This window comes from Microtus oregoni, unplaced genomic scaffold (genome assembly GCF_018167655.1).
Source record: "Microtus oregoni isolate MIOR12 unplaced genomic scaffold, Mior012 000027F_ref0000203, whole genome shotgun sequence".
In the NCBI taxonomy this organism is placed as follows: domain Eukaryota; kingdom Metazoa; phylum Chordata; class Mammalia; order Rodentia; family Cricetidae; genus Microtus; species Microtus oregoni.
In genome coordinates, this window is record NW_024543086.1 from 2,523,343 (window position 1) to 2,667,521 (window position 144,179).

Consider the following 144,179-nt stretch of genomic DNA (forward strand, 5'->3'; position numbering starts at 1 on the left):
ATTTATGATCAATACTCAGAAAACTTTCGCAGAGAACAACAGCACCACACAGAGCCCCCGTATAAAGTCAGGGAAAGGATCGTTCAATAAACATCAAACAAGCCAAGAACTATTTATAAAAACATCAGCTCATATTGGCATCCTTCACACAAGTGGGAGATCTAAAAAGACAGATATTGAGCGCCATGATTAGTTATCTAATCAGGATATACACATGGGATCTGGGCTAGGAACTGGATGACAAGTGTATTTACAGTTTTGCACGGTGACCCTTTAGAAAGTGTTAGGAGTGGCAGGTGACCTGAATTAGATCCCTAGATCCTTTGTAAAGGTAGACGGGAAGAACTAGCTTCACAAAGTTATCCTCTGTCCTCCATAGATGCCACGGCACTTCATGACACACACACACATCATACCCACAATAATACAAATTTTCTTTATCAAAAAAGAATTTTGAAATCTGCATAGTATCTAATCCTCTAACAATAAGCATAGAGTAGAAAAACATTTAAACTACAAAGAGGTGTCTTTGCACTGTAGCCACTGGTCTGTGGCACAATCTCAAAGACTACTGTATGACACACATTCATAGTCACTGCATGCACACCAACATCACACACTGGACTGAAAGGGATTTGGGGAGAGCATTGCGGGTGTTTGCGGCTGGCCCATTCCATCAGCTGTAGGAGGGGCTTCTCTGGAGAGCTCATTCTGTGTCCATGTTCATCAAGGTGGGCACAGTGGACTGATGTTAGAGGGGCAAATCAGAGACGAAAACAGACTAACTCCCATGAGGTTATGTCATTTGAATACAGTGCCATTTCTAGTACTAAAAGAGAACCAAAATAAACGTCTCCAGTCAGCCACATGAAGACACGCCTGCCCTGAGAATCACAAAGCAGATTGGGAAAAGCTTCTTAAAGCCTGGAAACGTCACACGTGCATAGGTACGAAAACAGTGTGGGGTCAGGAAGCTGTGATCAGTCAGTGTGATATAAGGGACAGAAAAAGTCATGAGGAAATGCCCGGAGTATAGTAATCAGTGAATTGGATGTGTTTGCTTGTTTTGTTGTTTTGGTTGTGTGTGTGTGTGTGTGTGTGTGTGTGTGTGTGTGTAGAGAGAGACACACACAAAGAGAAAGAGACAGAGAGAGAGAGGAAAATCACTAAGGCTCACTGATTGCCAGCCTATTGAGTCAAAATTAAAAAAAAATTAAAAATAAACCTTTAGGAAAAAAGAACTTTATCACTATGATAAATCAAGGGGCTAAATGGGGTGGTGGGGTTTTCCTATAAGGAGTATCTCCCATCCAGTCTAATAAGCAGTTAGTGAAAGAAATTCTGGGCATGAATTCCTCAGACTGAGGCCATTAAGTGTGACCTGGGGCACCCTTTCACCTTTCTGAACCTCTTTTCCAATCTGTAGGATGCGTAGAATAATAGTGCATGGTCTGTAACATAGTCATTACTGGGAAGAATGTGATCAAAGCAATAACAGGCAAGTGTACTGGGCACTTGTGATGTGCCAGAAAGCACTGAAAACACATCAGCTCACATGATTAACTCGGACACACAAAGGAGAAGTAGGTGTAGCAGACAGTAGCCAGAGGGGTGAGGGGTTTGATATAAAAATGGCCCTGCATAGAGCAAATTGAACCAAATAAAGCAGATTAAATGGCTTTATATCAACACAGATAACTACATGTCATAAGGAAGGTACAGGGCATTTTCAGAGGAGAGACTGAAAGAGCTACAGAAATACAATCAATTAAAGAACCTACAAGGCAGATAACTACGATAACTGAGCGACAAGAACTTGGTATGAGCAGTAGAGGCCCTAGCTTGCCAGCGTTCCTTTGCACCCTCTGCTTCGACAGGAATTATCAAGCTCCAAATCCCTCAAACAGCCAGTACTTACCTGAAAACATCTAAAAGGACCTGGCTATTAACTCCCGTGATTTTTTTATTTTATTCATTAATTTTTAATACCTTTACATTTATTTTATGTATATCAGAGTTCTTTCTGAATGTGTGTATATGTATACCACATGTATGCCCTTTAGTTATTTTTTTAAATATCTTTTATTTTTAATTATGCACATATGGGTATGTATATGTATGGTCTGTAGATGCTGGTGTATCCCTGTCCATATGGAATGGAATTTCAGGCAGTTGTGGGTGCTGGAAACTGAGCTTGGGTCTGTGCAAAGGCATTACCACAGGGTGTCTCTAGCTGTTTCATCATCTTTAATACAACAGGTACCCAATGAGAGACATATCAGCTAAAATCAAAGCAATACTTTCAATACCAGCTCCAGAAAGCAAAATCTACCATTCAGCGCTTGCTACAAGTTGTCAGAGCCAAGGCGCTCCTTCCGTAATAGTTCAGATGCAACAGTTGGGAAATCAGAATGCTGATACATCCCTGGAAGACATGGTAACAAGAGAGGGGCTCCGGAAAATAATTTACAATCCAAGATGAACAGTGGGAGCCAAGCAAGGTGTTCCTGCCTGGGAGAAGAAAAGAGGGAAGAAAAAGGGGGAGGAAAAGGAGGAAGAGGAGGAAGAGGGGGAGGAGGAGGAGGAGGAGGAGGAGCAGGAGGAGGAGGAGGAGGAGGAAGAGAAACAAGAAATCTACAAGACTGTAAGCAGAAAAGGAACTGACGCGAGTTTGACTCAGTGATCCTGGCTTCTTTTTCAGATGTGAGTACTCTAAATTAGGGCAAGGCAATACAAGAGAGATTAAAAGGGAAATTGAACACATCATCAGAAACCATTGTGATGCTCTTTTCTAATCAAGGGTATCATGTTTATCTTTAGTTGAACCCTCCCCTGGTAACTTTGGGAGCTTTGTTTCTGTAGCCCGTAGGAAGGGTCTTCTCTATATTCATGGCTTGGTGCACTCACCCACGTAGCATCCCTAATGTGCTAGAATGACATTGGCAAACTGTCATTCACTGAAGGAAATGAAGATGTCTAGGTTTGTAAACTAGCTGCTGGAGAATAAGCTGAGCCTGGACTCTCGAGGCAGCTGGAGACACAAGTCCTGCCAATGTTCTCTGCCCTCAAGCCATGTGGGATCACAGTAGGTACTAATGCATATTATATGTAACCACATAATAATGGACCATATTTCCAGAGACAGGAGAAAACACACATACCTCTAATGGTGACTTTAGACTCAACTACCATCTAATTAAGTTGTAAGGGTTATTTAATAAGATGATACAGTTAATAGACCAAACGGTGTTGTAATTAATATAGTTTCTGTATGATTATTTGGGTCTGGGCAGCCGGGAAACTAAGTGCAGTCTCCGTTCACAAAGGGTGTTGTAAATGCACTACACTCTGGAGAAATGCCTTCTCTGCTCGCAGAGAAAAGAGACTATATCACAATTATGAAAGGGTGGAAGGCTTTGGCGTTATGGGAACATTTGAATCTTTAGTGTGACAATGGCCTCCAAGTACACTAACCAAACTGAAAAAACTTTTTACAGCTGAGACAGGGTCTCCTATAGCCCACCTTGGCCTGGAACTCAGTGTGTAGCTGATGATGGTCTTGTACTTCTGATCCTCCTACTACTACCTCCAGGAAATTCTGTGATTACAGAACTTGAAAGACCCCCCGTCCAGCTTGCTAAGCAGCTTAGCACCAGATGAAAGACCCCCTGCCCAGCTTGTTAAACAACTTAGCACTGGTAACACCATTTTACAAGGCTTGTACTGAATATTCAGGGTTTGAACAAAGGGCAGTTTAGAAGCTGCCAAAATTAGATAGAGACACCTATGGCTGGGCCAGGGGAGGAACGAGGAATACCGAGAATGTGGCTGGGTGTCATCTGCCCCAGGTGGGGAGAAAACACTCTGTCTGCCCTAGATAAGAGCCAAGGCAGCCCATATCTGAATTCTTGGGGACTAGGAACCTTGTCCCGACCTGAACTCGGCCACACTCAAACTAACCAATAAAAACCCTGTAACTATGCTTCTCGCTTCTGTACCACGCTTTTTGCTCCCCAAAACATATATAAACCCATTACCCCGACCTGGAGGCGCACAAGTCCTCCCAGAGACTTTGTCGCCCCAGGTACCTGTGTATCTGAATAAACCTCTTGCTGTTTGCATCCGTACAAGTGGTCTCGCTGTTCCTTGGGAAGGGTCTCCCCCAGAGGAAAGACACTCTTGGAGGGTCTTTCAAACTCACAGTACACCCCCATACCTTCTTTTATGGAGTTCTTGTATTTCCTGCATGTTACAAAAATACTTTAACAACTACACTACATGCCCAGATGCCGAGCCATCTATTTAAATAAAGACAAATAGTTGTGTGTGCTGAGCACTGTGAGGAGACACCCCAGTCTGGAAGCCCAGGCATGGTTCAGTGTTAAAGAGAGGCACCTGAGAAAGCAACATAGAAACCCACACAGAGAGAGGTTTATTGTTGGGCTTCCTAATAAGCATGGGTATATTTATATTTTAAATAAAGTAGCTCTTTCAGTGAGTTAGAGAGAGACAGAGAGAAGAGAGGACCAGGGGTTGGGATGAAAGAGATGAGACAAAGGGAGGGGAGGAGAAAGAAGGAGAGGGAAGAGGGAAAAGAAGGAGAGGTACCCAAATGCTTCAACTCACAAAAGACCAGAGGACAGTCTGAGGGAAAAAAATCATTATCTTCTTCTACCACGTGGCTCTCTCAGATCAAACTTAGAGCATCAGGCTTGTGACAGGCACCTTAACCCACTAAGCTGTCACATCAACCACAAGATTAGCTTGTGTATCTAAAGATAGCCATTCTGGTTGTCTGCTGCACTTGAAGGTCTAGACTTGGACCTTGCTCACAGTGAAACTTGGAGAACTCAGCTGCTCTCAGCAAGCTGTACTTCCCTCTGCCCTAGACTGGGAAGGAATAGTACAGCCTAGTTTATAACTGTTGATGACTAAGATGTCTGTAAAACATTTAGCACAGTGTCTACCTGCCACATAGGTATAAGTCTGAGAGATCGCTAGTTATCAGTTATGTTATGGGCAATGTCTGGAAGGACAAGTGAGTGTCCTTCAGGTTTGCTTAAAAAAGTGTATTTCTATCTAGATTTGCACTGCTCCTATGGTAACCATTCTCTATCAGAAAGTAAAAGAAGCAGCATCCAGCAACTTACATTTAAGGAATAAAACACCAAAGATGAGTGTCAGGGCCAGCCCAGCAAAGACTCTTACTCCGATATAGACAGCCATTCTGATAGTTTTTCCAGAGTCCTTCACTTCATCTGTCCATGTGGAAATTTGCTGGGGGACAGAGAACAGGAGTCAAGTTTGAGAAGCCCAGAAACTAATCATATGCTCAGCAAGTCTCGCGATTCAAGAGGACCACTCTTCTTCATAGTCTCTCAGGATTGCAGGAATGATGAAGCCTCCCTTGATCTGTCCTTTTCTAGACTAGACCCAGTTAGCAGAGGAATGAAATGGGCTAGCTCAGTGTTTGCAGTTAACAAGGAGATAAAGCACCCTGCTTCCTGTGCAGGGAGTATAGAAGTCACTCTATAGCCCACCTGCCTACATCCCTACAGAGGCTGGATAATGGATCCTACTGCCTCAAAATTGTGTGTTCAAAGGGAGGGAGTTCTGGAAGTATTTCAGGGAACCAACCTCACACAGAAAAGCAAGTTTACAAGAGCCAGGACTTTGCAACCACACAGTCTTCCCTCAGCTCAAATCCCACATCCCCAAGAGCTCAGTGACACTGTGGAGTAATTGAGACAATTATCATGGAGCCTGTTTCTTTAGGAGCACTTGGTCAGTGGTAAACACTACTGTTATTTCTCTCATTTCTGATACCAAGGAGTCGCAGAGAACATCCTTCTATTTCTAAACTGTTAGTCCACATCCCACCTTCAAAGGCAATAATAGTAAAGACACTGTAAAGGAAAATAAGACACCCAGCCATAAGCGGTGAACATTCATAATCCCAGAACTCAGGAGGCTATGGCTGGAAAGTAGCAAATTGAGGCCAGCCTGGGCTACAGATTGAGACTACATTAAAAAAGACCCAAAGCTCTCGTGTATATTTGGGAACTAATTAGACTCAGTGGGTTATGAACAAGAAGAAGACAAGAACGTGGGAGGAGACATGAGAGGGATCTAGGAGGAGTTGGAGGGGGAATGAAGTGAATCTTATTGAAATACACTTTATTCATGTACAAAATAATCTAAGACTAAATAAAAACTACATTTAAAAACAATAAAATAATAAACAATGAAAGCAGTAAATCTCAAAGGTTAAATCCTCCATTTAATCACTACATGTGACTTCTGCAAAAGCAAGAGGCCTATGTACAAGTACTATGTGTTAAGCACTTGGGACAACAGAAGTTCTTAAAGGTGCTCTCTATCTCAAAGAGGGGAGAGAGAGACAAGCACACAAGATGCCAGGCACTGACTGTGAGCACACAAATAAGGGACTGAATTAGATGAATGCAGGCCTCTAGACATGGCTTAAAGAACTGATTTTATTATTCTTACCTATTTATTATGGTGTGCACACGCATACATGTGCATCCATGCCGTGGTACATGGTGATTAGAGGACCACTCTCAGGGTTCTCCTTCCACCATGAGTTCTCAGAATCACACTCGCGTAGTCAGGCTGTGGGGCAAGTGCCTTTACCCACTGAGAAACTCAACGTCCACTCATTGAAGTTGCTACTGCTAGCTGGCTTTTTAGTGTTTTTTTTTTCCTGTCTAGTTCAGGACATAATAGTTCAGGACATAAATTCTTGCCCCTTGGTGTTCCTGAGTTGTGTCTTGTTACATAAAAATGAATTTTAAAAAAATGAAAAATACAAGCAGGGCACCCCAACCCTATGGAGGAGGAGGTAGGAAGACGGGGAGTTCGTTATCGTTCTTAGCTACATAATAAGTTTAGGACCAGCCTGGGCTACTTGACACCTTGTCTCAATGCCACAACAAGCTCGAAGTGAAAAACCTGAAAAGAAAGGCAAAGGACTTTTCACAGTGTAGCAGTGGCATTTGCAAAGACAGATGAAACGCTTCTTTCTTCTTGGGGGTTTTTCACACTTAGTACATGCCAGAAATCTCACACTCACACCCAACTTCTGTCAATAACAGGCCTATATGGTCAGACCTGTCAACACATGAAAGCCACAGAGTGTGAAGACAAGAAAGGTACAAGCTTTCCCACACAAGGGGTGCCCTGGAGGAAGTCTATGCTCATCATAATGTGAGCACACACACCAAAGTTACTTACTGTTTGGCTTTTATCCTGGAGTGTCCCCAGAGTCTGAGTCTCTGTCACACACATATACAAAGGGGAGGAAGTAGACAATAGTTAAGAATGGTTTTTAAACTCCAGATCAAAGAAAAAAATAAACAAGAGACTTGGTTTTAGAGGGGTTGCCAGGTGTTCAAGGAGATGTCCCCAGCTAGGTCCTTGGGCAGCTGAGGAGAGGGTGCCTGAACTGGCCTTAACCCATAGCCACGCTGATGAATATCTTGCATATCACCATAGAACCTTCATCTGGTGATGGATGGAGATAGAGACAGAGACCCTCACTGGAGCACTGGACTGAGCTCCCAAGGTCCAGATGAAGAGCAGAAGGAGGGAGAACATGAGCAAGGAAGTCAGGACCACGAGGGGTGCACCCACCCACAGAGATGGTGTGACTGATCTAATGAGAGCAAACTAAGGCCAGCTGGTCTAGGACTGAACTAGCATGTGATCAGACCGGACTCTCTGAATGTGGCTGACAATGATGGCTGACTGAGAAGATAATGAAAATGGCACTGGGTTTTGATTCTACTGCGTGTACTGGCTTTTTGGGAGCCTAGTCTGTTTGGATGCTCACCTTCTTCCTAGACCTGAATGGAGTGGGGAGGGCCTTCGGGGTTCCAAAGCCTTCCTCAGGGATTCAAGTATGATTGTTGATAGCATGTTCAGAAAATGTTCACTGTCTCTTTCTCCTGGCCTGATGCTACCCTCCAGAGTTTACTTACCAAGCTAAACCTGCCTCCTTATTCAGCCATATGTAATAGCCCCACCTCCCTGTTCAACTCTATATAAGAAACATGCTGAGTTTCCCAGGTGCTGAGGCTTCACCATCCAAAAACCCAGCTTTTGTGCATGTCTTTGTGTTTGTGATTGTTTCATTTCTCTCCACTTCAGTAAGCGGTCAAGTCCCTGGAGCTGAGCAAAGACGTGGCAGTACATAAAGAGATTCAAGGACAAAAAAAATCAGATGATAGTAGACCAAGGAAGGGCCTGTGACCAAGTTTAACATGACTTTGTGCTAAAGGAAGCTGAGAAGAAACTAGGACTAGCAAATCTGAGCCTAACTAACTGACTGTGTTTTAAAAATTACAAAGACGGTCTCAGCCTAACATCATTTAGCGGGGAAAGCGCTCCAGGTTTGTTTTCATTACCTGAAAGCAACTTAAAGCAGAAAAACCACAGGGTGGAACCTCAGAGTAAACAGGAATCTTCACCACAGGCAATATTTGAAATGGAAATGTCACTTCTGCTTCCCCATCAGGGCGATCCTTGGTCTAAGTGGCAAGACTGACTTGTTCTCTCTCACTCTCTTTCTCTCCCCCTTGTGTATGTGTCTGTCTTTCTCTGTGTATATGTCTCTATCTCTGTCTCTCTCTCTCTCTCCCTCTCTCTCTGTCTCTTTCTCTGTCTCTCTCTTCCTTTTTGAGACTGTGTCTCAAGTAGTCCAGGTTGCCTTCAAAAGCCAGGTGACCTTGAACTCCTAACCCTCCTACCTTCCCCTCCTGAGGGAGGGATAGCAGTCCTGTGCTATCATACTTGATTTCTGTCCCACTGGGGATAAAACTCAGGGCTTCCATGGCTAGACAAAGACTCTGCCAATTCAGCAATACCTCCAGCTCTGACCTCTTTACTTTTCTCCTCCATTTTGTTTTGCTATAAAGAAGAACAAGAGATGTCTGTAATATTGTTTTCTGTTTTACTTGGAGAACTGAAGACTGCACTAGAAACAGGCATCAGGGAGGAGGAATAAAGTGGTCATGAACGTATAATGTATATAGATGCCACGGTTACTGTCTACTCGGCACTGAGGAGCCAGCCATGGTTCTTAGCGCTGTTAATATTTTTTTATAGTTATTCGGTTGGATTTCTTCCTTTCTTTTTCTTTTTCTTTTCTTTTCTTTTTTTTTTTTGAGACAGAGTCTCTCTCTATGTAACCCTCGCTGTACTGCAATTTGCTACATAGACCAAGTTGGCATGGGAATTTGCAAAGATCCTTTTACCTCTTCCTCCCAAATGTTAAAATTAAAGGCATGTGCCATCGTGCCTGACCTAATCTTAATTATATATATAAATATGTTATAAGAAAAATACATAAATATAAATAAAATAATTCTATATAAATATATGTGTCTGATGTATGTAAGTATGTACCACAATTTTGCCATTTTTAAATAAAGAACAGGAGTTTTCTTGACGGGCAGTAGTGGCACACGCCATTAATCCCAGCACTCGGGAGGCAGAGGCAGGCAGATCTCTGTGAGTTCGAGGCCAGCCTGGTCTACAAGAGCTAGTTCCAGGACAGGAACCAAAAAGCTACGGAGAAACCCTGTCTCGAAAATTAAATAAATAAATAAATAAATAAATAAGAAAAGAAGTTTTCTTTATCTTACTGTTCATGTATGCATGTGTGCATACAAGTAAGTGTGTGTGTGCTCATGGGACATGCTATGGTGTATATTTGGAGCTCAGTGAAAGATCTTTGGGAGATCCTTCTCCACCATTTGGAGACCTAGGATCTAACCCAGGTTGACAGCCTTGGTGGCAAGGGGCTTTACCTGCTGCACTAACACACCAACCCAGAAACAGGATGTTAGAGAACTCTGCTCATGACACACAAAACCTAAACTTCAGAAAATTGTTGCAGCACTAACTACTGAGATCAGAACTGGCCAGGGGAACTGAATTTAGAACCCAGCTTACTCTCACTACAGTACGGGAACCATTTTCTCATTCCGCCTTCTGGCCCTACTAACAGCATTGGTGATAGGCGCTAATGTACCCTGAGAACACACTGTGACCAGACACTGGACTAACCATTATGGTCTCATTTTCTTATTGAAATCTTACAAGTCATAGCTTGTGAATTATATTACATGATGAGAGGGGTCTTAATCTATTTTCCTCTCCCATTTCAGAAAAACAAAAAGAGCTTAAGAGCAGAACTCTACCCAGAAATAAGATGAGATTAACCTTCCTGATCGATGTGCCCTGGGATCAGCTTCTTCTGTCTCCTTTGTCTTCTGTGACAGCTTCCAACCTTGGCCCTAGAAAGAACTGAGCTCCTCCTTATGTGGCTGACATCTGAGGAAGCTGATGGTCCGTGTTCAACTAGAAAGGACCCTGATTTCTCCTAATCAATCCCTTATCCGCGATATAAGCAACAGTGCCAGCCCAGAGTAAATCAGAAAATAACAAAGACAACAATCCTTTACACTAAGTTTACTTAATATCTAACCAAAATAGAATCATTCCTTATTAAAAGTTTTTTAAATTAAATTTTAAATAAATGCCTGCAAAATGACCCCACATATAATGGCACTTCCCTGAGACCTGAGTCCAGTCCCCTCATCTCATTCAGGGCAAGGAGAGAGCAGGTGCCTCTAAGTTTCTCTCTTATCTCCACATGCCATTCATGGCATATGAGCACAGAGACAGACAGAGAGAGAAAGAGAGAGAGAGAGACAGAGACAGAGAGACACACAGAGAGAGATTAATTTATTAAAATGAAATAAAATTAAAACTTTAAGTAAGAGGGGGCCCTTGTTGGCAGTGAACCTTACCCTCTAATAATTGAGCCATCTCTACAGCCCCAAATGACTCTCTTTTTAAATGACATGATGGCAATGGTAGATGGTTCTCCTTTTTTGTGTAGCAAAACCAGTGGACATCCAAATTAAGTTCTCCATGGGGGAAATGTTATTTTTCCTGAGTCAGGAAAACCAGAGGTCTCTGAACAACAAGAGGAACCAGAGCCCCAGGGAACTGAAAGTCCTTGACCCAGGTCACTTGGCTAGTTTGTCATAGCATGAGGACCTTCTTGTTGGGGTTTCTGTCTCACCCGGTCCCCACCATTTAGTCCCAAAGAAAATCACAGAGTCTACATTAGACATAAACTGATTGGCCCATTAGCTCAGGCTTCCTCTTAGCTCTTGTAGCTTATATTAACCCATTGTTTTTATCTATTTAGCCTCATGGCTCAGTACCTTTTGTAGCAGAGCAGATCACATCCTGCTTCTTTGGGGGTCTGGGCAGGACTCGTGGAAGAGCTTCCTTTTTCTCAGAATACTCCTGTTTTTCTCGCCCCGCCTCTACTTTTTGTCTGATTGACCTGCCTATACTTCCTGCATTTATTTAAAACATGATTGACAAAATATACACAATTCTCCCGCACCAGTTTGTGACTTCTACAGAATCCTAACCCAGGGACCAACATGTATGGCTACCACCTCACTCACCTCAAACAATATCTCAAGTGCGAAGAGTGATTTTCTTAGCTATTTGTCACATTCCAAACTCTGTGAACTGAGATCTGAGCTAAACACATTCACCTGTGCTCATGCCTCACCTGAGCCGTCTCCCTTGGTAGTCAGGGTTCTTGGAGAAGTTGGAGTAGGGTATCCACGAGCAGGGACAGCAGGGGCGAACTTGGCTTGAGTCAGAGAAAAAAATTAAGGATCAGGATTTTCAGTTACTTCTCTCCTTTCAGCGTGTGGGTTACAAAGACAAAACTCAGGGGATCAGGCTTGGCAGTAAGTGAGCTTACCCACCGAGCCCTCTCGCCTGCCCAGGAGTTAGGATTTACGTCAGGGAATCCACAGGGCAGCAGAGAATACGTGAAAGACGAGAAACGAAAGACGCATGTCCTCACCTTCAAACTGGCATGGTCACATTCAGAGAGAGATAGCACCTACTTCAGACACATAACCGCAGCAGGACGTGGTTGCCATCGCCACTGTCTAGTCAGTGATGGAACTACCAGTGTGAAAGTCACACGAAAGCTCATAAACATCACCTTGTAGAATCCTTTCAGGAATAGTTGACTACATTGTACAGCTGAAGAGGTCACACATGAAGTAATGCTCCAATGTTACACAATTAGTAAGGACAGTTGATTTGAACTCTACTCCAGATGACCACAAAGGGTTTTTTGCTGAGCTGTATACCTAACCCTATCTATTATAAACATTAAAACATAAGCATTTGCACATATACACCTCCTTAAGATGCACATACAACCCAAGGCCTCTATTCCTGACTTACCCGAAGAACATATTTGCAAAAGAAAGAAAGAAAGAAAAAGAAAATTCAGAATTCATCCCAGATACAGCCATGTCTGCTCTGCAGGTGGGGCCCAGGCACCGGAAGAAGGTGGAAAGATTGTAAGACTCAGAGGTAGGAGATGGACCCAAGGAAACAATCTTCCAGACAACACAGGACCGCTGTACATATGAACTCACAGAGACAACAACAGCCAGCGCTCACAGACATGCAAAGACTCAAGCCACACAAATCCCAGCACTGAGATGTGATGGAGGAAGGTCATTGGCTAATAAAGAAACTGCCTTGACCCATCTGATAGGGCAGAATTTAGATAGGCGGAGTAAACAGAATAGAATGCTGGGAGGAAGAGGAAGTGAGCTCAGAAATCATGCAGCTCCTCTCAGAGCCAGACGTGATACAGCCAGCTGCCAGGTCAGACATGTTGAATCTTTCCCGGTAAGCGCATCTAGTGGTGCTACGCAGATTATTAGAAATGGGCTAAATTGATACATGAGAATTAGCCTAGAAGAGGCTCGATATAATGGGCCAGGCAGTGTTTAAAAGAATACAGTTTGTGTGTTGTTATTTCGGGGCATAAGGTAGCCAGACGGCCAGGAGCCGGGCGGCAGGAACACAGCCTGCAGCTCCTACTACAGAGATGGGGAAGTGGACATTTATCCCCACTCCTAAGAAGTTATTCGCATTGACAAAAGCTGGGACAAGGCAAGTCCAGCGTCCTCCAAGGGAGTGTCACTGGGGATACCAGCCACACCCAAGAGCAGGCCCCCTGGCAACGCAGACTCCATTTGACTTTGGGCACTTTTTTGGTTTGATATTTTTCATGTTTTGGTTTTACTCATCTGTTTGACTTTTGGCCGGGTGTTTGGTTTTGCATTGTTGGGGGGGGGGGGGTGTCTAAGAGAAAGAACGAAAATGAAGTTGTGTGGGTAGGAAGGTGGGGATAATCTGGTGAGAGTTGGAGGAGGGGAAAGAGTATGATCAAGAGTATAGTACGAAAAAATTAAAGCAAAAATTGATTTAAAGAAAAGAAGTTTCCAGTTACCTAATGATCACGCAGGGTCTTGAACCTCTCTCTGGTCTAAGTCTTTTGTCCCCTTCTCTAGGCTGCATCCTTGAGTATGAAAACACATGGTAGGTACATCATTGGCCTTCACAGTGAGGCCTCTTCATCCTGGGAATTCCCATCCCACCCCCAGGACTGTAACTAGAGGTGATAATAATCCATATGTGTATTATGATATCATTACCCAAGGGTGATTCTTATAGACAAAGAGGACATGGGAAGGGTCTACTCACCTGGTCTGATGTCTAATTCCAGGTTTACTTTTTTATCATTCCCTGGACCAGTGAATTCTACCCGGCAGCAGTAGGTCCCACGGTCAGCTAGAGTCACATTCTCTATGGTCAGGGACACATCTCCTTTGAGGAAATTCCCCTTTAGCTGGTATCTTCTGGATTTCTGATATGTCACATTTCTTTCATCAGTGCTGAGCACTTTATTGGCACCACAATGTGACCAAGAACAGGGTCCCTTGCCCCAGCACACAGGCACAGGCGTCCCATAGGCAGCTAGACTGTAGTCGCAGGGCAGATACGCATTCTTACCGACCTCGACTATAACTGCATTTTCCAAAGACCCTACACAGAGAGGAGAGGAGGGCGAGACAGTGAGGGAGTGGGTCCATTTCTGTTGGTAATGCATCATAGAATTAAAGAGGGAACTCTGGCTTTCCTGTTGGGAGGAGGATTGACGGTGCCAATGATTCTCTGTCACCAGAGGAAGCAGCGAGTCCTGTTCAGACACTTACTATGATTGCCCATGCCTCTAAACCTGGAGCTTGGCAGGTGGAAACAGGAAGATCCCAAACTAGCCTGCATAATGAAATCATCTTTCAAAAAATAAATTAACAGTCCAGAAAGTGATGACTGCCTTAATCCCTGTACTGAGGATTCTGTGGCAGAACTGCAGTGAGTTTGAGGCCAGCATGGGCAACCTCTGCTCATTCCCTAAAATGACTGCCTCCACTGGCCTGAGAAGGAACATGAGAATCTGCATGTCTCTCAGTTCCCATGTGTTGGGGGCCCTTGATCCCCACCCCCACCCTGTCACAAACGCATACTTTTCAGTCCTCAAAGAGATCTGTGAACAGTTTCTTAAAGATTAAAAAACCTGGGTTAATGAAAAACAAAAATTGTTGGCCAGGAAAGTGGCCCACCTGTCTGGGCTGGCTGTGTGTTCATTAGCAAAGGAAAGGTAACCTAATAATTCTCAATATCTCTCTCTCTCTGTCTCTCTCTCTGAGATAAAAGTTCTGACAAAACAAAACTAGTAGCTTGCATATTTGAAACTCTTCAAATGTTGTACTGAAGTTTAAATTCCTTTATAACAACACACATATATACACACACACCTATATAATAAAGTATTCAAACCACAGAAAAGATACTTGAAAGCAGGACCACCTCTCCCAACTCTTCCCATCCCCCTGGAGCTCAACCATTAAAAAGCATCCACACATTGCTGCCTCCTGGCAATGCTTACACACATAACTGGGCACCTTGGTTCTCTCTGTAGCATTGTGATTCCCAGCATCTGTATCAGGTTGTTGATTTAGGCTCCTTGCTTCTATCATGGATAGACCTAATTTATTTGCCAGGTCTCCACTGTTGACATTTAGGTTACTTCCCAACATATACTATTAGAAATAGCTTCACTACACCCATCCTCTATCTCTGTCTTGCCCTCTATGTGATAATCTTTCTCCATCTGAAAAGTACCGGCCCAGACTTACTTGCAAGTAGCAATAGCAACAGCAGCAGGACACCGTTGAAAATAAGATGTGAAAACATTAGTACTTGGCAGGGAAAAGCAAAGGCCAGCTTAGTGTAGGCACAGCTTTAGGTCTCCAGTTAAAATGGTGCTTCCTCTAACTTCTGTCCACCCCAGAATTATGAGGGCTGACCACACCCACTGAGGGTCAACCTACTTCCCAGGGTGACCACACCCACTGAGGGTCAACCTACTTCCCAGGGTGTCTGACCACGTGAAGTTCTCGTGTTAGTACAGCTAGTCACATCTGAGAACGTTCCTGTTCTGCGTCATGTCACAGTAGACAGAGCCTGCTGGCACTCTGACGTTTATCACATGAAATCAACAAAAACAAAAGAGTATTTCAGGGAAAGAAAAGTATTGGTCATGGCAAGAGTCTTCTAATATCTCAGGAAATAGCCTGAGACGGTCCATGTATAAACCCAGCTGGTTACTAAGGAACAAAAAATATAAACATGTCACTCATGTATTCATGCTGTCAGGTCCCTCTCCATCAATCAAGCCTGTGACTGCTGTCCTTGATGCACCTGGAGTGGGAGCTGAAGCAATGAAGCCGGACATGTGGTGCACACCTTTAATCCCAGCTGCTGGGAGGCAGAGAGAGGCAGGCCGATCTCAGAGTTTAAGGCCAGCCTGGTCTACAGAGCTGGAGTTCCAGGAGTGCCTACACAGAGACAACCTGTCTGGCTAAATAAATAAATAAATAAATAAGCAAGCAGTGAATGTCATATTTCTTATCTTTACATGTATAAATTACTTCCATGCCAATCGAGAGCCCAGTTCTAATCCTCGGTCTAATACACTTTAGAATGTAATCTATAAGCTTATTGTATCTGACTTTCCATGTGTATAATGGTATTGAGACAAGGAAATGATCAAGACACGATTAGAAGGGCTACATGCTTTTATAATTCCAGTCTCAGGAGGCTGAGTTAGAAGGATCACCAAGTAGGAGGCCAGCCTGGGCTACACAGAATGGCCTCTGTTAACAATGCTGAATAAGTTGTGGCAGCAATGTATACAAAGCCCCCAAATCATTCCGATTTTGACTTGTCTGTAACAACTACTTTCCGTCCCTCTAAGTATGGTGTCCTCCCTGAGACCCATTCAATCTCCCCTTGGCTTCATCTCTTGAAGTCCTCATCATTTTTCAAATATGTGAACAACTGAAGGACAAAGAACATCCAGGCCAGCTACATGTTCAAATGGGTAAAAAGTTACACGAATATGAAAAACTTACATTAGGAACCTTGTTCCCACCCCATTTCCCATGTATTGCAACCCTTTAGACCCCTACTTTCCTCAAGTCTCCGGAAACATCAAAAAAAAGCGAACTATAATCTTACCCCTTCTTATTAAGTGTGTGTGTGTGTGTGTGTGTGTTTGAGAGAGAGAGAGAGAGAGAGAGAGAGAGAGAGAGAGAGAGAGCAGAGCCGAAAGAGAGAGATTCAGGGGAACAGAAACAGAAGAGAAGGGGAGGGAGTGTCAGACAGAGATGGAGGAGCAGGCCTAAGGAGCTCTGTGTGCAGAGGTCAGAGGACACTTCCAGGAGTTGGTTCTCTCCTCCACTGTAGGCTCCAGGGATTCCACTTGGATTGTCAGGGTCACACAGAAGTCACTGTGAACCACTGAGCTGACTTTCCTTGTTTTGACAAAATGGAGTATCAAAACACTTTTTATTCCTTGTATCTTTTGTCTTTTATTTGCTAAAGTAATTTTTAAATAATCATAAATGTGTTTCACCACCATCTCAGACTGCAATGTAGATCTACTTCCAAAAAGAGGAAATCCTTCTGTGTAGCCATGGTTACCACTGCCACTCAAAACAAAGAAAATTGTCGATGATTTTCTATTCCTCATGTTAGACCGTAACCAAATTCTCTATCTCCAAAATATTATTTAATTGATTTGCTTCGATCCAGGCTCAGACAAGGAGTCCACATGCAGCTGGGTGCTGAAGCGACCTCTCTCTTCATTGATGACAATCTGTCCTGCATTTCCCTGTCCCTCCCTGATTCTAGGAGCAGCTTCTTGTGAATGGTTTATACAGATGTAGATCTTGCCTGGAATGGGGCCCATAGTTTTAAAGCCAGCCCCCCACGCTTCCAGGAGGGTAGACATGTGAATCCCACTCTTCACGCAGGGGAGGGATGTGTTTACAGTGTGGTTATCCTAAGGGTGGTCTGTGGATGTCCCAATGCTGATCCAATCTGCTCAATTAAAAAGGAAAATTAATGATATTTACAAAAGTGTTAGATTTTTTCCCCTGCTGACACTAAAAATATTGACACTGCCTTCTGTGATGGCTTGAAAGTTAAATAACTTAATCTAATACTACAGGCACTCGGTCATCACTCTAACTACGTAGCATTTAATAAGTTTCCTTAGAGTTGTGCATCTTAATCCTTCTGTTTTTACCTCATGGAAAATAGACTCCTTTTTTCTATCTATACGGGCAAAGTATGCATGTATATGCCCAAGTTTATCTATAAACTTAGGGAAAATAAAGAAGTGTGGAAGAATTGAAGAACCCAGCTAATCTATACTTCCAGATCATCTGAGGATGGTAAGGGCACAAAGGACACATGAACTTCCAAAGAGCCACTCACTCTACTCGGTATGACCAGAGCAATAATGACAAACAAAACAGCTGCTGTGTGTTCTCACCTAATATATCAGGGTGAATTGATCTGGATCGGAATCTCATTAGAAATCACCCACAAGCCAATGTGTCCTATGTGATGTGATTTCAGGTGTTAAGGGAGTCACAGAATTGCGTTCGGTCACAAGGATCCCAAAGATACAGCTGTAGCAGTGGAGCAGCTCCCTGGAGAAGCACATACTTGTACCCCAGTGTCTAATTCTTTTCCTGTGCACCTCTATTTTTAGTGACCCCATGCTTAAGATCTATGGTAAGACATCTACCGGAAAACTAGGTAGCATGCCCACAGACCTTCTATCTCTATGTTCTCCAAGACCCAATCCCTTGGTCTCATCCCTGGTGCTGCAACAAATTACCAGCTGTAGATTCCCTTTCCCTCTGCCCACATCTCCTGTGGTCCACACAGATCATCCCTTCTTAACATCCTTCCTCCCACTCATCCCAGGCTCTAATACCAGCAGGCATTCCCTGTGAATACGCCAGTTGAGCAGGTGAGTAAAACAGGCAATCACAGCCACCACACATCCTGAAAATCCATAGAGGACACAGAAATCAAGGAACAAAACACTGACCCAAAAGACAAATCCAGAAATCAGAAACTAGACCTTTAATCACCCCAAACCTAGATGCTGCAGTAAGAACATAATCAATAACAGCCAGAGTAATATATCTCCACTAGAGCCCAGTTATCCACCACAGTAGGCCCTGAATATTCTAACATAGCTGAAGCACAAGAAAAAGACCTTAAAACCAAATATGTGAAGAAGATAGAAGTCCTTAAAGAGAAAATGATTAAATAACTTAAAGAAATCCAGAAAAACACAAAAGATTGGAGGAAATGAATAAAACCCTTAAGGAAAGCCAAGAAAACATAAACAAAAAGTTGGAGAAAACAAATAAAAAAGTTCAAGACATGAAAATAGAAATAATAAAGAAAGCACAACCCAGGCTGTGGTGGCACACGCCTTTAATCTCAGCACTTGGGAGGTAGAGACAGGTGGATCTCTGTGAGTTGGAGGCCAGCCTGGTCTACAGAGAGAGTTCCAGGACAGGCCCCAAAGCTCTATACAGAGAACCCTATCTGAAAAAGAAAAGAAAAAGGAAACACAAACTGAGGGAATTCTGGTAATGAAAAATTAGAAATTAGAATAGGAACTAGAGAGAGAACCAAGAGAATACAAAAAAATGTAAGACTGAATCTCAGGTATTAGTGATACTCTAGAAGAAATAAATACATTGGTCAAACGAAAATCTTAAAACTAAAAAATTCCTAACACAAAACATCAGGAATCTGGGACCCTGTGAAAAGACCAAACCTAAGAGTAACAGGAATAGAGGAGAGAAAAATCCCCAGATCAAAGGCCCAGAAAATATTTTTCAACAAAATCCTAGAAGACAATGTTCCTAACCTAAAGAATGATACACCTATTATAGTGCAAGAAGCATATAGAACACCAAATAAATTGAACCAGAGAAGAAAGTCTCCTCAATGCACAATAATCAAAACACTAATTGTATAAAACAAATAACTATGTTAGAAGTTACAAGTGGAAAAGACAAGTAACATATGAGGGAAAAGCTATTAGAATCACTGAACCTAACTTCTCAGTGGAGACTCTAAACATCAGAAGGGCCCGAACAGATGTGCTGCAAATGCTAAGAGACTACAAATGCCAGCCCAGACTTCTATACCCAGCAAAACTTTCAATCACCATGGGTAGAGAAACAAGATATTCCATGATAACGCCAGATTTAAACAGTATCTATCTGCAAATACAGCCCTAAAGATGGTTGTAGAAGGAAAATTTTAAGGCCATTAATTACAACCACGAAAACACAGGGACCAAATACTCTTAAGGCCAGCAAAATCAAAATAAGGGAAACACACACACACCACCACCACCACAATCAACAACAACAATAAAATAACAGGAATCAACAATCATTGGTCATTGATATTTGTCTATATCAACAATCTCATTTAATAATAATACACAAACTAACAAAATGGATGTAAAAACAGGATCCATTCCTCTGTTGTATCCAAGAAACACACCTCACCATCAAAGACAGACTTTACCTCAGATTAAAGAGTTGGAAAAAGATATATCAAACAAATGGTCCTAACTAACAATCTGGGTAACCATTTTAATATCCAACAAAATAGATTTCAAACTAAAACTAATCAAAAGAGACATGGAAGGACACTACATACTTATCAAAGGAAAAGTCCGCCAATATGACATTTCAGTTCTTAACAACCGTGCCCCAAACACAAGAGGACTCAAGTTTGTAAAAGAAATGTTATTACATCTTTAATCACATATTGACAATGATAGTGGGGGACTTCAATACCCTACTCTCCCCAAGGGACATGTCAGTCATGCAGACAAAAACTAAATATAGAAATACCTGACCTAACTGATGCTATAAATAAAATGAACATTTCACCAAACACAAAAGAATATGCCTTCTTCTCAGCACCTCATGAAACTTTCTCCAAAACTGATTACATAATCAGACACAAAACTAGTCTCCACAAATAGAAGAAAATTGAAATAACTCCCTGCACCCTATCAGACCATCACAGAATAAAAGTAAATTTCAACAACAACAGAAACAACAGAAAGCCTACCAACTCATGGAAACTGAATGACTCTCTGCTGAATGAAAAATGGGGCAAAATAGAAAGAAAGAAATTAAAGAATTTCTAGAGGCTTTGTTTGCAAGCTGCCCCATCAGCACAGAGGCCTGATCTCACAGCGCCAGGACAGCCAGCGTTGGGGTGAGTTTCTGGCCCCGCAGCGCCAGCCTGTGACAGGGAGCTTAGAGGTTCCTTGGCCCCCTATCCTTCCTGGGCTCTCTGCAGGGCCTCTCCTCCCTGCATACCGCCTCTTTCTTCCTAGCCCACCCAGCTTCCATCCAGAACCCTCCCCACTTCGGCCCCACTGCCCTCTTTCGGCACATAACATCACCCAGCCCAGCCTGTCTGGGCACTGGGTCCGAATCCTCGGGGCACCCAAGCGGGTGGGAGTTCCTTTGCTTCTATGGCCTGCCTGCACCAAGCAGGGTAGGCGCTTTGTATGAGAGCTGCCCCATCAGCACGGAGGCCTGATCTCTCGGCGCCAAGACAGCCAGTGTTGGGGAGAGCCAGCATTGGGGAGAGCCAACATTGGGGAGAGCCAGCGTTGGGTAGGCAAGGAGACCTGATCCAGTAAAAGAAGATCCATAAGGGAGCATTTGTAAGAAGAGATGGGCAGACGCCAAGGCAAGAATTCACCCAACAAGCTGAAAAGCAACATGAAGCCACCAGAAACCAGTGACTTCACAACGGGAGGACATGATCACCTTAATCAAGAAGAAGTAGAAAAGATTGACTTCATGAAAGTGATTGACACCCTTAAACAGCATGTAAAAAACGCCCTTATAGAAATGGATGAGAAATATAACAGAAAGTTTGAAGAATTGAATAAATCAGTGAATGATACCCTAGAAAACCAAGGAAAAACAATCAAACAGATAATGGAAACAGTTCAAGACTTGAAAACTGAAATGGAGGCAAAGAAGAAAACACAAACAGAGGGCCGGCTGGACATGGAAAATTTAAGTAAACAAACAGAGTCTACAGAAATAAGCATAACCAACAGAATACAAGAGTTAGAAGAAAGAATCTCAGATTCTGAAGATACCATAGAGAAAATAAACACACTGATCAAAGAAAACAGCAAGTCCAACAAACTCTCATCACAAAACATTCAGGAAATATGGGACACAATCAAAAGACCAAACCTAAGAATAATAGGAGTAGAAGAAGGAGAAGAAGTGCAGCTCAATGGTCCAGAAAATATATTTAATAAAATTATAGAAGAAAACTTTCCCAACCTAAAGAAAGATATACCTATGAAGGTTCAAGAAGCATACAGAACACCAAATAGGCTGGATCAAAAAAAAAATCCCCTCGCCATATAATTATCAAAACACAAAGCATACAGAATAAGGAAAGAATATTAAGAGCTGCAAAGGAAAAAGGCCAAATTACTTATAAAGGTAAACCTATCAGACTTACACCTGACTTCTCCATGGAAACCATGAAAGCTAGAAGGTCCTGGATAGATGTACTGCAGAAACTGAGAGACCATGGATGCAAGCCCAGATTACTATACCCAGCCAAGCTTTCCTTCACTATAAATGGAGAAAATAAAATTTTCCAGGATAAAAACAAATTTAAACAATACACAGCCACAAATCCAGCGTTACAGAAAGTAATAGAAGGAAAATCACTAACCAAGGAGTCCAACAATGACCACAATAACTCAGACATCTAGAGACCCTTCACCAACACAAATCAAAGAAGGGAAACACACAAACTCTACGACTAAAAAAGTGACCGGAGTTAACAACCACTGGTCATTAATATCACTTAATGTCAATGGACTCAACTCACCTATAAAAAGGCACAGGTTAAGAGACTGGATAAAAAAAAAAACAGGATCCAACATTCTGCTGTTTACAAGAAACACACCTCAAACACAAAGACAGGCACCTACTCAGAGTAAAGGGCTGGGAAAAGGCTTATCAAGCAAATGGACCTAAGAAACAAGCAGGTGTGGCCATACTAATCTCTAACAAAGTTGACTTCAAACTTAAATCAATCAGAAGAGATGGAGAGGGGCATTTTATACTCATAACAGGAACAGTTCATCAGGATGAAGTCTCAATCCTGAATATCTATGCCCCTAATATAAAAGCACCCACGTACATAAAAGAAACATTGCTAAAACTCAAGGCAGCCATCAAACGGCACACACTAATAGTAAGAGACTTCAACACTCCTCTCTCACCAATGGACAGGTCAATCAGACAGAAACCTAACAGAGAAATAAGAGAATTAATGGAGGTAATGAAGCAAATGGACTTAACAGACATCTATAGAAAATTCCACCCAAATAGAAAAGAATATGCCTTCTTCTCTGCAGCTCATGGAACTTTCTCAAAAATCGACCACATAGTCGGTAACAAAGCAAACATCCACAGTTACAAAAAAATATTAGTAACCACCTGTGTCTTATCAGATCACCATGGATTAAAGTTAGAATTCAACAACAATGCTACCCCCAGAAAGCCTACAAATTCATGGAAACTGAGCAGTCAACTACTGAACCATACCTGGATTAAGGAAGAAATAAAGAAAGAAATTAAAGTCTTCCTGGAATTCAATGAAAATAAAGAAACAACATACTCAAACTTATGGGACACTATGAAAGCAGTCCTAAGAGGAAAGTTCATAGCACTAAGTGCCCACTTAAAGAAAACAGAGAAAGCTCACATTGGAGACTTAACAGCCCACCTGAAAGCTCTAGGAAAAAAAGAAGCAGACTCACCTAGGAGGAGTAGAAGACTGGAAATAATCAAACTGAGGGCGGAAATCAACAAAATAGAAACACAGAAAACAATACAAAAGATCAATGAAACAAAAACCTGGTTCCTGGAGAAAATCAACAAGATTGACAAACCCCGATCCAAACTAATCAAACGGCAGAGAGCGAATTTGCAAATTAATAAGTTCAGAAATGAAAAGGGGGACATAACCACAGACACAGGAGAAATTCAGAGAATCATTAGATCTTACTACAAAAGCCTATATGCCACAAAACTGGAAAATGTAAAGGAAATGGACACTTTTTTAGATAAATACCATATACCAAAGTTAAATCAGTACCAGGTGAACAATCTAAATAGACCTGTTAGTCGCGAAGAATTAGAAGAGGTTATCAAAAACCTCCCTACCAAAAAAAGCCCAGGACCAGATGGTTTCAATGCGGAATTCTACCAGAACTTCCAAGAAGAGCTAATACCTATACTCCTTAATGTATTTCACAATATAGAAACAGAAGAGGCATTGCCAAATTCCTTTTATGAAGCTACAGTTACTCTGATACCAAAACCGCACAAAGACTCAACCAAGAAAGAGAATTATAGACCAATCTCACTCATGAACATCGACGCAAAAATCCTCAACAAAATACTGGGAAACCGAATCCAAGAACACATCAGAAAAATTACCCATTATGATCAAGTAGGCTTCATCCCAGGGATGCAGGGCTGGTTCAACATACGAAAATCTATCAATGTAATCCATCATATAAATAACTGAAAGAAAAAAATCATATGATCATTTCATTAGATGCTGAAAAAGCATTTGACAAAATTCAACATCCCTTTATGATAAAAGTATTGGAGAGATTTGGAATACAAGGGTCATACCTAAATATAATAAAAGCTATATACAGCAAACCGACAGCTAACATCAATAAATGGAGAGAAACTCAAAGCCATCCCACTAAACTCAGGAACACGACAAGGCTGTCCACTCTCGCCATACCTCTTCAATATAGTGCTTGAAGTTCTAGCAATAGCAATAAGACAACATAAGGGGATCAAGGGGATTCGAATTGGAAAGGAAGAAGTGAAACTTTCGTTATTTGCAGATGATATGATAGTGTACATAAGCGACCCCCAAAACTCCACCAAAGAACTTTTACAGCTGATAAACACCTTTAGTAATGTGGCAGGATACAAGATCAACTCCAAAAAATCAGTTGCCCTCTTATACACAAAGGATATGGAAGCAGAGAGGGAAATCAGAGAAGCTTCACTTTTCACGATACCCACAAACAGCATAAAATATCTTGGGGTAACTCTGACCAAGGAAGTGAAAGATCTATTTGACAAAAACTTTAAGGCATTGAAGAAAGAAATTGAGGAGTATACCAAAAAATGGAAGGACCTCCCTTGCTCTTGGATTGGGAGGATCAACATAGTAAAAATGGCAATTCTACCAAAGGCAATTTATAGATTCAATGCAATCCCCATCAAGGTCTCATCAAAATTCTTCACAGATCTTGAGAGGACAATAATCAACTTTATATGGAAAAACAAAAAACCCAGGATAGCCAAAGCAATCCTATACAATAAAGGATTGTCTGGAGGCATTACCATCCCTGACTTCAAACTCTATTACAGAGCTACAGTGATGAAAACAGTGTGGTACTGGCATAAAAACAGAGCAGTCGACCAATGGAATCGTATAGAAGACGCGGATTTTAACCCACAAACCTATGAACACCTCATTTTTGATAAAGGAGCCAAAAGTATACAAGGGAAGAAAGAAATCATCTTCAACAAATGGTGCTGGCATAACTGGATGTCAACCTGTAGAAGAATGAAAATAGACCCATATCTATCACCATGCACAAAACTCAAGTCCAAATGGATCAAACACCTCAATATCAGTCCGAACACACTGAACCTGATAGAAGAGAAATTGGGAGGTACCCTACAACAGATGGGCACAGGCGATCGCTTCCTAGGTATAACCCCAGCAGCGCAGACATTAAGGGCAACATTGAATAAATGGGACCTACTGAAACTGAGAAGCTTCTGTAAAGCAAAGGACACTGTCACCAAGACAAAAAGGCAACCTACTGACTGGGAGAAGATCTTCACCAACACCGCAACAGACAAAGGTATGATCTTCAAAATATATAGAGAACTCAGGAAACTAGACTTTAAAATGCTAATTAACCTGATTAAAAATGGGGCACTGAACTGAACAGAGAATTCTCAGCAGAGGAAGTTCAAATGGCCAAAAGACACTTAAGGTCATGCTCAACCTCCTTAGCGATCAGGGAAATACGAATCAAAACAACTTTGAGATATCATCTTACACCTGTCAGAATGGCTAAAATAAAAAACTCCAATGATAGCCTTTGCTGGAGAGGCTGTGGAGGAAGGGGTACACTCATCCATTGCTGGTGGGAATGCAATCTTGTGCAACCACTTTGGAAATCTGTGTTTCGGTTTCTCAGGAAATTCGGGATCAACCTACCCCTGGACCCAGCAATACCACTCCTGGGAATATACTCAAGAGATGCCCTATCATATGACAAGAGCATTTGTTCAACCATGTTCATAGCAGTATTATTTGTAATAGCCAGAACCTGGAAACAACCTAGATGCCCCTCAATGGAAGAATGGATGAAGAAAGTGTGGAATATCTACACATTAGAGTACTATGCTGCGGTAAAAAACAATGACTTCTCGAATTTTGCATGCAAATGGATGGAAATAGAAAACACTATCCTGAGTGAGGTAACCCAGAACCAAAAAGATGAATATGGGATGTACTCACTCATAATTGGTTTCTAGCCATAAATAAGGGTCACGGAGTCTACAATTGGTGATCCTAAAGAAGCTAAGTAAGAAGTTGAACCAAAGGAAAAACATATAGTTATCCTCTTGGCTATGGGAAGTAGACAAAATTGCCGGGGAGAAAATTGGGATCTTGGGGGTGGGGTGGGATGGGGGAAAGGGGAGATGGGGAGAGAAAAGGGAGAAGGGGAGGATGGGGGGAACTTGGGGAAAAAGGAAGATTGGGATAAAGGAAGGTAGGATAGGGGAGCACGGAAGCACAATTCTTAGTTAAGGGAGCCACCTTAGGGTTGGCAAGAGACTTGAACCTAGAGTGGCTCCCAGGAGCCCAAGCCGAGGTCCCCAGTTAGTTCCTTGGGCAGCTAAGGATAGGGAACCGGAAATGACCCTAGCCTATAGCAATACTGACGAATATCTTGCATATCATCATAGAACCTTCATCTGGTGATGGAATGAGATAGAGACAGAGACCCAACTGGAGCACTGGACTGAGCTCCCAAGGTCCCAATGAGGAGCAGAAGGAGGGAGAACATGAGCAAAGAAGTCGGGACCACGAGGGGTGCACCCACCCATTGAGACAGTGGAGCTGATCTACTGGGAGCTCACCAAGGCCAGCTGGACTGTGACTGAAAAAGCATGGGATAAAACTGGACTCTCTGAACATGGTGAACAATGAGGGCTGATGGCAAGGACAATGGCACGGGGTTTTGATCCTACTTCATGTTCTGGCTTTGTGGGAGCCTAGCCAGTTTGGATGTTCACCTTCCTAGATATGGACAGAGGGGGGAGGACCTAGGACTTACCACAGGGCAGGGAACCCTGAGTGCTCTTTGGACTGGAGAGGGAGGGGGAGAGGAGTGGGAGGAGGGGGAGAAGGATGGGAGGAGGGGGAGAAGGGTGGGAGGAGGGGGAGGGAAATGGGAGGCTGGGAGGAGGTAGAAACTTGTTTTTTTTTTCTTCCTTTTCTCAATAAAAAAAAGAATTTCTAGAATTCAGTGGAAATGCATGCACAGGATACATCAAACTTATGGGACACGATGAAAGCAGTGCTAAGAGAAAAGTCCATAGCAATAAGTGCCTACATTAAAAATTTGGAGAGATCTCATACTAGAAACTTAACAGCACACCTGAAAGCTCTAGAACAAGAGGAAGTAACCACACCCGAGAAAAGTATATGGCAAGAAATAATCAAACTGTAATCAATAAAAAGAAACGAAGAGAACAATACAAAGAATCAATGAGGCAAAGAGTTGGTGCATTGAGAACATTAACAAGATAAGCAAACCCTTATCCATACTAACTAGAAGATGAGAGAATATTCAATTTAACAAAACCCAAAATAAAGAAAGGTGATATAACAACAGACACTAAAGATATCCAGATAATCATAAGGACATACATTAAAAACCTGTACTCCACCAAGTTGGAAACTCTAAAAGAAATGGATAATTTTCTTAACAGGTATCACATAACAAAGTTATCTAACACCCTGCATAGAACTCAAATCCAAGTGGATCAAAGACCTCAACATAAATCCAGATACACTGAGCCTGAAAGAAGAGGAAGTGGGGAATAGCTTTGCATGCCTTGGCACAGGAGATGACTTTCTGAACAGAACACCAATAACACAGGCACTAAGATCAGTGATAAATGAATAGCACCTTCATGAAACTAAAAAACTTTTGCAAGGCAAAGGGTATCATCAATTGGACAAAGCAACAGCCTACAGAATGGGAAAAGATTCTTAACAATTGTTGCGGGATATGTGATAACACTGTGAACCCTGAGTTTGCGTTGGTGTTAATTAAGTAAAATTAATGTTGGGTCAGGAGGCAAAGTCAGCAACTAGTTGACAGAAAGTAATCATAGACAGTCAGAGAGAGTCCAGAAAATGGATAGAGAAACACACAGGAAGTAGGAGGGAGGGATTTTGGGTGTGGTGGTCCTTTTTGGTTTTGGAGGGACAAAAGAGAAGTTCTCTGAGATGCCAGAGAAGGTGGAAGATCAAATAGTCACTCCTCGGCCTCTCTGAACTAGCAGGTTTTCACCCCAGCCTCTAACTCCTGAGACTTTACTGGGAAACAGAGTGGCAGCACTACATTTGGTGGCAGCAGTAGGCGGCAGATCATCCCACTAGACTGCTGTCTGAGAAGCGGGCCAGTAACTGAGGTTCTGCAGTTACTGACTGAAATCACAGTAGATTCAGGTGAAGCTGCTGGGCTGGGGGTGGGGTGGAAGGACAATTCCACATTCAATAGAGAACTAATATCCAAAATATATAAAGAATTCAAGTAATTATACATCATAGAGCCAATTAATTTAATTTTAAAGTGAGGTACAGATCTAAACAGTGAATTCTCAATACAGGAATCACAAATGGCTGAAAAACACATAAAAGAAATGTTCAATATTCTTAATCATCAAGGAAATGTGAATCAAAATTACTTTGAATTCCATCTTATACCTGTCAGAATGTTCCTCATGATATTCTGCTATACTATATAGCAGAATACTATACTATAGAAGACTATACTATTCAGAGATCATTGCCTTATCCAGTCATCATCAGAGAGGCTTCCTCCAGCAGCAGATGGGAACAGAAACGGAGACCCACAGTCAGACATTATATGGAGAGAGAATCTTTATTGGAGGTCTCCATCCAATCTTTCCCATAAGAATTCAGAGAATAATGCAGAAAGATTGTAAGAGTCAGAAGGGATGGAGGATGCAAGGAGAACATGGCCCTCTGGATGAACAAAGCGAGGAGCATGTGAGCTCATAGGGACTGAAGCAGCAAGGACAGGCTCTCCATGGGTCTGCACCAGGTCATCATCTATATAGTATAGCTATTAGCTTAGGATATTTATGGGACTCCTGACTGTGAGAACGAGTGGGTTTCTGACTCTTGTGGCCTGCTCCTGACACTGTTTTCCTCCTGTTGGGCTGCTGTGCCCAACTTCCATATGAAACGTTTTGCTTCCTCTTACTCCATTTTGTTATGTTTTTTTTTTAAGAACTATATTAAAATGTCTCTTAGCGAATCACCAACTTTCCATTATATTGACGCTCCCTGAAATACTTTTTTTTCCAATGAAGCCACATAGCACAGTTCGACCAGAATGGAGAACTTTGGGGGAAGAGAGACCTCTTCAGGCCGCTGTGGGGGATGCAATGAAATTCTCTCTGTGCCTACCACCTGAAAATAATATCAGATCTGTCTTGTTGCTCTCAATCAACACCAGTGTCACCAAGATCTGTATCTTTTGGGAGTCCAGGGGGAGTGAGTGCAGTTGCCTGTAGAGGTATAGGATGGCAAGGCCACCGTCCAAACCTGTAGAAGAATGAAAATAGACCCATATCTATCACCATGCACAAAACTCAAGTCCAAATGGATCAAAGATCTCAATATCAATCTGAACAAACTGAACCTGATAGAAGAGAAAGTGGGAAGTACCCTACAACATATGGGCACAGGCAATCGCTTCCTAGGTATAACCCCAGCAGCACAGACATTAAGGGCAACAATGAATAAATGGGACCTACTGAAACTGAGAAGCTTCTGTAAAGCAAAGGACACTATCACTAAGACAAAAAAGCAACCTACTGACTGGGAGAAGATCTTCACCAACCCCGCAACAGACAAAGGTCTGATCTCCAAAATATATAAAGAACTCAAGAAACTAGACTTTAAAATGCTAATTAACCCAATTAAAAAATGGGGCACTGATCTGAACAGAGAATTCTCAAAAGAAGAAGTTCAAATGGCCAAAAGACACTTAAGGTCATGCTCAACCTCCTTAGCGATCAGGGAAATGCGAATCAAAACAACTTTGAGATATCATCTTACACCTGTCAGAATGGCTAAAATAAAAAACACCAATGATAGCCTTTGCTGGAGAGGTTGTGGAGGAAGGGGTACACTCATCCATTGCTGGTGGGAATGCAAACTTGTGCAACCACTTTGGAAATCAGTGTTTCGGTTTCTCAGGAAATTCGGGATCAACCTACCCCAGGACATAGCAATACCACTCTTGGGAATATACCCAAGAGATGCCCGATCATATGACAAGGGCATTTGTTCAACTATGTTCATAGCAGCATTATTTGTAATAGCCAGAACCTGGAAACAACCTAGATGTCCTTCAATGGAAGAATGGATGAAGAAAGTGTGGAATATATACACATTAGAGTACTACTCAGCGGTAAAAAACAATGACTTCTCAAATTTTGCATGCAAATGGATGGAAATAGAAAACACTATCCTGAGTGAGGTTACCCAGACCCAAAAAGATGAACATGGGATGCACTCACTCATAATTGGTTTCTAGCCATAAATAAAGGTCATTGAGTCTATAATTTGATATCCTAAAGAAGCTAAATAAGAAGATGAACCCAAAGAAAAACATATAGCTATCCTCCTGGTTATGGGAAGTAGACAAGATTGCCAGGCAAAAAATTGGGATCTTGGGGGTGGGATGGGAGGGGGGTAAGGGGAGATGGGGAGAGAAAAGTGAGAAGGGGAGGATGGGGGGAATTTGGGGAAATGGGAAGATTGGGATAAAGGAAGGTTGGCTAGGGGAGCAGGGAAGCCCATATCTTAGTTAAGGGGGCCATCTTAGGGTTGGCAAGAGACTTGGACCTAGAGGGGCTCCCAGGTGCCCAGGGCAATGTCCCCAGTTAGTTCCTGGGGCAGCTGAGGATAGGGAACCTGAAATGACCCTATCCTATAGCCATACTGATGAATATCTTGCATATCACCATAGAACCTTCATCTGGCAATGGATGGAGATAGAGACAGAGACCCACACTGGAGCACTGGACTGAGCTCCCAAGGTCCCAATGAGGAGCAGAAGGAGGGAGAACATGAGCAAAGAAGTCAGGATCACAAGGGGTGCACTCACCCACGGAGACAGTGGGGCTGATCTCATGGGAGCTCACCAAGGCCAGCTGGACTGTGACTGAAAAAGCATGGGATAAAACCGGACTCTCTGAATATGGCGAACAATGAGGGCTGCTGAGAAGCCAAGGACAATGGCACGGGGTTTTGATCCTACTTCATGTTCTGGCTTTGTGGGAGCCTAGCCAGTTTGGATGTTCACCTTCCTAGACCAGGATGGAGGGGGGGAGGACTTTGGAATTTCCACAGGGCAGGGATCCCTGACTGCTCTTCAGACTGGAGAGGGAGGGGGAGGGGAGAGGGGGAAAGGAGTGGGAGGAGGGGGAGGGAAATGGGAGGCTGGGAAAGGCAGAAATATTTTTTTTCAATAAAAAAAATAATTAAAAAAAGAATTAACAGTTTTGAGAGCTTTGAGAATCTTTCTGCCAGTTACCGTTTCACTCTTGGGATATAGAAGATTTGTCTAAATTTGTCTTTTGGATGACAAGCTTTCCCTTCATAATAATAAATGAATTATTTATTATTATTAAATCTAAACTCTCATCCATTGAAGGCATAAGTCACAAACAATGCCACACCAGTTTGGAATTATGATTAATAGGGTGGTATTTATTTAAAGGGGAAAAAACTTACAGATCGCCGTCCCAGACAACAGCCCTCTATGCAACCAGGAAGGGAGTCTTGTCGCCAGAGGAGTAGGAAGTGAAGAGAGAGAGGAGAGGGAAGTGGCTGCTTTTTTAAAGGGAGAGAGACCACGCCCCAATGGGCTGGTATCTCAGCGGCTATAGGCTGGAGGAGTGGGAGGACCTCCCGCAACACCTACCCCTTTTGTTTAAATAAGAGAGTTATTAACCTACTATGAAATTATATACAATAAGTACAAATATCCTATTCTAACTAGCTTGGTCTTGTATAATAAATAACTTGGCCAAGTCATGAGAGAAAGTAACTACATTTATATAGTCTTCAACCCCATCGAAGATCTGAGAAGGGAAATAATGTTACCTGGGTAATTAGAAAGTTCAGTAAAACAACTTCCAAAACATGCAACAAATCACAGAGACAACTAGCTACCTGGGCAATCACCCAAAGTCACATTAGCAGTGTTGAAGCAACCAACATTGGCTAAGGCCTAACATAACTGACATACCATTTTCTAAGGCAAGCAAGTTTTCAAAACTATCTTACCCTGTCTTGGCAGGATATGACAGTCCTGTTTTATCCATTGATGCACGCTCTGTATCTTTGTCAGTCGTTGAGGTATGGGCATTTCTTTGCCCAAAGGCCAGTTCTGCCAAATAGAAAGGCTCCAGGTGGAGTGTCTTTGGTGCTCAACATTCTCTCGGGAATAGAATGGTGTTGCCAGGAGCAATTGTGTCTCACTACCACAAAACTCTGAGTTAGATTAAAGGCCATTTTCTACAGCTCTTTGAAGAAGTTGAAGATTATCTATCTATACTGAGTATAATCTCTATATATCTAAAGAACCTGATTAGTCTAATTATAAATGACAAACTTAGATGACTATTAATCTATATAATTCTCAATATCTATCTAACTTAAAGACTAAGACAATAAACGACTGTGAAACAAATGAGGACAATGACCTCCAAATATAAACAATGTACAAATATACATTGCAGTAGGTAAATATATATCAATACACAAACATTATATAAGTATCTTAATCAGAGGTAGAAATGTACACTGCAATATGGAAATATATACTATATATATATATATCAATACAATATATGTCAATACATAAAAAATGTTTTAAACAGAGGTAGAAACATGCATGCATACAATAGTCAATATAATTTAACTTTGTATCAATACACAAGAATCTATACCAATATATTTGTCTAAAAACAGTAACTCACAATTATAAATCTATTATCCCATCATCCCTCTTTTTTTTTCAAAATGATCCCTGAGCGTATAAAATTCCTCCCCCAACCCTCAATAGTATACTAATTATAATCAACCCCTAAATGATGTCCCTAAACCCAAGGGCAAACTTCACTGGGAGAGGGGACGTCGTCCTCTAGAATTACTTCCAGCTGTCATGGGGGCGACGTTCTTTCTGGGGGATCCTGTGAAAGTAAAATGATGGTTAAATTTCAAGATCAATGTCTTTTAAAATTGCCAATAGTCTCTGAGTATTTTGTGCAGGTCTGGCCAAAATGTTGTATAAGATGTGCACCATTTCAGCTAACCAAGTTGGAACTGTCTTGTGCAGCTGGTACCCAAAGCAGGTCTTGTAGTAGTGCTATCAGTATCATGACGTCATATCAACCAGGTAGAGTTGTTGTTATGGGGCCCCATCTTCTTCCTGGAAACTTCAAATGTCACTTCAGGAAAAACTCATTGGTCATTGTGAAAAACTTAAACATTAATCATATAGACATATATATATATATATATATATATATATATATATATATTCACTGAAAGGCATGATAGATATATTCAATGAAAAGTATGATAGATATGAAGAAAAGCAAAGATGTTTTCTAAACTCCTATTTCTTTCTGTCCCATATCATAGCTCTTTTTTTATTTATTATATATACAATATTCTGTCTGTGTGTATGCCTGTAGGCCAAATGGTTATGAGCCACCATGTGGTTGCTGGAAATTGAACTCAGGACCTTTGGAAGAGCATGCAATGCTCTTAACCTCTGAGCCATCTCTCCAACCCCCCCCCCCCATATCATGGCTCTTGACATGAGACAGAAACTCCAGAAACTCTGGGTTTTTCTCTTACTAACAGGCTTGGAATTGGAGAGGGACTGAGCCAGAGTCCAACTTCAAAACCAGCTTTATAAATTTAGAAATATGGTTTAATATATTTTACTTACACAACTCATCAGTTTTCATGATATTTCCTATTGGGCAGGTATTTTTCCATCTGTCAGCATCCAAACATCCAGGGTCCCTTGAATTTTTCAAAGATGAGTGTTTTCCTGTGGAGATAAGAACAGAACCCTGCCCCCATTCTATATGTTTTTCTTAGCACCTGTATGAATATCATCATTGTGGATGAGTTGTCATTTCTCCTTTCCAAGAGGTTTCTCCTCTTCAAATCGAAACTTTATTAATTTTGATGGTATCCACAATTTTTCTTCTCCTGTGGAAACAAGAGCAAAACCCCTTCCCCAACGTAGCACATCTCCTGGCTTCCATTGAGAGGTCAGCACATCTTTGAAATAAATCGGTTGATTTAGTTCAGCAGACTTTTCCATTATCCAATGTCTTTCTGCTGCTGTCATTCCTTTCTCATTAGCGTTAAGAAAATTCAAGGTTAATAAAGCATTATGTAATCTATTTCTGGGGTTATTTTCGGTCCCTTTCTGTTTGTTCAGCATATCCTTTATAGTACAATTTGATCTTTCTATAACTGCCTGACCTATAGGATTATTTGGTATACCTGTAATGTGTTTTATATTATAATAATCAAAAAAGCATTTCATTTTCTTAGATACATATGCTGGACCATTATCTGTCTTTATTTGTGCAGGTATACCCATGATGGCCATAACTTCTAATAAATGTGTGATTACTGAATCAGCCTTTTCTGAGCTCAGGGCAGTAGCCTATTGAAAACCTGAATACGTGTCTATGATGTGGTGTACATATTTTAATTTACCAAATTCCATAAAGTGGAACACATCCATCTGCCAGATTTCATTTCTCTTAGTACCCTTTGGGTTACTCCCTACAGGCAACGGTGTTTGATTATAGAAAGAACAAGTAGGACATCTCTTTATAATGTCCATAGCTTGTTGCCAAGTAATGGAAAATTCTTTCTTTAGGCCTTTACTATTGACATGATGCTTCTTATGAAATTCTGAGGCCTGCAACACACTTCCAATCAATAATTGATCAATCTCAGCGTTGCCTTGGGCTAGAGGACCAGGCAGACCTGTATGAGACCAGATGTGTGTTATGTACATCGGACAAAGCCTGTTCCTGATTATGTCTTGTACCTGGATAAACAATGAAGTCAACTCTGTGTCATCTGGTTTAAATTCAGCAGTTTCAATATGCAAGATAACTCTTTCTGCATATTGTGAATCTGTAACTATATTAAGAGGTTCTTTAAAATCTCTTAGCACCATAAGAATGGCATATAATTCTGCCTTCTGGACAGAATTATAAGGGCTTTGTTCCACCTTACTCAATTCATCTGACTTGTAACCTGATTTCCCTGATTTATTTGCATCAGTATAGAATGTACGGGCTCCAGTTTTTGGAGCATCATGTACAATTCTAGGAAGAATCCTAGAAGTTCTTTTTATGAGGTTAAGTCTACCACTTTTGGGATAGTTGCTATTAATTTCTCCCAAAAAATTAGCACAAGCACTTTGCCACGGTTCATTGTCTTCCCATACCTTTTTTATTTCTTCAGTAGTAAAAGGCACTATAATTTCTGCTGGGTCTATACCTGCTAGTTGACGAAGTCTCAACTTACCTTTTATAATTAATTCAGAGACTTTTTCCACATAAGTTTTTAATTTTTTACTTGGTTTATTAGGTGTAAATATCCACTCTAAAATAATATCTTCCCTCTGCATTAGAATCCCTGTAGGAGAAATGCTGGAAGGCAATATGACTAGGATACAGCTAAGATTTGGGTTCACCCTATCCACATGTGCCTCCTGTAATTTTTCCTCAATCATTGTCAGTTCCTTTTCTGCTTCAGCTGTCAGTTTTCTTGGACTATTCAAACCTTTATCACCATCTAAGGTTTTGTTTAAATGAACTATTAGATCAGGTGTTATCCCAACAGCTGGTCGTAGACTGGAAATGTCTCCTAACAATCTTTGGAAGTCATTAAGAGTCTTTAACCGGTCTCTCCTAATTTGTGCCTTTTGCGTTTTAATTTTCTCTAATTCTATTCTGTAACCTAGATAATTAATAGAATTTCCTCTTTGAATCTTTTCAGGGGCAATTTGTAATCCCCACCTAGGCAAGACTTTCTTTACTTCTTCAAACATCCTTTCTAAAGTATCTTTATTTGAATCAGATAACAAGATGTCATCCATGTAATGATAAATTATGGACTTGGGGAATTGTTTACGAATTATTTCCAATGGCTTACTTACAAAATATTGGCACAATGTAGGACTATTGAGCATACCCTGTGGGAGGATAGTCCATTGATATCTCCTATTAGGCTGAGAATTATTATAAGTAGGCACTGTGAAGGCAAATTTTTCTCTATCCGTTTCTTGTAACGGTATAGTGAAAAAACAATCTTTCAAATCAATAACTATAAGAGGCCATCCTTTTGGTAACAGAGAAGGCAAAGGAATTCCAGATTGTAGTGGGCCCATAGGTTGAATTACTTTGTTGACAGCTCTTAGATCTGTCACCATTCTCCATTTACCAGATTTCTTTTTTACAACAAACACAGGAGAATTCCAAGGGCTGGTTGATTCTTCAATATGGTGAGCATCTAGTTGCTCTTGCACCAGCTGTTCCAATGCCTGTAGTTTATTTTCAGCTAGAAGCCACTATTTGATCCATATTGGCTTTTCAGTTAGCCATTTTAAAGGTAGGGCTGTTGGTACCTCTAAAGGTTTGGTATTTGCTGTATGTTCTTGTACAGCCTGAATGGCTGGTGACCTTTTTCCATAATACCTCATCATATCCTTCCCAGAATTATGAGTTCCTGGAACTACAGGAATGTTAATCTGGGTATTCCATTGCTGTAGCAGGTCACGGCCCCATAAATTTATGGAAATATTGGCTATATATGGCCTTAGTCTTCCTATTTGCCCTTCGGGCCCTATGCATTCAACCCATTTTGTGCTTTGTTTTACACCAGATAGGGTTCCAATTCCCAGGAACAGAATATCTACCTCTTGAAGAGGCCAATTTGGATGCCAAGATTCTGGGGTAATGATACTTACATCTGCACCTGTGTCTAATAAGCCTTCCATAAAAGTGCCATTTATACAGACTCTTAGCTTTGGTCTTTGATCATTAATAGAAGTCTGCCAAAATATACGTTTACTCTGTCCTACTGGGTTTTTTGACTCATCCTCCACATGTAATTCATCATTTAGACCAGTATTACTTTTTACAGCAGAAATTGGAGCTTTTAATTTTCTTGGTGAGGCACGTTCTCCACTGTGACTGGGAATGACTGGGCCACTATTGGCTTGGGGGCCTGCGAGAGGCCCCCCAAGGAGTTTCCTGATGATATCGGATTGCCCCGTCTGTCTGTTGTTGACCTACATTTGTTGGACCAATGCCGGCCTTTACCACATCTCCTACATATACCTGAAGGCCGAGGTCTCCTATTTTTGTCATTCCCAGAAGAGATATTATTCCTAGAAATTCTTTGCCTGCAATCCATTTGCAAATGTCCTAATTTACCACAATTAAAACACCTGGCAGTTTGATGTCTCCTCATTGCTTTGGAACTTGCTTCTCCTACCCAAGATTCATCATTATAGCTAAACGTCTCAACATTCATCGTATGCTGAATCCATTCATCCATAGGTGCTGATCTAGACTTTAAAGGCCCAATTATCTTTTTGCATTCTATGTTTGCATTCTCAAAAGCTAGAGATTCAAGAAGTATTCATCTAGCTTCTGGGTCTGTTACCCCTATGTCCAGAGCCTTAATTAATCTTTGCAAAAAGTCAATAAAGGGTTCTCTCTGTCCCTGCCTAATTCTGGTATATGATTCAACCCTTTTAGCTGGATCTTCTATCCTATTCCAAGCATTTAAAGCTGCTTGGTGACATAGACACAGTACTTCATCGTCATAAAGAGCTTGGACCTGTGGATCAGCATATTCTCCTGCACCAAGAATTTGATCTTGGGAAACCTCAACACCCTTTGCTCTTCCTTGCTATTCAATATGTTTGGATTCTTCTCTGAAATAAATTACAAACATCAAGAAAGGTCCATTATCTAAAACTGCAGATACTAACTGATGGAAATCATGGGGGGTAGCTCTAGCATTAGAAGCCCAAGTCCTTATCATTTCCTTTACAAATGCATTGTGCAAGCCAAAATTAACAACAGCTTGCTTAATTTCTTTCAGATCATTCATTGCTATTGGCGTCCATCTAGCTTCTCTGACTCCCTTTGAGCCTTTAGAAGTTGACGCTTTGTCAGAATTAAGTATAGGGTATGTTGCTAGAACCCTGGGTAAGCCAGTTCTAATAGCTGGTGGAGGCATTGTATCCTGTCCTTGTGCCTCCTTACTCTGTTCACCAACTGCAATAATTTCCCCAATCTTTTCAAATCTTTTTATCATTGTCTCTCTTAAATCCTGAATCTCCTGACCTGTATATATTTCCAGTGATTTCACTGAGGTATCAATTTTTTGGTCCCCATTCTGCACCTGTGATTCCAAAGCTTTAATTTTTTTCCTTCAAAGATAACATGTCCTCCTTAAACTTTTCTTGTATATCATGTAGATTCCCATCTTGGAGGTACATTCTGTCTGTTACCTTATTAAAACTTTGTGATAAAGTCTGAAGGTCAAATTCAACAGCCTGAACCCTTTCAGGTAACTTTCTAATACCCTTGGATATGGAGTCAATTTTGTTTGTCATAGTATCCACTTGTTCAGATAACCTCTGATTTTCAATAATTTTAATTCTGTCAATTAGTTGTTCATTATTAGTTCGTAAAGATTCTATCGTTCTTAGGAGTGCCATATTCTTCTGTTCATTATTAATTTGTAAAGATTCTATCGTTCTTAGGAGTGCCATATTCTTCTGTTCATTATTAGTACGTAAAGATTCAATCATTCTTAGGAGTGCCATATTCTTCCTTAATGATAGAATATGGAAAAGAAAACTGAAACCTAGTAACAAGCAAATTAAGGTATCCCCATAATCATATAAACCTTGTATGATGTAATCCATTGTATTAGTAAATATAAATTTACTAATAATCTATTTTATTAGTGAAAACAAAGCAGTAAAATTTGCGTTAGAAACAAAAACTGCCATATTTCCTATTATCCAGCAGGTGGTGCTGTTGCCAAGTCGCGATGAAAACGGGGTCATGTTTCAGTGCCTTAGTAGATGTTAAAAACTGGAAAATGCAAGTTTCTCAACAAAGTAAAAGTAATTAAATCAATTCCAGAGACGGAACCAGAAACCCAGAATGCAGGGGTAGAGAAGAGCAGCCTGGAAGCCGCTTATGCCTCCACGTGACAGAGTCACCCTGAGGGGTTGCAGCTTTCAGCAACCATGTGCTCTGGTTTGTGCCACTTAAGAGCTGTGCTTGCAAGGGAGATTTAAAAATGACTCAGAAAAGAGCAAACCACGCGGGCAGAGACTACGCAGGCCTGTGGAGTTTAAATCCACGTGGGGAGGCAGACGATAGGGTGCATGGGGACTGGAAGTATTAAGCTGCTGGCTCCACGCACAAGACACAGGCCACAAGGCCGCCGCCAACAAGGCCGCGGCTGAGGAAAGGAGGCTCGCGCCAAGCCAAACTCGCGGCAAGCGGGGGAAGGAGAGGTCCTAATACCAAACGTTGGGTGCCAACTGAAGGCGTAAGTCACAAACAATGCCACACCAGTTTGGAATTATGATTAATAGGGTGGTATTTATTTAAAGGGGAAAAAACTTACAGATCGCCGTCCCAGACAACAGCCCTCTACACAACCAGGAAGGGAATCTAGTCGCCAGCGGAGCAGGAAGTGAAGAGAGAGAGGAGAGGGAAGTGGCCGCTTTTTTAAAGGGAGAGAGACCACACCCCAATGGGCCTGCTATCTCAGCAGCTATAGGCGGGAGGAGTGGGAGGACCTCCCGCAACAATCCGTGCTCAATTTGAAGTGTGCACTTTGTGGCATCAGCCAAAGCATAGCATTCTAAACTTATTTTTATTTTAAATTACGTGTGTGTTTTTTGTGGTTTTCTGCACTTGAGTGCATATGTTCATGGAGACTGGAAGTATCAGATCTCCTGAAACAGGAGTTATGGTAGTGATAATCACAATGTGGGTTCTTGGATCTGACTCAGGTTCCATGTGGGAAAAGTACTTGCTTTTAACCACTGATCTGTATCTCCAGCACAAGCACCGTAGATCCCTAAAGACTACAGGTTTGATGTGTATTTTTATCGCTATAAAGAAAATTGTCTTACAGTTTCTATGCCACATGAATAAATTGAAAGATTCTTGAAGCAAGGCATTAGAAAGCATCAACTCCTCATAAAACAAGAGACTTGGAAAGTCTGCTTCAGTGAGGATTTGAACACAGGACAAACCTTCCAAACATAAATCTGTGCTAGCGGCAGAAGGCCTGGCCCTGAAGTTTTTATTGAAAGAACCAGCTTCTAATTCAAGTGAATATAGATGGACTCTGAGCCACTTTAGTCTTCATAACTGTCACCATGAACTTTCGTGACAGTTTCTGTCACCATAAAATAGGCATGAATCATGGCTGTGTCAGACATAGTTGTCCTAAGAATTAAGTTTTGTATTGTAAAGCGTTTAGCATATGGCCTGGCGCTTAGGAAACACTGAAGGTTAGCTGCAGTGACTATGGCCTCTGCTGCATGGCACAGTTTCAGGATGGAAGTAATGAATCCAGAGTCTCCCTACCCCGACCCTAGCTTTCAATCATTCCCTGTTTCCTCATCAGAAAGCGATGCTGAGCTGATCCAGATTCCCACCACCCTCATCAGCTCTCTTAGATAAATGATCCACCTAAGTCTGGCTAGAGTGAATCCCCTGGGAATCTGATAGAGAGAGATGGGTTCCCTCCATCTCCAAGTTCTTACACAGCAGAGGGCACACATAAAAAGGCTGGAGAGTCACAGACACTGAGACTTATTGTTCAGAATCCAGCTAGGGAGCCTTCACCTAGATTGTACTTAGGACTGCCTTGCTGTTCTCTGTGTCCTACAGCATCCGATGAGAAGGTCGCTGATTGTTGAAATGCGTGGGGTCTTTACCTGGTTTGGGAGCCTGTGTGTCTGTTGGTAGTCGAGGAATAGAAGTAGAGATTCTGGCTAATTTTGGAGCATCTGTGGGTCTTGCTGAAGTATTTGTGGGTTTTTTTTAAGTTGTGGGTTTTGTAGTAGCTGTGGGTCTTGTTGGAGAGTTTGTGGATCTTGTGATCATTGTGAGTCTCCTTGGAGGACTTGTTGGAATTCCTGGATTTAGAAATCAAGAAGAAAAAAATATCAGTCAAGCAAGAAGAGACAAGAGCTTCCGATGTAGCACCACTGAAAGGCTGCCCCCAAGCAGAGGTTCCTCTCCTGGACTTTTGTTCTTTGTCGTTGATCAATTAGGATGTGGCAGGGCGGGGCTGTGGAGACAGCTCACCAATCAGAGGCAGCAGCACATGGAGATGAGAACAGAGTCCACGTTCCTAATGACATGCTATAAATGACAGATGTTGGATCCCCAGATGTCTCTCAGCATCTCTGTGAGACTCGGAGGGTATGGTGGCCTAGGACTGCTCTCAGTGATTGCTGACTTCATCCACAGTTTCCAGACCCAGCATGCTTATTTTAGTTAGTCTTGAGAGGGCACACCATACAGCCCTGAGTCTTAGCTGAGGTATAACTAGACCCACTGTCTATGAGAGATCCCATGCAAGATCCAACAAAAAGATTTGCACTTTTGGGAAGAGAGCAGACATAGTCACGCATGGCTTCTTCCAATCCAAGAGATACAGGCCAAAAATGCTTGGTATCAGGAGTTTCAGGATTTGGTTCTTTCTGAAATTTTCTGCATACTTGCAAGTACCTAATATCATATGCATGATGATCAAGTCTAAATATGAATTGATATAGCATTCATATGCATACACTTTACATATATCACCTAAAGGGAAGGTTATAAACTCTTGATATTCTGTACATGAAAATTTCATGCTAATGAATTCTCCATGTGAATTATCAAGTCTGCTCTTGGAGCTCTGGAGATCTTAGACTGGACTAGGCAGAGTCAACCTGTAGCCCACAAATCCACAACCTCAGAAGTGCTGTTCGTCCCAACATTACTCATGGTTTCTATGTGCACAGAGACCCAAGACTGGAAGTGAGAGGAAGCAGTGAGTGGAAAGAAACTTCGAGGACTCCCGCAGGAGCGCTCAGAGCTCTGTCAGCTGGCACACTTTCCCGTGAGCATCGCCCTTCAGTCCTAACTCTACTCATAGAACTAGGGCTGATCCCTTTGAAAACTTCTCTCTCAGGTAGGGATGCAGGGAATTTAAAATCTAGCTTGGTCTTTTTTTCCTTGAAAGAAGGAAAGAGATGTATGTGCCTGTTGTTTACAGGAAACTAGTAAAAGTATAAGCCAACACCACTTTAAATTTTTGAATTCCATTTATTCCATGTGTGTCTGTGTGTGTCTGTCTGTGTGTGTATGTGTGTGTCTGTGTATATGTGTCTGTGTGTCTGTGTGTGTGTGTGTGTGTGTGTGTGTGTATGGCACACACACCATGGCCCATGTGTAAAGGGGATAGGATAGCTTGAGAGAGTTGGATCTCTTCTCCTACCATGTAGACTCCTGGGATGAAACTAGGCTTGGCACCTAGTGCTCCTATGAGCTAAGCCATATCGCTGACCACCTGGCCCCCTTTTTTGTAAAGGGCCATATAGTGAATATTGTCAACTCAGGAGCCCAACAACACACGTCCAGTAATAGCAAGTACCTCGGCCAGGTTGAAACTCCCTGCCTACAACACGGTAATGAGTGGGTGTGGCTGTGCTGCAACAAAACTTCACGCCAGTGAGTGGGTCTGTCTCATCACCAGATCTCACCCTGGCTATGGGCTAACCCAATTAATGCTTATCCAGGGGCTTGAGCACAATCTAAAACCTTCCCATGACAGAACAAATCTCTCACACAGGGAAAGAAGCATTCAAGGTAACAATCCAAGAAGACCACTAGGAGAGCAACCAGGAAAGAAGCCACCAGCTGGGGAACTTTGCTTTTCTTGCTCTGGGACGTTTTTCTCCCAGGTAGTTGGGAAAGTCCAAAGGAGCTGATGAGGGTCCTAGGACAGCTGAAGAGGATAATCCTGTTTTAAAAACACAAGAAATTATCTTTAAAAATGGTGGTGAAAGGATAGGGTAGAGTCATTGGCTCACTTGTGGAACTACTGGCCCAACAGACACTTTGAACAATGACATATGTAGGAATTCTTAAGCTTGGCAAAAGCCTACTATTAATAGTTTCAAACAGCTTGTCGTGTTGGCATGTGTGTTGATGGGTACTTGCAAACCCAGAATTTGGGCGATATAGGCAGGAAAACCAGGAGTTCAAGACCAGCCTATGTCACTTAAGACCTAATCTCAAACCACCCATTCCTCTCCCTCTCCAAACTATTGACAATAAAACAATTAACTCTTTACCCACCTCTTCTATACAAAGAGTAGGGCCAAAATTTCATTTACAACATTATTGGGTTAAAGACAAAACTTTACTAACTTCAATATCAATTTGTTAAAAGGATTTAGAGCATCATTAGGAGGGGCTGAAGCTCTAGGATCGGTCTGTTAAAAAGAAATCTAAGCAGGGACCTCTTCTTGTATGTCAGTAAGATTCTAGAAATGGAACAACACTCATATAAAGTGAGACCACAAAATCAGAATAGTAAATTAAGAACTAAATCATGTGACTTTTAAAACTAAAGTAATAATTTTAATATGTATCTGATGAACTGGGAGAATAAAGTCTTAATACCAATTGCTTCTAACTTTGCCTTTAAAAAAACTTTGTGGGTCGAGAATTTACACAAATGATACAGTACTTACCCTGTGTCAACCCCTGGGTTAGATCCTCAGCACGGGACAAACACACAAAGAACACAAAACAATGAACTCCGATTCACTAACCTATATGCAAGTCTAGGTTACAAGTTTGGGATGTGGTGGATAAAAACTCGTTCCTTGTTGCATAAAATGAGTGCTTTCTCCTGGGATGCACTTTACTTGATTTTGCCTAATACCTTTTCAGCATCACAAATGAAACACATGCTATTACAGTAAATTAGAGCAGCATTTGATAAGAATGAGCTTCCTTCCACAATCCCGCATCCCAGAAATTAGATTTTAGCATGTGTGCCATTTGTGGATGCTCAGCTTTTGGGAGGCAGAGGCAGGAACAGCAGATATGAGAGATCATCCTCCACTATATAGGGAGTCTAGAGTCAATCCAAACTACCTTGGACCTTGTCTCAAAAAAAATGTAATTTACTATCATCACCTGTATCTTAAAATGTTATTAATTAAATAATTAAAACCATTTTTAAAGACACAAAGGTGTCAAATGAAGTCTAAAGTGTCCGTTTGACATCTTGTCCTTACTCCTCAAATAGAAAACACTACTACTATTTCCTATGAATTTTCGAGTATAGCATACATGTACATGTATACCGCTCTTACTTGTCCATCACATGCATATTGCCCCTTATCTGACATACTTTTATGGATCATGCTTATTTAGCCATCATTTTCGAAATCCATAGAGGTTCAGCAAGTTCTTTGTAACTACAGCATCATCCTGGTTCTCTGATCACTGTAGCAATATTCCATTGACTGTAGTTATGTTGATTATAACCCATAATAATCAACACCATAGGATACCTTTTCCCTCCTACAGCTCTAGCCTCTGAAGCACTCCCAGCTCACCTACTCGCTTACCTGTGAGAAGCAGAGTGACACCTGAAATGATGGCTTGAAGACGCACCATGGTGTTGACCAAAGGAAAACGTGAAGCCACGCTGGTTGGATGCGACACTTGGCACATTGATGGAGGAAGGTCATTGGCCAATAAAGAAACTGCTTGGCCCTGTGGGTGGAGTAAACAGAGCAAAATGCCGGGAGGAAGAGGAAGTGAGCTCAGATGCCACAGCTCTTCTCTCTGGAGCAGACGCCTGAGAGAGATGCCATGCCCCGCTCCCGGGATGAAGCTCCGACCCAGGATGGACATAGGCTAGAATCTTCCTGGTAAGCGCACCTTGGGGTGCCATACACAAATGATTAGAAATGGGCTAAATTAATATGTGAGAATTAGCCTAGAAGAGAATGGGCCAAGCGGTGTTTAAAAGAATACGCCTTTAATCCCAGCACTCGGGAGGCAGAGGCAGGCGGATCTCTGTGAGTTCGAGACCAGCCTGGTCTACAAGAGCTAGTTCCAGGACAGGCTCCAAAACCACAGAGAAACCCTGTCTCGAAAAACCAAAAAAAAAAAAAAAAAAAAAGAATACAGTGTCCGTGTAATTATTTCGGGGCATAAGCTAGCCGGGCAGGCGGCTGGGGTGTTGGGGACGCAGCCCCGCTGCCGCCCTTATTACTACATATGGCGCCCCACGTGATGGACTAAACCCACTTAAAAAACCTGAGAAGACTTAAAAATAAGGGAGCGAGAGTTTAACACAGATTTTTGCTGTTTGTTGGTGGCGTGCTGTAGAGAGATTTCCTGATTCGGCAACAGTAGCAGAAAAAACGCTGTGTCATTTTAAAGCGCGACTTCCTGGGGCTGTGCCGCCATTGCTCTGTCTGGCTCCTGCAGGAGACAGAGCTTTTGAATAGAGCATTTGGAGTAAAGTGCTACGATTTGTTTGATGGCAACTAGACTCGCTGTGTTCTCGCGTCTGCTCTGCTTGTTAGAGGCAAGCAAGCGCCTCATCTAAGAGAGGCTTCCTGACTCAGCTTTAGCTGCAAAGCCTGCAGCTCATTAAGAGGTCCTGCCACGAAACACTTAAATGGTGTTGACTAAAAGCTGAACGCATGCTTTTCGGTTTTCAGCCGTAGCAGGAAAAAAGCTGTGCGGTTTAAAAATGCTGGCTTTCTGGGCTGTCCTGCCAGGGCAAACTCTGTCTCTTTTACACAGGCAGTTCGTGCGGTTTGCAAGTACAGGCTGCTTAAGCTCGCCTGCTGACAGGGACATTGAAACACTGTAGGCTTGTGGCACTGAATGCGGCTCTGGCCGGTACCTCAGCCATGAGGCTGGAAAGCTAAGGAATGGACTGGATCTAGCTGGCAAAGCCACGCCTTTAGTCCTACTGAGATTGCTTGGTAAATTAAAGATTCGTGTGGTCAGAAAAAGAGAGATATACAGTAAAGAGAGATTCAAAGACAGAAAAAATTTCTGAATGGTTTAAAGTGTGTTAAAAATATATGCAGACTAAAAGTTGAAATTCTTAAAGTAAACAACAAAAAAAGGAAGAGAGTTGTTGTGTGTGGTAGCACACGCCTTTAATCCCAGTGCCTAGAAGGCAGAGACAAACAGATCTCTGTGAGTTCAAGGTGTAGTAGTGTACACCTTTAATCCCGAATGCCTGAGAGGCAGAGACAGGCGGATCTCTGAGAGTTCAAAGACAGCCTGGTCTACAGAGTTACTTCAGGTCAAAGATACAGAGAACTTGTCTCAAAAAGCAAAGAGTTAAAAGTAAAAATAAACAAAATAGAGGTTAAAACAAAGCTGCACAAAGATGGAAAATACACAGAGAATTTTGATACTGTATGCTATTATGCTCTCTTTGAATTGTTTGAATGCTGAGGAAAGAGCAAAAGCTACTAAAAGATATTTATTTATAAATACTGCTGAACTAATCCAACATAGATATTTTGAATTTGGATCTAAGGATATGATACTTTGGAAAGGAGTTTCTTCTTTTCTTTTCACAGAGGATGAGACGCTGTTCATTTCTTCTATTCCAATTTGGTATGATGGACCACGTCCTCCTGAATGGTTCCTGTGCACGCCTTCAAAAAATTGCTTCGCTCAACTGCCAACTGAGATAAACTAGCACACAGGTTATACCATGAAAGACCTAATTAACGACGCCCCCATTCAGCAGGAAGCAGTTTGGAGAGAAATAACTGCGCCCATATTCCCAAAAAATGTTTATAAATGTTCTTTTACATTTAAAGAGGAATATGATATAGATATGAATAATTTGCATTAATATAGATTTTGCTTTATTGATAGAGATTTAAGGTCAATTTTGTTATATGTGTAAGTGTTTCTGATTTTGATTAAGGTATTGTGATTGTGTAGTTCATTTAAATATGTACTGTATAATTAAGAAATATAGCTTGTTAATGGATAATCATTGATAATAGTAAAGCTTGTAGTCATGTTAGTTAGATTTTCTAGATATATAGAGATATATTTTAGATAGACATTCTTCATGTCTTTCAAAGATTACAGAATAGGACATTTAATGTTTTAATAACTGAGGACTTTTCATGACAATGAGACACTCTGCTCCTGGCAGCACCAATCTACTTCAAGAGGAAGATGGGCATCGAAGAGGCTCGTTATGGAGTTTTGATAGCCATTTGGGCAAGAAACTGCTCTTGCCTGGACTATTGCATAAACTGGACACAGAGAACCCGCAGAGAGAGGACTACTGAACTTGCCTAAGGTGAGATGATCTTTCGGGGTTCCTGATTCATTTTGAAAGAGTCTGCGAGACATTCTGCAGGACACAACAGATAGTGACTGAACTGACTTTGAATTTTCCTGCTTTATGGAAATGTCTGCTGGATACCATGGGCCTGAAGGCTGAAGATGGATGCCCCAACGGTACAAAAGAACTTTGGGTGACTGTCCAGGCAGCGAGATGTCTTTGTCATTTCTAGAGTTTGAAGTTTCTTAGTTCTTGTTTACTTAGGTAATATTATATCTTTCTGGAGTCTTTGATGGAGTTAAGAATAGTTAGTTATAGTGATAGTTTTCCTTAGTTATGATAAAGATTATTGTAATTTTTACTTGATAACTGTTTTGTTATATGTAATTTTGCTATATTAAAGCCTTTTTTTTTTTGTTTAAACCGAAAAAGGAGAAATGATGGAGGAAGGTCATTGGCCAATAAAGAAACTGCTTGGCCCTGTGGGTGGAGTAAACAGAACAAAATGCCGGGAGGAAGAGGAAGTGAGCTCAGACGCCACAGCTCTTCTCTCTGGAGCAGACGCCTGAGAGAGACGCCATGCCCCACTCCCGGGATGAAGCTCCGACCCAGGATGGACATAGGCTAGAATCTTCCTGGTAAGCGCACCTTGGGGTGCCATACACAAATGATTAGAAATGGGCTACATTAATATGTGAGAATTAGCCTAGAAGAGAATGGGCCAAGCGGTGTTTAAAAGAATACAGTGTCCGTGTAATTATTTCGGGGCATAAGCTAGCCGGGCAGGCGGCCGGGGTGTTGGGGACGCAGCCCCGCCGCAGCCCTTTTTACTTCAGCACATGGTATGCGGTCAGGTCTTAATTCTCAGAGGGCAACTTCCCATTTCTTGATAATGTGAAGCATGTGACTGCTCTGATGGGACTGTGAGAAAATCATTTTCAAATCTTTCTCCAGGGCTCTGTTGGCCCCTAGTGGTGTAGGGCTCTGTGCCTTCCCACGTACATGAAAACCTGTCCTCCATAAGTCTCTTCTTTACCAGTCCCTCCCCATGTATAACCATCACTGTCACTCTTGGTCTTAGCACAAATAAGGCATCACAGAAAGGCAGAGATAAGAGAATGGAGCCTTCTAATGACAAGATGCACCTGCCCTCTGGTGAACAAGGCTGGTACTGCCCAGTAGCAGTTAGTCCCTAAGACAGAATCAATTTCATCATTAGCAAGATGGACTGAGCAAGAAGGTGACGCACTGTGGCTATGCATTCATGCTGTCACACACAGCAACAAAGACCACATCTTCCTGAGAGATATCTAGAGACACCTAGAAAAGCACTTGGTATGGATCCAAACCTTCCTGTCCACAAAGCTGGGCAGCCCAGAGAGTTGTGGTGTCCCTCTAAGCCTTGATCTACTCCTTTGTTAAATAGCACTAAGTACATTTGCTTAGTCTTTTGGGGATTCTGCTGTGAATTGGATTCAAGGCTACTTACACACAAGCACCTACTTCTTACAGAACCCCAGAGGCAGAATTTTGGAACCCCATTGGTGGAGCGAAGATAGTGTGTTCAATTTCCAGCTTCAAGCTTTCAATTTCTTAATACAAAGTATAGTTATTTGGATTTCATAAGTAGCCATGTATAACTGGATTGAGGTTATTTAAATAATATGCCACTAAAAGATAATTCATTTAGTTTTATTTAAAACTTAAATATTTTTGACTTTTTTATTTTTTTCTTTAATGCTTATTGCCATATGTAAATATACATATAAATATGTAACTACAAATTTCTCTGTTGGAAACATGGCACAGTTATGAAGAGGACCAACTGTACTTCTAGATGATCCACGTTTGATTCCAAGTATCCACACGGTGGCTCACAACCATCTGTTACTCCAGGTCAGGGGAACCTGTGCCCTCTTCTGGTTTCCAAGACCACCAGGCACATACATGGTACACACATATACATATAGGCAAAATACCCATACACATGAAACAAAATGATTTAAAATAAATTAATGCACCATGCTGAGTCTGTTTAGCATTTCATAGGTGTATGTTTGTATGGCTGACCATTTCATATTGGGTTACTAATTAGGAAAATCATCCAGAGAGAAAAATCATTGTCCTCTCAGCAATTATCTGTTGCCTGGAACTCTTCATCTAGGGGTACGATTTTCCAAGATTTCTCACATCCATGTTAGTATGTCAACTGTCATCATTGTTGACCTACATTGTCATATGTGGTCACTGTTCGGGTCCTGTTTAGCCACCATGCATTTCATGGATACAGCTTTCCTGTCCTATGTGGAAGACACAGTACTAGTGACTAATTCTGATAGGAGGGTATAAGAAGCCACACAAGAAATAAACCAGACTGGGGATGAACAGATCGTTGCTATGACAACAATCTTAAAATGGAAAGTCAAAGATAAGAGGCAGGTCTTCAAACCATCACAGAGAAGTGCCCTGGGAAAGGGAACAGGCATGGAATAGGAGAAGGGACAAGGAGAACTCAGGGTATCCTAGAAGCAGACAGGAAGCCAGTGTGGTTGAAGCAGAGAGGATGAGGAGAGGCTGGTGAAGGCAGGAGAAAGGCAGTCCCTTCCTCCCAGGCCAGAAAATGGCTGAAAGGTCCTCAACAACAGAACAGGTCAATCTGATTGATAATTTTTTTCCTGATTGTAGTCTTGAGAGCTGGAATACTTAGGCCACCTTGTGAGGAGTATACGCTGTCAGGAGAGCTAGAGGTTAGGATTCCTAAAGGAAGGCGAGAGGTGAAGGAGCATAAAAGTCACTGGGATTCCAAGAGAAACCTCCTGAGAACTGCTTGGGCTTTTATGGTTTGTTTAATCTGATACTGTTTTGTTTTGTTTTGTTTGGTTTTGTTTGGTTTGGTTTGGTTTGGTTTGGTCTGCAGCTCTGCTTGTCCCGCCCCAGCCTCTTGACTGCTTGATTTTAAATGTGTCCTCTCACAGACAAATTTTAAAAACAAAACCCAAATCGAAAGGACCATGCCAAGGTAAAAATTTATATTTTTAGGACTGTAGTATAACTCACTAGCGTGTCCAGCATAGATCAAGCTCTGCTTCAACACCCAGCGCGGGGAGGTGGGAGGTGCACACCTGCGATCCCCAGGACTTGGAAGTTGAGGCGGAAGGATCCGAAGTTCAAGGTCATCAGTGAATACAAAAGAACTTCAGGGACAGCAGGAGGAACAAGAGACGAAGAGTCTCACAGTTTTTGTTCATTTTTCTGACGTGCTTGAAGCAAAAGATAGACAGGCAGATAAGTAATAGATGATTGATAGATAACCTGAAGGTCAGAAAAGCAAACCAGCCACTGGCTCTTACCTCTATCTCAGTCTAATGTCAGAAGAATACAGGACCGAGGGCAGCTTAGTTCACACCTGCCAAGACAGGCTCTATACAGGAAGGTAGGCCTGAGCTGAGTCTCAGTTTACTCTAAGACAATACCTGGTTCAAAGAAAGACCACAAACTGAGACCACCCGTACTCCACCCAGGAATAGACCATCCAAAGGAAATTCCTAATGTTACAACCATTGTAGGAAGGATCACCTGCCAGCACACACCCATTGCTTTTCACCAGGCACCCCTAGACAAATGTCAGCCAATCAAGGGTCCTAAACCTTAGAAATCCCTCACCCCTACCTATGCTACTGTAAAACCCAGCCCCAACTCCAATATGTTGGACACACAGAGAGGCCGAGTTTGCAAACCTGGGTAAGAATAAAGGCTCTTTGCTTTTACATACAGGACTCGGTTTCCTAGTTGATTTTTTTTGGGGGGGGGACTATGTGATCTGGGCATAACAGAAGATAGATAGAAGATAGATATAGATACATATTGCTATGTTTGTTTAAAATATGTTATTGTTTCATAGTTATGGGATTTTTAAAAGTATCACATTCTTTGACAAACCAGCTTCACCTACAACTCTAATTCCCAACAGCATTTAAGTGTATATAGGCTTCGGTATAATGTGTACTTCTTTCAACATATTTGAAATGGGGAACGAAACCTGTGTATAGAGAAATGATTTAATAAAACACATACATTTTTGTTCCACCTAAACTACATGTCCACCTAAATGAAGTATGTTATCCAAGGAGAAAATGGGAATTTATAATATGTAATCATAGACTTATTGGAGGCATGCTGTGGGTCACAGGAAGTATCCCCTAGCCCCACATGGTTACTAGGCTCCTGAGAAGTGGCCAGTCAGGGTTGAGAAAAGTTATGAATGCAAACCGTACACTGAATTTGTAGGATTTACAGTGGGAAGAATGTGAACACTCCCTAGTGATTTAAAAAAAAAATGTATTCCATATTGAGATAAGATACATTTTTTTCAGTGCATTAAGTGAAATAAAATAAAACCTTAAAATTAATATCAACTATTTCTATTTTTAAATTTTATTTATTTATTTATTTGTGTGTTTGTGTGAACACACATGTGTTCGCGTGGATGTGTTACATGGACCTACAGGCCAGAAGAAGGTATCTGGTGTCCTCTTGAATCACTCTGCCTATTCCTTTGAGTCAGTATCTCTCTGTGAACTCGGGTCTCAAGTTTTCTCAGTAAACTGGAAGTCATACAGGTAGAGAAATTCCCCTGTCTCTACCCACCACCCCCAGAGCTGGGATTCAGGAGTTCTTAGGGTGGTATCTTCATCTGTAGGGATTGGGATGCTGCTCAGTCTGGCCATTGTCATTGTTTCTTTTTAATATGGAGAGCAGAAAATTGAAACTGCTCATGAACTTCTTGCTATAATAGTACTGAACAGTGCTGGTCTAGAAGTTCAGAGCAATTACACAGACGACCCCTAGGGAATGAGAGGGCGTTAATGGGAAGGACAGAGAATAGGGGAATTCCAGCATAAACTATATTTTTGATGTTTGCTTGGCTGACTTTTTTGCTTGTTTTGAGTTAAGTCTCATGTAGCCCAGGACCCTCAAGTATCCAGGTAGTGGAGGCTCTTATTAGATTCTTGACCCCCCCTGGCTCCAGTTCCAGGGTGCTACCTTACAAGTACACACCACCGTGTTTGCCTTTTCCACCGTAATCTGTAACTTTTATTTTTCAATATTTCAGTATAGATTAGCATAGTCTTTGCATGTTACTTATTTATGTATGTATACCACTGAGCTATATTCCCACCATTATTTTCTTGCTATTGTGTCGTTTTTCGAGGCAGGGTCTTTTATAACTATCAGGCTGGTCTCATAGTAGCAATCCCCCTGCCTAGTGCCAGAAGTGCAGTCATGTGCAACCACACCTGGCTAAAGTATTCACAAGTGAGGAACCAACCCCAGGACTCCCAGTCAGGAACAGGGCTCAGTTAGCAGTACCATGCTGGTTTCTTCGTTTTGATCAAGGCTCTGTGGTGTGTACAGTGCTGACATTAAAGAAAATGTGCATTTAGGGACACTTGTGATTTTGCTGCAGATCCAAATTATTTCAGGATAAAGCACTGAACAATAGCAACAAGGAAATTAAGAATCCAAAGAGATTTGTTTCTTCCCAGAATACCGTAAGCAGTTAGCTTCCAGAAGGCTGCCTTGCCCAGAGTGTCCCTGTGATAGCCTGACTGGAAAGAGGCAGCTAGAAGGGTGTGGATGTCAGACTTCAGAGTCTTTGCCTGAGCTTCCAGGATGGTGAGGCTGCCGCTTGTGTATTGGGAATGTTTAACCTGAGGAGGATGGTTGATGTCATTGTTGGAAGGAACAGTGAAAACTGCAGAGATTCCTGAGGCCTGGAGCAGACAGGCCTTGAACCCCTCATCCTCAGCACTGCCTTCCCTCTACCAGAGCTCAGCCAACAGCAGGTCAGGAGAGTTTGGCCAGGATCTAGCCAGTTTTTGTACGGGGAAATTGTTATAGTCATCCTGGTGACGTACAACTGGGACCACCACAAAGGAGGTTGAGATAGGGAGAGCCAGAGTTCAAGGTTATCTTCCACTACGGTTTGAGTTCAAGGTCAGCCTACCCACGTGTTAGCCAGGTACAACTTAGCTGTACTCACAGTGTAGGTATTTGGTTGCCTCGTGGCTTACCCAAAGGAAGTAAACTAACGTCTGAGTGTAAATTCAAAGATTACCTACGTCGCCTCCCATTGTGCTTCTACTGGACAGTGCTGGTCTAGAAGTACAAAACAACGTGAAAGGTCATTCCTTGGGTGACCCGGGGACTTTAGCAGGGAAGGCCGAGCCTGGGAGGAGTGTGCATGATTTGAAATGAATGGGACGTAGTGTAGTGTGACCTGCTTCTGATTCCAGCACTCAGGAGGCAGAGGAAGAGGATTACAGTAGCTGAGGTCCAACTGGACTACAAAGCAAATTGCAGTCCAGACCAGTCTACGCAGCAAGAACTTGTATCCAAAAAAAAGCCTAGAAAAGAAGGTCAAAGTTCAAACAATAAGTAGAAATTAGAAATGACAATTTGTCAACATATAAATTATAAGACAAACATAGAAAGCCATAATAAAATAAATTAAAGGTGACACACCTACCATTATCATGTTAAAATAATGAGCAACTTTAACCTGATGCCTCATTACTGAACAGTTAAAAACCCATTTTTTAAAAAACCCTCATTGTTTTTTTCTGGAAGAAAAAAAGTCACATAAGAAGAAGTTAGGACACAAATGTGCAAAAGAGATTGACCACAGAAGACATAAGTGACTTGAAATAACTTTTATTTTTTATTACACTTTTACACTTATTTATATGCTTTGTGTGTGCCATAGGGCACATGAGGAGGTCAGAGCACAAGATAAAGCAATCAGCCTTCTCCTTCCACCAAATGGACCCCTGGGCCCAAACTCAAGTCACCCAGCTTAGCAGCCCATGCTTTTACCCACTGAGTCATTTGGTAGTCGACGTGACCTTTGTTTATAATGGCATTAGGCAGGGCTAACACAGGACACAGGATCTGGAAACCCGAAAGGAACACTTCTGACTCACACTTCCTCTTTGCACAGGTCTCCCACTGAAAAACAACTGACACCCAAGCCTTCCTCAGCCTTGAGGATCCTAGGATAAAATGGTCACCTCGCTCCTGCTTTCCCCACTTCTCAAGTTGAAACCCAGAAACATGGCGGATCTTAGAACGACTTCTTTAGGGCCCCTCTGTTCATCTCTAGAAGGATCCAGACCATTTGCCTACAAATCTGGGGGTCTAACTGGGTTCTGCTTTCTCGCTGTAAGTCAATAGATGACCTTTGGGAGTAGGCATGAGGGTCATTTGAGCTTCACCAAATCAGATTGCTGTTTGATAGTGATGCTGGATGTTGCTGGAAGTGGTATTATATAATGACTCCATTTCTCGAACTCAAGCCATAAGCTTAGAAATGAATACATCCCATTATGAGTTGTGTAGAAACAAGCTATTTCTACAAGCACATGCTATATTTATTTTAAAGTGGGGAAATGATTCATATAAACTGACTTGCTGTTATCAGGAGAACCATTGAACAGCTTACGATGTCTGTCTTGGGAATTTCAAATCTATAAATCAAGGGCAGGGAAAACTCCCTTCTCAGAACCTGTCTGGTCTAATAGGAAACTCCTAAGGACTTGTAAGAGGAAGTTACACATTTTCTCTCTCTCTCTCTCTCTCTCTCTCTCTCTCTCTCTCTCTCTCTCTCTCTCTCTGGGACAGAATTGAGATTCCAGAAATGCTCCACCATACCCCGTGTATGCAGCGCTGGCAAGAAACACAGGGTTTGTGCATAGTAGGCAATTACGACTGGGTGACAACTGTTTGATTTTCAAAACTATTTATTTGTTTATCTCTTTACTGGTGTGTGTGTATGTATGTGTGTATGAGCACATATGTGGTGATTGTGTCTGTGCACATGAGTGAAGGCTAGAAGACATCACTGGGTGGCCTCTTTTATCCCCCTCTGTTTGTTCTCTTTGAGGCAAAGCCTTTCCAAGAATTTGGGTCTCAAATTTGCTCTGCTCTGCTGGAAACTAGCAAGCCCAGGTGAACCCCCTCAAGACGCATACATGCACATCCATCAGAGATGAGGTTATAGACTATGTGCAAGACATTGAGTTTGTTACATGGATGCTGGGTTCTGAATTTCAGCTTTCATAATTATAGAACAAATATGTTTAACTGCTGAGGCAATGAGCCAGCCTTTAATTTCTTGCTTTTTGGGGGGAGGTGGGTATTCTTGATTTTGTTTTGAGATAAAGTATCATGCAGCCCAGACAGGCTTGAACTTGTTAGAAGCTTTGAATTTTTTCATCTTTATTTAACTTGTTTTATGGTGTGTATATGATGAGCATGTGTGAGCATAGGCTCATGAATGCCACAGTAGGAATGTAGAGATCGGAGGACAACTTTCAGGAGGCCATTCTCTCCTTTCACCATGTTTCCAGGGATCAAACTCAACTTGATCATTAGACCTGAGCTGAGTCATTCTCCAGCCCTTTTTTCTTGTTGGTTTTGGTTTCTTGTTTTTATTCATTTTTAATTTGGCTGCCCTGTCTCTTCCTCTCTCTTGAGTTTATTTCCATATCTATATATTAGCTTATTTTCATTTTTCATATTACTGTGAATTGGATTTTGTGTTACATTTTTAAAGATTTATTTGAGGTCGTGGTGTGTATGTGTGTGTGTGCATACATGCACATGTGTGTGCAGTACATGTCAGTACATGTGCCTAAGTACATGTACAAAGACTCGAAGAGGGAATCTTGTGTCCCCCTCTATTACTGTTTCCATGAAGCAGGGGCTGCCCCTGAACACCAGCACGTGGAATGGTCTCACCCACATCTAAGGTAGGTATTCCCACCTCAATTCCCCCAAACTAGAAAACACCTCACAGACATGGCCAGAGCTTCGTCTCCAAGGTGGCTTAGACCTGTCAAGTTTGAAATCAATAAAAACAATCCCATTGTATAATCAGCCACTCTCCTACTTCTCTGCTAAGCTGGAAGCCAGGATGCTCCAGCCGTCCTCTTATCTCTGCCCCTCTCCACTAGGGCTCCAGGCATGCGGTAGACCCCGTTTCATTGCACAGGAGCCGAGTTCCAAACTCTGGGCCTCGTGCTCACACAGCAGCCATTCTTAACCACCAAGCCATCTCTCTGCCCTCTCCCTTTAAAGACTCTACGCTGCATCTTTGCCATTTCCTGGGCCTCTTGTACTATCTCCTTTGGCTCCCTCATTTTTTTTTTTCCTCTGCCGCTCACCAACTCCATCCCAAATACATGACAGTAAGTGGCTACAGGTCTAAAACCAAGGGTTCTAAATCCAGCTTGCTGCGACCTTCTGGTGCCACTGACCTTGACCTATTTCTCATTGATGAAGACAAGAAACAGGAGAACATTGTTATAATGCTTAATTCAACTTTTATAAACAAAGAAAAAACAAAAATATTCCAGTTTTTCATAAAGTATGTAAAAGGAAAAACTGAAATATCCTAAGGTATTATTATTGATTTGGGTATTTTTTCCATATGCTAAGCAGAGAAATATACAAGTCTAGGACCTCCTTTCTTGTCTTAAAAAATGTAGCATTATCTTCTGGCAACAGTACAAAGTCTGTGGTAAGAGATTTTGGTTGTGTTTTTTGTTGTTGTCCCTAGAGACTAAACAGTGTCAAGCGGGAAGTAATCATTACTAAAGAGCTCCTGAATGAATGGATATGATCCTTCCTCCTTTTGGATCAATTAGACTTTCACAAGGCCAGATATGTGATTTATTCTATTGTCCCAGTACCAAAGTGCCTGCACAATGCAACCACTTAAAAGTGTTTGCAGCTGTGTAAGGTAGACACAGCACTCAGGAGGAAAAGGCAGAAAGATTAGAAGTCCAAGGCCATCCTGGTGAATTCAAGAGCAGCCTGGGATATATGAGACCTTATCTCAAATCAAAAGCCAAAAAAAGAAAGAAAGAAAGAAAGAAAGAAAGAGGGAGGGAAAGAAGAGGAGGAGGAGGAGGAAGAAGAAGAAGAAGAAGAAGAAGAAGAAGAAGAAGAAGAAGAAGAAGAAGAAGAAGAAGAAAAAAAGAAGGAAGGAAGGAAGGAAGGAAGGAAAGAAGGAAGGGCGAGCATGAGCTCTAAGCAAAGCTACCTGATTCTTTTTAAAACCATATCCACACCATGTGTATTAGTTAGCTTTCCAGTTGCTGTGATGAAATACCTGACCAAAGCCTCTTTAAAAGGGAAGGGTTCATTTTGACTTGTCAGTCAAGAGGACATTGTCCATCACGGTGGTGAGACATGCTAGTAGGAACAAGAGTGGGCTGGTCACATGGCATCAGCAGGAAGCAGAAAGAGATAGATGCTGGTGCTAAGCTTGCTTTCTCTTTTCATGCAGTTCAAGACACCAGCCGGTGGAATGACTCCACCCACCTCAACTACCTTAAATGCCTCACAGACTTGGCCAGAGAGTCATCCCCAAGGTGATGTTTAGATCCTGTCAAGTTAGCAATCGATAGAAACTGTCACACCATGTAATCAATCATCCCCCTATTGATGTCAAAAGCCCCCCGCAGACACCAGCACAGAATCATCTTTGGACCCGTGCCCTTGCTTAAAGACTTTGCCCAATAAGAAGGCTGATGGAGGAAACCACTGGGTTGGTTTAAATGTGCTCAAAACCCTCCCCAGTGCAGTTTATAACTTGAAAACATCTGCTGCTACTTTCCTCACCTGCATGAGAGCCGCTACCTCTAACTGAATTGTGTCAGCTGCCCCCCATTCCATACACTCCTAAGAAAGCCAGTACCTCCCATAACTAGCTAGATGCAGCCTAAACAACAAAATCCATGCAAGAAAAACTTGTCCAAACAGCCAGATACCTGCGTCCCCATTAACAAGTGTCTTCTGATCTCCACAGTAGCTCCCCAGTGCAAAAGTCTTTTGACAAAGCTATCTTTCTGCTCATTTAATTTTTTTGACTCTGGGCTGTTTTATTAGGTTCTGTTACGTATGGGAACGTACACAAACCAAGACACTGAACAGTCATAAGCCAGACAAAATTGATCTCCACCAGCTTAGAAATTTGGTTTTGTGACCACTGTCCTTGTAGTGGAAGATCTGAGGCTGATGACACAGATGGCTGCCAGGACTCTGCCTTCTTTCAATCAGGAAACAACATGAGCATCCCAGTCACTGGTTCTTCTTCTGTGAGAAACACAGGTCCAGCTTCCTCCGGGAATGGAGAAGTTGTCAGAGGCGCTTCCCTCTGAGCACACAACAGGGAAGGTCGGACTTCGGCAAGGAGAGTTTCCTTTTATAGTCAGCAGGCCCCTGAGGAACCTTTTCTTTTTGTGAAGGGGGGGTCTGGCTCACAAACTCTCCATGCTCCTGCTTCAGCCTGCTGAGGGCTGGAATTAATGACAGGTCTGCACCGCCATGCTCCCACTCAGAAGCTGTCGGGACTGAGATGGGGGCCGGTCGTGTAGAGATACACATTGCATCCAAGCAGAAGGTCCAGAGAGAACCTTCACTACTGTTTCATCCTTCCTTTCTTTCTTTATCTCATGTGTGACCGCGTATGTGTGTATGCACATTCAAATATGTGTGGAGACCAGAGGGCAACTTCCATTGTCTTTCCTCAGGAACACTGTCCACCTTATTTTGAGACAGGGGCTCTCGGTGACTTGGAACTCACCAACTAGGTTAAGCTGCCTGGTGACCAAGCCACAGGGACCTGCTCTGTCACCACTTTCCCATCTCTGCGTTTACAGGCATGCATTAGCACGCCTAGCTTTTCCGTGTGGGTTCTGGGATCCGACTCCGGCTCCTCATGCGTGCACAACAAGCACGTCTGAACCATCTTTCCAGCCTCCCTATGTGCTTGCTTGATTGTTTTTTTTTTTTCTCTTCTGTTTTTAAAGCAAAGTCTCACCACCATAGCTTAGGGTGGCCTTGAACTCACGATCCTCCTTCATCAGCCTCGTAAGTTATGTAATCATAGGCATGTGCCACCTGACTTTTTCTTAATTATTCAAGGTCCGAAATCTCTAGGAAAATCAGTGGTCACTTTAGATTGCCTGCATCCACACAGACCTGCACCTATCTCCCTTAGCCTAATATTCCCCGTACCTGTTGAAGAGCTTTGTGGACACACCACAATCCCGAATGTCCAGGTACTCCAGAGATATCAGACTAAGCATTCCTAATGTGTGAAGGCACATGTGAGCTTCAATATCCATGATTAGCACTCTCTGGGTTGGAGGAGATCCTATCCCTGGAACTCAGAGGTAATGATGCATTTCAATATAGTATAGGCTACAGTTGAATCCCCTTATGAGCTAATTATCCCTAGAAAACAGGAACACTTCATGGTGGACAGAACCTCCCAAACTTTTCAGATATGATATATCTCATAGTGTTCAAAAAGGAAAACCACAAAGTCAAAAATGAAGGGGAGCCTTAAAAAGCGAGAGCCCAGGGGTGGTCAAGATGGCTGCCCGCTGGTGACGTAGCAATAGTACTCATTGGCATTCTCTATTTCGTAGATGTTCTCCTCGATGGTATAGACGTTTTCCTCCGACCGGTGTCTGCTTGCTCCCGCATTCGTTAGCCCCACTGGAGGGAGGTTGGCCAGTGTGATGAGGCTGTGAAGATAAAAGGATGCCGTTGACAGAATTCCCAGAGAACAGAGAAGAGAGTGAAAAGAGCCGTCTTCACTGCTGACAGCAGCCAACTGACACCCAGGACTCAGCACTGGGTGCGCACTGAGAGAAACCCAGGCAGTAATTTGGGGAACAATTAAGGACATGTAATTACTCTTAATTTTCTTAGGTATGTAAACCCTAGTCCCTGTTCTTAGGAGTTGTAGACTGAAGGGTTTGGGATGTGTCAAGATGCCTGCAACATCCTTACGAGTGGTTGAGAGAAAGCCCTGTGCTTACTGAGAACTAAAAACACAGGTGTTCCACGTGTCGATTAGGAGTTGAAGGTAACGTGCTTTAACGTCCCTTGCGCTGTTGTTTCAACCCTCTGTGAACTCCAACAGTTTGAAAAGGAATGGGAAAGTGTGAATGTGTCAGAGACCCAATCGGGCTTGAGTTGGAATTCTGTGTTTCTTCCCAACACCCAACACCATGACTTGGGTAAACGCATTTGTTTGTGTGTGTGTGTGTGTGTGTGTGTGTGTGTGTGTGTGGTTGGTTGCTCATTTGGTTGGGGTTTTAAATGTTTTTAGTGCTTTGTATAAAATAAGGGTTTCATGACAACCTTTTTTATAGCCATATATTCTGTGTTCTGCCCATATTCGCACACGTCATCAATATCTCATGTGCCCCCTCCTCTTCCCAAATAGTCGAGCACATCATTTCACGGATAGCAAATTGATGCCTGTCAGCGCTACCTATGAATAACATGTTTCCAGTTTCACTTCTGATGAAGCATAATGGTACTGATAATTAAATACTATATTTGGATTTATATGACTTTTCACTTTATATTACCTTGTCTTTGAAACATTCTGAATTTTGTTGATATATGAAAAAAGAGCTGGTTTCTATATTCAGCAGATAATTATATTTTCCATTGAAATACATTACAATTTTTCATGTATTGAATCTTACTAAAACTGTAAAATGTCTCTCTCTGTCTCTTTCTGTGTCTCTGTCTCTCTCTCTCAGTGTGTGTGTGTGTGTGTGTGTGTGTGTGTGTGTGTGTGTGTGAAGAGTCAGGAGTGGAGTAATGATGAGGATCACCTGGAGAGTTTTGAGAACAATACCATCTCGGGCTCCATCTCCCAAGATCCTGATTCAGTTCCTTTAGGTGTGTCCTGTATCTGCAGGATTAGTGCCCAGGTCATCCTAACACACTGCCACGTCTGGAAATTCCTAGGTGGGGCTATAAAACCCTGACCATAGTGGCTTGATTTTTGTTGTTGTTATTTGTTTGTATGTTTTTCTCATTCTGGTAACACCATGAAAACAGTAAGCACTGAGCTAAAGGTGTAGTTCACTGGAAACTAGAAACAAATATTTTTTAGTAATTAGGCAAACTATACACCTCAACTTTAGAACTGAGGAAGCTAAATGTACAGGAGGGCAAATATTGAATTTTCATTTCATAAACAGAGGAAGTCTAACCTAAGATTTCAAAGCTTCCAATAGGAACTTCTCAGAGGAAGAATAAAATCATAAGATGGTAGGAAACCCCAATACCCTTTTCCCTCTTCTGTGTTCTTACCTTGAATTCTGTAACTTCTTTTTCTTATAAGAATACCCTGGGTAAAGGTGGAAGAAAAACCAATGAATACTTTTCTAAGATAACTTGAAAAAAGAAACAAAATGGACTGGTTGGAGATGAGAGCAGCTTGGTGACATTTGACCTTGCCTTAGAACAAACTAAATCAGCCTGTTAGCAATCTTAGGACGATATTAACAATAATAATGTGGAGCTCTTACTTAACAAACATTATGAGGACTATTCTGTGTGCGTTGCAGTTTGGTAGGCACCGGGGACACACAGGAGGAGTTGTGAGTGCTGACTCCATGAGGCATGCGTCCGAGTGAGGAAAGAAGGAAGGAGGGGAGGAAGAGTGGAAGAAAGGAAGGACAGGAAGGACAGAAACAAATAATTTCAAATTGCACTGCATTATAAAATGAAACCAGCACCATACTAAACCAGAACCAGAGAAGGTTAGGCGAGCACGGTAAGACGTGACTTTTGAGGTCTGTTCAGAAAGAACAGAATGAGTCACCCATGTCAAGAGCGAGGGCAAACACTCCAGGAACAGAGAACTCTTGGCAGAGATCTGGGTGGGTGTCAAAACCAAAACGATAATGAGAGCAAAAGAGTGGCCCCCAACAATCTAAGAGGTAAAGCTGAGGCTTGGTCCCAAAGGCCTTTTCAGTTATTATCTTGTAATCCCAGCCTATGGGATGTGGAGGTAGGAGGATCAAGGGTTCGAGTCAAGCAAGCAATCCATGAGATCCATCTCAACCAAACAAACCAACGAATCAACAAAAAAAAAAAAGAATTTGGACAGTGTGAGACAGCAAGATTGGTAGGGCACCATTGAATGATGGTATGACCCGGTTACTATGTAGAGAACTGATTAAAAGGAGAAATTAAAAAAAAAAAACGAGCAAGATGCAGAACAATGAAGCAGTCTTTGATCTATTTTTGCACAGAGGCTGCAATTGATGCTGATTACATATTGAGATGTTGAAAAAAGAGGATTCTGGGATGACTTCTGCATTTCTGACATAAGAAACCAGAGAGAGACAGAGAGACAGAGAGAGAGACAGAGAGAGAGAGAGAGAGAGAGAGAGAGAGAGAGAGAAATAAGAAGATGTCCAGGGCCTGACAGCTGGGTCCTGGTGGGTGGAATTTGGAAGCAGAAGCCTTGTATCTGACATGACTGTATGAACCTTCAAAGTGGAGCTATTACCTGGACAGATAGACAGGATGCATCAACATTGTAAGAGTTGAAAAGATTAAAGTGAAGATTTAAGTCCATGGAATTATGCTATAAAGTAGAGTGTTTTTTTTTTACAAAGAGAAAAAGGCCAAATCCTGAGGAACTTCAGCTTTTAAACACCAGGCAGAAGACGAAATATCTGTATAATGGGATGGACCAACCAATCAAATACAACAGACAGTGTTTCCAAAGTCAAAAGAAAACATTTTAGAACAAAGTATGGATTCTACTTGGGATATTATTGCAGAAAGACAAAGCTATCTGTGACCATTAGTAAAAGGAAAGCAATTTGGGATTGACTAAAATTGTATCTGTGGCACTTTAAGGATAGGAGTGAGATGGACAGTTCAGAAGGAAAACATAAAGGGATGGAGACTTGGCACAGGGAGCACCTTTGCTGTGTCCTTGGCTAAGAGAGGGTTGAAGGAGGCTAAGCAGTAGTGAAGCTTGGGTGACCATCTCAGTCGGTACACAGTCCACTCGAAAGCCAGAGGACTGATCCACTTCCAGGTCAGCTTGTGGCTATAATGTCATGACTTATCTGCCACCTCATCTGTCAGATTGCTACCCACAAAATCTAGGGAAAAATTATAAACTGAACAGAACATTCTGATCTATTTCTTAAAACAACCCTCTGTGTTTACCCTTGTCCATCTAAATCCACTGTGGTTGGTCAGGAACGCCTACAAACACCAAAGTGTGCTCAAGTTCCTTATATAAAGCACCACTAATACCTGTCACATCCTATCACGTACTTTAAATGACCTCAAGACAGCGTGTAATATCTAGCATGCTATAAACGTTATACTTAAATAGTTGCTGCCTTCTTTGGGAGAATAAAAAGTCTATACATGTTAAGGATAAATAATTTTCAATAATTTTTTACTTTATGGTTGAGTCCAGAGATGTAGAACCTGTGTGCACTGAAAGTTAGCAGTTATATGTGCATTAGATTTCACCCATGCCTCTTTTAAAGACAAGAATGAGTATAGACTTACTAAGCAAAAGAGAGAAATAACTCCCAACATGGGGAGGGACTCCAAGGGAAGACTACCCACTTAACTTCTTACCTTTTACATAAATTACAAAAGTTCCTAATTTCTAGGTCTCAGAAGAACTCAAAACGTAGTACAAGTTATCATTTCTCCTGTATTCATTTAGTAGCCTCCAGATCTCATGTTCGACTGATCAGTCCCCACTGTTTCCTGCAGCCTCTCAGGGAGCTCATGAGAGTGTATATAGGGTTGTTTCTTTCTTGGAAAAACCCGTTTACCGAGAAGTAGTAGAAAATAATCAGGAGAAGTAAGGCTGATTTATATTTATCAATTAACTGTATGGATTTGGACATATTACTTAACACATCAGCATGCTATCATGGTATCAATTGTACCTAGTATATTTTATACTGTATATCATAGTTAAAGGACCTAACCTCCTTGAAGTCCTCAGCAACTTCAGTTCCTGGTCAGGGTGACCAAGCCAGCCTGGTTTTTCTCAGATGGGCCCAGCTTTACCAATGGAAGTTCCACATTTTAGGAACTTCCTTCAGCCTTGTGAAAATCTGAGATGGCTATGACCCGACATAGATAGTCCCTGTTGTGCGTTCAGGAGAAAGGCTTGATGTGGGATTCCCCACTATATGCTGTGAATATGTTTTATTACCACTGGTTAATAAAGAAGCTGCTTTGGCCAGTGGCTTAGCATAGTAAAGCCAGGCAGGAAATCCAAACAGAGATAGAGAGAGGGAGTAGGTGGAGTCAAGCAGACTCTGGCCAGCCACCAAGGGAACAAGACATGTAGAAAATGAGGAAACACCACAGTCACACGGCAATACATAAACTACAAAAATAAAATAAAATGGATTAATTTAAGACATAAAAAGAAGCCCGAGTTAATAGGCCAAACAGTGTTGTAATTAATATAGTTTCTGTGTGATTATTTGGGTATGGGCAGCCGGGAAACAAAGTGCGGTCTCCCTTCACAAAGGGTGTTGTAAACGCATTACACTCTGGAGAAATACCTTCTTCTCTGCTCGCAGAGAAAAGAAACTATATCACAATTATGAAAGGGTGGAAGGCTTTGGAGTTATGGGAACATTTGGATCTTTAGTGCGACAATGGTCTCCAAGTACACTAACCAAACTGAAAAAAAAACTTTTTCCCCCTGAGACAGGGTCTCCTACAGCGCCCCTGGCCTGGAACTCAGTGTGTAGCTGACTATGGCCTTGTACTTCTGATCCCCCTGCTTCTACCTCCAGAGAGTTCTGTGATTACAGAACTTACAGTACACCCCCATACCTTCTTTTATGGGCTCTTGTGTTTCCTGCATGTTACAAAAATACTGTAACAATTGCACTACATTCCCAGACCTCAAGTTGTCTGTTTGAATAAAGACAAATAGTATTGCTGAGTGCTGTGAGGAGAAACCCCAGTCTGGAAGCCCAGGCATGGTTCAGTGTTAAAGAGAGGCACCTGAGAAAGCAATATAGAAACCCACACAGAGAGAGAGGTTGTGTTGTTGGGCTTCCTAATAAGCATGGGTATATTTATGATTTAGCTAGAGTAGCTCTTTCAGTGAGTTAGAGAGAGACAGAGAGAAGAGAGGATGGGGGGATGGGAAGAGATGAGACAAAGAGAGGGAGGGGGAAGAAGAGGAGGGAAAAGTAGAAAAGGCGAGGTACCCAAATGCTACAACTCACAAAAGGCCAGAGGACAGTCTGAGGGAAGAAATTCATTTTCTTCTTCCACCATGTGGGTCTCTCAGATCAAACTCAGAGCATCAGGCTTGTGACAGGCTCCTTAACCCACTAAGCCATCGCTCCAGCCCCAGGATTAGCTTGTGTATCTAAAGATAGCCAATCTGGCTGTCTGTGGCACTTGAAGGTCTAGACTTGGACCTTGCTCACAGTGAAACTTGGAGAACTCAGCTGCTCTCAGCAAGCTGTACTTCCCTCTGCCCTAGACTGGGAAGGAATAGTACAGCCTAGTTTATAACTGTTGATGACTAAGATGTCTGTAAAACATTTAGCACAGTGTCTACCTGCCACATAGGTATAAGTCTGAGAGATCGCTAGTTATCAGTTATGTTATGGGCAATGTCTGGAAGGACAAGTGAGTGTCCTTCAGGTTTGCTTAAAAAATTGTATTTCTATCTAGGTTTGCACTGTTCCTATGGTAACCATTCTTTATCAGAAAGTAAAAAAAAAAAAAAAGCACTATGCAGCAACTTACATTTAAGGAATAAAACACCAAAGATGAGTGCCAGGGCCAGCCCAGCAGAAACTCCTACTCCGATATAGACAGCCGTTCTGATGGTTTTTCCAGAGTCCTTCACTTCATCGGTCCATGTGGAAATTTGCTGGGAGACAGAAAATAGGAGTCAAGTTTGAGAAGCCCAGAAACTGGTCATATGCTCAGAAAGTCTCGCGATTCAAGAGGACCACTCTTCTTCATAGTCTCTCAGGATTGCAGGAATGATGAAGCCTCCCTTGATCTGTCCTCTTCTAGACTAGACCCAGTTAGCAGAGGAATGAAATGGGCTAGCTCAGTGTTTGCAGTTAACAAGGAGATAAAGCAACCCCCTCCAGTGCTGTGGGTGTAGAAGTCACTCTGCGGCCCACCTGCCCGCATCCCTTCAGAGGCTGGATAGTGGATCCTACTACCTCAAAATTGTGTGTTCAGAGGGATGGAGTTCTGGAAGCCTTTTAGGGAAACCACCATTCACACAGAAATGTCACACAGCAGTGTTACCAGAGCCAGGACTTTGCAACCACACAGTCCTCAGCTCAAATCCCACATCCCCAAAAGCTCAGTGACCCTGTGGAGTAATTGAGACAATTAGTGCAGAACCTGTTTCTTTAGGAGCACTTGATCAGTGGCAAACACTACTGTTATTTCTCTCATTTCTGACACCAAGGAGTCTTAGAGAACATCCTTCTATTTCTAAATTGTTAGTCCACATCCCACCTTCAAAGGCAGTAATAGTAAAGACAGTTTAGAAGAAAATAAGACACTTAGCCATAGCGATGAACATTCATAATCCCAGCACATGGGAGGCGAGGGCTGGAAAGTACCAAATTGAGGCCAGCATGGGCTACAGATGGAGACCCTGTTTCAAAAAGACCCACAAAAGCACATTTTATATATATATATATATGAGAACTAATTAGATACAGTAGGTAATGAACAAGAAGAAGACATGAACATGGGAGGAGACAGGAGAGGGATCTAGGAGGAGTTGGAGGGGGGATAAAGTGAATCTTATTGAAATACACTGTATTCATGTACAAAATAATCAAAGACTAAATAAAAACTACATTTAAAAACAATAAAATGATAACCAATGAAAGCAGTAAATCTCAGAGGTTAAATCCTCCATTTAATCACTACACGTGACTTCTGCAAAAGCAAGATGCCTATGTACAAGTACTATGTGTTAAGCATCTCAAAGAGGGGAGATAGACAAGCACACAAGATGCCAGGCACTAACCATGAGTGCTCAAATAAGGGACCGAATTAGATGAATGCAGGCCTCTAGATGTGGCCTTAAAGAGTTGGTTTTATTATTCTTACCTATTTATTGTTGGTTTGTGTGTGCACACGCATACATGTGCATCCATGCCTTGGTACATGGTGATTAGAGGACCACTCTCAGGAGTCAGGTCTTTGCCTCCACCATGAGTTCTAAGAATCACACTCGCACGTAGTGAGGCTGTGCAGCAAGTGCCTTTACCCACTGAGAAACTCAGTGTCCACTCATTGAAGTTGCTACTACTAGCTGGCTTTTTAGTGTTTTTTTTTTTCCCTGTCTAGTTAAGGACATAATAGTTCAGTCCATAAATTCTTGCCTCTGGGTGTTCCTGAGTCTTGTTACATAAAAATGAATTTTAAAAAATGCAAAATACAAGCTGGACACCCCAGCCCTGTGGAGGAGGAGGTGGAGAAAGACTGGGAGTTCGTTATCATTCTTAGCTACTTAATAAGTTTAGAATCAGCCTGGGCTACATGACACCTTGTCTCAATGCCACAACAAGCTCGAAGTGGAAAACCTGAAAATAAAGGACAAGAGACCTTCACAGTGACACATAGCAGTGGCATTTGCAAAGACAGATGAAACGCTTCTTTCTTCTTGGGGGTTTTTCACACTTAGTACATGCCAGAAATCTCACACTCACACCCAACTTCTATCAGTAACAGGCCTATATGGTCAGACCTGTCAACACATGAAAGCCACAGAGGGTGAAGACAAGAAAGGTACAAGCTTTCCCACACAAGGGGTGCCCTGGAGGAAGTCTACGCTCATCATAATGTCAGCACACACACCAAAGTTACTTACTGTTTGGCTTTTATCCTGGAGGGTCCCCAGAGTCTGAGTCTCTGTCACACACATACACAAAGGGGAGGAAGTAGACAATAGTTAAGAATGGTTTTTAACTCCAGATCAAAGAAAAAAAATTAAACACACTAGCAATCCTGTTTAATACTAATTCGTCTCCCTATGTTCCACAAAAATTAGAAGACCAACAAAAGTCACTGAATGCATACAAACCAATCTCAGGGTGGTGTCCTTCCACACAGATAATCACCTCCTCTCTCTGTTAGGTCTTAAATCCAGGACAAATGGCTGAGGGGCCGATTTAACATACCAAAGCAGACCTGGCTGCCAGGTTCTCCCAGCATCCCTCAGTCAGGTTACAAGGTTTGACAGGCATACCTCACCCCCTACCGTGAACTCTCTAGCCCAGGAGCTGGGTTACCCTTCCCTATATAATCTAATCCTTTGGGCTAGGCCATTTCGTTTTTACCCATTATCCTCCAGGCCTCTTAGTTTCCTGGTCTCCTTTCCTCTCCCCTCTCCTCACATGGCCCTACTCAGGGTCACCTCTGGACTCTTCCCAGATGCCTTTGCTTCTGGTTATGCTCTCCCTCCTATCTACAATAAACCTTCTCTCCCACCACCTGCAGGAACAATCATGCCAGCCTTTAGCCATCCAGTAATATTAATATCGTTTGGTCATAGTCTAATTAGACTTTCAAAGACACAAAACTCTGGGAAAAGTTTAACATTTATTCATTGCCATGGTATTTAGTTAGCAGCTTTCAAATGGAAACAATCGCTATGGTTTACCGGGGCCAGGCATTTTGCCAAACACTTTTAAGGAACTATCTCGTTCAGTACGAAAAGAACTGTCCTAAAAACACAGACTCATAGAAAATGAGTGACTGAGTGTGACTTCCTCTGGTCTGAGTGATGAATGTGTCATCAAAGAAACTGGGAGGGAGCTGGGCGATGGTGGCACACGCCTTTAATCCCAGCACTCGGGAGGCAGAGGCAGGCGGATCTCTGTGAGTTCAAGACCAGCCTGGTCTACAGAGCTAGTTCCAGGACAGGCTCCAAAGCCACAGGGAAACCCTGTCTCGAAAAAAAAAAAAAAAAAAAAACAAACTGGAAGGGAAATTCACAAATTCCTCAAATTGAATGAAAATTAAATACAGCATAGCCTGCAGATATAGTGTATGCACTGTAAGAGGGAAGCTTTAGCTACAATGCATTTAAAACATCGGAGAAACCTTGAGGTCTTAGAAAAGTAAGAACAACTAAACCTAGACGTTGGGGTAGGAATTAATGCCAGTACAAAGAATCAATGGAAAGATGGACCAAATCAGTAATCTCTTGGACAAATTAACCAAAAGAGAAAAAAAAAAGACCCAAATCCATAAAATTAGAAATGAAAAGGGAGACATTACAACTGCTAAAAAAAATGGCATTTAGAAAATCATTATGACTTACTTAGATATTCCACTAAACTGAGCATCTAAAATAATGAATTGGTTTCTAGACACATATGATCTACCAAAACTAAACCAAGATAATCTGAACAACTTCAGATTTATAACAAAAAATGAAATTGAAGCAATAATTATTTATTCCAACTAAATACAGCCCAGATGGTTTCACTGCTAAATTCCACCAGACCTTTAAAAAATAGCTAACACCATGTTCTTTGTATTATTTCATGAACTTTAGATGGAAGAAATGCTCTCAAGATCATTGTATAGAGCTAATTTGGCTAGCCTGATACCAAAACCAGAAAAAGACATAAGAACAGAAGGCCAATCTTCCTGATGAAATTAGTTCAAAAATAATCATCAGGGCTGGAGAGATGGCTCAATGGTTAAGAGCATTGCCTGCTCTTCCAAAGGTTCTGAGTTCAATTCCCAGCAACCACATGGTGGTTCACAACCATCTGTAATGAGGTCTGGTGCCCTCTTCTGGCCTGCAGACATACACACAGACAGAATATTGTATACATAATAAATAAATAAATATTTTTTAAAAAAATAAATAATCATCAATAAAATATCTGCAAACCTTCCAGGTCAGCCAGCCATGGCAACACAGTGAAACCTTGTCTCAAAAACAACCGTAACAACAAACAACTAGAAAACCAAATTCAATAATTAAAAAAAAAAAAATCTCGAATGTAATCAAAATGCCTTCACCAACAGAAGCAGGGATGGTTCAGCATATGCAAATCAATAATAGTAATAAGTCACATAAATAGACTAAATGGCTTCCCTGGACTTTTGACCAAGATTGAGTACAGTACCTTGAGGGCAGTGGAGGAAGTCCAGAGTGAATGTGTGCTGTTAACATGGGTCCAGCCATGTCAAAGGCTGCTCCAGTGCCTCAGCCCCATGGGAGTAACAAAGCCTTCCTTGGAAGAGCCTTGGGACTGCCAAAGCCTTCCTCAGGGATTCAAGTATGATTGTTGATAGTGTGTTCAGAAAATGTCCACCTTAGCCTCCTCCCAGCCTGATGTTCACAGCCCGAAGCTCTCCTCCAGATCTAGCTCCTACCCAGATTAGCTAAACCTGCCTCCTTGTTCAGCCATATGCAATAGCCCTACCTCCCTGTTCAACTCTATATAAGAAACGTACTGAGCTTCCCAGGTGCTGAGGCTCCCCCATCCAAGGACCCAGCGCACACAATCACAGCTTTTCTGCATGTCTATGTGGGTTTGTCATTTCTTCATTCCCCCTCCACTTCAGTAAGTAGCCAAGTCCTTTAGCTGGGCAAAGACGTGGCAGTACATAAAGAGATTTAAGGACAAAAATCAGATGATCATTCTCAGTAGACTCAGGAAGGGCCAGTGACAAAGTTTAGCATGCCTTTATGCTAAAAGAAGCTGAGAAGAGACCAGGACTAGAAGGGACATGCCTCAGCACAGGGGCTGTGGAAGGAGCTGCTCAGTTGATAAAGAGTACATGCCTAGGTGGGCGATGGTGGCGCACGCCTTTAATCCCAGCACTCGGGAGGCAGAGGCAGGCGGATCTCTGTGAGTTCGAGACCAGCCTGGTCTACAGAGCTAGTTCCAGGACAGGCTCCAAAGCCACGGAGAAACCCTGTCTCGAAAAACCAAAAAAAAAAAAAAAAAGAGTACATGCCTAGCACTTACAGAAACCCCGTGTCTGGTCACAAACACTGCATAAATATTAAGTGTGGCAGCCCGTGCCTGTGATCCCAGAACTCAGGAGACAGGAGTTCAAGGTCATCACTGACTACATAGCAAGCTTGAGAACAGCCTGGGCTACATGGGACTCTGTTTCATAAAAAAATAAAGAACTCTTTGAGAAGGAACATACCCCAGTATAAAGTTTATATGCAACAGACCCTACAGTCAACATTGTAATAAATGGGGGAAACTCAAAAAACAGTCAACTGAAATCAGAAATTGAACAAGGGTGTCGACTTTCTCCATTGCTATTCAATACAATTTTTGAAGTCCTAGCTCGAACAATAAGAAAAGAGAAAGAAACAAAAGGGATGTGAATTGAAAATGGAGTCAACATGTTCCTATTTGTAGATGACACAATAGTGTACGTAAGAAATACTGAAGCCTGTACCAGAACATTCTTAGAGCTGATGCTCTTAGCAAGCCGTAGATACATAATCCATATACAAAACGCATGGCTTTCTGACACGCCAACAATAAACTGGATAAGAAAGAAATCAGGAAAACAATCCATTAACAATAGCTTCAAAAAATAAAATATATTGCCTGGGTACAGTGGCTCATACCTTTAATCCCAGCATTTGGAAAGCAGAGGTAGGCGGATCTCTGTAGTGGCATTTCATTTGTATTTTAATAAATAAAGCTTGCCTTGAGATCAGAAATGTAAAACAATCATACTGGTCAGCCTTACAGACCAGGCAGCAATGGCACATACCTTTAATCCCAGTAGCCACACTAGCTTGCCATAGAAACCAGGCAGTAGTGGTGCACACCCTTGATCCCAGAACTAGAGAGGATTATAAAACTGGAGGAGACAGCTCTCGGTCACAGTCTCATTCTGGGGTTTCCTGGAGGCAGGATCACCATTTTTGGACTGAGGTCGAGGTAAGAGTCAGTGGCTGGCTGCTTTGCTTTTCTGGTCTACATTGAATCCAATATCTGTCTCTGCGCTTCATTAAAAATCATACTTGATATCTCTGTGGGTCAAGGCCTCCTGATCTACACTGGGAGTTCCAGAACAACCAGGGCTACACAGCAGGGCACTGTCTTTAAAAACCAAATAATTCAGGGGCAGGAGAGATGGCTTAAGGGCACTTGCGGCTCTTGCAGAGGTTCTGGGTTTGGTTCCCAGCACCCACATGGTGGCTCATGATCTTCCATAGCTCTAGCTGGAAAGGCTCTGAAGCCCTCATCTAGCCTTCATTCCCACCAGACATGCGAGCAGTGCACTAACAGCTATGTCAGCAGAGCCCTCACACACGTAAAATAAATATAAATAAATCTTTTTTTAAAAACTAAAATACCTAAACCTTACCAAGGAAGTAAAAGAACTCCAGAATCAATATTTTCAAAGAAATTGAAGGAACCACCAGAATGCAGAAAGACTTCTCATAGAAGAGCTGAAGTAATATGAAAATATCGATCTTACCCAAAACAGTGTACAGGTTCTCCGCAAACCCAACCACCAAAATCTCATTCTTCTCAGCAATGGAAAAACAATCCCCAAACTCATAAAGACCTCTAATAGATTAGCAATCCTGACCCCAAGTTGTTTACAGAGACCCATGACAAGCAACACTGAACTAACACAAAACAAACAGGTAGCTCAATTGAATAGGATGGAGAGCCAACAAACAAAGCCACGCAGCTACAGACAGCTGCTGTTTTGACAAACATGCCCAGTACATGCACTGGGGGAAAAGACAGCCTCCTTAGTGAATGAAGCTGGGATAACGGGATTTCTCCATGTGAAAAGGCAAAACCAGATCTTTATTTCTCATCCAATACAAAAATCAACTCAAAATGGGTCCAAGAGCTTAATATAACATGTGAATCTTCAAAACTTCCAGGGAAATACTTCCAGATACCAGCATAGACAAAATTTTCTCAAAAGGCCCCCAATCATAGTAATAAAACCAAGAACTGACAGATGAGATTGCATGAAATAGAAAGTTTCTATAATGAAGAGAAAGCAGACAGAATGAGAGAAAATCTTCGTTAACTATATATTTCATAGAATTAATATCTAGAATATATAAAAAAGAAAACTTCAAAGCTAATTAACAAAAGAACAAACAACTTAATGAAAAATGGATTAATGTCTGTTCCTTACATGAAAAGACAAAGTACACTTGGCCAATAAGAATGAAAAATTAAAATTATATAGTCTTGTTTATCTATTTTATGAATTTATTTATTTAATATGTGTGTGTGCGCACGTGCGTGCGTGCATGCACTCACATGCCATGGTATGCCTGTGGATATCTGAGGAGAGTTGTAGGATTTAGATCTCTCCTTCCAGCATGTGGGTGGGATCCAGAAACCACACTTAATCATCAGGCTTGATGGCAAAGTGCTGGCCTAACAGTGAGATTCTGTCATTTCAGTCAGCATGGGCCTCATTAAGAAAATAAATAAGGTCAGGCGGTGGTGGCTACGCCTTTAATCCCAGCACTCAGGAAGCAGAGGCAGATGGATCTTTGAGTTAGAGGCCTGCCTAATCTACAGAGTAATTCCAGGACAGTCATAGCTACACAAACAAACAAACAAACAAATAAACAAATGCTAGCAAGGGTAAGGAGGAAAACAGGGCCCCTCACACTGGTGGATCATGTAAATTAATTCAGCCACTGTGGAAATCAGTACAGAAGCCCCTCAAAAATAAATAATAGAGAAATAAAACCCTAAAATCTAAAAATAGAACTACCATGATGCAACGGTTCAAGGATTCTAAGCCAACACACCACAGAGATAACGTGCACATCCATGTTTATTGCTGCGCTAGTCACAAGAGACAAGTTACAGAGTTAGCCTAGGTGCCCATCAACATGTGAAGGGATAGAGAAAATATTACATGGGCATGCATACACACACACACACACACACACACACAATGGAATATTAGTCAACCACAAATAAGAATGAAATTATGGTATTTATAGGAAACTGGCAATTTTTTGGTCTCCATAGGAAACTGGCAATCATAAAATTAGCCCCATACACATTCAGAAAAATGAACACTGTGTTTTTTTCTTTTTAGGGAACACTAGATTGTATATAAATGTTGTGGTGGTTTGGATGAGAAATTCCACCACCCCCACACTTAGTCCGCAGTCAGTGGTGTCATTTGGGGGAAATTATTGGAACTTTTAGGAAGTGTAGCCTTGCTAGAGGAAGTACGTCACTGTGAGGTGGGTTCTGAGGGCATATAATCTCACCCCATTTCTTCGCGCTTTGTTTCCATCTCTCTTTGTCTCTCTCTGTCTGTCTTTCTCTGTCTCTCCCTCTGTCTCTGTCTTCCTCTGTCTCTCCCACTCCCTTTTCCAGTGTACAGATAAAGTGACCCTACTATATCATGCCTTCTAAGCATTATGAACTCTATCCCTGGGAAACTTGAACCTGAAATGAACTCTTTCTTCCTCAAAGGGTTTTTGGTAGGAGTGTTTAGAATGGATGAATAAAATCATTCATCCATATGGAATTAAACAGAGGTGAAGTTATATTGAGAAAGAAGTGAAGTAGCACAGGTGGGGAGAAGAAGGAGAGAATGATGAATATTGTCATACTAGATAACCTTCCTGGAATAAAAATGTCTCTAGGAACCTGTTCTACAAACAATAAATATACATCAATCAAAACTTAAAAATAAAAATATATATATGATCTAATGAGTAGAGGCTGTTAGTCACTTTGGACAAGGGAAGGAACTGAGAATGAGTTACGCCCTACTTCATGAATGAGAATGTCTTCCCGTGTAGGCTCTCAAGGCTTTAAAGCCACTTTCGTAACTTCAAGGCCCTCAACAACTTCACCCAGCAATGTCGCCAAAATGAAGAGAGTCACATAGCTCATCTGCCAGCTTCAATTTCTCCTTCGAGTGTATTTAATTCTTCATTTGCTCATCTGGCCAATGGCTGTACTAATTTATACCAGGTAGAGGGAACAAGGCCCCACCAGTAAGACAGGAGGAGAGCCTACAGACACTGCATTGTGAAAGAAAGCATAGCTTCCAGCCTCCAGAAAACCAAGGGAACCCATTCATCTGGGTGCCCGAGTCAGAGTGTGAAAAATCCATCGCGTTCCTGAACCCTCTAAATCTAAATTCTTCAGGATGCACCAAGACTTTCAGCAAGTCTGAGCCTAACTAACTGTGGTTTAAAGATTACAAAGACGGTCTCAGCCTAACATCATTTAACGGGGAAAGCGCTCCAGCTTTGTTTTCATTATCTGAAAGCAACTTAAAGCAGAAAAACCACAGGGTGGAACTTGAGAGGAAACAGGAATCTTCACCATATGCAATATTTGAAATGGAAATGTCACTTCTGCTTCCCCATCATGGCGATTCTTGGTCTAAGTGGCAAGACTGACTTGTTCTCTCTCTTTCTCTCTCCCTCTGTGTATGTGTCTGTCTGTCTCTGTATATGTCTCCCTCTCTCTCTGTCTCTTTCTATCTGTCTCTCTTTCTCCCTCTGTGTATGTGTCTGTCTGTCTCTGTATATGTCTCTGTGTGTCTGAGTCTCCCTCTCTCTCTGTCTCTATCTGTCTCTCTTTCTCCCTCTGTGTATGTGTCTGTCTGTCTCTGTATATGTCTCTGTGTGTCTGAGTCTCCCTCTCTCTCTGTCTCTATCTGTCTCTCTTTCTCCCTCTGTGTATGTGTCTGTCTGTCTCTGTGTATATGTCTCTGTGTGTCTCTCTCTCTGTCTCTCTCTTCTTTTTTGAGACTGTGTCTCAAGTAGTCGGGGTTGAATTCAAAAGCCAGGTGACCTTGAACTCCTAATCCTCCTACCTTCCCCCTCCTGAGGGAGGGAGAGCAGGCCTGTGCCAACACACTTTATTCACGTCCTGCTGGGGATAAAACTCAGGGCTTCCATGGCTAGACAAAGACTCTGCCAATTCAGCAATACCTCCAGCCCTGACCTCTTTACTTTTCTCCTCCATTTTGTTTTGCTATAAAGAAGAACAAGAGATGTCTGTAATATTGTTTTCTGTTTTACTTGGAGAACTGAAGACTGCACTCAAAACAGGCATCAGGGAGAAGGAATAAAGTGGTCATAAATGTATATAGATGCCACGGTTACTGTCTGCTCGGCACTGAGGTGCCAGCCATGGTTCTTAGCGCTGTCAATCTTTTTTATAGTTACTCGGTTGGATTTCTTTCTTTCGTTCTTTCTTTCTTCTTTTTTCTTTTACTTTTTTTTTTTTTTTTTTTTTTTGAGACAGGGTCTCTCTAAGTAACCTTGACTGTCCTGGATCAAGTTGGCATGGGAATTTACAAAGATCCTTCTGCCTCTGCCTCCCAAGTGCTAAAATTAAAGGCATGTGCCATCATGCCTGACCCTAATCTTATATGTGTGTGTGTGAGTGTTATAAGTAAACTATATAAATATAAATAAAATAATTATATATAAATATATTTATATGATGTATGTATGTATGTACCACTATTTTGCATTTTCAAATAAACAAGTTTTACTTTATCTTACTGTTCATGTATGCATGTGTGTCTACAAGTAAGTGTGTGTGTGCTCATGGGACATGCTATGGTGTATATATGGAGGTCAGAGAAAGATCTTTGGGAGATCCTTCTCCACCATTTGGAGACCTATGATCTAACTCAGGTTGACAGCCTTGGTGGCAAGGGGCTTTACCTGCTGCACTAACACACCAACCCAGAAACAGGATGTTAGAGAACTCTGCTCATGACACATGAAACCTAAACTTCAGAGAATTGTTGCAGCACTAACTACTGAGATCAGAACTGGCCAGGGGAACTGAATTTAGAACCCAGTTTACTCTCACTGCAGTAGGGAACCATTTTCTCATTCCGCCTTCTGGCCCTACTAACAGCATTGGTGACAGGCGCTAATGTACCCAGAGAATACACTGTGACCAGACACTGGACTAACTATTATGGTCTCATTTTCTTAATGAAACCCTAAAAGTTTTAGCTTGTGAGTTATATTACATGATGAAAGGGAACTTAACCTATTTTCCTCTCCCATTTCAGAAAAATGAAAAGAGCTTCATAGAGTTGAAGGGCAGAACTCTACCCAGAAATGAGATGAGATTAATCATACTGATCGATGTGCCCTGAGATCAGCTTCTTCTGTCTCCTTTGTCTCCTGGGACAGCTCCAACCTTGGCCCTAGAAAGAACTGAGCTCCTCCTTATGAGGCTGACACCTGAGGAAGCTGATGGTCGGTGTTTAGCTAGAAAGGGCCCTGATTTCACCAAATCAATCCCTTATCCCAGATATAAGCAACAGTGCCAGCCCAGAGTAAATCAGAAAATAACAAAGACAATAATCCTTTAAAGTTTACTTAATATCTAACCAAAATAGAATCATTTCTTGTAGTGAGCTGCGTGGAGTCACACCTGATGGAGATGTATAATCAAACTCCTGAGATGGCTAAGGCCTGACCTATGCTATGATCACGCAATGATTATCAGCTGCTTGCATATGTGTGGGCCTATGGGCAGTGCCCACCTGGCAATCCGGGGTTGGTAGCCCATGCCTACTTAAGGGCTGGGAGGGGTTTGCCCGGAGAGAGAGAGATTTGAAGGTTCCCCATACGGGCCACCACCTGTCACGTCCCACCTCGTCCAGCAAGGATGATGCAACCACCGGAGCTCTTCTTGCTGACAGTTTATTCAAGACCTTTTTTTAACAATTGTATCTCTCTCTCTCTTTCCCCTCTCTCTCCTTCTTCTCACTGCAGTTTATTCCAGGAGTTTATTCACTTTCTCTCTCTCTCTCCCTGGGCAAATCTCTCCCAGCCCTTAAAAAGGCACAGGCTGCCTAGCCCGGATTGCCAGGTGGGCACTGCCCATAGGTCCACGCATATGCAGGCAGCTGACAATCATTGCGTGATCATTGATTGTCATAGAGAGCACTCGCTTTCGGGATTGCGGAGGGCGGGAGCCAGCACCCTCAGGTGTGCTCCATGCAACTCTCTACAATTTCTTATTAAAAGTTTTTTAAATTAAATTTTAAATAAATGCCTGCAAAATGACCCCACATATAATGGCACTTCCCTGAGACCTGAGTCCAGTCCCCTCATCTCATTCAGGGCAAGGAGAGAGCAGGTGCCTCTAAGTTTCTCTCTTATCTCCACATGCCATTCATGGCATATGAGCACAGAGAGAGAGAGAGAGAGAGAGAGAGAGAGAGAGAGAGAGAGAGAAAGAGAGAGAGAGAGAGAGAGAGAGAGAGTTATTAATTTATTAAAATGTAATAAAAGTGAAACTTTAAGTAAGAGGGGGCCCTTGTTTGCAGTGAACCTTACTCTCTAATAATTGAGCCATCTCTACAGCCCCAAATGACTCTCTTTTAAATGACATGATGGCAATGGTAAATGGTTCTCTTTCTTTGTGTAGCAAAACCTGTGGACATCCAAATTAAGTTCTCCATGGGGGCAATGTTATTTTTCCTGAGACAGGAAAACCAGAGGTCTCTGGGCCACGCCCCTTGGACAACAAGAGGAACCAGAGCCCCAGGGAACCAAAAAGCCTTGGCCCAGGTCACTTGGCTAGTTTGTGACTTCTACAGAATCCTAACCCAGGGACCAACATGTGTGGCTACCACCTCACTCACCTCAAACAATATCTCAAGTGCGAAAAGTGATTTCCTTAGCTATTTGTCATATTCCAAACTCTGTGAACTGAGATCTGAGCTAAACACACACACCTGTGCTCATGCCTCACCTGAGCCGTCTCCCTTGGTAGTCAGGGTTCTTGGAGAAGTTGGAGTAGGGTATCCACGAGCAGGGACAACCGGGGTGATCTTGGCTTGAGTCAGAGAAAAAAATTAAGGATCAGGATTTTCAGTTACTTCTCTCCTTTCACCATGTGGGTTACAAAGACAAAACTCAGGGGATCAGGCTTGGCAGTAAGTGAGCTTACCCACCGAGCCCTCTCGCCTGCCCAGGAGTTAGGATTTACGTCAGGGAATCCACAGGGCAGCAGAGAATACGTGAAAGACGAGAAACGAAAGACGCATGCCCTCACCTTCAAACCAGCATGGTCACATTCAGAGAGAGATAGCACCTACTTCAGACACATAACCGCAGCAGGACGTGGTTGCCATCGCCACTGTCTAGTCAGTGATGGAACTACCAGTGTGAAAGTCACAGGAACGCTCATAAACATCAACTTGTAGAATCCTTTTAGTGATAGTTGACTACATTGTACAGCTGAAGAGGTCACACATGAAGTAATGCTCCAATGCTACACAATTAGTAAGGACAGTTGATTTGAACTCTGTTCCAGATGACCACAAAAAGTTTTTTGCTGAGCTGTATAACTAACCCTATCTATTATAAACTTTAAAACATAAGAATTTATACATAAACACCTCCTTAAGATGCACATACAACCCAAGGCCTATATTCCTGCCTTACCTGAAGAACATATTTGCAAAAAAAAAAAAAAAAAGAAAGAAAGAAAGAAAAAGAAAATTCAAAATTCATCCCAGACACGGCAATGTTTCTGCATTGCAGGTGGGCCCAGGCACTGGAAGGAGGTGGAAAGATCGTAAGACTCAGAGGTGGTAGACAAACCCAAGGAAACAATCTTCCAGACAACACAGGACTGCTGCACATATGAACTCACAGAGACAACGACAGCACTCACAGACATGCAAAGCCTCAAGCCACACAAATCCCAGCACTGAGATGGGGAAGTGGACATTGATCGCCACTCCTAACTAAGAAGCTGTTTGCATTGACACCAGCTGAGACAGGGCAAGTCCAACGTCCTCCAACGGAGTGTCACTGGGTACACAGCCACACAAAGAGCAGGCCCCCTGCCAATGCAGACTCCATTTGACTCTGAGCACTTTTTTGGTTTGATATTTTTCATGTTTTGGTTTTACTTGTCTGTTTTGACTTTTGGCGGGGTTTTGTTTGGTTTTGCTTTGTGTGTATGTGGAGGTCTGTGTCTAAGGGATAGAAAGAATATGAAGTTGTGTGGGTAGGAAGGTGGGGAGAATCTGGTGAGAGTTGGAGGAGAGGAAAGAGTATAATAAATGTATAGTATGAAAAAATTAAAGCAAAAATTAATTTAAAGAAAGGAAGTTTGCACGTGACCTAATGATCAGGCAGGGTCTTGAACCTCTCTCTGGTCTAGGCCTTTCTTCCCCTTCTCTAGGCTGCATCCTTGAGTATGAAAACACATGGCAGGTACATCATTGGCCTTCACAGTGAGGCCTCTTCATCTTGGGCCTTCCCATCCCACCCCCAGGACTGTAACTAGAGGTGATAATAATCCATATGTGTATTATGATATCATGACCCACGGGTGATTCTTATAGACAAAGAGAACATGGAAAGGGTCTACTCACCTGGTCTGATGTCTAATTCCAGGTTTACTTTTTTATCATTCCCTGGACCAGTGAATTCTACCCGGCAGCAGTAGGTCCCACGGTCAGCTAGAGTCACATTCTCTATGGTCAGGGACACATCTCCTTTGAGGAAATTCCCCTTTAGCTGGTATCTTCTGGATTTCTGATGTATCACATTTCTTTCATCAGTGCTGAGCACTTTATTGGCACCACAATGTGACCAAGGACAGGATCCCTTGCCCCAGCACACAGGCACAGGTGTCCCATGTGCAGGTAGACTGTAGTCACAGGGCAGATACGCATTCTTACCGACCTCGACTATAACTGCATTTTCCAAAGACCCTACACAGAGAGGAGAGGAGGGCGAGACAGTGAGGGAGTGGGTCCATTTCTGTTGGTAATGCATCATAGAATTAAAGAGGGAACTCTGGCTTTCCTGTTGGGAGGAGGATTGACGGTGCCAATGATTCTCTGTCACCAGAGGAAGCAGCGAGTCCTGTTCAGACACTTACTATGATTGCCCATGCCTCTAAACCTGGAGCTTGGCAGGTGGAGACAGGAAGATCCCAAACTAGCCTGCATAATGAAATCATCTTTTAAAAAATAAATTAACGGTCCAGAAAGTGATGACTGCCTTAATCCCTGTACTGAGGATTCTGTGGCAGAACTGCAGTGAGTTTGAGGCCAGCATGGGCAACCTCTGCTCATTCCCTAAAATGACTGCCTCCACTGGCCTGAGAAGGAACATGAGAACCTGCATGTCTCTCAGTTCCCATGTGTTGGGGGCCCTTGATCCCCACCCCCACCCCGTCCCAAACGCATACTTTTCAGTCCTCAAAGAGATCTGTGAACAGTTTCTTAAAGATTAAAAAACCTGGGTTAATGAAAAACAAAAATTGTTGGCCAGGAAAGTGGCCCACCTGTCTGGGCTAGCTGTCTGTTCATTAGCAAAGGAAAGGTAACCTAATAATTCTCAATCTCTCTCTCTCTCTCTCTCTCTCTCTCTCTCTCTCTCTCTCTGAGATAAAAGTTTTGACAAAACAAAACTAGTAGCTTGCATATTTGAAACTCTTCAAATGTTGTACTGAAGTTTAAATTCCTTTATAACAACACACACATACACACACCTATATAATAAAGTATTCAAACCACAGAAAAGATACTTGAAAGCAGGACCGCCTCTCCCAACTCTTCCCATCCCCCTAGAGCTCAACCATTCAAAAATGTCCACACATTGCTGCCTCCTGGCAATGCTTACACACATAACTGGGCACCTTGGTTCTCTCTGTAGCATTGTGATTCCCAGCATCTGTATCAGGTTGTTGAATTAGGCTCCCTGCTTCTCTCATGGATATGTCTAATTTACCTACCCGATCTCCACTGTTAACATTTAGGTTACTTCCCAACATATACTATTAGAAATAGCATCACTACACCCATCCTCTATCTCTGTCTTGCCCTCTGTGTGATAATCTTTCTCCATCTGAAAAGTACCGGCCCAGACTTACTTGCAAGTAGCAGTAGCAACAGCAGCAGGACACAGTTGAAAATAAGATGTGAAAACATTAGTACTTGTCAGGGAAAAGAAAAGGCCAACTCAGTGTAGGCACAGCTTTAGCTCTTCAGTTAAAATGGTATTTCCTCTAACTTCTGTCTACCCCAGAATCATGAGGGCTGACCACACCCACTCAGGGTCAACCTACTTCCCAGGGTGTCTGACCATGTGAAGTTCTCGTGTTAGTACAGCTAGTCACATCTGAGAACGTTCCTGTTCTGCGTCATATCACAGTAGACAGAGCCTGCTGGCACTCTGACGTTTATCACATGAAATCAACGAAAACAAAAGAGTATTTCAGAGAAAGAAAAGTATTAGTCATGGCAAGAGTCTTATAATATCTCAGGAAATAGCCTGAGACGGTCCATGTATAAACCCAGCTGGTTACTAAGGAACAAAAAATATAAACATGTCACTCATGTATTCATGCTGTCAGGTCCCTCTCCATCAATCAAGCCTGTGACTGCTGTCCTTGATGCACCTGGAGTGGGAGCTGAAGCAATGAAGCCGGACATGTGGTGCACACCTTTAATCCCAGCTGTTAGGAGGCAGAAAGAGGCAGGCCGATCTCAGACTTTAAGGCCAGCCTGGCCTACAGAGCTGGAGTTCCAGGAGTGCCTACACAGAGACAACCTGTCTGGCTGAATAAATAAATAAGCAGTGAGTGTCATATTTCTTATCTTTACATGTATAAATTACTTCCATGCCAATGGAGAGCCCAGTTCAAATCCTCGGTCTAATACACTTTAGAGTGTAATCTATAAGCTTATTGTGTCTGACTTTCCTTGTTTATAATGGTATTGAGACAAGGAAACAATCAAGACACCATTACAAGTGGTGCATCTTTTTATAATTCCAGTCTCAGGAGGCTGAGTTAGGAGGATCACCGAGTAGGAGGCCAGCCTGGGCTACACAGAATGGCCTCTGTTAACGATGCTGAAACGTTGTGTCAGCATTGTATGCAAAGCCCCCAAATCATTCTGATTTTGACCTTCAAAGTTTCAAAACCTTTCCTTTAGGAAACACATACTTCTTCAGCAATGTTCCTTGCCCACTATTTGGATAGAACTGTGTGGCCCTCACTATTCCATCCCATCTCTGTTCCCCTGGAGGACAGGGGGACTTTGAACAGAAACTGTCAGGTTGTTTGACGTTCCAGCTATGCCATTTATGATCAAGTTACCATGTCAGACACCAGCACTCTCGGCCGTTGAAGAATGACATTTATCTAGACACCTTCAAAACAAATGCTTTGCCACAGAGGGAAGTCAACTTACAGACTGTGTGATTTCTGAAAACCCGCTGGGTTTTTGCTGAGTCAGCCCTTCCTGGCTTCCCCCGACACTCGCTTTCCTTAGAGGCATTTAATCTAAATATCTAACTTGTTCAGTGTGAGAAATTCCACGGTGCCATGGAACGAGGGCTACTCAAGAGGTGCTGTTTACTCCCTCATGTTACAGACGAGAGAGAGACAAGGAGAATGACTGGTCCCAAGGTACGTGTTTAGCAGTGTAGAGTGAGAACAGCCCCCCTGAGTCCTAGACTTGCACTATAAACTATGCTGCATGAATTTGATGTCTTTACCTGGACCACTACTAGCAACTTGCGGTGAGTATTCCTGTATAATGGAGAGAGGGTTAAACCTGAGGCTGAGGGCCACATTGACTCTGCAAAGGTCTTGGGGGAAGATTCCCAAAGCACCAGCTTGTGGTTCTGTGTTGTCCATTCGGTTGCAGTCCCAAGAAACAAGACAAACTTTTCCTGCCTTGCTTTTTCTTTCTTGGCTTTGTTTTGTTTGACATGAGGTCTGACTTAATCTAGGCTGACCTAGAACTCTCTGTGTAGCCCAGGACAGGTTGGCCTCAAACTTCTCATCCTCTGTGCCTCTTCTGCCTAAGAACTAGCATTGTACATACGGTCCCTCATGCCCATTTCTGTGAGCCAGTTCTGTAAAACACCAATTTGATATATATATATATAATTTATTAAAGGCAGCCATGAAAAAGTCTGCAAAAGTCCACCTATCCACCTACCCCTTTTTCTATTTATGAATAAGAGACTCATTTCTAATTTTTTTCATGTTAATTTTTTAACCTCTTAGTGGGTTTTTTGTTATGTTAAAACACAAGATCAGCATCATAAATGATTACATTTAGCAATAAACAACATGAGAGGGGAAAAAAAACCAGAAATACAATAAAGCCCTCTGTGGAGAATACGTTAGTTTCCACAGATCAGAAACTGAAATAATCTGTTAAACAACTAATCAGAATTACAGTTCTTAAGGGCATTTTTGCCTACACATATTGCCTAAAACAGCCAATACTTTATTAAGTTATTTATTTTTTTAAAAAAGTAATATTTAATTTATTTTCTTTTGGTTGTTATTTTCATTTTGATTCAGTTATTCTTTTGGTAGAGAGTGCTAACATGAAGGTTCCAGGACAACCTATTGGAGTCAGTTCTCTCCTTCCTCCACGTGGGTCCCAGGTATCAAACTCGGACCTTTCCGCTTGGTGATACCTTTACCCACTAAGCCATCTCCCAGGCCCGAGTCTATTTTCTACTGTAATGATACTCAGATGAAGTAATGTAAGAAAAGAGTTTTATCTAGGACAGTTTTGGAGGCTCAAAGTCACAGCATGAATATTGGCTCAGCTCTAGGATGACCTCGCAGAGACAGGCAGGCATGCCAGAGGGAGAGATCACGTGGTGAAGTGGCAAGTCAGGTGAGGAGGCTGGATTGCTCGCTGGGCCACAGCCATCTCCCAGGAACTAACTCCCATCTTTAACAACTACTTTCCATCCCTCTAAGAATGGTGTTCTCCCTGAGACCCATTCAATTTCCCCTTGGCTTCATCTCTTGAAGGTCTCAGCATCTTTCAAATATGTAAATAACTGAAGAACAAAGAGCATCCAAGCCAGCTACATGTTCAAATGGGTAAGAAGTTACAGGAATATGAAAATATTCTTACCCCTTCTCATTAAGTGTATGAGAGAGGGGAGAGGGAGGGAGAGAGGGAGGGAGGGAGGGAGGGAGGGAGGGAGGGAGGGAGATGAAGAGACAGCAGCAGGAAAGAGAGAGATACAGGGGAACAGAAACAGAAGAGAAGAGGAGGGAGTGTCAGACAGAGATGGAGGAGCAGGCCTAAGGAGCTCTGGGTGCAGAGGTCAGAGGACACTTCCAGGAGTTGGTTCTCTCCTCCTGTAGGCTCCAGGGATTCCACTTGGATTGTCAGGGTCACACAGAAGTCACTGTGAACCACTGAGCTGACTTTCCTTGTTTTGACAAAATGGAGTATCAAAACACTTTTTACTCCTTGTATCTTTTGTCTTTTATTTGCTAAAGTAATTTTTAAAAAATCATAGACGTGTTTCACCACCATCTCAGACTGCAATGTAGATCTACTTCCAAAAAGAGGAAATCCTTTTGTGTAGCCAGGGTACCACTGCCACTCAAAACAAAGACAACTGTCGATGATTTTCTATTCCTCATCTTAGACCATAACCAAATTCTCTATCTCCAAAATATTATTTAATTGATTTGTTTTGATCCAGGCTCAGACAAGGAGTCCACGTGCAGCTGGGTGTTGCAGTGACCTCTCTCTTCATTGATGACAATCTGCCCTGCATTTCTCAGTCCCTTCCTGGTTCTAGAAACCAGTTCTCTGTGCAATGGCATCATTCTGGGCTTGCTTGCTTCCTTGTGGTGTCATGGACTCCACTTCCTGTTTCTGTTAGAGTGCCTGCAAGGGAAGTTTAGTTCTAGAGGTTTGGTGTGCTTCAGGCTGATTCTTTTCTTTTTTAATACTTCACAGCTTGCTCTGTATTTGACATCGCAACACAGATACCTGATTGTTGCCCACCTCTACCTGATTGTTGCATATCTCTGCCTGATGGCCGCATGGCTAGAGATACCAAATTGGTCAGCCCACAGCTTTCAGCTTTAGCACGAGGTTCTGAAAACTGTTATCTCCTGTACAGTCGTCTCATTTTTTGCTACAGACACAAGGATTCCACTGGATGAAAATAAACTGGCCATGGTGGTTCACGCCGCTAATCTCAGCACTGAGGAAGTTGAAGCAGAAAGGTTACCGTGAGTTCAAGACTACCTTGGGCTACATCGTGCATTCTAAACCATCATGGAGTACTGTATGAGATCCTGTCTCAATGGGGGAAGAGAGACAGTAGCATGTGATGCTCACCATTTCACAAATGGTGGCCGACAGCTGTAAAACTGTAATCCTAGCCGGGCATGGTGGGTGGCTCACGCCTTTAATCCCAGTACTTGGGAGCAGAGGCTGGAAGATTGCTGTGAGTTTGAGGCCAGCCTGATCTACAGAGCTAGCTCCAAAACAGACAGGGCTACAAAGAGAAAACCTGAGTCGGAAAAACAAACAAAAACCTACTAATCCGCCGGGCGGTGGTGGCGCACGCCTTTAATCCCAGCACTCGGGAGGCAGAGGCAGGCGGATCTCTGTGAGTTCGAGGCCAGCCTGGTCTACAAGAGCTAGTTCCAGGACAGGAGCCAAAAGCTACGGAGAAACCCTGTCTCGAAAAATCAAAAAAAAAAAAAAAAAAAAAAACCTACTAATCCCAGTGTTTAGAAGGTAGAGGCAGGGGAGGGTCAGAAGTTCAAGGTCATCCTCTGCCACCTAGCAAGTTCAAGGCCAGTTTAAACTCCTTGAAACCAGTCTCAAAAAGTTGATCCTTTGAAATTCATACTTCACGCCTGTCTTCATTTGCAAAGACGATCATAAAAGACCCACCCATAAACAATGATTCTGTAACCAAACACTCTGGGAGTCTGCAGTTTGGAAAACAGTCTTTGAATGGGTTTTGGATACTGAAGCCTTTTATAGTTTCTCATATTCTAAATTGTATCCTAAACTGGGCAAGGCAGCTTGTGAACTCACAGCCACGGTGAGCTATGTAGCGAAGCCCTGTCTCAAACAGCTGAAAAACAAGGAAGGCTGCGCCATAGCTGTTCCCAGCCAGCTGGGGCATGCTGGCTATGAGCATGTGAAGGAGGCGGACTCTGCTGCAGATGAAGGGCGAGTCTCTGCTTACCCCTTAATTACTAGGAAAAGTGGCGGTAAACCTCAGACTTCTGAAAGATAGCCTCCAAGTTTCAAATGAAAATACTACAGTCATTTCCAGTTTGAATTACACAATAATAAATGACTAAGGGCCACTTGACAGAATTCATAGGGTGGATGTTACAGATTTTACCCAGGTCAGGAGACAGGGGAGTGTGGTGTGGTCCCAACAGGGCTGCCTGGCAAGCTCATCCTGGTCAGAGTCTAGGGTGCATGACTGCAGAGTCCGCACAATGACCAATTACTAAAGGTGGGGCTCCTGCACTATGTACTTAGATCAACAAGCTATTTGTGTTTAAATCAGATCAGGAGATTGCATGGACAATGAATCTCACAGCTATGGAGGTTGATGTTCAGGATAAAATCGTAAACTAAGCAACCTTGAGAATGAAATGAATTTGCTGCAAGCTCCCTGGCAGCTTGTTGCAGTAAGCAGCCAGTCCCAAGCAGGGACAGTGCACAGACCACGCAGAAGATCTCCAGGTCTCCATGTGGACGACAGGCAGGCAAGAGAGACAGATACATTGATAGGCATGCCATGCAGAGTGAGGTTGGATATTTATTCAGGGGGTTATGGAGGGGGGAAGGAGAAGGGGAGAAGAGCAGAGAGAGAGAGAAGAGAGAGACAGAAGCAGGGGAAGGGGAGAAGTGGGGAGAGAGGCAGAAGCTGCCTCTCCAAGAGAAAGACAGAAAAGAGAGAGCTCAGACTGGAAGATGAAGATCAGCCTGCCTCAGTAGATGGGGGAGATTGTGGGTATGGCTTGTCTCTTAAAGAGACTGAACAATCATTACATTCCCATCTCTTTTTTATAATAAAAAGGTGGGCCGGGTGGTGGTGGCACATGCCTTTAATCCCAGCACTTGGGAAGCAGAGACAGGCGGATCTCTGTGAACTCAAGACCTGGTCTACAAGAGCTAGTTCCAGGACAGGCTCCAAACCTACAGAGAAACCCTGTCTCGAAAAACCAAAAAAAAAAAAAAAAAAAAAAAAAAAAAAAAAAGGCAGAAGGTTAGGCACCACAGATTAAAGGAATTGGGGCAGCAGATTCTTAAGACTTCTTTCTGTTTTTTTGTGGGTGTCATCTTTGGGGGGAACCTGAGAAGGCTGGGTGCTGGCCACATCCTGGCTTAGCTGGTCTCTTTGCTCCTGTCCAGTAGTTGTGGCATGGAAACGTCTGGTGTCTCTTATACCTGTTTAAGGGGGATCCTTCAATTCGGCTCCCTGGAACTCACAAGAATTCTTTGGGTTTGTGAAAACAGAAGTTTTAGACATATACATTGTATAAACAGTAGCATATTTATGTCAGAATGACTGTGACAGATATTTTTGCACAAATGAAAAGTATTTTTATGACTATGGAAAGCAGCGTGAGAGAGAAGTTTGGTAACTCATATTTGTCCTCACACCTTTATAACTTGTAGGTATTGTATTTGTATTTTACTGAAGTTTGTTTGGTGAGGTTGTTCTTTTAAACTGACAACACTCTCATCTGTCAAACTGCATCAGAAATCTTTGAGAAGGATAAAATTTTACTTGAGTTACTGATTAAAAAATGACATAGAACTTACTTCGTTGGCACCTAGAGTCCCTCCTCAGGGTCCTCCATGGTCACTGAAGGTTGTATTTGCCTTCTGTTGTTTAGCGCAGGGCCTGACAGGCTCCAGAAGATCTTGTGGGCTAAGAAATCTGTAGGAAGACAGGCCTACCTTGACCTGAGCAGCTAGGCTGTCGATTCTAGCAATTTTGTCCACATCTGGAGATCTTTAGTTTAGATGAAAGGCAGTTTTTCCCAAAGGTCAGTGCTTGGCAGTTGAAGCGAATTGCAGATGGACGTTGTTGTGTGCCCATTTCTTTTCTGTCTTCTTTGGAGGAAATAGAGTGCTGCTGATAGGAGCCAACCTGTCTCTTTTTGTTATGAAAAGTTTTTTTTAATAATTAAATATTTAAATGCCATATTTCCTAGATCTCTGAGTAGTTGGGGGCTGTTTATCAGGTAAAACTACAGTATAGACTCTGCCTGGAGAGCTGGGTCTGAGCTTGACTGTACTGGCTCTTAACAGGTAATATTTACACTCATAAAAAGACAGAAAGAAGAAAAAACTGCTTGCAATATAAGGTTAATGGCAGAACTGACAATAGTAGAGAACAGCTTAATATATTTTAAATGAGGGTTGGATTAAATATAAAGTATTTTTGTAAGAGACTTAAAAGTACATACCAGTTTAAAACATGAGATTTATTGTTTTTGTAGTTTGAAATGACATAAAATGAACAATTATAACATTAAGCATAGGTACATTTAAGTTACATGTATGATCACACACAGAGAGAGTGAACAGGAATTGGGCAAAGTGGATGCTCTTAGTGGGCCCTACCAAAGGCATGCCACTGCACAAAACACATGCAACAGAGTCAACAAGAGGAATTTAGTGAAAAAAAAATAAGTAAACCAGGGGACAAGACAGGGCATGCTTTAGTAAAGATGGAAGAACTTGGTCACTTGACCTGGCTCTCAGCCAAGATGGCAGTGAAGTCACCTGACCCCAGTCAAAATGACAGCAGCCACATGTTGTATGGAAAAGCCACTCAGTTAAGATGGCAGTGAAGTCACCTGACTTCAGTTAAGATGGTGGTGAGGTCATATGACCTCAGTCAAAATGGCAGCAGTCACATGCTGCATGAAAAAAGCCACTCAGTTAAGATGGCAGTAAAGTCACCTGTCTTCAGTTAAGATGGTGGTAAGGTCACATAACCTCAGTCAAAATGGCAGCAGTCACATGTTGTATGAAAAAAGCCACAATTTTTGAGCTGTAGTGGTTTTAAACTCAATAAGAGATGGAAACGCCACAATTTTTGAGCTGCAGGGATTGTGAGCTTAATAATAAGAGAGACCTAGAGACGTGATCTGCCCTGTAGCTGAGCCGCCATGCCAAAAGCCGCCAATGCCACAAGCTGTGGTGGGGAGCAAAGGGCTGGAATTGAAAAAAGCCACCTCATGGATCTGACCAATCTTGTTGGTAGCAGTAACCATGGCAGGGCCCATTTGCCTGTGTGCTGACAGTCGTCAGAAAGCTCCCATAAAAGTGGAGCTGGCGGAACACCGGCAGAGTGAAGGTAGGAGCTGAAGAAATAGGGCATCAAGGCCTGGGGTTTGAGGTCCTCTAAAAGGCTTCCACCTCTCAGGAGACGGACATGGATGGCTTGCTACCCACAGCTGAAATTGTGAAATGTGTGAAAACGGAGACATCACAAGGCCTATAATGGGGATGTCTCTATAGATGGGGTGCAAATCGGCATGAACACCATAGGACCCATGGGCCAGGCATCCCCTGTCCCTGGGTGGGGTGCTATGACCTGGCTGGATCAGGTAGGGGGGGACTCGGAAGAGGCCAGAGGCCACTCTGAGCGGCCTTTTATAGTGAGGGAGAAAAAAAGAAATGGGAAAAAAAGAGAAAGAAGGATCTAAGGAACTCTGGGCCCTCAGTCATGGGTGGATTGGCCTCAGGCCATTTCAAACACAATTTAAGCTGAGCGAAGCAACCATAGCAGAATGGGGGAAACTCACCAATCGAAGCCAGTGTTATGAGTAGAAATCACATTGTAGGAACATCGCTCAGGCATATGGAACACGTGGTTGAGGAAAAAAAATACCTGGTTCAGGTTCCCAACCCTGGGAAAGAGGTTTGGGGCAGAAGAGCCTATCTGAGTCACAGAACCAAATGTAATGGAAAAAATTTAAAATGCTGGACCATTCTGAGTGCCTCTAAGTACCATTCCCCTGTCCCCAAGTGGTGGCTGGTCCCAGGCAGGGAGACATGTGGCGGGCAGACAAGAGACAGAGACATATATAGGTATGCCATGCAGAGTGAGGTTGGATATTTATTCAGGGGGTTATGGAGGGGGAAGGGAGAAGGGGAAAAGAGCAGAGAGAGATAGAGAAAGAAGAGAAAGAGAGAGAGGGAAAGAGAAGAGAGAGACAGAAGGGGGAAGGGGAGAAGTGGGGAGAGAGGCAGAAGCTGCCTCTCCAAGAGGAAGATGGAAAAGAGAGCAAGCTCAGGCCGGAAGCTGAAGATCAGTCTGCCTCAGTGGATGGGGGAGGGAGTGGGCGTGGCTTGTCCCTTAAAGAGACAGAACAATCATTACAGAGATGGATCTTCTGATTTCCAGAAGGCAACAAGCCATGTGATTCCCTTTTAAAGTGCTTGATGTTACCTATGTAGCTTAAAACTCGCTTTTTAAAAAATTCCATTAATGTGTCTGTACTCGTGCCCATGTGTCGATAGATGCGTGTGTGTGTCCAAGCACATTAGCACATATGGGATGTGTTTCTTGAGTGTGGAACCAGATGAAGAGCCTCGGGTATCACCTTTAGAAAGAGCATCTTTTGTGTAGGGTCCCTCATTGGCCTGGTGCTCACCAAGAGTGGCTGCCCACTCACTGAGGTTCCTTCGTCTTTGGTTCCTATTACAAGCTTGCACCACCACGCCTTGCTTTTTCCATGGGTGCCAGAAAAGGTGTTTTCGACACATTACAAAAACAACTCCCACCTTGCCAGCAGCCACCTCCCCGAGTATGGTTTCAGAACACTCCAACCTTGATTTGCCAACATTGCCTCGCCAACACTCAGTATTTTTTTAACGCTGCAAATGACAGAAAACCCAACTAAAACTGGCTCCAAGGAAACGCAAATTTACTGACAAAACCGAATCAATCACTTGGTTGCTTCTATGAAAACATGGTGATCTGAACTTCTTTAAAGGCCCAACTTGACCACACATTCATTTCTCCACAATCACAGTCTCTAAAGAATCAAAACAAACAACAACAACAAAGAGTGCCCATTGGCTAGCGCTGAGCCACCTCCCGAAACCTAAGGTCCTGAAAACAGTACAAGAGTGACATTCTCAAATGAAAGCTGCAGTGTGAGAACAATGCAGGGGGCGATGGTTAAAGAAGATCCTCCAGCCCTGTCTCCCCACAGACATGCTGAGAGAGCTTTTCATGTACCCGGCACCTATAAACGAGTTAAGAAAGCTGCGTAAGAGACCAAATGTGATGATGATAACTGAAGAAACAGAGAAATTACTAGAACTACACAGTTTACCCATACAAGAACTAGGAAGAAACTGAAAAGATGAGAAGATTAATAACAAATAACAAGACTAACTTGGTAATGATAAGCCACTTATTGAGCTAACAAGATAGTGCAGCAGTTAGGAGTGTGTGCAGTCGCCTTTAATCCCAGCACTCAGGAGGCAGAAGCAGGCCAGTCTCTGTGAGATCGAAGCCAGCCTGGTTCCAGTACAGGTTGCAAAGAAACCTTGTCTCTCCAGGTTTGGTTCCCAGCATACACACTCGGGTGGGGGGGGGGGGGATGACACACGACACACACGATGACATGACTCACAATCACCTGTAACTGCTCCAGGGGATTTGATGGCCTCTTTTGACCTCTGTGGGCACCTGCACACATTTTAATTGATAACCAATTTTCCTTAAATGATTCCAAAACATAGGATAGGAAGGAATTCTCCCAAACACCTTCCACAAAACCAGCATGACCCCATACCCAGAACAGATGAGAGCACAACAACAATAACAAAAAGAACGCTACAGGCTAATGTCCTTTGTGAGCACAATGCTCAAAACAGCTGGATGTGATGATGCACACCAGTGACTCCTGAGGAAGACGTATATCAAGTATGAGAGTAACTCTGAAAACATAACAAGTTGGCTGAAGTAGAAAAGAAGAAAACAAGAAGTCTTGGGTCTGGGGATATGGCTTAGGGTTTGTCTTGAAAGTTTGAAGCTCTGAGTTTGATACTCAGTGCCACAAAAAAATTACACACCTGTAATCCCAGAACTTGGGAGACAGAGGCAAGAGGATCAAATGTTCAAGTTATCCTTGACCTCATATGAAGTTTGAGGAGAATCTTTCTCAAAATAAAAAATAATTTGAAGAAAGAAATCTCATTTATAATAGCTACAAAACAGATGAGTGAATAAATATCTCAGAATAAATTTAACCACAGTGGTGAAATATCTCTATAATAAAAATTATGAAACACTGATAAATTGGATTGGAAGAATCAATACTGTTGTTATATGTTCATACCAATTCAGGTTAATAGAACCCTATCAAAATGGCAATGGCATTTTCGATAAGACTAGAAAAAAACAAGTCTAAGATTTACATAGAAATACACACACATGGAGAGAGGGAGGAAAAGAGAGAGGGAGGGAAGTTGGGAGAGAGGAAGGGAGGGAGAAATGGAGTCTTAGAACAAAACAGTAGAAAAGCTTTATTATTTTGAAATAATAACAAAAAAAAAAAATTAGTTAAGACCCTAAAGCCAAGCCGGGTGATGGTGGCGCACGCCTTTAATCCCAGCACTCGGGAGGCAGAGGTAGGCGGATCTCTGTGAGTTCGAGACCAGCCTGGTCTACAGAGCTAGTTCCAGGACAGGCCCCAAAGCCACAGAGAAACCCTGTCTCGAAAAACCAAAAAAAAAAAAAAAAAAAAAAAAAAAAAAAAAAAAAAAAGACCCTAAAGCCATAGGGAACAAAAGCAAAAATAAACAAATGAGAGTGTATCTGTCGTGGCCCGTGAGGGTCCAACATAAATTTCCTAATTCCCTAACCCGGCAGGAACGGAGTCGCGAGGAAAAGAACTGACACAGCTTACACCGTCATCATGGAAAAGGCCAGAATCCTCGTTTATTGTCCAAACATTTTATATACCCACACCAAATTGAGCGGGCAGGGGGGGCGGCATTACGCCATCACCTAGGCAACCAGGTGCCTGGGCTCAAGTCACATCTGCATCTAGCAGTCAGGTAGGCCCTGAATTAGCATCTCTATAAGACACCTTCCAAATTACAAAAGGAAGGAAGCACCAAACAGCTGAACTCCTAAGTCATCAGCTTCAGTCAAACATCTCTTCTCAGGTAATCCACATTCTAACAAAAGAAGCTAGGATCAGGCATCCTGGCTTTTGTTAAGGGAAGAGACAGCATGTCTGCAGAGCTGTGTGATCAGCTTGGACTTGGGTAATGGCTTTTGTGCCATATCGAAATATGGACCCACATGTATCTAAACCTAAAAATTGTCTATACAACAAAGGGCAAAATCAACAGAGTGAAGAAAACAACCTACAGAATGATCTATAATATTTGTAAACTCTACATCTAATAAGAGGCTGATTCCAGAATATACTGTGAACTCTAAAAGCCCAACAACAACCTTTTCTCCCAAATAATCCAAATTGAAGATTGGCAACAGATCTAAAAAGACACATCTCAAGAGAAAACATCAAAAAAAAATGAAAAAAAAAAAAAGTCCAACACATTGATGAGAGAAATGTCAGTCAAAATCACAAAGAGATTGCATCTCACTGTAACTATTTAAAAACTCCTAAGTGATGCTCGGGGGGGGGGGGGGGGGGCATGAAGGAAATCTTTGAACGAGTAGTCTTACAGAAGAAAGTATGGAGGTTCCTCAAAAGCTGAAAGAGAGCTACTCTATGATCCAGTTATTCCACTACTGGGTATACACTCAAGGGAAGTGCAATGGATAATTCATAGAAACATCTGCACACCCTTGTTATTCCAAAACTCTTCACAATAACTAAGAAATGGAAACATCCTAAATATCTATCAGTTGATGGGTGAAAAAAGTGTGATATGTATACACTATGGAATGCTAAAACCCTGCCATTTGCAGTGCTGTGCATGGAGTTGGATGTCACTGTGATAAGTGAAATAAGCCAGGCACAGAATGGTAAATGCTGCATCTCTCTCATAGGTAGAATCTTACAATAGTGACAGTGGAAACTGAGAATAGAGTGGAAGTTACCAGAAGCTACAGAGAGACAGAGAGAAAAGGGAGAGGCTAACCAGTAGGTCCTGTGTTCTGGTTGGGCAAGAGTAAGAAGCTTCACTTCAGTGTGTTGCTGCGTGTGGGCTAGCTGGAGATAAGGGTGATATGCCATATAGCTCAAAAAAAAAAGTATTGGATTGTAGCCTCAAACTGAGCAAAAATAAACTCTCTCCTTCAAGTTGTTTTTCATTGGGTATTTTATTGCACCAACAAGGACTAATATGACTAATATGTACTAATAAATACTAATATGACCGTCTTTCCAAATAAATGTGGATCTTGGACTAGAGATATAGCTAGGTTGGTAAAGTGCTTCCCTGGCATAGGTTTTACCCCAAGTACTCAATAAACCAAGCTTGTAATTCCAGAACTTATGAAGTAGAGAAAGGAGTATCAAGAATACAAGGCCAGTCTAGTACACAAGAGACCATGTCTCAAAAACAATAAAAACAAAACAAATTATGTATTCTGTTCCTCATAAATGAGAATGAAGTGTGTGCTTCACAAGGACTTGAACTTAACAAAATTAAGGAGATGATGTAGAGTTTTTATATCCGATAATTATGAACGGATGATAGAGAGTTTAAGCTTTCGGTCACATTCAAGCGTATACAGGAGTACTTAGCGTTCTTTACTCAGAAGCACAGAAAACAGTGGCCCAGTGAGGACAAGTCGTCTTCTCAGCTGCCACATTCACTGGTCTACGAGAAGTCAGATCCTCTCTGAAATGGCCAGTGTCCTCATCACAGCGAGGAGAAGGCCGTGAAGAGGACACCCCTCACCAGCTCCCGCAGGCTCCAGCCATGCAGCTGCAAAGGATGAAAAGCGTCCACCAGCGAGAACGTTCTGCTGAGCTGTGACTCACTGTGGAAAATCCTGTCTAGTCTCATCTTGAAAATGGAGATCCCGCTATTGCCCACAGAAGCCGTGCAGATGGGAAGTGGTATGGCTTACCCTTTATACTGCTCTCCGGTAAGGCTCTCTTCTTTCTGCCAGCTAACAGTTTCCCAGGGTCAGACAGCTAAGCTCTCCTTCTCTTGAGTTCACAGACACACTCACCACCAGTCAGTCGTGGTGAGGTACCTTTTAGGCTTTCATCTCATCTTACTACTTCCTGTCTTCATCCTTGCTCCATGTGCACATTTTTCTCTGATCAAAGACATCCTCTTTACAAGACCACGCTTAGCTGCCTTCCAAAGTGCCTAATCCCCTTTATGCATTCATTGGCAGCAAGAATCCTTCTGATACTCCATGTCTTTGTCAAAATCTTCTTGTCAGACAATAGTTTTCCAATAAAAGGGCTGGGAGATGGTTTCACAATATGGCTTTAAGGTTTAAAATTTGTTTAATGAAAACTATAATGAAATGCCGCATAAACACAAATATATTGACTATGCAATACTTATAAAGCAATATTCAAGCAAATCTGGATTCAAAAATACAGCCACTCTGCTAAAGCCCATTTGAAGCCTAACTCCAAGTCATCTGTTCTTTCCTGACCACAACACTTTGCTTCTCTAAGTAGGTATTGTCCTTGGTATTGCAATGCAATTTTGTCGTGATAGTTTTTTTTTTTTTTTTTTTTTTTGGCTTGTTTTGCAGTTTTATGTATCCCAGGCTGGCCTCTAACACTCTATGTATCCTAAAATGACCTTGAACTTCTCTTTTCTCCACTTCTGCAGGACTTAGATTACAAATATGCACCACTAAACCCAACGCTGGGGATCAAACCCAGGGCTTTTAGCATGCTACACTCCACTCCACTGACTGCACACCACCAGTCCCCTCTGTCTTTTTTCAAACTTCACCACTTATGTATGAGTCTCAAATTTATGCATATAGCTCTTCGTGGTTTTCAACAATTGATTAATGAAACCATGTGAGCTGTGGTGTTTTTCATCTACTTAACTGGACAATGTAGCTGTAAGACCCTCTCTGCCTATTTAACTGGACAGCGTATCTGTAAGACCCTCCCTGGCTATTTAACTGGACAGCGTATCTGTAAGACCCTCCCTGCCTATTTAACTGGACAGCGTATCTGTAAGATCCTCCCTGCCTATTTAACTGGACAGCGTAAGACCCTCCCTGCCTATTTAACTGGACAGCGTATCTGTAAGATCCTCCCTGCCTATTTAACTGGACAGCGTATCTGTAAGATCCTCCCTGCCTATTTAACTGGACAGCGTATCTGTAAGACCCTCCCTGCCTATTTAACTGGACAGTGTATCTGTAAGACCCTCCCTGCCTATTTAACTGGACAGTGTATCTGTAAGACCCTCCCTGCCTATTTAACTGGACAGCGTATCTGTAAGACCCTCCCTGCCTATTTAACTGGACAGTGTATCTGTAAGAACCTCCCTGCCTATTTAACTGGACAGCGTATCTGTAAGATCCTCCCTGGCTATTTGTGTCCTTGTAGTTGCTACCGAAAAGTTTTTCTGGGAATGGATATAGCTCAAATTATCCATTTCCTTGTTTTCCTTCATTTTTGAGAATTTCATACAAGTATACAAGAAATATGATTATATCTGTTCCCTGTTTTCCCCTTCCATCTTCCTCCTATTTTCAACAAGCCTCCTTCCCAACTTCAGGGAGCTTCTGTTTTGTTTGATAAGCCATTAAGCCCAGTTAGTGCTGTTTTTATCTACATGGGGGTGGGGTGAGGTCATCCACCAGAACATGGAAAACTTACCAGTGATCACATCTTCCGCAAAGTTGATAGTTCCTCTCTCAGTCTGTGATGAGTGGGAACTGAGACCATCTACCTCATCTCCGCGGCGATTGCGGTTGGCTTGATCTTGTGTAGGTCTTTCAACAAGTACCCACTGATGCTGGGAATTCATGACTACATTGCTATCTCAGGTCCAGAAGACAGCACCCCACACACAACACTCCTCCCATCTTCCCACTGTCCCTGATCCTGGGGTGGGAGGGTGAAGTTGTTAATGTAAATGTCCTGTTTACAGCTGAGACTCAGTCTCTTGCTCAGCATCCTGACTATTCTACGTCATCCATTTGACCGTTGCCCACTGTAAAAAGATGCTTCTCTAATCAAGGCTGAAAGCAGCTAGGGTCTGTTGGCACAGGACCTAGGCTAGGCAGATGGGGACATTCTATTTTTTTTTTAAATACAGTTGCATGTTTAGTAAAAGGGTTTAATAGGTTTTAAGTGCTAGGGTTAAGATATGAAATGTGTTCAGGATGAAACTAAGGCACACCCCTGAACTTCTCAAAAGAGTCATTGTCCCTTCTGCTTTCGACGTTCCGTTTTCATTTCAGTGACACACACTGCCACTCGGGACATTCTCACGTAATAATGTGAGAATAGAATAATGCTGATATTCACGAGTTTTTGGAACGCCTTTCTAAAAGTAGAGTTAATGGATCAGAGGGCACAAAGCCCTGGAATCTTGTTAGGTAATATTCAGTTAGCTTCCCAGATTCTCACCAACAGCATATGGAATATATTTTGCTGGGTGGCATAGCGCACACCTGTAATCCAAACAGGGAGATTGAAGAAAGAACACAATTTGAGGACAGGCTGGGTTACAAAGCAAGTACCCTGTCTCAAGAAGAAAAAAAAAAAAAATACTGATCTTTTTGAGCTGTGGTATTGCCAGAATTGGCTTTTTTGTTTGTGGTTTTGATTTCTATGGTTTTTCAAAAACTGGTAAGAATGTGGGAACATGTCATATGACTTTATCTTGTATGTCCCTAATGACTAACCGGCACCTCTTGTTTATACAGAGTTTGAATTTAATTTTAGAGAAATACTTGTTTACGTCCTTTACCCAGTCTGTTGGGTTTCTGTGTGTCTCATATTGATTAATACAAATAATCTGTAACTTTTCAATGTCATTCCTCTACTGATTTCATCTGTTGCAAATATTTTTCCTCACACTGTAGCATTTCAGCGTATCATTTGGAAACACACACACACTCTCTCTCTCCATCCCTCCCTCTCCCCTCCCTCCCTCTCCCCTCCCTCCCTCTTTCAGATTTGTGTATGTATGTGCACTTTGTACATGCCTAGAACCTGCAGAGGTCAGAGGATATTGGATCCCCTGGAACTGGAGTTATAGATGTTTGTCAGCCCATGTTGGTGCTGGGAACCGAACCAGGATCCTCTAGTCCAACAAGTGCTTTTAACTGCTGAGACATGTCTCCATCTCCTGAACACAATTTAATTTTGTTGTAATGGAACAGACCAATCTTTTCTCTTGTGAATCATACATTTTTGTATTCTATTTTAGTATTTCTTCTCTTATTCAGAGGTTTAAAAAATACTTGCCTATATATTAGTTCAAAAACTTGACTAATACGAAAAGGAGCAAAGATGCCTGAAGCATCTTAAAGCCAGCTGGCTTCTTGGTCCAGTTGGGCTCACCCGACACGTCAAAGTCTGAGGACAACTTTTAGGAGGTAGCTCTCTCTTTCCACCATATGGGGCCTAGGTATTGAGTTCAGGTAGTCAGGTTTAGGGGAGAGCACCTTTGCCTGCTGAGTCATCTCTCCCAATTGTGATTCCATTTTTTATTAAGGCATAAATAACTTTTGCTTCAAAAAAAATAGTATGTTTTGTAGGTAAATCTTTAGTTCTCCTGGAGCTGGGTTTCGCATGTTCGATTACAACCCCATCTACCGAAATTTCAGCCTTTCCCTCACCTTGTACCGTCATCTCCCCGGTGCTTCATCGTGATATACAGACATGGATTTCTGTCCCAACTGTCCTATTTCTCTTTCTGTCAACATTTTCCTTTCAGGGGAATCCTTTTCTTTACTCTCCTCGAAGGGCAGTATGGCTCTCTGGGTCCTTTTAACAAAGCCTAGAATCAGTTTATCGAATGTTAGAGTATGGTAGAAAATTATTAACTTGCACTAGAGCTACAAATGAAATCAGGACAAATTTGGCCTCTTTACAAGCTGGGTGGTCCAATCCACAGACATGTTTTGGCTCAACTTATATTTAAGTTGATTTTTTTAAATTATCTTAATAAAATGTATTCTCTATAAGAATTTAATTGTTTCTAGATGTTTTTTCTAGGTGTTCCATATTATTGAAGCTATTTTACATAGCATCATTTAATTTTTATTTTGGCTTATCAAATACTGAAGTAAAATGTATTTTTTGATTTCTGCAACCTTTTAAAACATTTCTGCAACAATTAAATGTTTACTAATCCATTATCTTTAGATTATATAAAATTGTTTATGCTGAGGATTACTTTGTTATGTAGTTAACGCTTAGTTCCTTCCTTTTCAATATTTTTTGTCCTTTGCTGGTTAGGGAATCTAGTACGGACTTAAAGCTTTGATAGTAGGCATTCTTATTTTATTTCTGTTCTCAAAGAAAAGGTCTCAAGATATCACCTCGGGTATAAAACATGCTATAGGTTTTCATTTTGTTTTCTGTTTTTAAGAGCAGTTTATTATATTAAGGAAATTTCCTTCTATTCTTGATATGCAAGCTGTTTTTCTTTTTTATGAACGGATACTAAATTTCAAAGATGCCTTTCATATATATTGTGAAAAGTGATTTTTCTTTCCAAATCCATTATTTGGCAGGTTCCATTAATTCCCTATTCCACATTCTTCAGTTAAGTATAAATTGGTCATAAACATTCTTTTTGAAAAAAACATATTGCAGGTCTCAGTATAATATTTTGCTTATGCTAGCTTTATAAGAATTGGGAAATGTTTTGTTTTTCTATCCTTTTCACAGTCTGCAAAAAATTAAAGCTGTCTTATTCTTTGTGTATACACACAAGTACACGTGGTGGTCTGTTTATACTGGCAATGTTTACCAGGCTTATTTGCAACAGAAGCTACCTCAACTTGAAAGATTCTCTGTAAGATCTTCACATTTGTTACTTATTATCTTTATGTCTATAATAATGTCCCCTTTTTGCTTTTATTATTTGTGCTTTCCTTCTATTTTTTGTTCCCCATCCCCAACGGCCCCAGGCTCCAGCACCACCTAGCCTTTGGGGTATCCAACAAGCCCTTTCAGATCAAATGCTCTGCACACATGCCTAGTTTGCCTGAGTATTATTTCTTGGGGTCAAATCGGTTTCAAAAGAAATTAGGGTGAGTGCTGTCCTTCACTGTCAGCATCATACTCTGGGATAACTACTGTGACTACCCGGGTCAATGAAAACGGATTTCCATAGACACTAGTAAGCCAATTCAATGATACGCAGTTGATAGAGCCCAAATTCTAAAACTCAAAGGTTGTTTTTGTTTGTTGGGGGTGGCTTTTGTGTGTGTTGTACTTTGCCTTTTTTTTTTAATTTTATTAAAAAAAGGAAAAAAGAAGTTTCCGCCTCCTCCCAGCCTCCCATTTCCCTCCCCCTCCTCCCACCCTTCTCCCACTCCCACCACTCCTCTCCCTCTCCCTCTCCAGTCCAAAGAGCAGTCAGGGTTCCCTGCCCTGTGGAAAGTCCAAGGTCCTCCCCCCCTCCGTCCATATCTAGGAAGGTGAACATTCAAACTGGCTAGGCTCCCACAAAGCCAGAACATTAAGTAGGATCAAAACCCTGTGCCATTGTCCTTGGCTTCTCATCAGCCCTCATTGTTCGCCATGTTCAGAGAGTCCGGTTTTATCCCATGTTTTTTCAGTCACAGTCCAGCTGGCCTTGGTGAGCTCCCAATAGATCAGCCCCACTGTCTCAGTGGGTGGGTGCACCCCTCATGGTCCTGACTTCCTTACTCATGTTCTCCTGTACTTTGCTTTTTGAGATAAAGTCTTGCAAGGTAGGCCTTGCAAGGTAGTCTGGAAATCCACCCTCTTACCTGCTTCACCCTCCAGATTGAGATCCCAGGTGTTAGCCACTACTCCCAGTTGCATTATGAGTTTCAACAGCCATCTCTGATTCAACAGATATCAATGAGATGTAAAGGCCTAATTCACCTCTGAATGAGAGTTAAGTGAGCAGTTCATATGCAGTGCCTCTAGGTTTCATTTTGGTCCTCGCTGCAAGACTGCCACTTATTGGTAGCATTGTCACATTACAGCATGAAGCCTGATCTTAAGCCTTCAATGGTCAATGTTAATAGTCTGCGGAAGACAAACAGCAGAGAAGGCACGCTTGCGTGGAAGTATATTCTCCTCCGTAAATATATGCAAGTATTTCCAAATGAAAAACATAAACAGAAGTTGAGTGTGGTGACACCTGCCTAGAACGCAGACACTCAGGAGGCTGAAGCAGCGAGAGCCCTGAAAAGTCTGAGGCCAGCCTGGTCTACATAGTGTGTTCCAGGTCAGCCAGGGCTACCTAGGAAGACCTTGTCTCAAAATAATGAAAAATAAACAAAGTAAAACTTTAAAAAGAGAGTAGTGGGGAGGATATTATCTCATATCTACAGATTTTTAAGTACTACTGCATAATACACTGTAGCTATAAAGATTACTTTGTCTTTTTTGTTTGTTGTTGTTTTCCAAGACGTGGTTTCTCTGTGTAGCACTGGCTGTCCTGGAACTCACTCAGAGACCAAGTTGGCCTTGAACTCTGCTATCTGCCTGACTCCCCTGAGTGCTGGGATTAAAGGTGTCTACTCCCACCATTCTACGGTTTGTTTTTTCCTTTTTGACATTATTTCTGTAGTCTATTTATTACTAATATCAGTATATGTGGCGTATGTAGAAGTTAGAGAGACAATTCTGAGCTAGCACCTTTACCAACTGAGTCATCCAACTGGCCCTACATTACTATCTCTGTGACGATACTTTGAGATGTAAAATAAATCCCACCAGCCAAATTGAATCTACTGCCTGATGTTAAACCCACATAGAGTAGAATTTTACATTTAAGTGGTCCAAAAACTCAAAAGAATACTTCAGAAAACACTTGAGCAAATGAAATTCAAATTTCAGTGTCCTTACTCTATTCCTACTGTTCATATATAAAAGTTGGATTAGAACATAGTGCTTTCATTTACCCTGTCTATGACTTCTGTCACGCCATAGCACTCAAGTATATTAAACAAGTTGTATGGTCCTCAATGCCTATTAACTGGACTTACAGTAAAAGTTTACCACCAATGAGACAAGGAAGCAATAGAGAAAAAAGGAAAAAAAAAACAGTACCAAAAAAAACAAAAAACAAAAACCACTTTTGCCAGCATCTTACCCCACATGGACTCCAGCCCAAAGAAACCATAAACTTTAAGCGTCAACTTTCTTGAGTCTGAAGAACATCTCAGGATACAGATGTCTTAACCAACACATGCCTTAGGATATTCAAAGTATGCCTCTCTGAATCTACAAATGTTTCCTCCGTAGTCCGAGGTATTTACAAGCATGGATTTCAGGAGTATAAAACTGGAAGTCTCTTTACATATGACTTAACAGTAGACTGGAGGACAGACCCAAGTCCAGTGCTGTGGCTATAAAACAGAATACCTACTTTGTTTTTCAAGGCAGGGTTTCTCTGTATAATAGCCCTGGCAGTCCTGGTACTTGCTTTGTAGATGAGGCTGGCCTCAAACTCACAAAGATCCACCTGCCTCCTGAGTGCAGGGATCAAAGGCATGCATGTGGTAATTTGAACATAACTGGCCCCCATAATCTCACAGGGAGTGGCATTAGGAGGTATGGCCTTGATAGAGGAAATGTGTCACTGTGGGGAGCAGGCTTTGAGGCTTCCTATGCTCAAGATACTACCCAGTCACTCAGACCACTTCCTGTTGCTTGCAAGATGTAGGACTCTCAGCTACTTCTCCAGAACCATGTCTGCCTGCATGCTCCCATGTCCTGCCATGATAACAGACTGAACCTCTTAACTGTAAGCCACTCCAACTAAATGTTTTATTTATAAAAGTTGCCTGGACACGGTGTCTCTAAACAAGAGAAGACAGTATGCCGCTACTGCCCAGCACAGAATACCTATTTTTTAACCCAATTCTGTCATTTATTTTTGTGATCTTGGTTAAGTCAAGTTCTCTGAATCTCTACTTCCTTATCTATGAATGAAAATGGGTTGGTTGTGGATAACTTTTATGTGATCAGAACAGTGCTACCAACATACTATACTTATTTGCAAAAGGAGACAATGTGGGCAAGGTGTTGAGTAGGCTATGTTGGAAAAAGAGACTCTTCTGAGGGTGCTACAATGGCCAAGTGACTAAGATACGATCTTACCAAACACATACCAGAAAACAAAACAACAAAAAACAAACAAAACTGCCGACACTGACAACAGCTGCTCAATAGCAGTATCTACTTGGGGAAAGCCTATATCCATCTGTGAAGACAAAGAATGTACACTTCTCTTGGGGGTGGGGTGGGATGGGGGTAAGGGGAGATGGGGAGAGAAAAGGGAGAAGGGGAGAATGGGGGGAACTTGGGGAAAAAGGAGGATTGGGATAAAGGAAGGTTAGATAGGGAAGCACGGAAGCACAATTCTTAGTTAAGGGAGCCACCTTAGAGTTGGCAAGAGACTTGAACCTAGAGTGGCTCCCAGATGCCCAAGCCGAGGTCCCCAGTTAGTTCCTTGGGCAGCTGAGGATAGGGAACCTGAAATGACCCTATCCTATAGCAATACTGACGATTATCTTGCATATCATCATAGAACCTTCATCTGGTGATGGATGGAGATGGAGACGGAGACCCACACTGGAGCACTGGACTGAGCTCCCAAGGTCCCAATGAGGAGCAGAAGGAGGGAGAACATGAGCAAAGAAGTTGGGACCACGAGGGGTGCACCCACCCACTGAGACAGTGGAGCTGATCTATTGGGAGCTCACCAAGGCCAGCTGGACTGTGACTGAAAAAGCATGGGATAAAACTGGACTCTCTGAGCATGGCGAACAATGAGGGCTGATGAGAAGCCCAGGACAATGGCATGGGGTTTTGAACCTAGGTAATGTGCTGGCTTTGTGGGAGCCTAGCCAGTTTGGATGTTCACCTTCCTAGAAATGCACGGAGGGGGGAGGACCTAGGACTTACCACAGGGCAGGGAAATCTGACTGCTCTTTGGACTGGAGAGGGAGGGGGAGAGGAGGGGGGGAGGGGGAGAAGGGGGGAGGAGGGGGAGAAGGGTGAGAGGAGGGGGAGAAGGGTGGGAGGAGGGGGAGAAGGGTGGGAGGAGGGGGAGGGAAATGGGAGGCTGGGAGGAGGTGGAAACTTGTTTTTTTTTCTCCCTTTCTCAATAAAAAAAAAAAATGGAAAAAAAAAAGAATGTACACTTCTCATAGAACTGGACCATAACCATTTTAAACTGAGTTTTGCCAGCGCCAGGACTAATACGACCTTGACAGAAAAAATCCTTTTGCTCAAAGCAGAGGCTGAGAGAGAAATTCTAAGTGGTTACCTGGGAAACCAAATGTATTACATCTATGGGTGGGCTTTCATTTTGAGGTTACATCAGAATCACATGAAAGGCTTGTTCATGCTATTTCAAGGGATTCTGGTTCAGGTGTGGCATGAAAGACTATGCAGTTCTAATAGGACCCCAAGAGAAGTTATGTTACAGGTCCAGTTACATTCTGAAAATCACTAGCCCACATTAAGAGAGCGACAGGCAGGCAGCCTTTGATAACAAGGCTACCCTCTTAAGACTTTGGTTGAAGAGTCAGAAGAAAGTGCATAAATAATAAATAAATAAATAAATAAATAAATGAAAATCCTACAAAGATTTTGTTCACATAAAATCAAATTAGTTAAGAAATGCAGCTGATGAAAAGACCCCTGTCATTCAAAGTAAGGACTCAAACTTAACTTTTGCCATCTTAAGTAGACTAGAATAGTCACATGGCCTCACACAGATTAACGGCCCTGTGTGGAAAAGTGTGGTACATGGCCAGTCAGCTACATCTCAGCAACGTAACTCAAAAGAAAACAAGAACATTTGGTAAACATTTAGCAGTTTGTTTGTTTTTTTTCCAGACTTAAGACCTGAGATCAGCTTTAAAGGGCTAATGTAGGGGCTGGAGAGACGGTTCAGTGGCCCAGTATGTACTGCTCCCGTACAGTACCAGTTTGGTTCTCAGCATCCACAGAAATGGCTTATAACCACCTTCACTCCAGCTCCCAAAGTCAACTCCCATTTAGCCTCTGTGGGCACTGCACTCACACTTACATGGACAGATATGGGGGGGGCCGGGAGACAAGGAAATGTATAGTTAGCACACAGCTATCTATCTTAATGACTAAAATGAGCAAATTAACTTCGTGACTAAAGACTAATTACCTGACTGGGGGAAGGGAGAGCCCCTAACAAATATTCTATGGAACACGAGGAGGAAAAAAAGCTGTGATGCCGAGTTTGAATAGTCAACAGGAAAATAAAGCTTCTGTACTGTTTTGGAAGAAGTCTAAACATTTTATAATTTCTTATGTACACTTTGACGCCCTTTATTAGTCTTAAAGCAAATTACTTTTCCCCCCAAGAATGACAGTTCATTATTACTTCAAATTTTTATTCCAACTCCAAAAATAGGACTATCTCATACAATAGCAAACATTCTGCTTTTTTATGGTCATTACTCAAATATACTTGCTTGTCTATGCTTACTATTATAGCATTTCAACTGAGAAAAAGTCCCTTTATATTTTTAGTTATACCTCTTAAGACAGCCCAAGAGAAAATAAACTAATATATGATGTTACTCACTAAAAGAAAAAAATACTCTTCATGGTCTTTCATTCATTTCATCAACTAGGACACACAAGGCAGCATCTTTTTCTATAATCTGGTCCCTCCTGTGACCTGAATTCTCTCTTTGTTGTTCATTCTGTCCAGTACAATTGCTGCTATCATCAGTATCCATGGGCTCAGTTTTAACTCTCATCCCTGCTTCTGAATGGGGCAAATCATCAGGCAAAGAAGCAAGGCAATTTTGAATCATTTCAATTACTCGTTCCAGGTGTTTCTGAAACCTCTCCGCTGTTTCCAGACGTTGCCGTTTCTGGACCTCCATCATGACTCTCAAAGTCTCTCTCGCTTGGTGGGGTCGATACTCATTTATAAGATGGTGCACATGGACAAAAAGCAGCTTAAGATCTTCTAGTTTCTCTTCTCGTTTTATACTCCCAGGGCTCCTTATTAAGATATCTAAAAGGTCCAAGAAATTAATCAGTATAGACATATTGAGTTTCCTCAGTTCTTTCTTGTGATCAAACTGCATAGGATGAAGCCGTTCGATGCCCTGACTTTCCAAAGGGCGAATGATGAGATCATCACATTGGAACTGGTTGCCAAACATCATGTAACTGTCTTTAATCGGAGGGGGAGGCTTGGGAGCTAAGCCTTCCTGAATATTTTCATCTGTGTATTCCTTGATGTACTGCATTGGCGGTGGTGGAAGCGCACTCACTTGCTGTGGCTCACCCATCGTGGACAATCAAGAACCTAAAGAAACAAAACACAGATTCAGAACAGAACTATAAAATACCGTCCCAATCCCCATAAGTGACTTCCAAGTATGTTCTTACCTCTGACAGGACAGAGTCCAAGACAAGATGATCTTGGATTTTAAAATTAACATTAAAAAAGGGACTGGCTATCAATTATTTCCTAATTAAAGATCATGTTAACAGCCATATATTTTCTTTGATGTCCTTGATGCTTTCAACGGCAGTTAAATAAACAAAAGTTACACTTTGTCATCTATAAAGGCAATCTGAGGGAACTGGAAGCTGTGGCAGCCCCACATCAGCTGGGTGTCTGCTGAGGCAAAAGAAAGATAACAGCCTACAGATGGATATGCAGGATGTTGTTTCTGCTTTGTGCCTAGGATCTCCTATTGCCACCACCCCCTACCCTAGGGGGTTGGGAGCGGGGTGCCTGTGCAGCAGAGACATCCAGAGACCACGCCATTCCAGCAGAAGGCAGACACCCACAATTACAGTAATGACATCGAGAGGAAAAGAGAAAGAACTTCCAGGGCACAAAAGACCCCCAACACCTGTCAATTTCTCAAAGACAGACCTGGGTGAAGTATACTGAAAATAAAGGGGTGCTGGGGGAGGGGGCTCTTGTGACAATGTCACTGTATCATCAAGTTTCACTGATGAAGAAAAAAAGTTACCAACCTACGACCAGGCAGCCTGGTCAACACAACTTCGATGTTCAGAAGTTCACTGTGAATTCAGACCATACTATCTTCAAACTTCCTGATGGTAAGTATGCCTTGAAAATTGAGATCTTGTTAGGCAGTCAAGACAAGAGGTGTGCTAATTTCGCCCTAGAGGACCGGTGACCCTGGCAAAGGAGGAAGAAAAAAATAAAGCAAAGCTGTGGTTTCATGGATGAACTGACAAGAACCAGTTAGGTTTATGGACTAGGGCAGAAAACTACATTCCAAAGTCTTCTGTTGGCTTTGGAGCCTGTCCTGGAACTAGCTCTGGTAAACTAGGCTGGCCTCGAACTCACAGAGATCCACCTGCCTCTGCCTCCCTCGTGCTGGGATTAAAGGTGTGCGCCACCACCACGCAGCTCCAAAGACTTGTCAAGCACGAAGGCAGGTTCTGTAACTGAGAGTGGACACTGGCAAGTTCATTTTTACAGCAGAATCACCTTAAGATGGAAATGTAAACCTATTTAGTCACTGACTGTCCGGGTCCTACATCCTCCTCACAGTGCCTGCTCTGATCCCACGGCCTGCTCCATCCTAGCCACTGACCATTCACCCAGAAGCCTGCAGGCTTGCGTCAGATAGCTTGTTGCTTATCTGAATCAGACCTAAATGCTGCAGTCATCACGGCCACTGCAATGCGAGCAGTGAAACAATCTCTAGCAACCAAAAATATACCCAGAGCTGTGCAAACTTGGACTATGAAGGAAATTCTGAGAACACAAAGCAGTATCATTTGGAAACCTTACTATTATTTCAATCTTTTCAAGTCTCTATCACCTGTTAAAGGGCACGCTTGTTGTCCAGACTAAGTAAAGACACCATATGCTTAAGATGGGACTTTCTCCAGAAACCTTGGATAGCAGAAGTTTGAAATTTAACAATGCTGTCAAAATGTTTAGAGTTTTAAGTGTTTGGTTTTGGAAAACAGTGTTTAACAGAAAGCAAAAGTGATCTTTAAAAACTAGTGAATATTTTAAAAGTACATGAAGTTGGGAATGAGACACAGTGATGGTCTGCAGGGTATCAGAGGGGAAGGAGTGGGTAGGCAATGTGTGTCATAAAATTCTCAAAAAACAAAATATATATTCGAAAAACTAAGAGAAGAGGGTCTTTATTTGGGGAGCTTTTGTATGGCACATGATATACTAATTTTCAAGTTTGATTTTTTTTTTTTTGGTAGGTGCATGTGGGAACCTACTCTGGGAAAAAGAACACTTACACCCAAATGTCATATGCCTTATTTATTACTCTTTCCCACAATGAAACGACATATGGTGTTTACCAATCTCCAATCACAATCACGTTTGCTTTCTATTGCACACTAGTTTCCAAAACCAAACACTTAAAACTCTAACATTTTGACAAAAAAACAAACAAACAAGCCCAAAGCATTGTTAAATTTCAAACTTCTATTATTATCCCAGGTTTCTGGAGGAAGGCCCATCTTAAGAGTATGGTACAGTTTTATCAACACATTAGCATTCTATAACCTTTCTAAATACATAAACCCCAACACTGCAACATATATGGTCAAAATAACCTCTGCTTATTCCAATCTGGGCTTACGTGTATTATCCAAGGAGGAGATTCCCGAGTGCATTTTCGCACTGATCTGAGTTCAGCATACACCACCTTCCAACATCAACCCGGGCCAGTAATACACGGGTTCTGTATCAGTATTACACCTAAAATACGTTAAATCTGAGGGTAGCCTCTTCAAACTCTTCAGGTTTCCAACTGTTTGGTCACACTCACACACACCCCATTAGCTTCTTTTTTCACCCCTCTTCCCCTAAGTACTTCAGTATAGTCCTAAAACACGAATGTTCTCTTGCAACCACAGCAACACTGATCCTCATTTCAGAAACAAGAAAGCCAATCCCCAACGTGCAAAACTGGGTACATCAGATCAAATGCCTGGCAAATGGTGCAACGGGAATTCTTACTCCCGGGTTTGCTAGTTTTTTTGCGCCAAAATACAAATGCCCTAGCTTCACTAAGTCGCGAAGCCTCCAGAGCACAGCCTGCCACGGGACGGGATCCGCCCATCACCGGTTTAAACTGAACTTTTCAAAGCCGCTGGAGGTCGTAACTGACTAGCACTAGCAAAACCCACACTTTCTAGTGTTTGCTTTGGAGGGGGGAAAGCGTCGCAAGTTTCGGTTTGTCCCCTGTACCTGGGACCCCTCTGCAAGTCTGGTAAATGGGGAATCGGGATCCGCTCGGAGGTCTCGCGCCCCTCCCGCCAGCCTCCCGCAGTCCCAGGTGGCTCTTCTCATTTTACCGATGGCGACGGGGCAGAGTCCTGGCTACGGGCACGGCGGTTCAAAAGCCGTCGGCGTGGGGACGAGAACTCGGGCCTCCCGAGTCCGGCTCTTCCCGCACGCGGCACACCTTCGGCCTCGGGCAGGCTCCGCTGAGCGACGCGGGGGGGCGGGGGCACGCGAGCCCGGGATTCCCAGGATGCCCCGCGCCGGGCCTCGGCGCTCCACACTCGGGGAGACGCAGCCGCGGGGGCGGAGAGAGAAGCTCAGGCAGCGGTCGCCAAGCGCGGCCGCCCGCTCACCTCAGCGCTTGCTTTTCCGGTAGCGACTTTCCTCAGCGCAGCGGAAGCACAAGTTCCGGTTGCCTTCTCAGGAAGAAGCCTCTGACGCTGGCCTTTAATTGGCTACCGAGGCTGTCCTATGACAGGTCTTACTCCCGCCCTAAAGATCCTGCGCCTGCGCACTGCCGCATCTCCCGGGTTCTACCCCCCCCCCCCCCCCCTCGGTTTTTCGCAGGGATTTCGCCCTACCCTGCACCCACAACCCTAGGTCAGGTCGGGATAGTACATCTGCGTACATTTTGTCAGTAAAAGAAAGTACTACCTATTAATTCCATTCCTCACCCCTCACTTTCAAATGAGACTCTTAAAGAGGAATCCACTTGCCTTATGTAAAAAGTCCGAAAATACGGATAAGCAATATATTAAAATATTCTATCTATTAACCTTCATCAGGCGATGAAAGGAGACAGAGACAGAGACCCACATTGGAGCACCGGACTGAAATCTCAAGGTCCAAATCAGGAGCAGAAGAAGAGAGAGCACGAGCAAGGAACTCAGGACAGCGAGGGGTGCACCCACACACTGAGACAATGGGGGTGTTCTATCGGGAACTCACCAAGGCCAGCTGGCCTGGGTCTGAAAAAGCCTGGGATAAAACCGGACTCGCTGAACATAGCGGACAATGAGGACTACTGAGAACTCAAGAACAATGGCAATGGGTTTTTGATCCTACAGCACGTACTGGCTTTGGGGGAGCCTAGGCAGTTTGGATGCTCACCTTACTAGACCTGGATGGAGGTGGGTGGTCCTTGGACTTCCCACAGGGCCGGGAACCCTGATTGCTCTTCAGGCTGATAAGGGAGGGGGACTTGGTCGGGGGAGGGGGAGGGAAATGGGAGGCGGTGGCGGGGAAGAGACAGAAATCTTTAATAAATAAATAAACAAACAAACAAATAAATAAAAAATATTCTATCAATGCTAACCTCACCATCAAAAATATTTTAATAAGATCATACTCCGTGATAAACATATGTACGTATATAACTATTTGCAAACATATGGACATATTTGTGAACATGATTAAGAATAAAATCCTAAACCTGTATTCCCCCCCACCCCCTCCTTTCACTTTTATTTTCTCTCAGGAATTCAAAGATGTCTATTACAATTCTTCCACAAGTTGACAAATGAAAAAAAAATTAATCTAATATAATTTTTTAAATGAAGAGAGGGGGCAATTTCACTGCATAGCCCCGGCTGGCCTGAAACATCCATTCCCAGCCTCAAGAGAGTACAGCAATATGCCCTCAGGCCCAGCAAGAAAACTTTCCATTTACTGTTTTGTTTACAGTTTTTGTTTTTTTGCTCCCTCCTTCCACCCCAAGAATTGTTAACAAATGTCCAAATTTTTGGGAGTCTTAAGGATACACTCTGAATATTAAAGTAAGATAAGAATGTTCTTCTGATAAAACAGCTCTGCTTCACAATTCTTTTTAAAGACGTCGAGAATTGCAGGCTAACAGTGAAAGTACTGACCATCAACATTAAAGGTTCCACGCTTAGCGTCATTTCATCTCCAGGCCAGTGTGCAGCTCGGAAAGGTAAGGCTTTTTATTTCTTCATGTACCCATAGAACTATTATCTTACTGAAAGTTTATTAGCGGTCATTAAATAAAAAAACTGACTACATGTGCATATGCATATACATATGATTTATTAGAGTGTCTCATGCATGAAAGGCCGAGCATCCTGTAGCTGCTTAGTCCAAGAGGCTGGCACTGGAGGCCTGGAGGATTCCTGGAGGGCTTCTGGACTTCAGTCTCTGTAGGAATCCCCCCCCCCAAAAAAAAATTGGTTCTAATACTGGCAAAGGATTGACACAGCAACAGGACTGATGAGGTTGCCACTAAGTGTGAGGGACACGCAACCAAAGCACGGTTTCCTTTCTTCTTGTCCTTTTTATCTGGTCAGCTACAAGAAAATACCACCCAGTCTTCCTTTCTGCTTCTAAAAATCTGATTAAGAAAATTCCTCATTGGAGCTCACAGGAATTTGGGTTTTAGTTGATTTCAGATGCAAACGAGTTAATAACCAAGATTAGCCAGCACCCAAAGATAAGTTAATTGGGATGGGGTTGTAGCTCAGTTGGTAGGGAACTTACCTAGAATACATGAAACTGGGCTCTATCCCCAACACTACGTTAGCCAGACATGATGGCCTATGCCTGTAACCACAGCACTTAGGGGGTCAAAACAGAAGGACCCAGAATTCAGAAATTCAAGGTCATTTTCAGCTACATAGTTCAAAGCCGGCTTAGGCTATGTGAGAATATGTCTCAGAACAGAAAGAAGGAAAAGAAGAAAGTAAAAGAAAGATTGCTCTAGTTTTTATAATCAACTACCACATCAATATTTTGATTCAGATTGTCTCTGGTTCCAGTTAAGAACTACCCTTTTCAAACTACTAATGTCTTTTAATTGGCTTGTAATACTTACATTCCTCCCCCATCCTACCCCCCCATCAATATTTCGGTTGAAGGAATCCATCCCTTTTAAGCATGCCTGAATCAAGTGTTTCTCCTGACACCAGCATGTCCTACACCAGAGACTGCCAGGGTTATTTCCCATATATCACTGTATCCCATCTGTCAGCAGTACTTGGCACATTTCATCATTTGATTCCCCCAGGACTCAGTTGTGAAGCCACCTCTCAGTCACGTGACAGCACATAGGTCATACCACAAACACCCTGGAACCCTCTATACTTCAGTCCCTAGCAGGCAGCTTTACCCAATTGTATTGCATCTGCTTGCAAAAAGCTCCTATTTTTCTTCTGGTGCACTGCTGAAACTACTACACCAGCCTCTTGCATTAGTTCTATTTTAAAGTGTTTCAAACATTAGTTTTATTTTAAAGTGTTTCAAACATGACAAATTGTTACCACTCCTGTGACTCTGTTATCATTCTTTCTTACCTTGATTTCTCCCAAATGGTTTCTTTGCTTCTGCTTTTGTCCTCCCTTATCCTGCTTCCCATTCCGTTCTCAAGTAGAAGACTGAGCTCTGTTCATAATTCTCCAAGGCAGTTTTTATCACATAGAAAATGAAATCTAATGCCCCTACCATGGCCTATAGAAAGCTCTACAGGATGATGGTCCCCCAAACATTTCAAAATGTACTAAACACCCTTTATAGGGTTTGTCATCAACTGAAGTCATATTTATGTAGCATATTGGATTATTGTCTCATCAGAATACAAGTTTATGAGCATAGAACATCTTCCTAATTCATTCACTGTTGTCAGCACCTAGAACAATATCTGAGATGGGCAAGTACTCAAGAAATATTTATTGAATAATAGCAGAATAGCAATAACTGTCTCCTGTAACTCCGGGGAACATATTCCATGATCACTAGTAAGTACCTGAAGGCACAGATGGTTCCTAACCCTGTACATAGTATACAGCTTTGTTATCCCACCTATAATAAAGTTTAATTTATAAATAAGTACAGTAAAATGAACTACAATAACTAATAAAGGAATAGAATATTTATGACAACATATGTAATAAAATTTTGTGAGTGTGGTCTCTAAGTATCATATCACTAGTTCACTTTTAGGAAATACTTTATGACTTCCCATTGACATACGTGAACAGCAAGATTGATTCCTCTTGTACGTAAAATAAAGATTACTTGAGCCAAAATCCAGCAATAATGTAACAGAAAATCTATAACTGACGGTGTCTACTAAGAGACTGCAGGGCAGGTAGCATATATGACTTCTATACTCTGGACAAAGGAGTAATTCACAACTTTGGCAGGCCAGAACTGGACAGTCTGTACCATTCTGTTCAAACTTATGCACACTTTAAAGCATACTATAAATTTATTTCTGGAATTTTCCAACTTGTGTCTTTATGCATATTTGTTCATGAGCAATTGAAAACAAAAGCTTCGATAAACGAGGACTACTAAATGGCCATCAGTTTCAAATAAAGCTATAGTGATGCTAATAGACAGACCACGGTCTGCATAGCCATAGCTCTGCTGTGTGACAGTACTTTCCTCCCAGTGTTCACTGTCATAACCACTGGATTGTGAGCATCTCCATTCACACTTGTTCTGCAATAAGTTTCCCAACTGAGATTAATTTCTAGAAGGTCCAAACCACACATGTCTTACAGCTAGTGACCTAATCAAGGTGGACTGTCAGCCTCTTGATTCTCATTCTGGTATTCTTTCCAGTAAAGCCCAAATGGATAGTGGCTATAAAGTCCATGTCATGATAGAATCTGTTGTTGACTGTATCTGCACGGTCTGAATGGAAAACGTATGCCTTTGGTTTAACAAGGAATACATTTCTTCAACACATCTTTATGGTGTGTATATCATGCCAGGCACTGTTCTAGAAGGTTAAAGACCATGCCCAACCTTCTGATGGAGAGGTGTAGACAGCAGGATGCAAACATAGGAATCTCAGATACTGATAAGGGCTGTGGGGACAGAGTAATGCAGACTAATATGGTCACAGTGTGGGCTAAGGCCAGCTGCTTGGGGTAGTGACAGATAGTGACCTTGGGTGTCAGCTATGAATAATGGAGAGAGGTGAATGTTGCAGGGGTAATGGAAACAACTGTTGGAGCAATGTCAAGGTCTCCATGATGGTCTTGAGCTGGAGCTGGAAAGGAACCGAGCTGCACCTCCCTTGTAGCGTGCACCTTCTCCTTGTGTCGTCCCCCCACATGTCCTGCCACGCTCACAGAAGTAAGCGAACGTAATGTTACAAACCTTTGGGTTGTAACTGCTCTGCATCTTCTGTCTGCTTTGCCATCCCAAAGGATGCACAGTGCTTTAATCCGCTGTCATTTGATGTTCTTCAGTTTTCTATCATAAGCAACTTTTCTCCAGTGAGCTGCTTGAGTTTTTATACTTTTTAAAAATTGGCTTGTCTTCTCTGTTGAGTTGTGTGAGCGTGCGCTGGGTACAATAAGTTATTTACTAGATATATGTCTCGTAAATATAAATATTTTTAAGAACTTATGGCTTCTTTTAACTCTCCCTATAGTATCTTTTAAACAGCAAGCGTTCTTAGCTTCCGCGAAGTGCTATCAATTCTTATATTTTAGATTTACTTATTTTACTATGAGTGTTTTGCCTACACATATGTATGCATAATACATGTGTGCCTGGTGCCCACAGGAGCCAGAAAAGGGTTTTGGACCCCCTGGGACTAGAGATACAGATGGTGTGAGCCACCACGTGGGTGCTGGAAATCAGACCCAGATCATCTTCAAGAACAATGGGTGCTCCTAACTGCTGAACCACCTCCAGTCCTGCCAATTATGTCCTTTCGTGTCTCATACTTCATGTATCCTATCCAAGAATCTTTGCTTAACCAAACATTGTAAGGGATTGGTTATTTTTTTTTTTTTATGATTTTAAGTGTTACTTTGAGGTTTCTAACTTTGGGTGGATTTGTTTTCATATATAGTTTAGGTAAGAATCAGGGTTCCATCCATTTATTATTTTTGTGTATAGAAATCTAACTTTTCCAGCCCTTCACTGACTCTGCTGATATTATAGTGCTATTGGTAGAAAGGTTCATATACAATAATCTGTGGGTTGTCAGTCAGTTTGTATTTTCAGCCTGTTAATCAGTCTCAGGAGAATTGGAAGCTAGCAAATGAAAATGGTTGGTTTCAGTATCTTCTTATTCATAGGGTATAATATAGTATATATAGTAACGGTGTATATATGTGTGTTGCATTTGTGTATATACATTCATAGATCTGCAACCTAAAGGAAGCACTTCCAATGAAAATCAATGCTAATGAATTTTCCAATGAAATCTACGGTATAGCTTCAATCCCTAATAACCATTTGTTTTTGTGCGTGTTGCTGTTACTTTATTGGTGTGAACAAACGTATCACTAACAACTCAGCAACCCAGCCATTGGTGAGAGGGGCAGTTTGCTTTGCGGTTCACAATTTTTCATGCCAGCAGGGGGCAGCAGTAACCGGATCAGCTACATTCAGGCCCTGGGGCTTCTGTGCTAATTCCCCTCGCTGTCTCCCACTTCCCATCTGTTACATACAGCACTGCCAGGCTGCTGTGTGCATGGTGTTGCTGTGCTATTTCTCATCCTCTGCTTGGATAACCAGGCTCTCTGTCTGTCCTAAAAATCCCCCGAACTCTCCCAGTCATCTCTCCCTCCCCACAAGTCTCTGGAATTCATTGACCTTTTTACTATCAGAATGATGTGACCTTTCCTAAAATGTCATGTAGTTGGAGTCATACATAGTGTTAACTTCTACCCAAGGATTCCTCCATTTCTTTTGTAACTGTATCTTTACTTTAAAAAAAAAAACACTTAATAACATTCTATCATATGAACATACCTCCTTAACATGCGGAGGTCAGAGGGCAACTTTGTGGAGCTGGTTCTCTCCTTCTGTGTGTCTGTGGGCTACAGCACATTTACCTGCTGAGCCGTCTCTCACCCATCCTTAGCGTGTGCTTTTAAGAGTTCTTTGAATGTTTCGGGTAATAACCTCTATCAGAGAGGTCTTTTGCAAAATATCCCACTCGGAAGCTTATCTTCTCATTTTCAACGGTATCATTCAGAGAACAGATGGGGTGGTGGTGGTTGTTTTAATCAAGCCTGGCTCATGTTTTCAGAGATTATGTGTTTGTTGGGGATACAGTTTCACATCTTACAGGCAGGCCTATGACTTGTTTGTGCTCGTTTTGTGGTAGGTTAAGGTCTTCGGGTGTCTAGTTGCCTCTGTTTACGGATAAAACTATCCTGCCTCCAGTGAGCTGCTTCTGCTTCTTTGCCAAGTCAGTTTCTTTCTGGGCTTTCAGTTAGTTTTCTTCCTTTGGTTCATCGACAGTTTCAACAATAATGCATTGTGCTATCAGAGTAATTTGTGATAAATCTTAAAAGCTGGTCCTGTCAGCTGTTTGGCTTTATTTTCCCCAGGATTGTCCTGGGTGCATTCTAGACTTCGTGCCTTTCCTTATAAACGTTAGAATCTGTCTGTCAGTATCCACACAGAACCCCCCTAGGTAAACTAGTTATTAAAATGGGAGGAAATTGTGATTACATGTAGCAATGCAGAGAGATCCCTTGCATGCGGTGTCCAGTTTACCCTGATGGTACCTCTTGCAGAATGATAGTAGAGCACAGTTACTCCAGCCATGGTATAGTACAGTCAAGGTCCCTTTCCACCACTCTCATAGTGCCCCTTTTATATATCCATTTCCCATAGCCTATTGTCCTTTCTGTACCATTTTAGGTCAGGAACATTGCATAAGTGGAGCCAATCAGTATGTAACGTTTGGGGCTAGCTTTTCCAATCAGAACAGTTATCTGGAGAGTCAGGTAGGTTGTTTGATAGCATATTCTTTTTTTTCCTGGATATTATTGTATAACACGGATGTGAAAAGGATATTTTAACCTCTGAAGGAGTCATTCAGGGTTGTTTTTTATTATGCGGAAAACTACCATAAACATTTGTGTAAGGGTTTTTATATTGAGATACATTTTCATTTCTCAGAGATAAATATCGAGGGGTAAATTGCTATAAAACATTTGAATATTTGGTATTTAAGAAACTACTAAACCATTTTCCGTAATGACTGTGCCTCTTTACATGTCCACTATCAACAAATACAGATGAGTGGCATAATTTCTCCTGCTCTGAATCACACTTTTGTATTTCCCCTATTTATTTGTTATTTCTTACTTTAACTATTCTCATAGATACACAGAATTATAACATTGTGATTTTAATTAGCATTCCCTCAAAGGAGTTTATGGATTTATTTAATCTTTTTATTTATTGTCTGGGTAACTGTTGCCCATTTTTGACTGGGTTGTTTGTTTATTTTTTAAGATTTTTTATTTTTGTTTTTGGTTATGTGTGTTTAAGGGGGTTGTGCATATGAGTGCAGTGCCCATGGAGACCAGAAGAGGGCATCAGATCTCTTGAAGCTGCAGTTGGCAGTCGTCGTGAGCCATCTGATGTGAGTGCCTGGAACCAAACTCAGATTTTCTCTTTGGTCAGTGTGTGCTCTTAACCGAGGAGCCATCTCTACAACCCAGGGTGTTTTCTTAGTGCTGACATTTAATAGTTTCATAATATAGAAACTGTTACTCTGTGGGCCATTTGATTTGCAAATATTAATATTTTTTGCATTTTCAACCTGTTTTTATTTGGTTAACAGGATCATTCAAAGGACTTAGTGTTTTGAATTTTGGGGATGTGCAAATGAACAATTTGTTTTCCTCTATGAACTACATTTTTAACATCTCCTGTGGTTTCTTCTTACATTTCTTATAATTTTGTTTTCTTTAGGTAAATCTTGAATAAGTCGTTGACTCACTTTGAAAGCCTTTTAATAAGGTTCAAGACTAAATTAAATTTTTTATTTTGTGGTTTGTTGCTACCCAGGACCATATGTTGAAAAGGCTCTCGCTCCCATTGAACCACTTTTGCACCTACATAAGGACTATGCCAGCCATCTCTACATTAGCATGCTTCAGAGTTTCCCATTGTCTTCCCTTCAGCACTGCGTGTCTTCTGCCACATGGGCCACATAGTCTTGGTAACTACCACGGTGCGGTGTCTTGAAATTGGGTAGCCGTATCCCTAATACCTGGTTATTCTTATAGTTGTTCTGGATAGTTGTGTTTATTTCTCATACATATGATTTTTTTTTCATGATTGTCTTTACAAAATATCTTATTGAGTTTTAACTGATAGCACATTATACCTATAAGTCACTTTGGGGAAGACAGAAATACTGAAACTTCAAATTTATGAACTGGATATATCTTTCCGTTGCTTTACAGCTTCTTGATTTCTTCCCTCAATGTTGTGTACACGTTTTTAGATTTACATGTAAATATCTATGTTTTGTATTCTGTGAGCTTGGGGAACTCACTTATCGGTTCTTGGAACTTGATTGTAAATACCTAGGGAGTTCCTGTAGAGCGCTCTTGTTATGTCCGCCTAAGCTGTGTTTCTTGCTTTTTCATCTGCATGTTTTTGATTTTATACTGTTGCTAGGGCACTGCCCACAACTCCTGGCACCCTGCTGGGTACATGTGATGAGTGGACATTCTTGCTTTGCTCTTGGCCTTAGAGAAGTGTGGGCTTTCATCACTCTGTAAAATGTGAGCTCATTTTTTTTTGTGCTGTATCATATTGACATTTTATTTCTGTTACATGAGACATTTCGTTGTGACTAGGTGTTGGATTTTGTCATTTACTCTTTTTCACAGATTAATGTGATTATGTGATTTTTCTTCTGTAGCCTCTTCATGTGGTGATTATATCAATTGATTTAAGATACTCTAGGATAAAACCTGCTTGGTTGTAGTATATAATTATCCTATTTGCTATTATTTTGCTGGAGATCTTTGTTTTGTCTTATGAGGGACATTAGTCCACTGCTTTCTTCTTTCTCCTCCTTTTTTCATCTTTAAAAGTATTTTTTTTTTACTTTTTTGGAAATTTTAAAAATATGTGTTTGGATGTTTTGCTACTTACATGTGTGTGCATCACATACATGTCTAGTGCCTGGAGAAATCAGAGGAGGTATCATGTCCACTTATCCTAGAATTTTGAAGGGTTGTGAGCTGCCATGTGGATACTGAAAACCAAATTGAGTTCTTCTAGAAGAACAACAAGTGCTCTTAACCCGTGAGCCATCTCTACAGCTCCTTTAATACTTTTTGAGACAAGGTCCCACTGTGTACCCCTGTCCTTTAATTCAATATTTTGATGCCTCAGTCCCCTTGGTGCTGGGATTACATATATGTATAACCATACCTTGTCCTTCTTCTTATTAGTTTCTTTGGTTTTGGAATCAGAACACTACTAGCTTTGTGAGATAAATGAACAGGTATTCTACTTTCTAGAAGGCATTGTGTTAAATTGATCTTCCTCCCTTCCCTGCCCTCCACTCCTCCTCCCTTCTCCCTCAACCTCCAGAGAGCTACAGTGGCAGGTGGTTACTACTATGCTCAGTGTTTTTTTCCTTTAGCTGGAGGTAGAAATCTCCACTGAAACCATCTTGATCAGGTTTGTTTTTAGAGGGAATTAAATTTAAAAACCAATTTAATATCTCTGTGTTTGTACATTTGTGAGGGTTTTGTTCTTTGAGAAAGCTGGTCCACTTTATATAAGTTCTGAAGCTCTGTTGTAGCTCTGCTTGCAGAGTCCCCTTAGTCCCCTTTTCACGTCCTCAGAGTCTGTGTGAGTATTTCTGGTTTTCATCTGGGATACTACCAATATGTGTCTATCCTGTTCTTTCTTTGTTCATTTTACTAGAGCTTTGTCAATTTTCCTTTCAAACAACCAGCTCTTTAATCTATTATCTCATTTTCAATTTCATCAATTTTTTGCTTTGGTCATTCTATTTCTTCTGTGTTTCAGCTTGACTTTAATGTGTTTGCTTTGGGATTTTCTCTTACAATTTTAGTCCTAAGATGAGAATTTAAGTCACTTAACTGAGACTTCTATCTTCTGTGGTAAATGCAGAAGATGTGTTCTTTTGTCTATACAGTGGTTTAGCTATATTCCACAATTATCAGTATTATTTTTATTTTCAAATCTATGAATTTCTTATTTCCCTTTGAACTTTATGAAGACTGAGGAAATAGCTCAATTGTAGAATAAATTCAGTCTCTAGCACTGAAAACAAACAAACACACACACACACACACACACACACACACACACACACAATGGGCCTTAGATTTCCTTTATGATCTTGGGGAGTTAGAAGTGCACTGTGGAGACTTTTAATATTCGGAGTGTCTGGTTCCTGTAATCTTTCTATTATTGATCTCTGGCTTGCTCCCATTACAGTCAGATTATACACGGTATAATTTCAACTCCGTTAGGTTCATTGAGGTTATCTTTAAGACTTAGAATATGAATGTTTTGATACAACAACTTGAAAATAATGTGTTGCTGCCAATGGTGAGTGGAGTGTTTGGAAAACACTACCTGGACCACGTCGGTAGAGAGCATCATTGATGTATTTTGTATGCTTGCCAATCTTGGTCTAGCTGTTCATTATGTCGTTGAGAGAGTTATGTGGAAATACAAATATAAATGCAAGCAAACTGTGAATTTGTTTCTTTCAGTCCAGCCAGTTTTTGCTTTCCATCTTTCATAACTTTTCTTTTTTAAAAAACCCATTTTTCTTCATCAACATTTTGCCTCAGGACTTTTTAACGTTTCTTTCATTCATTTTTAAAATTGCTTTTATTAAGCTGTACATTTTTCTCTGCTCCCATTCCTTCCTCTCCCCTCCTGTTCTGTCTTCCCCCATGACCCCATGTTCCCAGTTTACTCAGGAGATCTTGTCTTTTTCTACTTCCCATGTAGATTAGATCCATGTATGTCTCTCTTAGGGTCCTCTTTGTTGTGTAGGTTCTCTAGGATTGTAAATTGTGAGCTGGTTTTCTTTGCTTTATGGCTAAAAGCCACTTATGAGTAAGTGCTTATGATACTTTTCTTCCTGGGTTACTTCACTCAATATGAAGTTTTCTAGATCCATCCATTTGCCCGCAAATTTCAAGATGTCATTAATTTTTTTCTGCTGTGCAGTACTCCATTGTGTAAATGTACCACATTTTCCTTATCCATTCTTTAGTCAAGGGGCATTTAAGTTGTTTCCAGGTTCTGGCTATGACAAACAATGCTGCTATGAACATAGTTGAGCGCATGTCCTTGTGGTACAATTGAGCATCCTTTGGGTACATACCCAAAAGTGGTATTGCTGGGTCTTGAGGTAGGTTGTTTCCTAATTTTCTGAGAAACCACCATACTGATATCCAAAGGAGCTGTACCAACTTGCACTCCCACCAGCAATGCAGAAGTGTTCCCTTTATCTTACATCTTCTCCAGCATAAGTTGTCATCAGTGTTTTTGATCTTGGCCATTCTTACAGGTATATTGCTCTTCGAGCTGATGAGGGAGGGGGACTTGATCGGGGGAGGGGGAGGGAAATGGGAGGCGGTGGCAGGGAGGAGGCAGAAATCCTTAATAAATAAATAAATTTAAAATAAAAAAAACTGAAAAAAAAACCAACATTCAACAACAAAAAAAAAAAAAAGAAGGAATCTCAGAGTAATTTTGATTTGCATTTCTCTGATGGCTAAGGATATTGAGCATTTCCTTAAGTGTCTTTCAGCCATTTTAGATTCCTCTGTTGAGAGTTCTCTGTTTAGGTCTGTACCCCATTTTTTATTGGATTATTTGTTCTTTTGATGTCCAATTTCTTGAGTTCTTTTGTATACTTTAGAGATCAACCTCTGTCCAATGTGGGGTTAGTGAAGATCTTTTCCCATTCTGTAGGCTGCCATTTTGTCTTGTTAACCATGTCCTTTTCCTTACAGAAGCTTTTCAGTTTCAGGAGGTCCCATTTATTAATTGTTTCTCTAGGTGTTTATGCTACTGGGGTTATATTTAGGAAGTGGTCTCTTGTGCTAATGCGTTCAAGTGTACTTCTTACTTTCTCTTCTAAGAAGTTCAAGTTCAGTGTGACTGGGTTTATGTTGAAGTCTTTGATTCATCTGGACTTGAGTTTTGTGCATGGTGATAAATATGGATCTATTTTCATTCTTCTACATGTTATATCCAGTTATGCCAGCACCATTTGTTAAATATGCTTTCATTTTTTTCTATTTGATATTTTTTGCTTCTTTTTCAAAAATCTGGTGTTTGTAGGTGTGTGGATTAATATCTGGGTCTTCAATTTGGTTCCATTGGTCCTCCTGTCTGTTTTATGCCAATACCAGGCTATTTTCAGTACTGTAGCTCTGTAGTAGAGTTTGTAGTCAGGGGGATTGTGATGCCCCCAGAAGTTCCTTAATTGTACAGGATTGTTTTGGCTATCCAGTTTTTTTTATTTTGCTTTGTTTTGGGGGGTTTTTGGTTTTGTTTGTTTTTTTGCATATGAATTTGAGTACCATTCTTTCGAGGTCTATGAAGAATTTGACTGGGATTTTGATGGGCATTGCATTGAATCTGTAGATTGCTTTTGATAAGATTTCTATTTTTACTATCTTAATTCTACCTACCCAAGAACATAGGAGATCTTTCCACTTTCTGGTGTCTTCTTCAGTTTCTTTCTTCAAAGATTTAAAGTTCTTGTCACACAAGTCTTCCACTTGTTTGGTTATAGTTACTTCGAGATATTTTATGCTATTTATGGCTATAGTGAAGGGTGATGTTTCTCTGATTTCTTTCTCAGCCCATTTATCATCTGTGTATAGGAGGGCTATCGATTTTTTTGAGATAATCTTGTTTCCTGCTACATTACTGAAAGTGTTTATGAGTTGTGGAAATTTCTTGGTAGAATTTTTGGGGCCGCTTTTTAAACTATCATATCATCAGCAATAGTGAGAGTTTGACTTCTTTTCTGATTTGTATCCCTTTGATCTCCTTTTGGTGTATTATTGCTCTGGCAAGGACGTCAAGAACTATATTGAATAGATATGGAGAGAGTGGACAACCTTGTCTTGTTCCTGATTTCAGTGGAATCACTGGGAGTTTCTCTCCATTTAGTTTGATGTTGGCTGTTGGCTTGCTGTATATTGCCTTAATTATGTTTAGGTATGTTCCTTGTATCCCTGCTTTGTCTAAGATCTTTATCATGATGGGATGTTGTATTTTATTGAAAGATTTTTTGGCATCTAATGAAATGATCATGGTTTTTTTTTTTTAGCTTGTTTATATGGTGGATTTCATTGACAGATTTTCATATGTTGAGCCATCCCTGTATCACTGGGATGAAGCTGACTTGATCATGGTGGATAATGGTTCTGATGTGTTCTTGGATTCGATTTGCTGGTATTTTATTTAGTATTTTTGCATCAATGTTCATGAGTGAGATTGGTCTGTAATTCTCTTTTTTAGTAATGTCTTTCTGTGGTTTGGGTATCAGGGTAATTGTAGCCTCATAAAAAGAGTTTGGCAATGTTCCTTTTGTTTCTATTATGTGGAACAATTTCAGGAGTATTGGTATTTGTTCCTTTTTGAAAATCTTGTAAAATTCTGAGCTAAAACCATCTGGTCCTGGGCTTTTTTTGGTTGGGAGAATTTGATTACTGCTTCTATTTCTTCAGCAGTAATAGGTCTGTTTAATTTGGTCGTCTGTTTGTGATTTAATTTTGGTAAGTGGTATTTATTCAGAAAGTTGTCCATTTCCTTTAAATTTCCAATTTTGTGGAGTACAGGTTTTCGAAATATGATCTGATGATTCTCTGTATTTCCTCTGTGTCTGTTGTTATGTTCCTGTTTTCATTTCTGATTTTGTTAATTTGGATTTTCTCTCTCTGCCTTTTGGTTAGTTTGGATAAAGGTTTGTCAATTTTGTTGATTTTCTCGAAGAAATAACTCTTTATCTCATTGATTCTTTGTATTGTTTTCTTTGTTTCTAATTTGTTGATCTCAGTTCTCAATTTGATTATTTCCTGCCTTCTAGTTTCCTTGGGTGAGTTTGCTTCTTTTTGTTCTAAAGTTTTCAAATGTTCTGTTAATTCACTAGTGTGGGATTTTTCCAGCTTCTTTATGTAGGCATTTAGTGCTATGAACTTTCCTCTTAACACTGCTTGCATTGTGTCCCATAAATTAGGGTATGTTGTGTGGGCATTTTCATTGAATTTTAGGAAGTCTTTCATTTCTCCCTTTATTTCTTCCTTGACCCATTGATGATTCAGGTGAGCATTGTTTAATTTCCATGTGTTTGTGGGCTTTCTGGAATTAGTGATCCTGATGAATTCTAATTTTAAGCCGTGGTGAGCTAACAAGATACATGGGGTTATTCATTTTTTTTTTTGTATCTGTTGAGGTTTGTTTTGTTACTGACTATGTGGTCAATTTTTGAGAAGGTTCCATGAGGTGCTAAGAAGAAGGTATATTCTTTTACGTTTGGATGGAATTTTCTATAGATGTCGGTTAAGTCCATTTGAGATATAACATCTGTTAGTTCCCTTATTTCTCTGTTTATTCTTTGTCTGGCTAACCTGTTCAGTGGTGACAGTGGAGTGTCGAAGTCTCCCACTATTAGTGTGTGGGGTTTAATGTATGATTTAAGCTTTAGAAGTGTTTCTTTTACATATGAGGATGCCCTTGTACTTGGGGCATAGATGTTCAATATTGAGATTTCCTCTTGATGGATTTTTCCTGTGACTAATACGAAATGTCCTTCTTTGTCTCTTTTGAACGATTTTAGTTTGAAGCCTATTTTGCTAGATATTAGACTAGCTACATCAGCTTGCTTCTTAGATCCATTTGGTTGGAAAAAATTTCCCAAACCTTTAATCTGAAGCGATGTCTGTCTTGGAGGTTGGGGTGTGCTTTTGTAGCAGCAGAAGGATAGATTCTGTTTTCATATTCAGACTGCTAGCCTGTGTCTTTTTTTAAAGGTGAGTTGCGTCCACTTATATTAAGGGATATTAATGACTAGTCATTGCTATCTCCTGTTAATTTAGTTTTCATTGTTGGTGATGTTAAGTTGTGTGTTTTTCCCTTCTTTGGGATTTGCTGCTGTGAGATCATCAATTGTCTGTGTTTTTGTTGATATGGATAACTTCCTTGGGTTGACGTTTTCCTTCTAGTACTTTGTGTAGGGCTGCGTTTTTGGCTAGGTATTGGTGAAATCTGGTTTTGTCATGGAATACCTTGTTTTTTCCTTCTATGTTGACTGAAAGTGTTTCTGGGTATAGTAGTCTGGGCTGGTGTTTGTGATCTCTTAATGTCTACATAATGCTTGGCCATGACCTTCTGGCTTTCATTGTCTCCAATGAGAAGTCAGGTGTAATTCTGATATAGGTTTGTCTTTATATGTTACTTGGTCTTTTTTTCTTTGCAGCTCTTAGTATTCTTTCATTATTCTGTATGTTTATTGTTTTGATGATTATATGGCAAGGGAACACTATTTTCTGTTTTGTAAGTTTCTTATGTCTTCATAGGAATATCTTTCTTTAGGTTAGGAACATTTTCTTCCATGATTTTATAAATACATTTTCTATGCTTTTGTGTTGAACGTCTTCTCCTTCTATACCTATTATCCTTAGGTTTGGTCTTTTTTTTTCATGGTTTCCCATATTTCCTGGATATTTTGTGTTAAGCTTTTATTAGATTTAAGGTTTTCTTTGACTGATGAATCTATTTTTTCTATTGTATCTCCAACACTTGAGATTCTCTTTTTCATCTCTTGTATTCTGCTGTTTATCTTTGCATTTGTGGTTCCTGATCATTTTCTCATGATTTCTGTTTCAATAATTCCCTCAGCTTGTGTTTTCTTTATTGTCTCTATTTCAATTTTCAAGTCTTGAATAGTTTCTTTTATATGTTTGATTGCCTTTACTTCTTAAGGGATGTGTTGTTGTCTTCCAATTTTTTGTTTGTCTTTCCCTCCATTTCTTTGAGGGAATTTTTCATTTTCTTTTTAAGGGCCTCAAGTATTTGCCGAAAGTTATTTTTTAGGTCATTTTCTTCTGCTTCATCTATATTTGGTTGTTCAGGTCTTGCTATTGTAGGGTTATTAGTTTTTACTGGTATCGTGTTGCTCTTTGGGTGTTGTATGTGTTCTTACCTTGTCTACCCATCTTTTCCTCGGATTGGTGTAGTTGGGACTGTCTGTGATCCTGGTGATCAATCTTCCAGGTGCCAATGGATCCAGGATCAGATGGTTGCTCCTTGTGGTGCAGTCAGTGCCACAGTTCCAGTGACCCTGTTGGCCACTGTGTGTTCCTTGAGGTCACTCTGCACTCCCAGGCTTTGTTCTGCTCCTGTGGAGTTTGCTGTCTCAGGCCTGCTCCAGCCTAGGTCACTGGCTCAGTATTGTTTCTGTAAATGTCCATGGTGTGGATCCACTTCTGCTCCTGTGGAGTTCACTGTCTCAGGACTGTTCTGGCCTAGGTCACTGGCTCAGTCCTGCCCCTGTGGAGTTCGCTGCCTCAGGCCTTCTCCTTTCATACCTTTTCTGTGGGGTGAATACACTCATATGGTTGCTCTTTTCTTGGTCCCTTTAATAGCCCCCTTCCTTTTTCCCTCCTACCTCGTCTCACTATGTATCCTAGTGTGTCTTTGAACTCACTATCCCCTATAACCTCAGGTTCACATCACAATTTAACGTCTTCCTTAATCACGATATGATGTGTCTTTCTTATTCATGATGGTTTTCACTGCTCTGTAGTCTACTTAATGACATTAATGTAACTCCTTTTGTTTTCTTTAATGTTTTCATGATACAGTTTTCATTATTTTACCTTTAATATTTCTTTGTCATTAGAGATTTTTTAGAGGATTTTGTGAGGGGTTTTTTTTGTTTTGTTTTGTTTTTCTTTTTTTTTATTTATTTTTTAAATTTATTTATTTATTAAGAATTTCTGCCTCGTCCCCACAACCGCTTCCCATTTCCCTCCCCCTCCCCCGATCAAGTCCCCCCCCCCCTCATCTGCTCGAAGAGCAATCAGGGTTCCCTGACCTGTGGGAAGCCCAAGGACTGCCCACCTCTATCCAGGTCTCGTAAGGTGAGCATTCAAACTGCCTAGGCTCCCACAAAGCCAGTACGTGCAGTAGGATCAAAAACCCACTGCAATTGTTCTTGAATTCTCAGTATTCCTCATTGTCCGCTATGTTCAGCTAGTCCGGATTTATCCCATGCTTTTTCAGACCTAGGCCAGCTGGCCTTGGTGAGATCCCAATAGAACATCCCCATTGTCTTAGTGTGTGGGTGCACCCCTCGTGGTCCTGAGTTCCTTGCTCGTGCTCCGTCTCCTTCTGCTCCTGATTTGGACCTTGAGATTTCTGTCCGGTGCTCCCGTGTGGGTCTCTGTCTCTGTCTCCTTTCATCGCCTGATGAAGGTTAATATTCCTGAGGATGCCTATGTGTTTGTCTTTGGATTCACCTTATTTAGCTTCTCTAGGAACATGAATTATAGGCTCAATGTCCTTTATTTATGGCTAGAAACCAAATATGAGTGAGTACATCCCATGTTCCTCTTTTTGGGTCTGGCTTACCTCACTCAGGATAGTGTTTTCTATTTCCATCCATTTGTATGCAAAATTCAAGAAGTCCTTGTTTTTTACTGCTGAGTAATACTCTAATATGTATATATTCCATACTTTCTTCATCCATTCTTCCGTTGAAGGGCATCTAGGTTGTTTCCAGGTTCTGGCTATTACAAACAATGCTGCCATGAACATAGTTGAGCATATACTTTTGTTGTATGATAGGGCCTCTCTTGGGTATATTCCCAAGAGTGGTATTGCTGGATCCAGGGGTAGGTTGATCCCGAATTTCCTGAGAAACCGAAACACTGCTTTCCAGAGTGGTTGCACAAGATTGCATTCCCACCAGCAATGGGTGAGTGTACCCCTTTCTCCACAACCTCTCCAGCAAAGGCTATCATTGGTGTTTTTTATTTTAGCCATTCTGACAGGTGTAAGGTGGTATCTTAAAGTTGTCTTGATTTGCATTTCCCTGATCGCTAAGGAAGTTGAGCATGACCTTAAGTGTCTTTTGGCCATTTGAAGTTCTTCTGTTGAGAATTCTCTGTTCAGATCAGTGCCCCATTTTATAATTGGGTTGATTAGCCTTTTACGGTCTAGTTTCTTGAGTTCTTTATATATTTTGGAGATCAAACCTTTGTCAGTTGCAGGGTTGGTGAAGATCTTCTCCCAGTCAGTGGGTTGTCTTTTTGTCTTAGTGACAGTGTCCTTTGCTTTACAGAAGCTTCTCAGCCTCAGGAAGTCCCATTTATTCAATGATGCCCTTAGTGTCTGTGCTGCTGGGGTTATACATAGGAAGTAGTCTCCTGTGCCCATGTGCTGTAGAGTACTTCCCACTTTCTCTTCTATCAGGTTCAGTGTGTTCGGACTGATATTGAGGTCTTTAATCCATTTGGATTTGAGTTTTGTGCATGGTGATAGATATGGATCTATTTTCATTCTTCTACAGATTGACATCCAGTTTTGCCAGCACCATTTGTTGAAGATGCTCTCTTTTTTCCATTGTATACTTTTAGCTCCTTTATCGAAGATCAGGTGTTCATAGGTTTGTGGGTTAAAGTCGGGGTCTTCTATTCGATTCCATTGGTCGACTTCTCTGTTTTTATGCCAATACCAAGCTGTTTTCAATACTGTAGCTCTGTAATAGAGTTTGAAGTCAGGGATGGTAATGCCTCCAGACAAACCTTTATTGTATAAGATTGTTTTGGCTATCCTGGGTTTTTTGTTTTTCCATATAAAGTTGATTATTGTCTTCTCCAGATCTGTGAAGAATTTTGATGGGATTTTGATGGGGATTGCATTGAATCTATAGATTGCTTTTGGTAGAATTGCCATTTTTACTATGTTGGTCCTCCCGATCCAAGAGCAAGGGAGGTCTTTCCATTTTCTGGTGTCTTCTTCAATTTCTTTCTTCAAAGACTTATAGTTCTTGTCAAGTAGATCTTTCACTTCCTTGGTCAGGGTTACCCCAAGGTATTTTATGCTATTTGTGGGTATCGTGAAAGGTGATGCTTCTCTGATTTCCCTCTCTGCTTCCTTATCCTTGGTGTATAGGAAGGCAACTGATTTTTTGGAGTTGATCTTGTATCCTGCCACGTTACTAAAGCTGTTTATCAGCTGTAGGAGTTCTTTGGTAGAATTTTTGGGGTCGCTTATGTACACTATCATATCATCTGCAAATAACGAAAGCTTAACTTCTTCCTTTCCAATACGAATCCCCTTGAACTCCTTATGTTGTCTTATTGCTATTGCTAGAATTTCAAGCACTATATTGAAGAGGTATGGAGAGAGTGGACATCCTTGTCGTGTTCCTGATTTTAGTGGGATGGCTTTGAGTTTTTCTCCGTTTAATTTAATGTTAGCTGTTGGCTTGCTGTAAATAGCTTTTATTATATTTAGGTAGGACCCTTGTATCCCTATTCTCTCCAAGACCTTTATCATAAAGGGGTGTTGAATTTTGTCGAATGCTTTTTCAGCATCTAGTGAAATGATCATATGGTTTTTTTCTTTCAGTTTATTTATATGGTGGATTACATTGATAGATTTGCGTATGTTGAACCAGCCCTGCATCTCTGGGATGAAGCCTACTTGATCATAATGGATAATTTTTCTTATGTGTTCTTGGATTCGGTTTGCCAGTATTTTATTGAAAATTTTTGCGTCGATGTTCATGAGTGAGATCGGTCTGTAATTCTCTTTCTTGGTTGGGTCTTTTTGTGGTTTTGGTATCAGGGTAACTGTAGCTTCATAAAAGGAATTTGGCAATGACTCTTCTGATTCTATATTGTGAAATACATTAAGGAGTATAGGTATTAGTTCTTCTTGGAAGTTCTGGTAGAATTCTGCATTGAAACCATCTGGTCCTGGGCTTTTTTTCGAAGGGAGATTTTTGATAACCATTTCTAATTCTTCGCGAGAAACCGGTCTATTTAGATCATTCACCTGGTCTTGGTTTAGCTTTGGTATATGATACTTATTTAAAAAAAATGTCCATTTCTTTTGTATTTTCCAGTTTTGTGGCATACAGGCTTTTGTAGTAAGATCTAATGATTCTCTGAATTTCCTCTGTGTCTATGGTTATGTCCCCCTTTTCATTTCTGATCTTATTTATTTGCGTGTTCTCTCTCTGTCGTTTAATTAGTTTGGATAGGGGTTTGTCGATCTTGTTGATTTTCTCCAAGAACCAGCTTTTTGTTTCATTGATTCTTTGGACTGTTTTCTGGGTTTCTATTTTGTTGATTTCAGCCCTCAGTTTTATTATTTCCAGTCTTCTACTTCTCCTGGGCGCATCTGCTTCTTTTTTTTCTAGAGCTTTCAGGTGTGTTTTTAAGTCCCCAATGTATGCATTCTCCGTTTTCTTTAAGTGGGCACTTAGTGCTATGAACTTTCCTCTTAGCACTGCTTTCATTGTGTCCCACAGGTTTGAGTATGTTGTCCCTTTATTTTCATTAAATTCAAGGAAGACTTTAATTTCTTTCTTGATTTCTTCCTTGACCCAGGTGTGGTTCAGTAGTTGACTGTTCAGTTTCCATGAGTTTGTCGGTTTTTTGGGGGCAGCGTGGTTGTTGCCTTCTAACTTTAATCCGTGATGATCTGATAAGACACAGGTGGACACTGATATTTTTTTGTATCTGTGGAGGTTTCCTTTGTTTCCGAGTATGTGGTCAATTTTTGAGAAGGTTCCATGAGCTGCAGAGAAGAAGGTATATTCTTTCCTATTTGGGTGGAATGTTCTATAGATGTCTGTTAAGTCCATTTGCTTCATTACCTCCAATAATTCTCTTAATTCTCTATTAGGTTTCTGTCTGATTGACCTGTCCCTTGGAGAGAGAGGTGTGTTGAAGTCTCCTACTACTAGTGTGTGTGGTTTGATGTCTGCCTTGAGTTCTAGTAATATTTCTTTTACATAAGTAGGTGCTTTTATATTGGGGGCGTATATATTCAGGATTGAGACGTCCTCCTGATGAATTGTTCCTGTATGAGTATAAAGTCTCGGTCTCTTCTGATTGATTTTAGTTTGAAGTCAGTTTTGTTAGAAATTAGTATGGCTATACCTGCTTTTTTCTTAGGACCATTTGCTTGAAACACCTTTTCCCAACCCTTTACTCTGAGTAGGTGCCTGTCTTTGTGGTTGAGATGTGTTTCTTGCAAACAGCAGAATGTTGGATCCTGTTTTCGTATCCAATCTTTTAGCCTGTGCCTTTTTATAGGTGAATTGAGCCCATTAATATTAAGTGATATTAATGACCAGTGGTTGTTTACTCCGGTTATTCTTATTGCTTTTGGTAGTAGAGATTGTGTGTCTCCCTTCTTTGAGATGTGCTCGTGAAGGGTCATTAGATGCCTGGGTTATTGTAGGCAGTGTTGGCAGTGTTGGATTCCTTGGGTTGCGATTTTCCTTCTATTACTTTCTGTAGGGCTGGATTTGTGGCTACGTATTGTTTAAATTTGTTCTTATCCTGGAATGTCTTGTTTTCTCCGTTGATAGTGAACGATAGCTTGTCTGGGTATAGTAGTTTGGGTTTGCATCCACGGTCTCTTAGCTTCTGCAGAACCTCTATCCAGGACCTTCTGGCTTTCATAGTTTCCATCGAGAAGTCAGGTGTAAGTCTGATCGGTTTACCTTTATAAGTTACTTGCCCTTTTTCTTTTGCAGCTCTTAATATTCTTTCTTTAACCTGTATATTTTGTGTTTTGATTATTATATGGCGAGGAGATGTTTTTCTTTGATCCAGTCTGTTTGGTGTTCTGTATGCTTCTTGAATATTTAAATGAATATCTTTCTTTAAGTTGGGAAAGTTTTCTTCCATAATTTTGTTGAAAATATTTTCTGGGCCTTTGAGCTGTGACTCTTCTCCTTCTTCTATTCCTATTATTCTTAGGTTTGGTTTTTTTATTGTGTCCCATAGTTCCTGAATGTTTTGTGTTGAGAATTTGTTGGCTTTGCTGTTTTCTTTGATCTGTTCGTTTATTTTCTCTATGGTGTCCTCAGCATCTGAGAGTCTTTCTTCTAGCCCTTGTATTCTATTGATTATGCTTATTTCTGTAGACTCTGCTCGTTGGCCTAGATTTTCTATATCCAGCTGGTCCTCAGTTTGTATTTTCCTCTTTGCCTTCATTTCAGTTTTCAATTCTTGAACTGTTTCCATTACCTGTTTGATGGTTTTTTCTTGGTTTCCCAGGGTATCATGTACGTATTTACTCATTTCTTCAAACTTTTTGTTATACTTCTCATCCATTTCTATAAGGGCATTTTTTACATGTTGTTTAAGGGACTCTATTATCTTCATAAAGTCGATTTTTTTCCACTTCTTCTGTGTTAGGTTGTTCAAATACTTCTGTTGTAAGATCATTGGGTTCTGATGTTTTCATGTTGTTTTTCGGATTATTGGGTGAGTTCTTGCCTTGGCGCCTGCCCATCTCCTCCTATTGATCCTATCCAATGGGTCCTTTAGAAACCGGATCAGGTTTCCCTGCTGGCCAAGGGCTCCGCTTACAAAATGCCCTCACTCTCTTTCGTGGTTCCTGCTGCAGGCCAAGAACCCTCTCACCCCTCCGAAGGATCTTCAGGACAGGACCAGGCTCCCCTTGTGCCAGTGGCCTGGCCAACCAAAGGCCTACCTCTTTGATTCAATTGTAGTAGGGCGATCTGCTCTCCTTATTGCACGCCTGTCCCCGCCGCTTGGGTCTGCCGCTGTGCCGGTCCCCGAAAGCTTATTCCTGTATGCGTTGTTGCTCCACTGCGCCTGGCGCCGCCGCCGCTCTGCCTCTGTGTGTCTGGCGCCGCCGCCGCTCCTCCTCTGTGCGTCTGGCGCCGCCGCTGCTCCGCCTCTCTTTGTGAGGGTTTTTATAGATAACATATAATTGCATCATGCTTTTTGAATAGGTATATACAGAGTATTTATGTTTAATATGTTTATTTATATGCCAGAACTTACATATGCCATTTTGTTTTTTGTGTTTTTGTTTATAGTTTCTTTTTTCTGTGGATTATGCTAATATTTTATAGAGTTTCATTTTGATTTACCTATAATATTTTAATACTTTTTTTGGTTTTCCAAATCAGGGTTTTGCTGTATCTTTTGGAGCTTTTCCTGGAACTAGCTCTTGTAGACCAGGCTGGTCTCAAGTCACAGAGATCCGCCTGCCTCTGCCTCCTAAGTGCTGGGATTAAAGGCATACACCATATCACCCGGTTTAATACTTTTTTTAAGTGTTGGGTTTTCTTTATTATGCTTATGTGCATGGCAGAATTGGGGATGTGCCTATGAGTGCAGGTGCCTGACAAGGCCAGAGGCAGCAGATTCTTTAAGAGCTGGAGATGTAGGGAATGTGATCCACCTGACATGGGCTCTGAGAACAGAACTCTGGTCCTCTAGAAGAGCAGTATGTGCTCTTAGTTGCTCAACCATCTCTCGAGCCCCAATTGGATCTCTTTTCAAGCACTTTGATGCTGCCACCATAGGTATGGCATATATACTTATCTTTTTAACAGTCTCTACTATTGTCATTTTAATAGTTTAGGTGAGATATAGAAATTTTATGTCTCTTTATATCCCTTTTTTCTTCTTCACTTAGAATATAATAGTCTTAGATACTTCCTTTATAAACATTTAGAACCAAACAGAAAGCATAATAATTTTTCCTGGAGGTATTAAACACAATGTAGAAAAATCTTACAGAAGGAAATGTAAATTTTCCTTTATTTTTGCTTACTGCGTTCTCCCATCTTTCAATGTCTAGCCACAAATATTTAAATAAATCATTTTGAGCCTCTCAAACTCACTCTGTGTTTTATTTGTTCTGTCATTGTAGAGACATTATAACCAAGGCAGCTTACAGAAGAAAGTATTTTTTTTCTTTCTTAAAATTTATTATTGTTTAACATCCTGGCTGCAGTTTCCCCTCCCTCCTCTACTCCAAGCTTCTTCCCCCTCACCTCCCCTCTCCCTACACCACCATCCACTTCTCTGTTTCTCTTATTTCTCTTCGGAAAAGGGCAGGCCTCCCATGGATATCAAGCAAGCATGGCATATCAAGTTGCAGTAAAAACTAGGCTCTTTCCCTCTTATTAAAGCTGGGTGAGACAACCCAGTAGGAGGAAAAAGGGCCCCAAAAGCTGGCAAAAGAGTCATAGAGAGCCCCTGCTCTCACTGTTAGGAACCCCACAAGACCAAGCTGCACAGCTGTCACATATATGCGGAGGGGCATGCAGGCTTCATGGTTGTTGGTTCCGTCTCTGTGATCCCCTATGAGACCAAGTTAGCTGATTCTGTGGGTTCTCTTGTGGTGCCTTTGACCCTACAGAAGAAATTAGTGACTTGCTTCCAGTTTCAGAGGGTTAGTCCTTTATCATCCTGGTGGGGAGCGTGGTGGCAACTAGGAGACATGGTACTGGAGAAGGAACTGAGAGCTACCGCCTGATCCACAGGAGGAAAAAGGGAGACACTGGACCTGGCATGACTTTTGAAACCTCAAAGCCACCTCTAGTGACAGAACTCCTCCAACAAGTCCACACATCTCCTCGTCCTTCTCAAATAAGTTCACCAAGTGGGGACTAAGCATGAAAATATATAAACATATAGGGCCAATCTCATCCAAACCACCACACTGTGTAAGGGAGGATGACCTGGAACTTCTCATCTTCCTGTGTCTACCTCCCAGCTGTTGAGATTACTGGCCTATGTCACCAGTATGTCCTGTGGACCTTTAAAAACAGGTTTTCTGGATGAGTCTCTCTCTCTCCCTCCTACCCTCCTCTTCCTCCTCTCTCTCTGTGTGTGTGTGTGTGTGTGTGTGTTTTCATTCAATTGAGAATGTCTTTCTGGGAGGTGTGCACGCCTTTAATCCCAGTACTCAGGAGGCAGATGCAGGTGGATCTCTGAGACCAGCTTGGTCTACAGAAGTGAGTTCCAGGACAACCAGGGCTACACAGAGAAACCTTATCTTGAAAATCCAAACAAAAACACACACACACAGAGAAGGGAGGGATGAGGGGAGTGTTTTGATTTCATGTTCATTTGTGAAGAACAAATTTCTTGCAAAAACGTCTGGGTATTTTTAATTGTTTTATTTAAACATTTGAAAATTATTGTGCCACTTGTTTGTGTCTTCCACAGTTTCAGATAAGAAATTCTAGTCTTTGAGTTTATTTTCTCTGTAGTTGTAGTGGTTTTCAGTATTTTTGTTTACAGAGCCTATGATTTGTCTGCATATATTTTTCTTTGCATTTATCCATTTTTATTCACTTTTCTAACTGGATCTTTAGATCCTCTTTTACTACACTTTAGACCTTTCAGCTGTTACTTCTTCTAGTATTCCTATAGACTCCCCTTGTTCCCATCTCAGGACTCAGTGCCACAATTGTAGGTCTTCTGTTCTGCTTTCACAGGCCCCTGAGGCCCTGTTCATTTTTCCCAGTTTGCTCTGGTTGTTCCAATCTCATCATGTCTATCTCTTTCTCTTTCAGTTCACTGATTATTCCTTCTTCCTTATTTAATCTACTATGGAGCCCAAACACATCTTTCTTTCAGATACGAAGATTGATTGTTTTTTAAACTCTATGTGTGTGTAGGTGCGTACATTAGGTATGTACAGGAAAGCAAACTTGGGTTCCCTGCAAGAGCCGTGACTCTTTTTGCTGCTTTGCAAATCTCCTCAGCCCCTCGCATTGCTGATGTATCTCCAGTTCTAAAGCTTCCACTTGGTTCTCCTTTTCATATTTGGTTTCTTTGCTGGGGGTTTCTAGTTTTTCATTTGTCTCAAGAACTTCCCCAACTGCATTGTCAAGGATGCTTTAAAATACACATCAGACAATTCTTGGTAGATCTTTTCTTCATCTATTCACAGGTCTTTCTACTTCTTGGTTAAGATATGGTATTTTTGGTTAAGATAGGAAATTATTGCACTATGTTATGATACTGTAGGTTTTATTTATACATTCTTTTAATGAGCTTCCTATGACATTATCCTAACAGGAGATGGGAGAGACCTCCTTTTTACTGCTGCACAAATCTACACCTTAACCCTCTCAATGCTGTAACCTTTTAATACAGTTTGTCATGTTGTAGTGACCCCCAACCATAAAATTATTTTTGTTGCTATTTCATAAATAATTTTGCTACTGTTATGAATTGTATATTTGTATTTTCTGATGGTTTTCTGAAAGGGTCATTTGAACCCAAAAGTGTAGTAGGAGCGGCAGGGCTGCGTTCCGGCCGCCCTGGCTCCCGCATGGCTAGCTTTATCCGAAATAATTACACGGAAACTGTATTCTTTTAAACACTGCTTGGCCCATTAGTTCCAGCCTCTTATTGGCTAGCTCTTACATATTGATCTAACCCATTTCTAATATTCTGTGTAGCACCACTAGGTGCGCTTACTGGGAAAGATTCGGCATGTCTGACCTGGCGGCTTGCTTCATCGCGTCTGGCCCAGAGAGGGGAAGCATAGCATCTGAGCTCACTTCCTCTTCCTCCCAGCATTCTGTTCTGTTTACTCCTCCCACATATGTTTTAACCTATGAGGGCCAAGCAGTTTCTTTATGATAATTAACCAATGACCTTCCTCCATCACAAAAGGTTCATGACCCATATGTTGAGAAGTGCTGCTTTTGTATAAATGTACGTCTGTCCCCCATGTAGTGCCCTCAGAGGTCAGAAGAGGGTGTTGCACCCACCGGAACTGGAGTCACAGATGGTTGTGAGATGTTGTGTGAGGTGCTGGGAATTAGACCCGGGTCCACTTTAAGAACAAGCACTCTTAAAGCCATTTTTCCAGACGTAACACATTTACTCTTCAGAGAAGGCCCCCAGATGTCCCTAGAAACCCAACTTCACCATACAAACAATATAAACACACATGGGTTCCACAATTTTTCTCAAGTTAAACTTTTATCATCTTTTGTTTAATATCTGATTTGATGTAGAATTATGAGTTTATCATTTGTTTAAAAATTAAGTAACAAGGCAGTTCTGTAGTAGTATTTCATTTTTATAATGTTTGAATTTTATAATTTTATATGTAATATAGCATATCTTTAAACTTTTGGACTTAATTGTGCTGTATATATAATTTATATAGTTAATTAGGATACATATATGTTATCGTGGGATATTGTTTCCTTTTTCTTTCCTTTTTTTTTTGAGCTTTATGAATTAATCCCAGGACTTCATTCATTCATGCTAGGCAAGTGCTATTCCTCTGAGCTTTATTCCATATGATATATTGAAATAGTTTCCATGTCTTCATATTGTGACCACTCCTTTTTAATAGCAGTGAAATTTTTATTTTATATTTATGAAAGGCCTATTTCCAAATAGTGTGTTTTGTCATAAAGCTCTCTTCAACATATACAAAGTGGACAGCTTACCTGGACACATCCTCTTGCCTAAGAAATAGGATGTTTGCCCCTGCTGAAAACTCCTGCCTGTGCCTCTCACCTCACACACCCCTGCTTTGCCCTCGGAAAACCATCTCCTTCCTGAATTCTGTGTTCATTGTTTCTTTGTTTTTCTATATGCTTTCAGCAAATACACTCTTCCAAGCTTTGTCTGCTCTTGCTTTTTTATTTTGTAATCTATTTTATTTTATGTGTGTGGGTGTTTTGCCGGCATGTTTGTCTACCACATGCATGCCTGGTGCCTGCAGAGGTCAGAAGAGGGCAGATCACCTGGAACTGGAGTTACAGATGGTTATGAGCTGCCATGTGGGTGCTAGGAATTGAACCCGAGTCTTCTGAAAGAGCAGCCAGTGCCCTTAACCAGCTGGGCCATCTCTCTAGCCTCTGCTCTTGTTTCAGTGGAATCCCTTATAATCGTTCCGTCTGAATTTTATTAGCCCATGTTATATAAAATTTATTCATGCTAGCGGGCGTAGCTGATGTTTGTTTTCACTGCCAAAAATAGGGCCTGCAGCCTTATATCACAGTTTATGAGCTTTCCTGTTTGATGAATAGTTGGGCTCTATCCAGGGTCTTGTTAATACAGAGTCTTTCTACAAGCATTTTTCTGGCTTGCTTCTTTCTGATAAGTGCTTCTCAGAGTTTCTCCAAAGTGTGTAGACATCAGAGGAAGGAGAACCGTTAACATCTCCCTAGACCAGGGGACAACAGGCTTTCTTCTCTAAAGGGTAAGATGGTAAATATTTAAACCCTGTGGGCTGTTGAATCTCTGTGCAGCAGCTCAGATCTTCCATTTTAACATAAAAACTGCATAGACAACACTGGCTACCCCTGTGTTCCAATCAAACATTATTACTCAGGGCCGGGGAGATGGACTCGGTCAGTAGAGTGCTTGCTGCTCTCGCATGAGGACCTGAGTTTGGATCCCCAACAAACACATGAATACCTAGGTGCCCACACAGGGAGATCCCTCAAGTTCATTGGCCAGCTCCTAATTTAGCTGAACACATGAGCTTCCGTTTCAGTGAGACACACTGTCTCACTGTGTGGGGAAGAGTGAGGAAGACATCAAACTTTATCTTACACACACATGCACACGTGTGTTCACGCTTACATAGACATATGCACACACAGTGCTTTGTGTTAGGTCTCAAAGCTAGGCAAATGGCTGAGGTGTCTATTTAACTTATCCAAGTGTACCTGGCTGCCAGGTTCTCCCAGCATCCCTCAGTCCCTACCTGTTACAGGGTATGGCTGACATACCCCACCCCTTATCCTAAACTTCTCCAGAACAGGGACTGGGCTGCCCTTTCCCCAGCTGCTCTTCCCTGTATAATCCAGCCATTTTGATTACCTGACCCTTTTTTCCACCCTTTACCCTCCTGGTTTCCTGGCTCTCTCCTTTCCCCTCCCCTTCTCCTTACATGGCTCAGGGTATGTCAGAGTCACTCTGGACTCTCCCAGATGTCTCTGCCTCTCACTATGCTTTCCCTTGTATCTACAATAAACCTTCTCCTCTACCATCCCTAGGAGCAGTCATGTCCTTTTTTGTTTCTTTTTTTCATTCAGTCTACAAGATTTGGTCATCTGAACATGGCCTGCCAATCCTAATGTGGATGAAACATTCTTAACTCTGTCTGCATTTTGCCCAAAGTCACTTAGGAGACTTCAGATATATAGGTGAAAATGGGTATACAAATAAAAATTTTGCAAAAAAAAATAATTCTTAAGCAAATTTCCTTTAGTTATGGGTAGGTATGGTGTGTTGATGGAGAAGTTGCCGTCAAAGGCTCATGCATTTGAACACTCTGTCTCTCGTTGGCAGTGCTGTTTCGGAAGCACTGTCATGGAACTTTTAAGAGGTAGATACTTGCTAGAGAAAGTTCATCACTTGGAGTAGGATTTTAAGATTTAACAGCCTTGCCTCATTCTCTGCTCTCCCTCTCCTTGCTTCCCGTGTGTGGATGAAAGAAGTGATTCTGTGCCTTCCTTGCCTGTATGGACTGACTGTCCCTCTGGAAAGGTCAGCCTAGACAAACTCTCTCCATAAGCTGGTTTTAGCCATGGCATTTCATTGTAGCAGCAGAAGAGTGACAAATACAGGGTGTTAAACCAAACTAAGGATGTGTGAAAAAGCCTTCTGGAAACCCATGGGTTTGTAAGATCATTTCAAAATGTTAACTTTAAGAGGTATTCATGGAATTGCCCTGCATTGGTGGACAGTGTTGCTCTTAGAAGACAAAGGTTTTGAATGCAAACCATAGCACAAGGCATAAAAATCTCTCCCTTCGCCGGGCGGTGGTGGCGCACGCCTTTAATCCCAGCACTCGGGAGGCAGAGGCAGGCGGATCTCTGTGAGTTCGAGACCAGCCTGGTCTACAAGAGCTAGTTCCAGGACAGGCTCCAAAACCACAGAGAAACCCTGTCTCGAAAAACCAAAAAAAAAAAAAAAAAAAAATCTCTCCCTTCAAATCATGGCTCAGGGAAGTCCCAGAGGTCTCCTAAGTGTCAGACTATTGCCATTGTCCTTGGTTGTCTTTCATAGCTACGTGGTAAGTCCCTGCCACTGAAAATGGCATACTTGGGCTACAGGACACAGAGAAATCATTCTCAAACTTCCGCTGTGTTGGGTAGCTTGTCTATTACCTGGAGGGCTACCCAGGCTGCCAGGAGAGAAAAGACATCAGTGTTCTTACCCAGCACTGGACCCTACATGCTGCAGTAACTCACTTTCCAGGCAAGATGTGCACACTGTTGCAGTAGCTCTACATTTATTACAGAGTGACTAATTGGTTTTCGACAGCATTTGAGATCAGATCCACAGGAGAGCTGTGGTATTTTTTTTGGAAATTCAGAGAATCATTAGGTCTTACTACAAAAGCCTGTACTCCACAAAATTGGAAAATGTAAAAGAAATGAACAATATTTTAGATAGATACCATATACCAAAATTAAATCAAGATCAGGTGAGGAATTTAAATAGACCTCTATGTCACAAGGAAATAGAAGCTGTTATCAAAACCTCCCAACCAACCAAAAAAAAAAAAAAGCCCTGGGCCGGATGGTTTTAGTGCCGAATTCTACCAGAACTTACAAGAAGAGCTAATATCTATACCCCTCAATGTGTTCCGCATAATAGAAACAGAAGGGTCATTGCTGATGAAGCTACAGTTACCCTGATACCAAAACCGCACAAAGACTCAACCAAGAAAGAGAATTACAGATCAATCTCACTCTTGAACATTGATGCAAAAATTCTCAATAGAATACTGGCAAACCAAATCCAAGAACACATAAAAAAAAATCATCCATTATGATCAAGTAGGCTTCATCCCATAGATGCAGGGCTGATTCAACGTATGAAAATCTATCAATGTAATCCACCATATGAATAAACTGAAAGAGCTGTGGTATTTTAAATGAGAATGGTCCTCATAGGCTCTTATGTTTGACTACTTGGTCCCAAGCTTTTGGAACTGTTGGGAAGGATAAGGAAGTGTGACCTTGGAACTGTTGGGAAGGATAAGGAAGTGTGACCTTGTTAAAAGTGTGTCACTGCAGGTGGGCTTCAGGTTTCAAAAGACTGAGGCCTTCCCCAGTGTCCTTTCTATTTCTTTTTGTGGATCAGGGTGTGCCTGTCTGTTGCCCTGCTCCCCACCATGATGTCGAGGGACTCCTATACCTCTGAAACTGTAAGTCCCAAATAACCCTTCTTCTAGAAGTTTCCTTGGTCATGGTGTTTTATGACAACAGTAGGAAAGTAACTAAAGGAGGACATTTTTATGGCCCTGGACCAGTCTTGATCAAAGTCTGGGGAGGTCCTAGGATAGAACCATGGCTAAATGCTCATGCTACCTCATGAGTATCCTTCTACATATTTATGTTTATACCCATAGACCTGGGCTGCTTTCCACCTTGCTCAGAGACGCTCCTTTGCAGAGTGGGCAGTAGCCAATGCAGAGATGCCCAGCTAGTTAAAATGCTCAGAATAAGAGTTTCTTGTGTTTCGCCCTAAATACGACATCTATATTCAGTCCGCCACTAGTGCTCAGGGAGCACTGTGTGAAGCAGAGGGGAGAACGTAGGAGCTGGAGGATGGGGAGGAGTGCTGTGATGTGCTGCCTTCTGGACGTGGCATGGCTGTCCCACTTGTAAACTCACGGCAGCTGTGGGATCAAGCCACCCAATCTAAGTAATAGATAGGTGGGGAATGTGATCTCCAAGCCTCATTCCTTGTTGTGGAGCTCTCGGCAGCTGATGGGGGCTTGGAGAGGAAACATCATTATCATTGGAGGATGTGGGCACTGGTAGGTTTCCCATGCTCTGGGGGATGACCCACACCCACACAGATATGGGCAGCACTGACTAAACTTCCTAGATTATATATATATATATATATATATATATATATATATATATATTTAAATGAGATAAAGTTGAGAGGGTGACCTGTTGATATGAGGGAGGTTGGAGGATAAAACATGAGGTAGATGTCATATTTCATTATGTAGCAATAGAAAACTCTCAAGAGAAAAGAATATTAAACATTTAAAAGTTCTTTGGGATACGTTTAATTGTACTGTTTCTTAGAGAGGAAATCACATTTGCATATCAATGAGATGCATACGTTTATTTATTTTTACGTAGAAATTAAATACTGAGCCTGGAGAGATGACACAATGCTTAAACTTACCCTGCTTTTGCAAAGGACCTGTGTCCAGACCCCAGCACTCACGTTGGGTAGCTCACAACTGCCATCTAGGAGGATTTGATGCCTCTAGCAGCCAAGTACACCTGTGCACATATGCACATACCCACACTTAGACACACATGATTTAAAATAATGAAAACAGATCTCTGAAATGTCAGCTCTTGACCGAGTATTTGATACTGCAGCATATGGGATATTTCCAGCATTTTTCAGACTTGGCCAATACTTTGATTTTATAATGAGCATTGCTCATAAATACATACTACAAAATGATAGAAGTAAGTTCAGGGCTGTTTCAGAAATTGTGGGAAACTGGTCCTGATCTCAAGCCAACATGCATTTAACCATTTATTATAACTCTTACCAGCCACTCCAATATCACTTGGAAATCATGCATGCTCACACACAGGGCAGTCAGAGGTACATGCTGAAGGATGGAGGTAGAAAACAATTAAAGGTCTTTGTTTTATGTAATTGAACCATTGTTTTTATGACAGCAGAAGCCTGTTGTAAAAACACTTCAATGACTTACAGTGACTTTTAACCCGAGGGGTGTTCCGGACGCCTTTGACTGGCACGCTGTGCCAGTGTGCGCATTGTGTAGTGTGTGGACTGTGTGTTCAGAGCCAAGGCTGCTCCAACAAAGTCATCTCTGCTTCATTATTCTCATTTTGAGTTTTTTGTTTTTTGCAAGTTGAGAAAGCTTTAACTGGTGCAAGTGATTTTGTTTGTTTCTTTGCCGCCCCGCCTTTAGGATTCGTACACATAGTTTAAGAAGCTTTTAGTTCA

At 41.7% G+C, this 144,179-nt stretch overlaps 3 protein-coding genes across 5 annotated transcripts in view; all 3 read right to left on the bottom strand.

Moving 5' to 3' along the window:
- The window catches only part of LOC121463963 (hepatitis A virus cellular receptor 2 homolog), a 15,801-nt gene extending 539 nt beyond the window's left edge, over positions 1-15,262 (bottom strand). The window contains exons 1-5 of one of the 2 annotated variants that reach the window (XM_041676558.1): positions 15,129-15,262; positions 13,633-13,974; positions 11,621-11,704; positions 7,255-7,295; positions 5,151-5,277 (exon numbers count right to left, since the gene is read on the bottom strand). In XM_041676558.1, coding sequence (XP_041532492.1) covers positions 5,151-5,277; positions 7,255-7,295; positions 11,621-11,704; positions 13,633-13,974; positions 15,129-15,186 — 652 coding nt within the window. In that variant the 5' untranslated portion in view covers positions 15,187-15,262. The remainder of the gene's footprint in view (positions 1-5,150; positions 5,278-7,254; positions 7,296-11,620; positions 11,705-13,632; positions 13,975-15,128) is intronic. The other variant, XM_041676559.1, reaches the window with a different exon arrangement.
- Positions 15,263-58,235: 42,973 nt separating this feature from the next.
- On the bottom strand, positions 58,236-97,953 carry LOC121463975 (hepatitis A virus cellular receptor 2 homolog). The gene is made up of 7 exons (XM_041676571.1): positions 97,803-97,953; positions 80,578-80,919; positions 78,942-79,025; positions 68,057-68,097; positions 65,953-66,079; positions 61,486-61,522; positions 58,236-59,894 (listed from the first exon to the last, which is right to left on the bottom strand). Exons 1-7 carry the CDS (start codon positions 97,951-97,953, stop codon positions 59,735-59,737), a joined length of 942 nt encoding a protein of 313 aa, XP_041532505.1. The 3' UTR covers positions 58,236-59,734.
- An 8,558-nt stretch (positions 97,954-106,511) lies between these two features.
- Med7 (mediator complex subunit 7) lies at positions 106,512-110,784 on the bottom strand. Of its 2 annotated transcripts, XM_041676256.1 has the most exons (3): positions 110,472-110,784; positions 108,144-108,312; positions 106,512-107,460 (listed from the first exon to the last, which is right to left on the bottom strand). In XM_041676256.1, exon 3 carries the CDS (start codon positions 107,441-107,443, stop codon positions 106,742-106,744), a length of 702 nt encoding a protein of 233 aa, XP_041532190.1. In that variant the 5' UTR covers positions 107,444-107,460; positions 108,144-108,312; positions 110,472-110,784; the 3' UTR covers positions 106,512-106,741. The 2 variants fall into 2 exon arrangements, with proteins under 2 accessions (XP_041532190.1, XP_041532191.1); XM_041676257.1 differs by lacking the exon at positions 108,144-108,312.
- Positions 110,785-144,179: the final 33,395 nt, after the last annotated feature.

Coding starts and splice junctions, on each gene's coding strand:
- LOC121463975 (XM_041676571.1), bottom strand. CDS start 97,953: ATGAATTCCCAGCATCAGTGGGTACTTGTTGAAAGACCTACACAAGAT. Junction 80,920..97,802: donor TGCGGAAGATGTGATCACTG/GTAAGTTTTCCA, acceptor CTCTCTGTGTAG/GGTCTTTGGAAAATGCAGTT. Junction 66,080..68,056: donor TCCAGGATAAAAGCCAAACA/GTAAGTAACTTT, acceptor TCTGTCTCCCAG/CAAATTTCCACATGGACCGA.
- Med7 (XM_041676257.1), bottom strand. CDS start 107,443: ATGGGTGAGCCACAGCAAGTGAGTGCGCTTCCACCACCGCCAATGCAG.